The sequence below is a fragment of the Ptychodera flava genome, chromosome 10 (genome assembly GCF_041260155.1).
Source record: "Ptychodera flava strain L36383 chromosome 10, AS_Pfla_20210202, whole genome shotgun sequence".
Taxonomy (NCBI): domain Eukaryota; kingdom Metazoa; phylum Hemichordata; class Enteropneusta; family Ptychoderidae; genus Ptychodera; species Ptychodera flava.
Genome location: NC_091937.1, coordinates 32,442,188 through 32,579,229, shown reverse-complemented (window position 1 = coordinate 32,579,229; position 137,042 = coordinate 32,442,188). Strand labels below are relative to the sequence as shown.

At 38.0% G+C, this 137,042-nt stretch overlaps 8 protein-coding genes across 11 annotated transcripts; 1 reads left to right on the top strand and 7 right to left on the bottom strand.

The window, feature by feature from the left end:
• Positions 1–24,066: 24,066 nt before the first annotated feature.
• On the bottom strand, positions 24,067–35,127 carry LOC139142553 (uncharacterized). Its single transcript, XM_070712522.1, has 8 exons — positions 34,911–35,127; positions 33,963–34,082; positions 30,116–30,382; positions 28,855–29,133; positions 28,372–28,505; positions 27,447–27,593; positions 26,955–27,089; positions 24,067–24,918 (listed from the first exon to the last, which is right to left on the bottom strand). Exons 2-8 carry the CDS (start codon positions 34,069–34,071, stop codon positions 24,286–24,288), a joined length of 1,704 nt encoding a protein of 567 aa, XP_070568623.1. The 5' UTR covers positions 34,072–34,082; positions 34,911–35,127; the 3' UTR covers positions 24,067–24,285.
• A 5,940-nt stretch (positions 35,128–41,067) lies between these two features.
• On the bottom strand, positions 41,068–45,628 carry LOC139142552 (nephrocystin-3-like). The gene is made up of 6 exons (XM_070712520.1): positions 45,565–45,628; positions 45,168–45,290; positions 43,980–44,135; positions 43,403–43,657; positions 42,770–42,904; positions 41,068–42,338 (listed from the first exon to the last, which is right to left on the bottom strand). The coding sequence occupies exons 1-6, from the start codon at positions 45,617–45,619 to the stop codon at positions 42,298–42,300; spliced, it is 765 nt and encodes a 254-aa protein (XP_070568621.1). The 5' UTR covers positions 45,620–45,628; the 3' UTR covers positions 41,068–42,297.
• Positions 45,618–75,330, bottom strand: LOC139142551 (uncharacterized). Its single transcript, XM_070712519.1, has 7 exons — positions 75,125–75,330; positions 50,450–50,722; positions 49,615–49,857; positions 48,326–48,459; positions 47,814–47,960; positions 47,411–47,545; positions 45,618–46,870 (listed from the first exon to the last, which is right to left on the bottom strand). The coding sequence occupies exons 1-7, from the start codon at positions 75,228–75,230 to the stop codon at positions 45,635–45,637; spliced, it is 2,274 nt and encodes a 757-aa protein (XP_070568620.1). The 5' UTR covers positions 75,231–75,330; the 3' UTR covers positions 45,618–45,634.
• Positions 75,331–79,357: 4,027 nt separating this feature from the next.
• On the bottom strand, positions 79,358–82,591 carry LOC139141478 (uncharacterized). The gene is made up of 4 exons (XM_070711081.1): positions 81,932–82,591; positions 81,065–81,191; positions 80,479–80,553; positions 79,358–79,967 (listed from the first exon to the last, which is right to left on the bottom strand). Exons 2-4 carry the CDS (start codon positions 81,093–81,095, stop codon positions 79,612–79,614), a joined length of 462 nt encoding a protein of 153 aa, XP_070567182.1. The 5' UTR covers positions 81,096–81,191; positions 81,932–82,591; the 3' UTR covers positions 79,358–79,611.
• Positions 82,592–83,074: 483 nt separating this feature from the next.
• Positions 83,075–86,136, bottom strand: LOC139142543 (uncharacterized). Of its 2 annotated transcripts, XM_070712503.1 has the most exons (4): positions 86,006–86,136; positions 85,010–85,099; positions 84,715–84,789; positions 83,075–84,217 (listed from the first exon to the last, which is right to left on the bottom strand). In XM_070712503.1, the coding sequence occupies exons 2-4, from the start codon at positions 85,038–85,040 to the stop codon at positions 83,718–83,720; spliced, it is 606 nt and encodes a 201-aa protein (XP_070568604.1). In that variant the 5' UTR covers positions 85,041–85,099; positions 86,006–86,136; the 3' UTR covers positions 83,075–83,717. The 2 variants fall into 2 exon arrangements, with proteins under 2 accessions (XP_070568604.1, XP_070568603.1); XM_070712502.1 differs by lacking the exon at positions 86,006–86,136 and having other exon boundaries at positions 85,010–85,220.
• Positions 86,137–95,987: 9,851 nt separating this feature from the next.
• LOC139142541 (splicing regulatory glutamine/lysine-rich protein 1-like) lies at positions 95,988–104,671 on the bottom strand. 2 transcript variants are annotated; one of them, XM_070712500.1, is made up of 5 exons: positions 104,576–104,671; positions 102,023–102,182; positions 101,522–101,596; positions 100,241–100,356; positions 95,988–99,510 (listed from the first exon to the last, which is right to left on the bottom strand). In XM_070712500.1, exons 2-5 carry the CDS (start codon positions 102,134–102,136, stop codon positions 97,908–97,910), a joined length of 1,908 nt encoding a protein of 635 aa, XP_070568601.1. In that variant the 5' UTR covers positions 102,137–102,182; positions 104,576–104,671; the 3' UTR covers positions 95,988–97,907. The 2 variants fall into 2 exon arrangements, with proteins under 2 accessions (XP_070568601.1, XP_070568602.1); XM_070712501.1 differs by having other exon boundaries at positions 104,572–104,642.
• Positions 96,186–97,789, bottom strand: LOC139141614 (uncharacterized protein DDB_G0283697-like). Its single transcript, XM_070711207.1, has 2 exons — positions 97,735–97,789; positions 96,186–97,555 (listed from the first exon to the last, which is right to left on the bottom strand). The coding sequence occupies exons 1-2, from the start codon at positions 97,787–97,789 to the stop codon at positions 96,186–96,188; spliced, it is 1,425 nt and encodes a 474-aa protein (XP_070567308.1).
• Positions 104,672–104,904: 233 nt separating the features above from the next.
• Positions 104,905–134,991, top strand: LOC139142540 (guanine nucleotide exchange protein smcr8a-like). 2 transcript variants are annotated; one of them, XM_070712499.1, is made up of 21 exons: positions 104,905–105,106; positions 110,205–110,535; positions 113,690–113,778; positions 114,392–114,461; positions 116,217–116,299; positions 116,780–116,910; positions 118,027–118,178; positions 119,137–119,290; positions 120,653–120,816; positions 121,648–121,772; positions 122,484–122,616; positions 123,012–123,145; positions 123,790–123,992; positions 124,526–124,750; positions 125,230–125,355; positions 125,783–125,891; positions 127,464–127,517; positions 127,861–128,047; positions 129,400–129,560; positions 130,240–130,333; positions 133,082–134,991. In XM_070712499.1, the coding sequence occupies exons 2-21, from the start codon at positions 110,323–110,325 to the stop codon at positions 133,214–133,216; spliced, it is 2,742 nt and encodes a 913-aa protein (XP_070568600.1). In that variant the 5' UTR covers positions 104,905–105,106; positions 110,205–110,322; the 3' UTR covers positions 133,217–134,991. The 2 variants fall into 2 exon arrangements, with proteins under 2 accessions (XP_070568600.1, XP_070568599.1); XM_070712498.1 differs by having other exon boundaries at positions 122,481–122,616.
• Positions 134,992–137,042: the final 2,051 nt, after the last annotated feature.

Genomic DNA, 137,042 nt, shown 5'->3' with positions numbered 1-137,042 from the left:
AAAAATTAAGAGTTTTGCAGATGATACGACTCTTTACTTGAGAAATTTGAAAGCATTACACAGTCGTTGAAAATGTTTAACAAATATGAAAAAGCAACAGGTGCAAAACTGAACAAGAAGAAATCCAAAGGTTTATGGGCGGGAGTTTTAAAAACCGCACTGATTCAGTGGAAGGGATCGATTTTTGCAAACAAGGTTTTACAGATCTTAGGAGTTTGGTTTGGAAACCGTAGCACATCTAGAGAAAACTGGAAAACAGTGACGAAAAATTTACCAACTGCCTTAAGATCTGGAATACTAGAAATCTGTCCTTTAAAGGCAGGGCAATAGTAGCTAATATGCGGGCTGCATCAAAATTATGGTACCTGGCATCATTTTATCACGTACCTAGGCAAATCATTAATGAAGCAAAAAGTAAATTATGGAATTTTATTTGGAGAGGAAATTACAAAAAGGGGCATTTTCATTCAAAGATATGATGACTGTGGCAAAACGTCGTCTACATTGAAGAAAAAATTAATGCACTCCAATTAAAGTGGCTTATGAAATTATTCGAGAAAAATCCAGATAAAGGGACTCCTAAATGAGCAAAGTATTTCAAAGCGAATTGTGACAATAAACTGAATAGTGATTACCACTATCTCCATCTCAATTTCAAAGTCAACAACAAATGAACCCCAGTGGCGTATCGGAATATGTTAAATACCTGGAAGTCACTTAGACTTACAAGGTTGAATTTACCAACATCAAAACAGAATCTTCCTAGTGAAGTTCTGTGGTATAATGACAATATTAAAAATGAAGGAAGTGTCCTCTTTTATGAAAAATGGTCAAAGAGTGGAATTGTAAGGCTTAAGGACATCTGGAATGATGACAGAAATGACTGGCTTCAACAATGGGAAATAATTGCAAAAATTAGAGGAGGTACAAATAGACATGTGCAAGAGGAAATTAAGACAGAGTATGAAACACTCCTCAATGCTGTTCCAGATTTCTGGAAACAAATCATCTACTTCGAACATCCAAAATGAAGAAAATCTATGATATTTTAGACTTAGAGAATTATGGTCTGACAAAAAGTGATGTCGAAACCAAGTCACTATATTGGAAATTAGTTGATAAGAAATGGCATGCAGTCAACAGAATGTCAGCAATTCAGTAAATGATTAAATTGGAAGATTTTCCATCGAGGCCTAGTCACAGGAAGCTATGCCAAAACTTTCAATTTAAGTGATGGGAAATGCCATATTTGTGGCCAAGAAGAAACACTGGAACACATCTTATTTGAGTGTAAATATGTTAAAGAAATCTGGCAGAAATGTATTTCTTTCTTTGTCAGAAAACACAACTTTGATAATAAATATCAATATCAAAAGATTAGCAATTGCAGGAATCGAAAATGATAATAACGCAACATCTGACATTATTTATTGTATTACTTCCTTTGTAAAATACACAGTTTGGAATATTCGAAATTCAGTTACTCTTGATGGGATTAAAGTTTCCCTTCAATCCTATGTTATGCAATTAAACTGTTATCTCTCCTCATGGATGAATACATTATATTTTACTTATAAGATGATGAACAAAACTGAGGATTTTATCGCCACGTTTTCAAGCCGTGTAAGACTTGAAGGAGAAGAATGCATTCATATGATGATCTTTGTAATTAAACACCTCTTTTTTTTGCTTTGTAATTTTAACGCATTTACAGTTATGTAGATTGTTTTTATTTGCGACCATGTTGAAATAAATTTGTTTTTCAAAAAAAAGATCGGCGTAGCGGATTAGCGGCTGTGAGAGAGTCTAGAACCTATGCTGCCTTTGCCCAAGTACGGTCCGCAGCCGTGATATCGCAGCGGTGCTGTGGCTTATCGATCGCACTCGGGTCAAGGGTAACCGCCACTGTCGCAGACAAACATGGACAGACTCGCAACGGGTATTTTAAGGCGTAAGCGGTTACGTAACCCATCAATGTTCGCCTCGCCTAAGGTTGCTCTCGCCTCTCTTTTCCGAAGAGTGCCGACATGCATCCTTCGGTAATTTTCGGATTTTCGCCAATTGTTAAGCGAAAGTATGTTCAGCAAAGTTTCTGTTGTTGTTGTCGTGTGGTGCTGAGCGGAATTGACGTACTGGCGAACCGGGGGTGTTTTGGGCTTCAGGAAAGTGAATTTTACCGTTTTAAAAATTCCTCTCATATTTTTATGCATATGTAATGACTGTGTTTGAACCAAATTTGAAAGTCTTTTATCGATACTGTCTGGTTTTACTCAATGGTTTACGGTCAGTCATACCGTCTTTTACATGTGCGTAAGGGTAGGACATGTTTATGAAACTGCTGGCGTGTTATGTTTTGATTGGCGTGAAGCGGTGTTTCTTGCCTGAGAGCTCACAAAGTAACAATGGTTGCTACGCGACTGGCAGTACGATGCCATCTCGTCGTATTTTTCGCATAATCTCGTGCAATTATCAACCACAAACAAAGCCTCCAAAAAGTTTAGCACCTTTGAAGCTCATTCTAATATGAAAAGCCAATAGTCTACCGAGACGACCATGGAACAAAAGGCATGCTGCGTGCCACCGTGGGGATGACGTTTGTTACAAATGCGATCTGTAAGCCACAGTACCGCTGCGATATCACACCTAGCTAGGTCCCTCGCTGTAATAATTGTAGCCCACGGGCCGTGCGCCGTTTTTTTTCTCTCATGTTGGATCGCAGGCGCCCGTGGGGTGGTTAGTTTGCTAAATCGATCGATTTTCTGCTCGATCTGTCGATCCTGTGCTCGATCTGCCCGCCACTGCAATCTAAAAACTCCCGAGATCGTTAGATCGAGCAGAAAATAGATCGATTTAGCAGACTACCCGACCCACCGACGCCTGTGTGTTGGATATGTAGCTCAGGGTATTCCACACACTGACAGAAGGCTCATGTCAGAGATCTTTTCGCCTGTCCGTGTCAGACCATGTGTCTACGAATAAACGTTTGCTTTTCTCTATACTCTCATTCTACTAAAGGAATTACGGTCCAACCCATTTATTTACAAATGACGGATCAGCCAGAAGTGGCAGCTATTGCCAAATTTTCCACCAATATCTTTGTAACCCCACCTTAACATCATTATTTATCAATGCCAAGTATTCAATTCTCATAACGCGAAGACATCAATATCTCTCTATTGTAGCCTCCGAGCACTGTAATATCCCTCGAGGGCACTGTATACTTATATATATATATATATATATATATATATATATATATATATATATATATATATATATATATATATATATATATATATATATTGACTTTGATTGTTATTACGGATTTGTTTTGCTTCAAAATATACACTTTGAATATTTAGGTTTGGTAGGAACCGACGATTTTAATTCTCGTCTATCTTGCTATTCACTAATATATCCTGGTTTTCATCATTTACTAATATATCCTGGTTTTCATCATTCCTGATACCAGAATGAAATGTAATTTTGGTGATTTTTCCGTGATTGTTAGTCATTCGGGACTATGCAGCCATAGTTTCTCAGGACGCAACACTGTAAATGTAAATAGAGAAAGTTAGATGTGTCAGTTCCAGACGTGAGTGTAGCAGTGCAAGAGATCATTGTTCGGAGGCATCAGATATAAACAAAAACTATCTGATAATATGTTATCACAATTTTAGACAAATTAAGAGTATTTTTGAAACCAATGCCATCTTGTGATCTATCGAAATAACCCGTTCTATTTTGTAAAAGAATCGTCTTGCTGTCAAACTGTGCGACAGCCTGTAAGTTTACACTTTGTAGAAAGTTTTTATCATGTAAGAGAGAAATTCGTTCTGCATGAAGACTATATTTTTCACAAATATGTATTCATCTTCCGGTTTACTGTAATCACTTTAAACGACAACACAACATGCATACTCTTGTAGGTTAATTGTCAAAGACAAAGACCGTTTCGCAATGTCTTCCTACCTTTTGCCATGTCACGTTCATTCTGGTATTGTTCGAAGTCTTTTTGGTAGCTGTCTAATACGAGGAGATCCTGATGGATTTCCATTTTAGTCGTATCTCCACGCATCCGATAGAATACTGCCAAGTAATATAAACCTGCAAACAAGGGACATCGCATAATGCATTAGTTAATTGCTGTAACCTCCACAAATGTAATAATCTCCACAAATGTAATATCAACCACAATTGTAATAAAATGCACCCATAAATGTGATATCGCTCATAAATGTAACAAATATCAACCATAAATGTAATAAAAAACACAACCACAAATGTAATAAATGGTAACCATAAATGTAATAAAAAATCACCCATAAATGTAATACTTGTCAACCATAAATGTAATAAATCTATTTTGTCGTTGCAATTGAGGAATTAGCCCTTAAATATTGATCTATGTAATATGGAAAGCAACTCCACACATTATTCATTTCTTAATTGTTTGCGTTTAGTGTGTTTTGAAAGTGTATTTTACGTTTCCCTGTTTTGTGTACAGAACTGACTGGCCATGGCGAGACACAGCTGTAATCTGAGTGTCAGTGCAGTCTCTACTCCAGAGTGGGGAAGACTGTATAACACTACGATCCTTTAACGCCGTTTTTTCGAAAATTGCCGTACTTTCTTAATCAATCTCCTCAAATTCGTCTTCAGTGGATAAATTGTGTGGAATAATCGATAGATTGTCTGTATTCCTATGTTGTCCCACTTGAAGTTTTTTCCTTCACTGGGGATGCCAGGATGTCTAATTTTGTTCTACTGTGTTCAAGGTAGTGTTCGTATTGTTTTTTACTAGATTGAAATATATGTTCTCGTCAACATGTTTTGTGTCGTAAGTTTCTGTTATAAGGTTTTATATTTCTCTGCATATTTGTTCTAAGTCATCTGTCATAAACTTTGTGTGGTATCACTGGTTGACGAGTTATTTTGACGCTTCCTTATTATGTAATTATCAGTGTCTAGAACTGCTGTTCCACTTCCATTATCTAACGGTTTGATCAGTACCTCGCCGTTTTCTGATAGCGTTCTCAAAGTATTCTATTCTGTGTTTCGGAAGAGGAAACCTAGTTTCAGGAAAGTATGCAATAACGTACACTAGTCTTATTAAAGTTATTATTTACTCAGGGCATTGATAAACAAATGATCACATATGCAAGTTCAAGTTTATTACATTTATGGTTGAGTTTATTACATTTATGTTAATTTGTTATTACATTTTGGTTGCGGGTTGTTACATTAATGGTTGACTGTTTTATTACATTTGTGGTTGATTTTATTACAATTGTGGTTGATATTACATTTGTGGAGATTATTACATTTGTGGAGGTTACAAGTGTTACGAAGGTACGCCCATACAACCAAACGTAAAACAACTCTTTGGGTCTTGAAGTTAGCTTACGTCACTGCCTTGTATTGCGTATCGCTCCCTTTGTCAAGATAAAAGACAAGCAAGTTACGTCAAACGTTCTATCTTACGGACAAATCATCATAATTGTAACAATTACAATAATTTCAATATACTGTCCACTTTGTGTACAATGTGAGTTTCACTCATACTTCCATCGATAAAGAAGTAATATTCTGTTCAGGAAATTCGTTCAAATATTGAGTGTGTGATGTTAAGCAGTCAGGCATAACGTTGTAGCATGGTTTCCTGAGATTTAGGTTATTTATTACAACGCAGGAACTTCTCCGAATAAATGTGAAATTTGTAGATCGTGTAATCCGTTTCGAGAAAGATGCCATAACCCGAGTAACCGTGAAATCCCTTTCCAAGGTTTTGCGGCTGATTTCATGCCGTGGACTTTGGCCTTTATCAGTGTATCCCTGATGTTTGGATTTCTTTTGTATGCGATGATCGGTTGTTGGTGAATACATTCGTAAATGTTTCGTCCTTTTCTGTATGTTCCAAGTTTCCACACAGTGCTTATAGGCTACATTTTGTTGTGAACACTAGTGAGTGATTTGTCAATTCGTTTGCTCGCTGGTGTTCTAGTTGCTAACTTCATTGATGATGTGATGAATAGCTTTCCTGTAATATCTCACGTATGCACAGTGTTGTGTTATAAATATTCATACGCCCTAATGCATATTCATGATAACGTTTGACGCCCATGCCTTAACCTACTTGAGAAAAAAAGAAAAGCAGATGAACTTATGCTTGCAGATTAAACAGACATAACTTCACCATCAATTATCCCAAATTAGTTCCAATCGTGTTAGAAGTAATATATTATTATGTTATTAAGATGATTTGCTTGTTCATCAGGAAAGTTTTCAAACACTGAATTACAAGATTCATAAAAAATAGAATTAAAGCACGGCTCGTTATGTACCATTTAGAAGGAAAAGAACCTTTGTATGTGAAAGCAACATTGAACGAATATTAAGGGAGAAAAGACATCTATGAAATAGTGTTCGCATGGAACTGAAGATGGACCTGTAGATATAAATGCTAATTGCCGGAAACAGAGAGATAGAAATTTTTACAAAAATAGCTTTTGCGAGCACGTCGGATGCAAACAGTGCTGATTTGTCTATTGTCCATCCAATTTTATGATCAATTTTTACTTTCTTTTCGTTCCCTTTCCCATTGGCAAGCTGGCAAAATGTTATCGCATGTATACCAAGTTCATTGTGTTTCTGTAACTTAACTTGACGTAACTGTGTTCTGCTCCAGTAAACCAAAGAAAGTGCAAGGGGTTTTTCTTTTAGTGAAGAATATTCCGCGAATTACCTACTGCAAAACTATAAATGGAGCCTGGTGTTTGGAAGCGTTGAGGTGGAGACAATACAACATTTTGCTTTTGCTTATCTTGACTTTTCTTCGGATTTTAACCGGTTCGTTGTAACACTAGGTGCAGTCATGGTAATACCGAGTGAGTCGATGAAAATTGCATTATTTACGATGGCCTGTTAATGCAACAGTTTTAACCGTACTTACAGATAATTTATACATCCCTGACTTCGTACGAGGCCAGCTTTAACTTGGTAGTGATCAGGAAGTTGTGTTCTTTAATATCGCCACAACAGACAAGGTAACAGTGACGTTTGACTTCAGTGAATAGAAATGATACTTTTAATAATATTTGTTAAAGTCATTACACGTAGAACAACTTGTTGTCATGTAGACATCTATAATTTTCGAGTATTTTCAATTCTTGCACGCCTGGATAACTATAAATATATAAGTTCAGAATACGAATAAGATTACTCCAAGTCTGTGGGCACATTAAATATCAAAATAGAAGATATCAATGGACTAAACTTCAGTGGACTGTCGCACTTAGTGATAGGTTGTTGCGTAGATCCTGGGGTGAACGCCTTGGCCAGCCAGTAACTCAGCTGTCATATAAAGCCAGGCGACTTTGGGCCAGTGTAGATATACGAAAGTCAAAAATATGCCACCTTGGTCACTTTGCATGTTAAAGATAAAAGACTATAACTATCGACTGTGAAAAGGGAAATGTTGTCATTCGGCAGACCAACTAAATGCTGCTATTTCCTGAGGACATGCACAAATTGTATGTTAAGATGAAAAAAGAAAGCAATAAGATACATTATGCTAATTTGACAAACAATTAGAAATAACCCATTTTATTCCTTTATGGGGTATTAATCATTAGATGTCGGTGAATGATAGGAATGCTGACATACAACCATACAACGTTGTTTGTAATATTCCATAATAGAACAAGTTTTCATGATTTCGTTAGGCATCATACCTGTCCCAAAAATGTCCAAGTCTGTTAACAGCCGAGCTCTGAGTGAACGTTGTTTACAATGGGCACAGTGGTAACGATTTTTTGAGGAATTTTTGCTTTACAGACCTTTCGTACATTTGAACCTATCGAAGGAGAATTGGTCGAACCTTTTATAATTATACCACAGGGGCTCACAAGTGGTTATTGAAGTCAATCTTACAGAGTTTTTCTTTCTTTTTAAATGTTACAAATAAACCGCTGCAGCTGAAGAGCACAACATTGTGTAGCTGTCTTTTGTGTAGCTTGTATTGGCATGTATAGTGCGCCCTCAATGGGTGTGTGTGATCATATTTAAATAGACCTTTAGTTCTGTGACCTCTAGCCAATTCCTCTGGCCATGCCCACTGGCCCATCGTCGTAAACCACACGCCTCTTTACGGCAACAGCTCAGCGCTACCCGTCATTGATTTTTGCGTAGGTCAGCGGAGCGGAAATTATTGCTCTGGCTCGCGAGAATGCTACTGGCCATGCGTACAGACGTCGCTGTGGTAAATTAGTACAGTAAGCGTAGCGAGGGCAGGGCAGGAAGTAGGCATGGCTAGAGCCGGGCCTAGAGGTCACGGAACTAAAGGTCACATTTACGAGGACGCACTATACATGCCACACGCTACACAAAAGACAGCTACACAAGTGTTGTGCTCTTCAGCTGGATTATTTGTAACATTGAAAAAGAAAGAAAAACGCTTTAATATTGACTTAAATAGGCACTTATTAGGCCCTGTGATTATACTTTATAACATGAGAAATAAAGAGTAAGTACAACATCGCTTTTAAAAAGAGAATTTTTCATAACCACTCTGTGAAAATAATATTTAACATAACAATAAAATTCTAGAAACAACAGGTTCTGTATTTCAAATTTACATTTAAAACTTAAAATTACTGTTACAAGGCAACATTTTCTGAAAAGTGAAGGCACAGCAGAGGCACAGCTAAGCAACAATATTACGGCTTGGCGTTTGATATTTGACCTTCGTGCAAATAAGACTGTAAATATCACTTTAATTAGAATTTACACAATTGATTATCAAATTTATATCGTCCAAGGGTGAGAAGCCAGCACTAACTCGTTAAAGTCTGTATGTCTTGTCACAGTCACGCATTTAAATTATCAAAAATGATAAGACTCGTTATAGATAGAATAAGAAAAATCAACAAACCAAAGAAAACGTTAAAATAGTAATATTACAGCAGAGAAAAAATTTGTCGATTATTAAGGCTACCAGGTAATCATGTCGGTGGTTCGAAATATTACTCGTGTGGAATTTGTGTCAGAAACTTGGTTATAAAATAGAACATTAAAATCCTTGCGGTTATAAAAAGTAAGAGTCTCTGTCAACTGAAAACAGAACATTCAAACCCTCGTGATTCTGAGATGTTACTGCACTGTCAATAATAAGTAACTTGCCAGAGTAAGTAAACATTAAGTTCAACTCGTAAATACTTCAGCTTACCATAGCTACTTCCTGAATTTGCCGTCTTGAAATATTTGACGAGACATCATTTGTCGTTTGTGATCGCTCTTTCAATTGTATAGACATATGTGCCACTTTGGCCTTCACAGATACCAATAGGTAAATTTAATTCATTGCTATGCATGTCAGCTAACTGAGGCTTGGGAAACAAAGAGAATGTTTGGTACAAGTGTATTAATTTTACCTTCAAAGTGTAAATACATTGACTATGTTGCATTTCGGGGCACCTAATTCGAAACTATTCTTCAAAGATTTATCATCTTGATATTGTGATCATTCCATCTAAATAATAACTTTCTCCTGACACGAGTTCCGGAGCTGCCATTGCAAAATACTAATACATATAATACCATATTTTGTGTCAAATGTCACCTGATCTGAAAGGCATCGGATATAGATGAAGTGTTTGAATTGTAATTAAGTTCGGAGCGGAATATTAGATGTATGGAACTTTCTCTTCTATATTTGGTTTATTTAAGTAACTGTGCACAAGATCGATCAACGGTTTTTTGTCTATTACTTCTATGATTTTGATCAGTAACTCGGGCTTCTTCATTGATATTAGTCCCTTCTGCTCCAGAGCGATAAATATTTCGAATGCGGTTTTCATTTTCTTGGCCTCATTGGTTGGGATTTGGTGATCCGCTAGTAGGCAAAGGATTTTGGTGACATCTTCGTCAGTCAGTTTTTCCGAAAGTTTCAAATAGAGTAAACGTAAGGGATTCAACTCTGAAATAAAGTAAAAAAAAAGAAATGACCGTTTTTCCATGATATCAAGCTAGCTTCGCGGATGTGATCAGTGAGCCATGGCAATTTCATTTAACAAATAAATAAAATTCTTCTCTGGCAAAGTTCTAGCCTGGGGAGTGATTTGCATGATTTATAAAGTTATACTTCCTTGCGTTGTAGGAAGGACTCCATGATTTACAACCAAGAAAATGATGCCTATACTGACAACATACAGACAGACAAAAGTGTTGGGGGTCAAGGTCAACAACTTAGTCGAAGTCACATGACCCGACCTTTTCTTCAGCTACTCCATAGTCAGAGCTATTTCTGTCACTAAACGACAAATCATACATGTTTAGATTTTTGTGAGACAAAAGAAATGAATGCGCCAAAATGGTTCCAGATATTGTTTAATCATTACTAACATTAGAACAATTGGATGACACATAGAAAATGCAGATACAGAGAAAGACAGTGACTGACAGACAGACAGATACACAAAGACAGAAGACATTTAGACATATGGAAATCTTCTTTGCTGAAGATCACTGTTCTGTTTGGCAAGATTATTCATCCACGAACCTGTAAAGTTCATAATTGACCGTGACAGTTTGACAGACAGTGTGTGTAAAAGAGAGAGTTATTTCCAAGAGAGAAGGAGAGAGAGACAGACACACAGAGAGAGAGACAGAGAGACAGAGAGACAGAAAGAGAATAAGACAGAGAGAGAAATTTTTCAACTTACCGTACGCTGTTGCATGATGATCATTTTCATGTTTTTCACGTAGTGCCAAGTCAGCCAATTGTCTGTGATAGTCCTGCAAAATGTTCTCGATGTTTTTGCTCGCTTCTGCATCTTCCATATACCTTGGATTGTTTTGCTCCCCTGCACGATATAATGGGAATATTGTAGTAATAATGCACTACCCTTTGAATTACACAGATAGGACTCCTTTTCATTAGGTAATTGATGATTAAAAGGTAAATCTCGCTAAATGTCAACCAGGATTTGGGGAACATTTACGGTTAGCAATTGCTGGGAATTTATTGTTTGTTATGATGAAAATAATGTGTTCAAGAGATATTAAGACGATACCATTTACACTTTTTAGTGGATGGTAAAATATTAGCGTATTTATTTAAAATCATACTTTATGGTTGCTTTCACGCATAATTGTTTATTTTATTAAGCAAAGGGACCTCTTTCCGTCTCTCAGAGTGGAAGCGCTTGATTGTCAAAATACAGTATCTACACTTTCCAATAGCTCATTGCTCACATGATGAATCACGCATTATACGATATGCGCGTGACCTACCATCGGAAAGTATATATAAAACTTCTCTTTCGTATCCTGGGTTAGAAGCTTGTCTAGCTTTTGGTATTTTAATGTGTTCCAAAACCCCAAAGGTTTGTTAGTTTGATACTGTTTGCGTTTGTTGAACAAACGTTGATTTTAAGGTTCCCCGTATCCCTCAGTTCGTGCTGGCAGGAGAGATTTTTAATATTTGCGAGTTTGAAGATTGATTAGTCTTTCTATGAATTGTACATGAAGTAGCACTTCTGCCGTCAAACCCAGGATATTTATTCTATCAGTCAAAATAGAATTGACAGGTTATCTGAAAGAAGACAAACGCTATTTCGAACTGTAAAAGTGTTCTGAGGTGATGTCAAATGTTAAGGATAGCAACATCATTTCTACTAATGTGGGGGCCATGTCTTACCCATTAACATGCCTTTCCTATATTCCTTCTGAATTTCCTCCAGCAATTCAATGCTTTCTTCGAAACACTTTTTTCCTTTATCAAACGAATTCAAGTCTAAATAAACCCGGCCAAGGTAGTTTAGATCTGAAAATAATACATGATAAATAACTCATTTAACATAAATGCATACAATCATATATAGATACATACACATATACCCACATCAATCCATCCATCCATGCATCCATCTATTCATCCATCCATCCATCCATCCATCCATTCATCCATCCGTCCAATTCGTGCCTGCCAAAAATATATGTATTTCGAATAGACATATCAACTTACAGGTTTCTTGCTAAACTGTCATTTTCCTTCATATGAAACATGTCAAAACGACACGCTCTTACAAACTTACAACATGCCATTCGTTTTTTGCCGTACACAATATTCATTTATCCCGTTTTAAAGTTGATGAATACGCATATCATTTGGTCCAGACACGTGATTTAAGTTAAGTTGAAATGTGTATCGGTATTTCAGTTTAAAGTGCGACCAAATAAAACTTAGTGTGACCAGGGAAATGATGGCAACGACTGTGAAAGTCGTAGCTCTCTCACAAGATTACATTTGATTTGTCATAACATGAAGGCTTCTTATATTTTGCCCAAGAAATACCACGGATGCCATGCGTTGGGTCCCCTTTTCCCCCTCCCCCAACTCTGAACGTACATTGACCATTTTGTAATCGTCCTTGCATGCGTATGTAGTACGGTACCGAGGAAACGGCATCGTGCCCGATGAAGGCAGATGACTCGGACATGTAGTAGAGATGCGAAAGGCATGCACAAGTGATAGTAGCAAATTTCATTTTGACGATACGCTACTTTTTCCACATATCTGTCATCATCTGAATGTAATGTTGTTAACATGTGTACAGTGCATCTACGGAGGGTTTCCGATATGAAAATGATGATGATAACATTAGGGAGCGTTCAGTTATTACGGCCGGGGGTCGGTTTGGAAATTCTTTCTGCGCATCAGTCAAAATAAGTGATCCCTACCAATTGCACCAAAAAATGATGACCCCCCTTTTGAGATGACAAAAAGTTTATGGAAATCCCCACCCAATTGCTTGATTAAAGTTGCACACACAAACACCTCTGAAGGGGCGATAGAACCCAAAAAAGATTCTCAGATTTTTACAAATGACCACTAAGAAACTAACAATGCGTTTAAACCTCCCCTTCTGACTTGCTATAATTTTGAAATCACCCACAAAGGGATTGATCAAAAATTATAGGAAGTCGCAAATTTTGTTGCGCAAGCATTTTTCAAAGGTCATGAAATTTACGCATGCCTTTTTGGGAGAGTCATTACTTTTTATCCAACTATTAGAAGGCAAAGTGTGGCAGATACAGCGCTTCATCCTAAAATATCAAATCTTAATACATGGGAGTTTATTGGGCAAATTTAACATTTTCCTATAAAAAACAATCTATATCTGTACATTTACATATGTTTTATGATTTATGTAAATGTACTTTGCTTTGCAGTGGCAGGTAAAAAGTGCGTGTGTGTAATTGATAATGTTAATCTACTATACATGGTAGTCTATGAGAAAACTATGTAATACTTTTTCAATACAAACTAGCAATATCTATGCATTTATAGATTTTTGATGATTGACACAATGATTTGAATGGGGTGTTTACAACTCGTATGGTTACAAAAATTTTGATTTTCGAATTTCAATTAAATGTTTCTCAACTATACATGCAAGTCTGTGAATAAAACTGTGAATAAATCTTTTCCAATGAATCTTGCTATACTTGTGCATATATAAATGTTGGATAATTAACATAATTGTACTCGATTAGAATAGGATGGTAAAAACAAGTGCATATTATGTGTGCAAGAAATTTGATTTTGGAATTTCACTGAAATGTTGATTCGCTATGCATTGGCGTCTAAATGAAAACTTTAAATATTTTTTTTACACTACTAGACTAACTGAATCTGTGCTTTTATAGGTATTGACAATTGATACAAATGTACTTGATTCAAATAGGATGTTTAAAAGTTCAGATGTGGACAACAATTATAATATTGATATTTCACCTAATAGTACTATTTACCTTTTCGTCACGGTGGTAGTCTACAGGTTACTATCAAATTGTTCCCTGACAAAACTGCTATATCTCTAGATCTAATATGCAAGTAATAGGAATTTTGCAGTTCATTGCCCTCAGTGAGCTCAATTTGCAAGAAGACAAGCCTCAGCATTGTCAAGCAAGATCTTCATGTGACAGATACTTATACTTTTATTCAGATGTACAGTTCAATGACTTCAGAGAATGAAATCGTGCAGAAAATCATTTTATTTCCCAGAATATCTTTGAAAAATGAAACTGCTTTTTGACGCGAAGGATACGTGTGAAAATTAAGTGACCCCAGCCCCCCCCCCCCCCCTTTGCTGTTTTCAAATTCAAGGGAACCCCATGGATTTTGCCGGCCCAACCCCGCTGTAATAACTGAATGTTCCCTTATTATCTTTTATCTACTTGCCCGAGGTCACGTTTTTTGAGCCTTCAGTTCTGCAGTAATCGTTATTTTCAAGGGATACTCTGATCACAATATCGAGCATTCGATCAATAGCAAAATCATAATCGAGCATTCCTCAACATGTGACAGAAGATCACATTTCTCGGATTACTTCAAATATAAATAATTAGGTTCATAGTCTTTCAAACAATCGAATGTCTGCGGTAAATTCTAAAAAGTTCAATTTATGGAGTTTGATTTGCAAAACGGAGAAGCACATGGCGATCAAGTATCTCTCATATTTCGATCGCCATAACGGACATCGATACAGTAGTATTATAAAGGGATTGACCAAAAATGAAAGTGTGAAAAACAAATAGGAAATAAGGTTATTGTCGGAGAAATACTGACATGTCGATATACCGATTTAAACTAGATATGTATTTATCTATGTATCTATGCATCAAACTATGTATGTATCTATGCATATATATATGCATGTATCTATGTATGTATCTATGTATGTTTGAATGCATGTATGTTATTATTACTATCATTTATCTTATTAAAATCATGTTGACCAGTCGTATTTCATGCTTACATCTTTGGTAACTGTTTACCTGCCGAATGAGGAAAAAACAATATTGTTCACACAGTCACTATCTACCTTATGTCTCTGACACATTTCTAAGAGTAAATACACACCTTTGGCATATTCAACTTTCTGGATTGGTTCTCGAGCTCTTAGGCCACTGAGTTCTTTCATCACTTTACAAAGCAATTTTGCATCTTCTGCCCGTCCTAATCGCAGCAGATAGTTGCTGGTAGATCGAAAAAGAGGTGATATGTTCTTTAAGCCGCTATTTCATCCTCTTTCAGTGTTCTGATCTGTTGGCAGACCGCAAGTGTGTGCAATGCAATAGTGGAATGTCTCTCATGGACAGCTGTACTTGCACTGCCCGTGACCAGTACGTCTTTCGGAAAGAGATTTTCGAGTATAGATACGGCATTATTTAGGGACTGTATCTTCTCTTTCAAGTTGAGAAAATGAACGAACATTACTTGTTGAAGGAGATGATGAATGGTTTGCTCTGAGTCCTTTTTACCCGTTGAGGAAGATGTTTTGGACTGGCCAATAATCGTCGTGAAAGAATATTCAGTGAATTTGAAGAATAATTCATCAATTCTACTGCATATTTCTTTCATAGGAGACATGGAGAGAGTCCGTGAAGATTTCAGGTGGTTTTTCAAAGAGCCTTCATTGAGGTGCTCGGCTCCGTCAGCCAACAGGGCTACACTAATGCGTGTAGCAAGGCATGAGCAGAGATGAAGAAACTCTTTGACATGTTCCTCTTTCGTAAGTGATTCATAGTTCATCTTCCAAGTGGTAATTACATTTTCTCTGCTAAGGGAAGAGGTCATTTTCAAATAGGCGGTACCGCCGGATACCTCCCGCGGTATACCTCTACTTCGCTTACCGCCAGGATTACCGCCGCTCAGAGACCGTGAATATTCATGAGAACTCATTACCGCGGACTGGAGGTGAAACATTAACACCTCTACTACTCCTAACGATCGCGGTAATACCGCGGTCAGAGAGGTAAATGGCCTGAACGGCTGTACTAAACACAGGTTGCAGCATTTTTGAGAGAGAGAGAGAGAGAGAGAGAGAGAGAGAGAGAGAGAGAGAGAGAGAGAGAGAGAGAGCAAGCGTACATCTTGGTCATATCATGGATGTAAATTTACATCCATGGTCATATAAACAGAGTGAGTTGTAACTGTTGCGTATGTTCACTTCCGAATTCCGCCTGTAAAATATTGCAAACTGAAGGCCAAAATACCTATAAAAAGGTGCAATCAGAACACCCAATCACAAAAAATTAGTTCACGATTGTAATATTAAATGTAAAGTTCAAGCATGGTCCCTCATAGAGAGACCGGGGTTCAAGTTACGACACCCAAAATTTGTTCGATTTGTGCGAGATCGGGAAGTAAAACTCGGGTCGCACATCAGCAGAGTGGGACCATTCCGTGATAGTAAATATCGACAAATTACCTTGGGGGACAGTTTGTCGTCTAATTTTCATCCGCATTTGATAGCAGCATGAATGCCCTTGCACTTAATAAAGAAGGCAGTGAAAATACCAGCAAACTACCACCGACGTATTTCCGTGTAGTTTGGAAAAACCTAACTTTCTGAATACGGGTTGACATTCGGCGTTCGTCGTGATGCTATGCCTGGTGGAGCACGGGGGTAATAGACAGAGTGTACGCTATGCGATTTCCTCGACCAGTTACATCTCGATTATTAGATTGTGTTGTAATTGCCATTTGCGCCGACAAATTTTAGCAAATACGGATAGTTTTGAAATAACAATTCAACTCAAAAGATTCATTGACTGATAATTGGACACTTTCAAAATAAACTCGCATATTTTGGCAGGTCTTGGCTGTGCTGATAGTTAGAAGTAAAAATGAGAAGTAAAATTGTCTTTTCAAGGGCATAAAGAATAAATTCCTTTGATTAATTTCCTAATTTGTGCTTGGAGGTATGGTTTTCGTGTATCGTCTGCTGCAGCTTGATGTCTCGTGACCTGTCCCGTGACCTCTGTGACTTCTATACTCGAGTGCAACTTGATCAGAAGATTTACACAATCTCGATCGCCAAACGTAAATTTAAATGAAATATGATTTGCTTGTGAAATGTTTTTGCCTTTCTATCACTTATTTAGCGCATATGATGCACCTTCTTTTCCAAGGCGATGTTCATACTTTCCGCAATATCGATGGGCTGCGATGTGTCAGCCATTGAGTGAACAGCATGCAGGACATGTGAGCAAAAGCGTTCACCCTGCAAACCGGCACGCGAAGTTGATATTTATATGCCCATAGACTTTGAGCAAGTCTACGATCACATGTTTATATTAATAAACTTTATGAACACGTTCAGTAAATAAAACATTCTGCTATAAAGCTCAGTTCAATAAAATATGCTGCTGATATAATTGTTTGAAGTCTGAAGCTTTGCATTCAAGATTACAGAACATGGTAGGTATTCTTTGAACTTTGAGCAAACAGAAAAATGGGTGTAGGCACAGAATAAACTGGAAATATTTATGCGTTTACAAAACGACACCAACATTATGTCAAGAGTTGTTAGTATTGCAGCCTTTTACAGAGTGATAGAGTTATTCGAATCCAGTTAGCGCGATCACCCAGAAATAATCAAAAAATAAATATAAATTGACCGACATATTGACGTAGTTTACGGCTCTGCACGCATTGGTAACGATGTAGCTTATTTAGATAAAAATCGCTCTGCATTTTGATAATTTTGAATAAATGTGTCTGTGGACTACTGCAAACTGTAAAGTAAAATTTCTCAGATCATTTCTGCACTGATCGCCATAAAATGTCGACATTTGGCCAAGCGACGCCGCTCATCGGTACGTACCTAAGCCCACTGCACTCTCTGCAATACTGCAAAATAGCAACCCCCCCCCCCCCCCCCCCTCAGCAGGTCGCGTTCAGAATTGGGTCATGGCCAAATATTGCTTGGCAACCACGAAAATTGCGTTGGAGATGTGAATTCCAGGAGGGGTCTTCTGATCTCAATTTTATGTCAGTGCTATGGTTTAATTTTTAAACTGTTTTATTTATTTCGCACTCTTCGTTGGTGTTGCAAAATGGAATCGATACAGAAAATACTACCCTAGAACCTGTGGAAACACATTTGTTGGAAAAATAAACGATAAAGGGCTACAATTAGCCTTGAAAGTGAGAAGTGGTGGATCTGAATAATTGGCGGCTTTTGTCCACGTTTGTCACGATATCTTTTGTTTTTTGAACATTATCGGAATTCTGAGACACGGTTTTGTAGAAACAGTCACTAACTACAACCTGTACATAGATAAGGCTAATCCGTCAACGTGGCGCCAAGTTACATTCTCCAAAAGTTGCGATACATTGCCAAAAACGGAACGGAGTAAATCGCAGAAATGTGTATGCGACCCTTGGAGTCGCACAAAGTAAGCTAAAATTCCGGTTCGCTCACATTTTCGATGGAAATTCCCAGCCCATAATGAAGTACAGGACTTTTTACACAATTGTCTGAATTTGTGGTATGAATGAAATGATACATGACGTGAAAATTGAAAGAGAATGAACACTGAAACTGCCAGTTCGCGGCGAAGCGTTAGGCTTTATTTACATAACTGTCATTCCGAACTAAATCTGGGGATAATCTTCTTGCTCAATACAAATTAGCGTATTAACTGTGCACTGTAGTGTACCAGTTAAAATCTGATTATCGAGCGAAGAAATGGCTGGCTTTAACGTTCGGTACTGCATGTTGAAGTACGACCATAGTCCACCTTGAACACGGCATGGAGCTAAAAACGGACAGCTCCATGAACACGGTTTCCGACCTCAGAGCAGCAGTTTATAGTGCAGTATTAACTTTGTGTTGTGCCAGGTTAGAACCCACCGTTAGGCTAAACTAAATATAACATCAGACAATATCTGGTATCTAAAACGATTTCCTAATAGTAAGATAAAAAGGAGCATGCAGTTGGCGAAAAACTGAAATAAATCGATTCTGACACGAAACTCGAACAATTCTAAAAGCGACTTGTTTTGGCTTCATGAGTACGTAAAACAGATGTGCAGGGATAGAAATACTTTTTTATTTATTGTGGCAAAAGTTTGCCACCGGATATAAAATTAGGTGGCAATTATGAAGAATCTGGTGGCAGTTTAACACATCATGTGATCGGTGTAATAAAACATTTTGTCATTGCCACATACTCATTCTAATTTATAAATTCTTGAAAATATGGTGACTACACGTCACAAAAAGTCAACCCATACTACAGGCCTCGAAAATTTTTTTCAAACTTACTAATCGTGGGACACGTGAATTTTATTTTTACTTGCCCGAGAGGAAAAATTACTTGCCCTATATTTCTAATAACTGTACCAGTAATTTGTAACAGAGGGCAAGAGTTTGGCCATATGAAGTGAATTCAAAGAGGGAAAAAACAGATTCAAACATGAACTACATCTTGTTAAAATGAAGGACTATTACCAAATCTGAAATGTCGCAGAAGAAATGTGAGAATACTTTAGTCTTTTCTGTAGATTTGGTCATCTAGAAAACATCTTTGAATTTGGAATTTTTCCACAACCTAATCCAAATTAAAATCTTTGCATAAGAGTAATAAGATTGTGTGATTTACAATGTGCATGGCTGGCTGCTGCTCTTTATTATCAAGCTGAGATCACAGACAACTGCTCTGCTAGTGTTTATCTGCCAATGCATACGCACATGTACATCTTCAACCCTTTTACCTGTTTACATGTTTGCTCACTGAGCACAGCAGTTTTATTTTGATAGATGTATTCGTCAAGAGAGCAGATTCAAGTTTCGTTTTCGTTACTCTTCAGTGCAGATTTGTTTTCTGTAAGTGAGAGCCGATCCCTAACAACCAAGGTCACGTAATTTGAAACTGTCTGCATCTCACACACTACGAAGCTGCAATATGTGGCCTCCTTGGTCGACTGAGCCCGTTTCGACTACGATGTAAACTTGTACTTTTCAACTGGGTGTTGATTTAATTACGTTGAACAGTAAGCATTGCCGAGATCCATGGCTTCGAATAAGTTTACATCCATTTCCAAGCACATGGTGCAACTGCACTATCCCGTGAAGCCGATCGATTGTCAGACGAGTCATACACTTGCACAAAGAGAATGGCAACCACTGTCAAGAGCATACCACTTTACGGCACACATACAAAACAGTGAGTTCACTCCGTGTCGTCGGAGAGAACATGTCGCAGAACTCTATTTTTACGACTTTTTGTGTTTTACAACAGCAAGAACGATTATTTTGCGATGTCGGGCGGATTTTCAAGGGTTTTCAGAAAAAACTTCTGAGAGTTGAAGGACTTACAATGATTGTAGGCGTGTACAGACCTAATGAAATACGTTTTCAAGTTTGAATTGTCCAGAGCTTAGTTGATTCAACCGCTGGTGCACTTGCCCGTCGGACGGGAAGCATATTGATTTTACTTGCCCGAACGCAAAGTTCACTAGCCACGATCGTCGGGCGATAGGAATTTTTGAGCCCTGTACTGGCTAATGAATTGCAAGTATTTATTATTATTTAAATCATGATGGCTGCAGTTTGGCTTTGTTTTCAAAATGTCACAACATGCTTTTATCTTTTGCCGTATGACTGCATATGCGGCTATCACATAGGGCAACAACATCTCAAGTGTACAAAAGCTGCTGTCATCGATATGGAGATTAGCCAATCACAAGTTTGGATTCACGCTATGTTTCATTCATGCCAAAATGTCGCAATTAGTTTGTTTGTTTTTGCTAATGAGTTTTTCCGCCGTCAGACAACGCGTGTTCCTTCAGTGTTCCTTCATTCAAGCCGCAGGATCGATGACATGATGACCCAAAATTTAGTGGCAGAAAAATACCACCAGAAAAAAAATTTGGTGGCAGATTGACAGTTTTTGGTGGCAAATGCCACCATTGCCACCGATTATTTCGAACACTGTGCAGTGAATCTGTGACCACGCTGATAACTGAATGCGTCGTTCTAAAATCGCGACGGTCGAGTTTTGTACAAGCACACTCTGGATAGAGGACTGTGGTACAAGTAATCACGGTCCCTCCACAAAAGGACCGTGAAGTAGTGAAATACGTGAACTTCGGTCAAACAGTTTAATATCGCGTTCTCTAATATGTTGAAACGAGCATTCGTCGTTCTTCGGTGGCGACTCTCCGTTGAACTACTATAATAAAAGGTGCAGCCACGGAGCTATTCATCGAAAAAGCTATTCCGGAAGCAATTTTTGAGGGCAGGGGAAATTTTAATTTGCTAGGGCAGGGGACATATTTTTAGGTGGCAGGGGAGCAAATTTTTTTTTGTCGGGCAGGGCATATTGGTTGATTGTCCTGGGAACAGGGCTCGGAGAAAAATGAGGAGAGGGGAAGCTACTTTTAAAACGGGGACAGGGGAATTTCAGCCATGGTTGTTCGGGGGATGGGGACGCAGGGCAAGTACTTATACCTTTTACAGGTTACCCAGACTACTTAGCCTATCGATTTAACCCACATCTCACTGAATGTAATGCGCGATGGAAACCGAATAGAAGGCCACTGAAGTATGTATCTGCATGGGAATGTTAATTTTCAGGGGAAATTTTTTCTCAGGGTAGGGGAAAATCGAGAGTTTTGTTTTCACCACAGGGTAGGGTAGCTTCATGTCTGCAGCCTGAGGGAAATGGAATGACAAAATTTTGAGGGGAATTTTTTCCATGGCAGGGGAAATCGGCAAGTTTTTTTCGCCACAGGGCAGGGGAGCTTCAAACATTCACAGTGGGGAGGGGAAACAGGCAAAAATGTGTGGGGAGCGGGTAAAAATGAAGTTTGGGTGCGGCAGGGTAAGTCGAAAAATTTTCAGTTGGAGGGCAAATTATGAACAGCTAATTAATTACCCTCTTGACTTAAAATTAGTCAGTTCACATTACTTGTCATGTACAATACATCTTATCACGGTAAGGACCCCTTTAAAAGTGCATTGTTCGTTGGCTGCACCTGTAATAATGACGATAGGCAGACCAGCAGCACGCTGTTTTTCAGCATGATTGAGTTTATCCACAGGAAAAAGCAGTCAACTCGGAAAATTTTGATATTCAGAAATTAGATTTGGCAAGATGCTGGGCTATACATCGACACACGTTCTCGGTCGTCACTCGAAAATATGAAGATTAAAGACAATGAACTCATTTAATATTCATCTCATCGCACATGTTTGTATGGACAAACGAAAAACGAGGCGAGAGTGACGCATCAAGGGACGAACAAATACTCACCTGGTGTTTGACAAACTGTTAAACACCGTTAGTTAGAGTGAATGAATGAATGAATGAATGAAAGTTTGATTTCGGACATACACCGCGTTAATTAGAGCAGGTTGTGTGAGACGGCGCGTCTCAATCCAAATCTGTGCAAAAAGTAAAGCGCGCAGAACGCGTAAGCCACTCTGCATAGCGTTCTTCGCTACGAATGCAATCTTCTTTCGGCGATTTTACGTACCGGAGCGCCAAGGTAAAAGGCACGTCATTTCAGTTTTTGTTTATGGGTATCCCCCAAATTGCAGAGGGAATATGGTCAGATGTAAAAGATAGACGATTTCACAGAGGGAGTGTACACGTCACGGATAAATGATCTAGCATTGATATGCATTTATATACATGACATGTCATGTAATTGAAAAGCGTGGAGAAATGAAGTAAAAAAGCCCGACATATATTGGTGATTTTCCAGACTCAACATCACCTCATATATTGTCATTTCTGACAGAAATATGTGGGACGTCAAAGTTGGATGCTGGTATTTAAATAAATATGGTAAAATCGCAATGTTTTTCTTGGGCAATGAAATGTTGCTGACTTTCGGAGATTGGGACCCAGACATAAATTATGCAAATCAAAAACGTCACAGGGCCGAACTCGACGTCGTCATTGCTGAGAATCCCACGTTCGAAAATCGATCATCACATACATGTAGTCTCACGTTCTACGGACTGTGGGTCAACAAACAATTTGCCGGACCGTAATGGTTGCACTCTTTTTAGAACAATGTATTATTCAGGCAACGTCTAAATTGACCTTTCAGCCGCAAGGGTCTTTTGATAACAAGTCTTATTTATGTAGCATCATTATTGAACGTGCGTGCGGGAGTGGTACGTTAGCCAAGAAAAGCCAAGCTGACGGGACTTTAGCGGAGGGACCGTGCTTTAAACAAATCAATTTTACGTTTCTAACAAGACTTGCTCCAAGTCTATGGCATATAAATACCAAAAATAAAGAGTAAACTTAAGCAGACTGTCGCATTAGTGGTAGGCTGTTGTGTAGGATCGTGGGGTGAACGCATTGGCTTGCTCGGCCAGCCAGTAACTGCTGTTGCTATGCCGAGAAAAGCCAAGTGACCGGAGGCAAGTGTCGTTGCTGACACACAGCTGTTCATAATCGATATATAAATGTTTTCGTTTGTCGATTTAAGAATCATAAAAAATCACTAGCAATCACACACCTACATGTAATTCACCGTGTTTATTGCCGCGTGATCAATTTTAATGGTCGTAAACTTTGCAAAACAACGCATCCAACCTTTGGTGTCTAATTGCAATAACTAACCCGATGTTTGATTATGATAGATTACAAGTAAGTCGGTATGCATTTTTTATTGAATTAGGTATTGGCAATGGGAGAAAGCATTCAACATAGTTTTCATTATAATCATTCAGTACTAGAAATAGACATTCACTATAAAAAATAGAAAACATACTTACATTGCCACCAACATAAAAATTGTTGTCCAACTTTTCAACACCATGCACGTTTCTTTCTGACGTCATTTTTATTTTAAACTGATGTCATTTTTATTTTAGAACTATGACCAACTCTCGATGTTACAGTTGGCAAGTATCTGTATTCCATTTTATCATCTTAAAACAACTGCGCACATCTTGCTGATGACTTTGACACATAGGAAATTTTATCAATACATATCAATATATATGCCGCAAGCGCAAAGTCATCGTATGTGTACAGTACGGATTGTGCTACATAGTTGCAATCTTGTATTGCGAATACAGAAAAGAACGGAATGACATAAATGTTTACGTTTCAATTTTCTCACAATTAGAACGAGCCTAGAGTGCTGTATGTGTTGTTGAATACTGACTCAAAATGTCATTCAACGGCAACAGCACTCTTGGGAATTTGATACTGACATTACAAGTCAGACTCTGCCAGGTGGCCATGCATGACGCCAACTCTCCTTCGTTCACTCAGTTTTCAAATGCAATGGCTCTCTGCAAAATCAAAAGACTTGAAAACAATAGTTTACTAATGACGTACTAAGTAGCGCGGTTTTCCGCGGTCTCATTATGCATGCAAGCTCATTAAAAGCTGCTAACTGCCTTACCGCCGGTCCCTCCAGGGTTAGAGGTATACCGCGGGAGGTATTGGCGGTACCGCCTATTTGAAAATGACCTCTTCCCTAAGTACTGCCATTTTTGCAAACTCGGGGTAAGGAGTTTCTCGCACAGCATTCTGCAGCTTTTGAGCATCTTCGGGCGACATCCTGCTATTCATCACTTTCCGATGTTCAGTTGATAAATCTTTAAGCATTGTTATGTTCGTGCCGGCTATGTCTCGAACAATTTGGACGTTGTCCGGCTTTAAGTCGTGGCTCTTTAGCCACCACGCCAAGGGATCACTTCTGATAGAATGTAACACTTTTGCTTGATGTTGCAAATAAATCCGTTTGTATTCTTTGAATTTAACGTCATGTTGACAGACATAGTTACTCGCTTGTTTAAGTGCCAATGGCAAGCCATGAAGGCCCTTCTCGCCACAAAGCCACATTAGAGCTTTGTATTCTTTAAGGTCCACTGATTTCAGTCTTTCCAATTCTCTTTCAGCCTCCTTGTATGACATCAACTTTCCGTAAGTTGACCGTGTCTGACGCACGAGATATATCGCAGAATCTTCTTCCGAAAAATGTTGGACATGTGTCATAGTAGGTTTGAATTTGTCCAGCCATCCCCTCTCAGCTCTTGATGTAATGAGGATGTGTCCATCGTTTAGGTCTTCCATATGTATCAAAAGCTGCAGAATAAGTTATTTAATGTCACAATAATGAATATTGAAACTCCTGCAGAACTTCTAGGAAGTGTAAGCAGAAAATTAAATTATATCATTTATATACTTGTATTTTCAAATTAAGCAGTTGCTGAAGTGAAGCAAATTTAATAATATTATTACAATTGGTGATCATATCTGTAGTGTTGTCGTAAATACCATAGTAGTAAGGCTAGTTTGGTGCCGAGCAACCCTTGTATGCAACAGAAGGTATCACATTTACTACTCTTTTATGGTACCTAATGATTTTTTTTAATGCATCTGAGTACTCTGGCACGGATGACCAGAATATTGAATCAAAAGGCTAGTTAATGGGAATCCAAATCGACGTAGCCACGAAACTATCAGCCTCAGGGAAATGCTGTACAAGGACTTTAGATCCAAATGCTATTCCAGTACCCTTGTGTGTCCGCATATTTGAACGAGTTAAGAGAAATAATAAAAGTGATGTAATAGTGTGCAATATTTTTATAAGAAGAATAGGAAAATGTTATGTTAATAACACTGTGCTCCCATTTTACAGAAATACTATGTACTACTACACACATGACATTGCATTCCTATAGAATTACTGATAAAATTTCACTGCAAATGCAAATCAATCTTATACCCCACCAATATGCAATGCTCCACCTCATGATAACATTTGCACCTACTTTGAAAGTGATGGGATAAACTGTTTCAAAGAAGAGATTTTAACTAAAAATGGCAAAACTTGTCCAAAAGTACAAATTTGCAAATTCATTATGGTTTCCATAGATCCTATTTTTGTCCACCTTAGGAACCTCTAACCAAATTTTAAAGCAATGAGACCATTGGATTTAGGTAACTATTTGATAGAAATGGCAAAAAATAGAGAAAAGAAATCATTAAAAATATAAAACAGCTGACATCGGCATCAAATCAATACATCTAAACGTGTGGCCTAAGGCACTCGAAAACCAAGTATGACAATGATCAGGTAAGTAGTACCTGAGGTATTGATTTTTGACATTTTCAAATTTTGTTGTACCTCATTTAAGTGTTTACGTTGCTGACATGTTAATTTTACCAACGGCACATCTACATCATATATGGCACTACTACACCAAAAATCAGCTTGACCCCTGCAGCTGTTCTCGAGTTTTTGCTCTGAGTGAACGGAGGACGTGCATACCTACGTACATACATACATACATACATACATACATACATACATACATACATACATACATACATACATACATACATACAGACAGACAGACAGACAGACAGACAGACAGACAGACAGACAGATAGACAGACATGCATATTTCAATGAATCCTATTTTTGTCATCCAGAGACCTGCTAACCAAATTTTAAAGCAATCGGACCATTTATATCAGAGAAGATGATTTTTTTACTAAATTTGCAAACATAGTGAATAAAAATCCATTAAAATAAAAGGCAGCCAATATTGAGATCAAATCAATACGGCAAAATGAGTGTGGCTCAGGTACCTAATATGACAATGATCAGATGACTAGTTCCCGAGTTATTTGTTTCGCCTTTTTTCTACCTCATTTGCATATGTATGAGACCGACATGTTTATTTGAACAACAGCATCTCTACATCATCTATGGCATCACTACACCAAAAATCAGCTCAACCCGTGTAGCGGTTCGTAAGCTTTTGAAGTTTTTGACATCCATCCAATCATACAGACAGACATATTTCATACAGACTTTTTCCAAGGGATAACATCCAAATTGCCAAATATGTATGGCAAATTGGATCTAAAAAAGAATTTGGTAAGAATATAATTTATCGCTTGAAACAAATTGTCTATTGACCTAGACAAATTTCGGCCTTCTGACGAGCATCGGGGTGACAGACACTACTGCGACATTTGCACCCGCTTCCACAACCTTAACCTCTAAAAAGGAAAAGGAAAGGGAGTGTTGCTTCTCTATGTTAATATTTTTATGAAGGGTTGCATCGAGGTGCTGCTAAGTGTGAGTGAAATGGAACGGTTAGCATCACCTGTTGAATAATATCAGGGTCATCTGCGTCATCGATAACAAGGAGCCAGTTTTTCTTCTCGCCCAGCTTCTGAAATACGGACAATCTTATTGCAGAAGGGCTTTTGTCCTCCTGTCGTAAGTCGATTTTCATTTTCTGAAATCAAGTATGATACCTTGAATTCGCATTTGTCGCAAGGTCTATGTGCTATCACTCTGATGCAATAGGTGTACTATAAACGCGGTCCATAGTCAAGGTACGATAAAAGCGACAATTTTCTGCAATGATGAAAACATTGCTCTCATTCATTCGCGGCATGTTTTTCATGACGAACCAGCATTGCAGTTTTTACGACACAATTTGATGCATGTCAACCAGCACTGACGTTACTTGATCAACAGTAAAGCTCCAAAAATATTTGAAATGAAGCATTTCAGTAGATAAATTACTTGTCTCTAAATAAATAAACAACCATAATGGCATTGTCTCTTGTAACTTCAAACGAACACTTACCTCCAGAATTTGCATGAATCCATAATCAAGACAGCTATTTGATTTACCGTCTAAAACGTACACACCTCCCTTATATCGTTTCCAATTGTTCCAAACGTATGTACACATAATTTCAGTCTTTCCGCACCCAGCCAAACCGTATAGGACCTGAAAAAAGATATTTGTAAAACATCAACAAAATTCTGATGGATTAATCAAGAAGTAATTATGCATACCAAATTAAATAAAGTGAAGACCATGATAACATAAGTGTGGTCATTTTCTTTAAACGTGCACAATCTGTCTCCTGGACATTGGCCCCAATGAGAAACGTGTACGACATAGGCAAATTTTAGATTAAATATGCAGGTTAAACCAACTTAGTCAGTTTGTATTTGCAATTAAATGGTGAATATCAAGGGGCCAAGTCTGAGATTTCAGTGTCATGTTCTCTGAAGACTGTTGCTATGCTCAGTTTAAAGCTGTCAAGACGTTAGATTGTCGTATGTCTATTTCAGGTTTCTGACCAGTATTTAAAACTCTTCAGTCATTCGAAATTTGGTAGGATGCAAATGTACATCTTAGAAATTATCGTATTAACTTGGCAATTCATCGCCTTTGAGCTTTTGAGCCAAATTCAGTGAAGTGCAAATTGGTGAAGGACGTTCAGTGTTTTTGTACAGCAAACATCCTAGATCGACGACTGTATACGTAACTTTCATTAATCTTTTTTGACTCGGCGTTGTCCTATAATAGTAAAATATCGTCGTCGTCATTATTGAATATTCGCAAGAAGATTGCAGGACATTCGACTTGATTTGTTTGATAGGTAGATAGACCGCAAGTCGACGTCGACTCTAAGTTCTCACACCAACAGGAAAATATATAAATTTTTGTTCTGCTTTAAGTCATAATTTTAGTATAATTCGACACCATTTCAGTTTACCTCAATGAAGACTTTCCTTTTAGTTTTAGCGGCTTTACGATACTTTACAAGATGTTCAGAGATGTTCTTTAGGCACTGTTTATGGGCTTTGCCAGTGAAAAGACCCGAAGGTATCCGCAAGTGCGGTGGGACATCTGAGAAATTAAACATAGGAGAAACATTGTTATTCATGTTCGGGAGCTACTATACCACAGGTAATAGGAATTCTGATTTCACACATTTATGCATAAAAAGATAAAGATATGACTTTGAATCATTAATCTCATTAAAAGTCTCTTCAGATGTTTGAACAAGTATAGATTTAGAATGGCTACGAAGTCTCTGCAGAAAGGAAAAATTATTTCAAACAGTCAAATAGTCAGGCGGACGCCATCTTATAAGGCTGAAAAATACGTTTTATTAGTTTTTACAACCCATATGTGTAAATAGAGTTCCGTGAGATTTGATGTGGATTGCCCTACCCAAAATTTAGAAGACGCTCACCTGTATTAGAGAACCAATAAAACAGGATAAAAGTGATTATTGCAATGCCACAAAGGGCAAGCACATATCTCCACTCCGTACAAATTATAAGCTGAACTGCTACCGCGCAGACAAGAAGAACACCAAAGACGAATTTTGAACCCGCCAGGCCATTCTGGAAATATGTATACCAGTCAAGGTCAGGTTCCGTCATAGAGATCTGTGTGAAGACTTTTCTGTCTCGTCTTTTTGGTGTTGAGATGCTGCCTTGTCGTCGAGGTGTTTGCCATTCCGTATTTTCTTTGAAAGACGGAAAGTGTAAAATCATAAGCAAGATAGGATATTTGTAAAACTACAGGTCCTGGTAACTGACAAAGTTGTTTTACCTAAATTTGCTGTGGATTTTGAAGAACTTTTTTGTGTGTGTGCTCAGTTTGCCAGTGTGCATGCACTTAATTCCTGGCGAACGAAACGTGTATGCTCGTGTATGTCAGGGTTTGTGAGCTGTTCCGAGTGAAGTAAAACGGCACTTAGAAAATTGGTTTCTACAGGTGCCTACGATTAATGGCGGCAATTTGGTCTGAAGATTTATAAACATCTGTTATATCACAATGACGTCACATTAGTGGATTAGAAATAAACGCGAATTGCTCTTAAGAAAGCAAAATATTTTAGGGGAGAGATTCTTCCGACACTGACAGCATATATTGAATTTTTTTCAAATCATTTTGTAAAAGTTCCCTGGTTAAACTTTGTTTCATGGGCGTTCAATATAATACACTGCTTGCCATGGGGAATCCTATGAAGAGTAAGTTATTTGAATACTCTTTTGTAGCACTTACTCTGATTATTTGCAAAAATGTTACATGGCTGAATTCAAGAAATATCAGTCTTTTAAAACGCATAGGACACTTTCTGATGTGGTACATCAAATGTTCGTCACCTTCAACATTTGATGTGGTACATCAATTGTTGACGGTGACGAACATGCGGCCACGGACGATGGGCATTTGCTTCATTATATACAGAACTCAGCTGTAAATTGTGTAAAAGTGTGTACAGGCCACTTCGGTTTTTAAACCTCTGAATATCACGTTCACTGTCAGATAAGAGTTTCTTTATGAATTCGTTAAGGAACAGGTAAAGTAAATGATGGTTTTTGTATGTAATATGAACAGAGAATTGAATTTTCTAGGAGCATAATAAAGGAAAAGTTTGAAACCCTATTTCGCAGTGTATTTATTTAAGATAACATCTCCTTATTTGATAATATATTACACACCCTTAATAATGTCGTCCGCTTCTTTGTCAAGTCCAATGGAACGCAAGGCGTCCGCAAATAATTCCTCCGTGGCTTCGTCTCCCTCTCTCCACTTCTTCAAAATCTTATAACGAATTTCCGTCACGTTGTTTCCCTCTTCATAGCAGATGTCATCGATATCGTTGTCCTTGATCATCAGTCTTCTGGCAAAGTGTTTGATACTGTTGGTTGGTACATTCCTAAATGCCTCCTCATACCTCCTTAACTTAACCTCGTCTAAATTGGATTCTGGTATGAAAGCAATGCACGTACCGGTGATGATTATGTCTATTGCTGTCCTTTTTTATTAAAGCTCCATAAGCTGTAACTTTTGACATTTTCTCTTATTTTTGTTTTCAATGATGACTTACTTATGTTAATTGTCCTATCAAAACAAGCAGAATCACACATTAGTTTAGGATCACAACACGTACAGTAGGCCAACAACGAGCGAATTTATGTTGCCAATTTCCATTCGGGTTCGGACTGGAATACAACATTGTTGACATCTGGCGCTTGGCGCGGCTAATTTTTTAGCGGCTTGTGCATCGGCGTGGGAGGTAATTTACGATTTCTTTTTACGGAAATACATCATTTTGGAAGAACTGAACATATTTTATTGACTTTTAAACATGTTTTACTGAATATAGAAATAGGTAAAAATAGGTACAAGTTAGAGCTTATGGAGCTTTGAATTTAAAAAAGATTGCGACAATATCTCAAAGACGTATCAATATTTTAATCTTTTTGACAATTTGGCCTTTGTATAGCTCGCACTATGTTTGTTCGTCGTTATGTGTGTCCGTGACTAAATATTTCTTTCATCTGTAAATCTTAATTTCCATGGCTTTAATAATGGAAATTTGTGTCTGGCATATTTATAGAAAGATCCAGCATCCATTGTTAGATTTTGGGGCCTGGTAAAGTTCAGACTAAGGACATAATTAAAGGTTTTCACGTCACACGAGCAATCTCACATATTACCACATCAAGCTTGATATGACTTTGAAACTATACTTATGACGCAATACTTATATATATATATATATATATATATATATATATATATATATATATATATATATATATATATATATATATATATGTATATATAAATAAACAGATTACTTCAAGTACAAAGTAATGAAATCTATTACTTAAGTTTCTTTGTACTTGAAGTAATCTGTTTTATTTATAACGCTCTGCTTTTGCATTGAGCACTGTAATTTCCTCGAGACATCTGTATACTTCAATATATATATATATATATATATATATATATATATATATATATATATATATATATATATATATATATATATATATATATATATATGAGGATGTGGTATAACGATCATTAGCTAATTTGCATATCAACGGCACTTGTCTATCACTAGATGACATTATATCGGGCATTTCCATATAAACGAGAGCTTTGACTTCAGCTTAAATTGAATTTTACATTCCACAACTTCTAGTAAGGATGGTGACAAAATATTTCTAACCTTGCATGGCTGTTCAATTATGTCAAATTAGCAATCAGCATCCACCCTTATTATATTTAAGGTGAAGTACTATGAATTACGTCAAAATTAAGTTGTGGTGTCATTTTCTTGAAACTTTGCACAAATATTCTTGGAAGTTGTGCAAGTGCAAAAATAAAATAAAAAATGGGGGTCACCACGCTCGTTTCCATGGAAACGGACGTTAAAATGGCGTCGTTAGAAATAAATAAAAATGATATAATTCACTTAAACTAAAGAAAGCAATTATAAAAAGCTTAGCAAATGAGTTAATTTTAATAAATACCAAGACTTAAGATCCATATCTATCGAATGTATAGTTTTCATGATGTTTGTAAAGAAATTTTTACATAAGTATCGATTACAGAATGACGACATCGAAATTATATCACAACATAATTTTCGGACTTTCTTCCTGTCGCTTTGAATGGTGTTTTTTTTGACCAAACTTGGCGAATAAAATCCTGACATAATACCATTTAGTTTACACTTTTAATAAAGGGTGTCACCACGCTACTTTTTACAATATCTCCAGGTGAATGGGTAATATGCGCCATGTAAATGGGAGAGAAATGTTAATTTTTCGCTCATATTGAATAAAAACCAGCTTCCTAGGGGGTCAAAATATGACAAGGTTATAGGTCACATGTATTTTTAAGAGACTGGGTCAAAAATTAGGTAAAAGCGCAATTTCAACAATGACAGGTGATGTTAAATACATGCGCTACAAAGTAACCCATTTGCGACAGGCTGGAGTTAAATCTGCGCAGAAACTTTCTAAAGCGTGTGCGCGTCCGAATTCGTCGCCCTTTATCTTATTAAGGGTATACTGTCACCTGTTCCAATTTTGCCACAGTTACCATGGAAAGAGAAAATCTAACCCATCACAGATTTTAGGCGGGTGGCCGCTTTTTAAAAACAGCGCCCTCACATGGCATTTTGAATACCAAGGAACACTCCTTTGACCATATATGGGCGTATCTAGATTACGGTGACTGTATACCTTAAGTGATGGCACATTCTTTTAGAAAGTGTTGAATTAAACATTAAGCAATCTGACTTATTGAAATAGGTTATGGACGTTGAGCTTAGGCTATTCGAGCTCGTTACATATGACATTCGTGCATAAAGTTAAACCACAGTCCATCCTATGCATCGACATACGCTAATTTAGACAACATTTCACTGCAGGCACTACTAAAATTGAAAAATCTTTAACAAAGCCTTGTTAACAATAAGATCAAAGCTTGCTAATACTTCGTAAATCTACTTGCAGTTAGACAAAAAACGTGAATGACAACTTTATAACTGATCACATCAATGATATCAGTGTCGCGTTTATACTGCAGTGAATTATTAATATCGGTAGTGTGTAAATTGCACGTAAACCTTTTGTAACCTCTACAAGGCCCGTCAGATTTAAAGTGGGCGTCTCCGTTACCACCTCCACGCATACGTTGAAGTCTTGTTTACAGTACATTCAACTCGGTTACATCGGAATCTTTGAAGCAAAGCTACACATATTGAATGATTGGCCAAATGATTCCCATCTATCAGTACTGACATATGCAGATGGATTCACAGTCCCAGCTGTAGCTAAAATCATCAAATTGGCCTACACCCAAGGTTCCGCGCTCGCATTTAGGAGGCCTTAAAAAGCAACTTAACGATTTACGATGTTGTCTACAATTGTAGCAGCTATATAATAATGTATTTATCGTGCTCCCTATAATGACGATTCTGTATGAATGGGATATAATCCTGCCGCTAACTCATTTACATTCATATATGTGCGTAAAACAAACAGTCATAGATATATGCCGGTTCGCAGTTCATCGTGTAAATATATTAAAGTAGCGTGACACATGTCGCCATGTCGTCGTATTACCCTTATGGGCGCCGCATACATGTACCTTTATTTTTCTCTTTTTTAAAGTCTGTTTATTTGTAATCAACAATGAACATAACTGTATCAAGGGTCCATGCAAAAAATGACGATGCTGTGAAATATAACGACTGGGGTCAAAATTTGGTAATTTCTTGGTCAGGTCTGTCTATGGAGCCGCCATATACGTCGAGCAACCAGTGTGCTATCGAAGTATTATAGTGAACTTGACGAAGGGATCCCCGAAAGTGAGGCTTTTAATGTGCACAATTGTGACTCTTTCGCTCGGTTAGAATGAGTAAAATGGTTCGTATGCCCCTCCTTTGTTTTAGTTTCATTTCCGTATTGATCAGATGTTTGACAGTTATCTCTACCAGGTCCTGTATGAAATGATTGAGATTATATTTAACCTTATACTCACCTTTTGTTGGATCACATTCTGTTGACTCTGTTTGATTTTGACTTTCTGAGTTGGAAGTGGTTTTGGGCGAGTCTGCTCTATCGACTGTTGCTGGACTTTTTATCGCCATGTTGCTTCAGTCTACAATTCAAGAGACAAGTCTTTAGATATATATGACTGATCGATGTATGGAATTTGAACAGAGATAAAAATCAACATAGGTGGGTTGTACATGAGTGTCGACAGACTGAATTCATGGGCTCTGTAACGCCCCCCTCTCTTATACAAGCAGTCGTTATTTTTACAACTTTAACACAAATTGGTCATATTTCCATTTGAAAATTATACTTTCCAATTATTGTCGCCCTAAATGTCACATGGTACGGTGTGGATGATAAAGATATCCGCATGACTAACGAATCTTTTTACGTTTGGCGTTACGTCTCATCCTTCACATAAGCAAATGTTTGGCAATGCGAAAACTTGACAACGGCATTTTGATTGGAACTTTTTACAAGAACGCAACAAGTTGGTGAAGTTTGTTTTCGGAAGTTTAAACTTCTGATAGGTTTTTGAATAATATGTTAATCAAACCCGGTTACGGTTGAGAAGGGTAATTTTTAAAGTATAACATTCCGTCAACAATAATTGAAATGTGGCGACAAAGGTGGTATTCGAGGCGAATTTAGAATGTCATTTCAGGATATCAGGAAGTCTGAGGTAACTAGCGCCTGAACTTTAAACATTGTTCCTCGGCTCTGTCGAGCACTATTTCTGTCTATCCTCAAAGGAATGGTTCAGGCTTCAGATTGTCTTGCCAGGAAATTTACCTACTAAATTACAATTTCAATGGAAACAAAAGGCTATGGCATCTTCATAATCGTCTTACAGGCTTGAACAACTCGATCCCTGGGAAGAAATAAAACAAGCGAAAAAATATCACAATTTCTACGTTTACTCTGCACTGACCTTGTCTGTTGTTAGCTCCTTTCGACGCTGTTTGATTTAAGTCGCTCGACTGAAAGCTTAGTGGATGTCTTGATTGAGTCTGCTCTGTCGACAATTGTCGACCTTTAAAGTGAAATTTGGTAGCCATGGTACGTGTTCAGACACGAATACAGGATAAATTTGCATAAGTATGGTATTTGCATAAGTATGATACCTCAGACTTCCTGTTATCCTCAAATGACATTCTAAATTCGCCTCGAATTCTACCTCTTCTCAACCGTAATCGAGTTTGATTAACTTAGCAAGAATTATACGGGATCAATTTGCATAAGTATGGTCATAAATTCTAAAAAGAGGGCGCTGTGTTAAATATATGTCAGGGTGCAGGGAGTTTGCACATTTTACCGAAACGAGCTAGAACCTATGTAGACTCTCTCACACAGCCCCTCGCCGGCTTCACGTCCATGCTTCACCTCAGACCATAATACCGCCCTCAGAAGGTGAGCCGAGCTTGGCTCAGCGAGCCGGCGTTCCGCTACGTTATAACCCGGCTGGCTCGTAGTCTGGTTCCCTGACCCATTTCCCCGGTAGAGGGCGTGGGGAAATATAGGGTCAGGTACCGGGTAGCCATCTTGAACAGAATTTCGTTCAAGATGGCGGAGGTTAGTCATCTGACAGAACATGCTACAACAAATATGGCTGCTACCATGAAAACACCGGTCAAAATTCGACTGGATCAGAATTATGTTCGAACACTGGTATCCGAACCAAAAACATTTGCACACGAAGACGGGAAACAAAACTGAAAGGATTAATCCAAAAGTACGGGGAAACAGAGGTGATTGAAGGCTGGCTGTGATATCGCAGCAGTACTTGTTGCGTGTATCGAACGCGCTAGGGTCATTGAGGTCATCGCCCATGTGGCGTGACCCCAATTACCCGAGCACGTTCGATACACGCCACAAGTACTGCTGCGATATCACAGCTAATTGAAAGCAAACTTTGTTGGAACTGTAAACGACGATTGATTTCGATCGACAGAATGGTGTCCGAATTTCATTAAAAATGCCAGGCATCATGTCGACGTTCTAAAAGTATTAAGAGGTGTGCTAAATCACAGTGGCTAAATCATGGAGGTAGAAAGTCTTTCTTTCTACCTCCAAGGCTTTGTGGTACAAACAAGAAGTTGGTGTCAAGTGAGCTTGAAAGTGCGAAACCCAAGAAAGATGAGAAAAAGTTACAAGTGTTACTTTCATCCATCACAGCTTGTTTTATTTTAACCAATAGCGTCCATGTTTACATTAGCCGGTACCTGACCCTATATTTCCCCACGCCCTCTACCGGGGAAATGGGTCAGGGAACCAGACTAGGCTGGCTCGGTGAGCCTCGCTTGCTTGAAAGACCGTTGAGGGCGCATCACCATATGGTTGAGGATAGATCGGCGTAGCGGACGAGGGCTGTGAGAGAGTCTATCCCTGTGCTGCCTTTGCCCAAGCACGGTCCCGTAGCCGTAATATCGCAGCGGTGGCTGTGGCTTATCGATCGCACTCCGGTCAAGGGTCATCGCCACTTTGGGGATGACGCTTGACACAAGTACGATCTGTAAGCCACAGCATGCAGTACCGCTGCGATATCAGTACCGCTGCGATATCACACCCAGCTAGATCTCTCGCTGTAATAATTGTAGCCCACGGGCCGTACGCTTGTTTTTTCTGTCATGTCGGATCACAGGCGCCCGTGGGTTGATTAGTTTGCTAAATCGATCGATTTTCTGTTCGATCTGTCGATCCTGTGCTCGATCTGCCCGCCACTGCAACCCAAAAGCTCCCGAGATCGTTAGATCGAGCAGAAAATCGATCGATTTCAGGGCTCCCATAGAGAGCTAAGCCGAGCATGTGAACACCCTACATGAGCAAAAAAAACTTAAGCTGAGCGTGAAAACACCCTACATGAGCAAAAAAACCTTAGGCTGAGCGTGAAAACACCCTACATGAGCAAAAAACATGTTGCATCGTGGGTATTTTCAAGATGGCAGCTGCCATGACAGCCTTCACTGAAAGCTCTGGTGAGTACATCTTTTGGTCGATTCTACCGTTGAGAAGCATTATTTAGGAGAAATAAAAACATCAGAGTATGCAGCAGTGTTTCAAGTGTCTATGCATATAGTTTATTACATAGCAGAATCTCAAACTACAAAGATTACCTCGACGTAAAATCGCTTAGTGGGTGATTAACTGCTATAGCTTTACTTCACAGTGTGCTGTAACTGTGTACGAGAGACTGAAGCAATGCATGTGCATGTTTACGAGTATTTCTGGGGGTCATAAACAGATTGTGTCCTCCATATGTTAAATTACCTCGCCTAGCATGCACGATACATATCTTGAAATGTAATTTACAAATCTAAAATGTCAATTTTATTTTCGATGTGTCCTTCATCTTATATATGTGTGTATGTATGTATGTATGTATGTATGTATGTATGTATGTATGTATGTATGTATTTAGTAAGTTGTACAATCATGATAGGGTTTTTAAGAATTGTAAGGCAAGAGAATTGCAGAGACGTTCCATAATGTTGCCAGGAAGTATTTTATTTAGCTCCACTTCACTAGCCTGATCCAACAACTCTGAAGACCATTCAAATTATGTACAAACGATGTGTTGGTGTGCTTATACTTTTATACACCAATTAATACTAAACCTTTCTACAAACTGTGAAAAATGATCATAGTTCTGTGGTTTAAACACTCCTAAACTTTTCCTTCATTTACAACAGCATGCAACTCTAGATACCTTGCTGCACGGATGGGTGAACTTTTCAGATGAAGATCATGGCAATGAGAATGTCACTCAAGTCCCAGATGACAACAATAACAATTAATGAAACTGTAACAGCTGATGAAGTGAATGGTACTGATGAAAATGAAGGGATTCTAAGATTCCAGTAAACACAATCTTATCTCTAAATTATGTCACAAAAGACAGTTTTGTAGATTGTCCTACAAGTTTTTCACTCAATAGGGCATGTAGACGCATCTGTTATTCTATAGATAGAAAAGCAGACTAATAGGCGGGAAAGGAATCTTTTAGCTTTTCTGTTAGCTGTGTTTATCCTAGTAGAGTAAAAGCCAACATGGTCTTGTTTTGTATCATTCTGCAGCATTGGCATTTTTATGGAGATGTTATTTCAAGAAAAGGTCTACAATTGCTGTTTCATACACTTCTATATTATTATTGTGTCTGTTTATTTCATATTATTTAGTTTCAATAACATGATTTCATTTACTTTGCAAGCAGTAAATATATTTGAATAAATAAGTGAAAAATAAATCTTATCCATGAAATAATATTAGTTTCTGGTATTTTATAAAGTGTGAGAGTGCTGGTGAATTGAAGGGAAAGTCATATTTTGGACATTACTTTCATTTCATCCTGTATGTACCTAGTCGCGTATCATATTTGGATTTCTTGACATTAGCCGAGCTTAGCATTTTGCACTATTGCTCCCAACCTGGCACTGGATAATCAACCATGGACATTATGCAACTGGCTTACCCTGGAAGTCAATCAGAGAATATAATCCTATGTTGATTGGATTTAGTATAGTTCACGCAGGGGCTACAAATAACTTATGTTTATCAGAGTTACACCTCACTGATCAAATCATTACTGGTATGTACAATGAGTACAAACACATTAACTTTTGTTGACTTTCATGACGAGGCCTCTTGCATTCTCCTCAGCATGCTTTCACTGGTATTAGGTTGTGAGCTATAATACAAAATGCTAGAATCTGTGTTTGACAACAAAAAATATAAAAGACTGAGGACATACTTGATTAATGTGTTACACACAAATATGATTTTATTCCAAAGTTTTCATATTTTACAAGTTTTTAATGCCTAAAACTATCTGTGCCGATAACCCAGGGTCTTCAACCACTAGTATAGCATACATGAGAGAACAAAAACAACACTGATTCATCATGTATCCAAAATAATAAATTAATGTGACAAGTCAAGGACTGTATCTTCTTACATGTAAAATGCATGTGCTGAAAGTTAGCAACACTGGGCCATACTACATGTAGCTATTCCGATGGTGAATCTATCCTCTGATCTCAAATTTTTCCAACTTTTTCCAAGTCTAGTCAACAAATTAAAATTCCCATTGAGTTTGTGGTAATGTCACCAGTGTTAATTAAAACTGTCACCCCCTTGCCGCCTCATCCAAGCGATATATCCCAACTGGTTTGTGTCTTGCTCATCTGTTTTTTTTTTCTCTCAAACAAGTGGTTCTGGAAAACAAAAGAGAAGCTGTCATGAGTTATAAATGTTTTAACTGTGATGATATATATGCCAAGTTCAGCTGTAGATTGTTGTGAAGTACTAGCAGTACAAATTTGATTAGTTTCTGCTAACAAGACAGTTACATCACAACAGCTAGCCATGGTTACCTGTACTTTAATTTAAAATTTGGAACCCTCTAGAAAAATACAGTAGCAGAGATGGTAAAAGAGAAAATGTCAAAGACTATGACAGGCTAATCCAGATCTTAACCTTTATACAGTACATGTACGTCATTAAAGATAATCAGTTAAATTTTGATTTAAAAGTCGACACGTTTGACTGTTTCGAATAGACGGGCAATGGAATTCCAAATTTTCACAGCATTAAAGCTGATGATCTCTGACGTATAGCTGTTCTTAACAGTGATGGGTGATGGTTACCATCATTAGCACAATGATATTCTTCTCTAATATAGCTTATACATATACGCTGTACGAGAGACTGCAGATGATATAGCTATTACAATTGAGTTGTTAAAGCTGGCTGGTGCAACTGTCAGAGTTACATCATTTGCCTGGCACTTGAATATTCCTTACAATAATGAATGGTATTGTTGTGCCTCTCAAAATGTCTGTGTTGTACTGTCATAATATTGCTGATAAATTATATTGCTGTGTTCACTGCCTTTTAATGGTTCTCTAATTCTCTGCTAAATAGTAAAGCTCACACAAACATGCACATGATGCATGACAAATAGAAAGCACATTGATATCATTTTTGAAGACTTTTTTCAATAATCTTTATCTTGAATGAAAAATGACAGATTTTAAATCATCTTAATGTCTATGGAGGACACAATCTGACTGCGCATTATACATGCAAGTGTCTATGCACATACCACATCTCAGATGCTCAAACTATAAAAATTACTTCAGCTGTAAAACACTAAGTAGGTGAATGACTGTAGCTATACACTTCTCACACATTTGAGCTGAAGAGTGTACAAGAGACTACATGCATCGCTTGTCTGCTGTACAGTGTATAAGAGAGTTCTTGCAGTGCTTCAAAGCATTGGTAGCTCCATGTTCAGAGGCAATGAATGTGTATGTGCATGCAGTCTATCCTAAACGCACTAAGCGATTTTGTGTTGAAGTAATCTTTGTAGTTTGAGCTTCTGCTATGTAATGAACTATATGCATAGAGACTTGAAACACTGCTGTATACTCTGATGTTTTTATTTTTCCTAAATAATGCTTCTCAACGGTAGAATCAACCAAAATATGTACTCACCAGAGCTTTCGGTGCAGGCTGTCATGGCAGCTGCCATCTTGAAAATACCCACGATGCAAGGTGTTTTTTGCTCATGTAGGGTGTTTTAACGCTCAGCCTAATGTCATTTTGGCTCATGTAGGGTGTTTTCACGCTCAGCCTAAGGATTTTTTTGCTCATGTAGGGTGTTCACATGCTCGGCTTAGCTCTCTATGGGAGCCCTGGATTTAGGAGACTCGATCCCCGACCCACTGGCGCCCATGTGTTGGATATGTAGCGCAGGTGTTCCACACACTGGCTTATGTCAGAGATCTTTTCGCCTGTTCGTGTCAGACCATTTGTCCACGAATAAACGTTTGCTTTTCCTTATACTCTCATTCTACTAATGGAGCGTTCAGTTATTACGGCCGGGGTTGGGCCGGCAAAATCCAGAGTGTCACCTCAAATTTGAAACTGCAAAGGGGGTATGTATTTTTCATAGCAGCTCTCCGCCATAACATCATTGACGAGGATTTTCAATTGCCATTTTCAAGATGTCTTATCGTATTAAATACAAGTTGATTTTAAAATGAAGAACACATATTTTCCCTCTCTCTTTACAGACTTCTACGGGAATGATCACTGAAAAACTGTATTCACTGAATATAAAGTAAAAGTACAGAACATTCACTAATATGAAAAAAGTAACGACAGCATACCATAATCTAAATACCATTTCTCTGAGTTATTTGGTAATAAAATGACATGAGGATGTATAAATATTACAGCAAAATGAAAACCATGTATATTTTCACCGTTTTCTCTTCACAGATTTCTGCTTGGGTGATTATTCAATCGACATAAGTTATGGAATACATTCATTGACACAAAGTGTAATAAAGTAATTACAACATAGGATTCTCTGACTGCAAGAATCTGTGATTTTTTAGTAAAATTAGTATTAAAAAATCTGTAAAGATTTGCCAATCTAAGAAAACCAAAGTATAGTTTCCCCATTGTTACTGATTTACCATATTCAGTGAATATTTGTCGAAATCACACGACACATTAATTCGCTAACACAAATGTGAGAACGAACAATTATTTGTAAGTCCTTTGTGTTCAAAATTATTTTATAATCTATTGAGCATGAGCTAATACCAAAAGATTATTTGAGATTGTCTGTGGTATCGACTAGTGTCAAAAGATTTGTAGAGAATTGTTATACATTAGCTGTTGTCTAAAGAGTATAAGTCGGTGTCTGACGATAAGCTGAGGAATGCGACATCAGTCAGTGTTCTTAAATTGCAGTGCCTGAGAATTACAAAGCCAGAATTTCAATAAAAGTCGAAAGTATTAGACTGTCAAGAAACATCATCATGAGGAACATAACAACTCGAAAAAGTTTAAACATTGCAAACACGGTAGTAAGTGCAGAAGGAAAGAGATCTTGAGCGGCGTAAACCTCCCCAGCAACACTCACAAATGCCCCTTCAAGCTAACCTCACAGTATTGTTGACGATTATCACTACATACAGATACACGCTTCTTACACTGTCAAACTACTCAACTTAATTGTTTCTAGAAAAAAAGGTATTTACTTCATTGATATTTCTAGGTAAATAAATTGCAATCTATACATGTGTGGATAACCTAAGTTTGACTTTGATTGTTATTACGGATTTGTTTTGCTTCAAAATATACACTTTGAATATTTAGGTTTGGTAGGAACCGACGATTTTAATTCTCGTCTATCTTGCTATTCACTAATATATCCTGGTTTTCATCATTTACTAATATATCCTGGTTTTCATCATTCCTGATACCAGAATGAAATGTAATTTGGGTGATTTTTCCGTGATTGTTAGTCATTCGGGACTATGCAGCCATAGTTTCTCAGGACGCAACACTGTAAATGTAAATAGAGAAAGTTAGATGTGTCAGTTCCAGACGTGAGTGTAGCAGTGCAAGAGATCATTGTTCGGAGGCATCAAATATCAACAAAAACTATCTGATAATATGATATCACAATTTTAGACAAATTAAGAGTATTTTTGAAACCAATGCCATCTTGTGATCTATCGAAATAACCCGTTCTATTTTGTAAAAGAATCGCCTTGCTGTCAAACTGTGCGACATCCTGCAAGTTTACACTTTGTAAAATGTTTTTATTTGAATTTATAACATATACAGAGAAATTTGTTCAGCATGAAGACTATATTTTTCACATACATGTATTCATCTTCCTGTTTACTGTGATCACTTTTAACGAAAACACAACATACATACTCTTGTATGTTAATTGTCAAAGACAAAGACTGTTTCGCAATGTCTTCCTACCTTTTGCCATGTCACATTCATTCTGGTATTTTTCAAAGTCTTTTTGGTAGCTGTCTAACACGAGGAGATCCTGATGGGATTTCATTTTAGTCGTATCTCCACGCATCCGATAGAATACTGCCAAGTAATATAAACCTGCAAACAAGGGACACTATGATATGTTCATGTATTACCAATGTTCGGTAAAAGCTGTGTGGGACCAGGATGGGAAATGTGTTTGAACAATATCATACACCAAACTCTCAAAATATCACACTAACATCGCATAAGAAATGCATTAGTTAATTACCAGCTAGTTCAAAAGCAAACATGACTGACTGACTGACTGGCTGGCTGACTGACTGACTGTATGTATGTATGTATGTATGTATGTATGTATGTATGTATGTATGTATGTATGTATGTATGTATGTATGTATGTATGTATGTATGTATGTATGTATGTATGTATGTATGTATAAATGCATGCATGTATGTATGTATATATGTACAAAAAGGAACGTACGCATGTACGTACGCATGCATCCACGGATGTATTCATAAAAGTACGTTTTGAGTATTTGTATACATATACATATATAAGGGTGTGGCGGATGGGCATACTTGCACGTGTTTAAATTGGTTTTTATTTACCTAATTGGTAGGATTCATTTTTAGTAGACATGAATTTCCTCTTGATCTCCAGAGAATCGATGAGCAGCTTTTCAACCTCCTTTTTGTTGCATTCGCCCTTCAGTAATTGATTACGAGCAAGATTAATCATACCAATGGCGATATTTTCCTCATCATCTGCATAGGTTTCTCTGATCTTCATTGCTTCTTCTAGGTGTCTGTGGGACTGTTCATAGTTGCGTGTGTCTTGGTAGAATCGACCAAGCTGGTGATGGGCTGAACATACACAGAAAAGGATTATAAATCACTATTTTTCATCACGCTTTCAATACTCTTCACAAGCGAAGTCCTATCATGCATATGTATCTTACTTTACATGTACATGTGCATTTTTTGACGTCCTAATTGGTTTTTGTTTCGCTGTACTCTCGCTTCCTGAGTTTCCCTTCTCTTCACTTTATTCAACTTTCTATATTCTGTTTTTTCAGCTTCATACTCGTGTTATTTAGTACAATCTTGACAGCTACATCCTATGTTCAATGGGCAAGAAGTAAATTTAGACACTTAAACGTTGACTTTAAGGACTGTATGTCATTACCGTTTGCTAAAGCATAATGATAGTCTTCCTGATTTTTGCACAGCTTCTTCAGCTCCACAAGATTTTCCTGCAAAAATGTTTCGATTTTCTTGCTCTCTTCATCGTCTTCCATGTATTTTATGTTATTTTGCTTGACTCTTGCAAGTTTCTGCTTCGCTGTATTGGATAATGAACATGCGTAATGACATGCGTGTACTACTTTACAGCATATATGGCAAGTGTACTAGTTTTTTACAGTCGATGTAATCGGCAATGAGGAGAGAAACAATGCAAATGTCAGCGTATCTGAACGGGCTCATTGATGTTTACCGGGGACTCATGTCAAGCTATCTAACCTGCGATTCTGTCGAGAACGTTCTCATGCCGAGGACATTCGGCAATTAAGGTAAGAAATGTAACATGTTACCAATACAACTACCATTCAAGAATACCTGATGGATCAGTGTTCACTACTGTTTGTAACATAACGTACCATAATTACCCCGTACTATGTTCAAGGCACAAACATAAATTAAGTATTCTGTCTTTCTAAACAAATGGTGCTAGGCTCTTAGATGCATAACTCTTCTTCAATCGCTTTAAAATGTCACTCAGTTTCTGAACTACGTTTCACGATTCTTGTTGAGCTAAGTGTTATGGCTTGCTTGCAGAATCAAAAAGTGATATCTACATATTAGACCTTTTATAATCTGATTGCCAAACTGACGGTGATCTTTGGACTGGATGCTAAACACATGGTTGGTCACAGTCTCTCACACTGTGGACGGACTGTTGGTTGGTACATGGCCGCTCCGTATCAGAAGTTGCAATCCAGATTGCAATATAAGAAATACCCCTCAATTAAGTGAACGTTCTACGTCACTGTACCATACACTACCTTGGTGAATAAGTTGTGATTTCAATTTACTTGGTGAGTTACCCCAAAACTGCCTGTTTAAACCCGCCTCAGATGGGAGAAAAATGTAGGAGAAACGGCAATGCATTGGCGAACATTAACTAAGATGTGATATTCTATGGGAAAAGTATGGAAATAGTAGGAGACAATTAGAGCGAACTACGGAAAAAGATGATTCACGTATGATTGGCCGATGTAGGATTAATACCAACCTTCAACGTTAATGAATTTTCCCTCACGGTTATGATATGGCTTGAAGATAATTTACTTTGCTATTATTAAATATATCGTACCCATAAGAATATGTATGCCAGCTCTCTTTTCTTCCACCATAAGTTTCAAGCTTTCCTCGTAAGATATCTCTGCTTCGTCGAACAATTTCAAGTTAAAATATGCTCTGCCAAGGTAAGCTAGATCTGAAGTAAAGATAATAAAAAGTAAGGCAAAAAGTTCAAATAGATATGTTTTTAAAAAGCGTGTGCAATGTACATGTATATCTGAGGCAATAGACATATCCATATATAGTCAGATACACGTTTACAAACACAATGTCATCGAAACCTTTATGATAGATGAACATACATATCTACGTACGTATGTGTGTTTGTTCGTGTGTGTATGTGTGAGTTGTCTTTGTAGACTTTCTCAAAATCATGTCAGTATTTGATGAAGTTGAAAAAAGATCAATACCTTTTGCCAACTCAGTTTGATTGTTCGGCCCTCTTAGCCTACTCAGGTCTGTCATCACTTTACACAGAATTTATGCATCTTCTGCACGCCCTAGTCGTAGCAGGTAGTTGCTGACAACGCGAAAGAGGGGTGATATATTCACTAGACCATCAATTTCGTCTTTCTTCAAAGTCCTTATTTGTTGACATACAGCGAGTGTGTGCAGGGTAATCACGGAATGGCGGTCGTAAACGGTTGCACTAGCGCTTCCAGTGACCTCTCTACGCTTCGGGAAGAGATTTTCGAGCATGCGTATAGCGTTATTCAGCGACTCTATCTTCTCTTCTCGACTGAGAAAATGTACAAACATAACTTGTTGGAGAAGGTGGTGAATTGTGTGCGTGGAATACCGATTATCCGTTGGGGTAGACTTTCCTGACCGACCAACAATCGTGGTGAACGAGTGTTCTGTCATCTTGAGAAATAAATCATCAATCCTCTTGTGGGCTTCTTCTTTAAGACACGAAGAAATCGTTCCTGTCGACGTGAGATGTCTTTGCAGGGGACCTTGATTGAGGTGCTCAACGCCGTCAATTAAAAGGGCAACGCTGATATTCGTGCCGAGGCATGCGCAGAGATGTAGAAATTGTTTTACGTGTTCCTCTTTTGCAAGGGATTCATAGTTCATCTTCCAGGTGGTAACCACATTTTCTCGGCTAAGAACATTCATTTGCACGAATTCAACGTAAGGAGTTTCCTTGATGGCCTTTTCTAGCATTTCGAGATCTTCAGAGGACATTGTTTTGCTGATTTCTTGCCATTGCTCTTTTGACAGATCTTGGAGATTCATCATGTTTTTCCCGGCTACCTCTTGCACGTTCTTGGCGTATTCTTCTTTCAAGCCATGAGACTTGAACCACCACAGCAATGGATCACCTCTCTCCCAAGATTGAATGACGTCAATTTGATGTGTTATGTAAGATTGTTTATATTCGTCGAATGTTATGGGATGTTGACAGAGATATTTACTCGCTTGTCTTAGCGCCAGTGGCAATCCATGCAGACCTTCTTCACCGCCGAGCCACATGAGAGCCTTGTATTCTCCATGATCCTCTGATTCCAGCTTTTTCAATTGTTCAGTAGCCTCTTCGAATGACATCAGCTTCCCTTCATCTGACCTTGTGTGACGCAGCAGATAAATTGCAGAATCTTCCTTTGAAAAGAGGGGAACGGGTGTCATCGTAGGTTTCACTTGGTCAAGCCATCCTCTCTCAGCTCTTGACGTGATGAGAATGTGGCCATCGAGATCATACATGTTCATCAACATCTGCAAAATAATGTTCATCCCAGCTAAAATGAGTATTAGAGAAAAGTAAGGGTCAAGAGTAATCTAAACAACATCATAAATTGTGTCGCTGAAAATGAGATGATAAAGTTATTGTCTGTAAGGTCATGTGATAATTTAACTCGTGATGGTACATTCATGTCTTCATATTCCCACAAATGACCTATGGCGATTCAGCTAAAGGCACCCTTTATAGTGATGCGTCTGATTTCAGTATACCTATTGTGGCACGTAGAGTTTACAATTAAATTAATAAAGATCAAGAGATTATGGGTAAACAGTTCCTCTCTAAATATTCATGGTTGCAAAAATATTGTAGGATCATGACATATTCAATGCCATTTTAAGAAGCTGTTTGACTCAATTTTTGGCGATATTGATAATGCCAAGTACGAAGCGAATTTTCTACACTCTCGTGAACTGACATGCCATGGTGTTCCTACAGTCCATACAATAACGTGTAAAGGCCTCAATGCCTTAACTCAAGAACACATTATGGGGAAAGGAGACTATTTGAATCACCTGTTGAATTAGGTCGGGATCGTCTGCGTCGTCGATCACCAGGAGCCAGTCTTTCTTCTCTCGCAGTTTGTTAAATACAGTCCATCGAATTAAAGTAGGATTTTTTTCCTCCTCACGTACCTTAAGTCGCATTTTCTGAAAAAAACAGTTTAGATACTGGACACTCTTTATGACAGTTAGCAGATATTTTATATTTAACATTCACAAAAACATAGTATACTGTTAATATTACACATTGTCCAGTCAAGTGCTTTACTGTTTCTCATATATCTTTCGTTAAAAGATTACACTTGTTTACAATCACGTTCTTCATTTATAAGAAGGCGAAGATTCAATGTAAAAGGAAATAGGGTTTTCGTATGATATTTTCCTGACGTGTCTCTTTACGACGATGGAAACTTACCTTGAGAATTTGCATAAATCCATAATCAAGACAGCTGTTGGATTTACCGTTTAGGAAATACACACCTCCTTTGTATCGTTTCCAGTTCTCCCAAACATAAGAACACATAATTTCAGTCTTGCCGCACCCACCTAAACCGTAGAGTACCTGCACAATGGTGTTGATAAAACGATAACGAAGTTTCGAATTTGTTGTGATGTGTAAACATGAAGAACTAGAAGGTGAAGAAATTAGAGCGACCTCTGTACCATGTTTTCTATTTTTAAAAAACCTTATAACGGTATAGTGTATCGACAAAATATCTCCTTCACATATAATTTTCAAAAGAAGACATATGAAAAAGTTATATCGGGTCACCTGTCTCAAAGTCTCAACGTATGCAGCCTGAGAGGCGAACAGCTAATAATTGCACGAATTGCAAAATGGTACATCTCAATGTTTGTCAACTTCCAGGTAACTGTATATGTAAAGCTTGTCAGTAACGCTCAATATTAGATGATTCACTTCGTTACCTCAACAAAAACTTTCCTTTGAGCCGCAGCTGTTTTCCTATGGTTGTCGAGATGTTTAGAAATTGCCTTGAGGCACTCTGTATGAGCTTTGCCGGTAAAAAGACGGGACGGTTTACGTAGACTGGGTGGGGGGTCTGAAAGGGTAAACAAGAAAACACATAAACTATTGTCAATGTTGTTGTAGAAGGATAAGACAGTTTTCCCCATTCTTCTAGCCAAAAATGTTACTTTTCAGCGAGTTGGTGTTTAGTCTATTGATGAATTAACTTTTGACGCAGAAAAGCGAACACATAATTATTTAAGGACGTGAAATACACGGTAGAGACGACTTGATTGATCTATGCTGATGTGGTTTGTTTTACGTAAAACCGAATACTGTGAAACAGGCATAATGGTCATCGTGTTTATATCAAGTTTTGCATTTTAGGTAGAATGCGCATCGGGGACAGTATTCAGACTTTCAAACTTTTACAGCCTTATTTTGGCCTACCGCTTGAGGGGGCTCATCTTGTAGCTTATGGAGTAAATATTGTTTTCAGTGGCGTAGTTCTGTGAAAATTGGAAAGTTTGTTGCCCCATAGAGATAACACAGGAATTTTAAATACCGGGTCTTTGTATCAGAATTTGTACGGTGATCCCTGATTTTATAATCTTAACTTTGAAAGGGAATGGTTGAACGTAAAGTCTGAGCGAGAGTTTGTCTTTATTTGTCGATATTACCTTACCGTAGTGAATATTATAACATTAACTTATTTTTATTTTACATTTATCAGGGGGAAGTGGTGAGCACTTTCCCTTAGCTCCTGTCGCCCCTTTTCCATCCTCAAACTTATGAGATACATCGATTTGCTAGATATAGCCTAAAATTCAGTAAAGACAATGCGGGTTTAGACAAAATGCACATGTGACTATGCTGCTACTATCGAGGTTTAGTTGGTATAGTCACGGTCCCTCTATCACGTGGTATAGTAATATTCCTTGTAACAAATGCTGTTTTGATGAACGGAACATTTTCAGTAAGTGATAAACCTCGCTTACTGAACTATACTGAAAGTGGACCTTATGGCCCATCAGATGCAACAATTGCTCTATCTTCCTGAATACACGTTAAAATTAAGACAAATTCATGTAAATGAACTTATAAAGGGTTTTGAAGGATCTGTCTGCGAGTATTGTCAACTACGAACTGGAACTGTGCAAGTTTGGGAAAATGTTATGTGAGAAACGGGTGCTCCACTGTCAACTATGTAAAGAAATAGCCAGCCCATGGCCATTTCGGGAGAACTTACCTGTTGTATTGGAGGAATAATAATAAAGGCAAGCAGCGAAAGCTGCTATCATGCCAAGGGCGAACATGGTCATTTCATTCCAGTATGTCAAGGTTACAGCAGCTGCTATGAAGATGACTGCTATTGAAAAAATTGTTAAAGGGTCCGAGCCAGTCTGGTAAGACGTTCCAGTGTCATGTCCGGAAGCTGATCCCCATGAGAACACCATACTGCCTTGATGTTGTGGCCAAGAACAAGTCTTTTCTGTAAAAAAATGTTTTGCTAATTGTTTTATTATGCATTATAACAGCCAGTGCCGGTTGACTGAGCACGTTCCTTGTTTTAAAATTGACAATGCGGGTCAAATAAGAAAGAGTTCAGTCATTTTCCTCAACTGTGGTCCCAGCAGCTTCTGACTAAAAGTGGAATGATAGAAATGATGGAAGACCTTCAAAGGCTCTACAACAACTTCGATAAAAATACAAAACAACAAATAACAACACATTTGGCTCATCACTATCACAAAGATGTCTATCATCTCCGTTAAGTTTGTAAAATCCGAAAATCACAACTTTGTTTATAATACAAATTTTACAATTAATTTTGAAACCTTTAGCAAAAAAGTTTACGAACTTGTCATTTTGAAAACTAACAATTTCAGTTTCTGTCACAACTTAATTTAAACAACGACACTTCGCAATAGCAATGTTAAATAGGTAGCTTTCTGGCGATTTAGGCAATAAGAGATGGATTTAAACTTTCCTTGAACAAACAGGGAGCAAAAGTACTTGGTTTATTTCGAGATGTTTATAACGCATGGATAATGGCATACATGTATTTCATGAAATCCACCTACCTTTAAAAATATCGTCCACAACACTGTTCAGCCGCTCGGAACGCAAAGCGCGTACAAACACCTCTTCTGTTGCTTCATCACCCTGTTCCTGAATCCATTTCTTTAGAATGCTGTGCCTAATCTCATTCATATAACTTTGTTCATGATAGATATCCTCGATATCTTCATTAGCGAGCTTCAACTTTCTGGCAAATGACTTGATGCTTTCAGAGGGAACACGCTTCATAGCCTTCTCATACTTGATTGGCAGAGCTTCATCGACTTGAATAGAGTCTGCGCATAAAATATGTACGGAAAATCCATGACAGCCTTGCATTAAACCTGTCTTCTGCGATGAAATTTAAACAAAGGAAGTTGAAAACAGGTTTTCTGTTGAGTTTTCTTGTATGATAACACTAAATCCATTGCATGCTGAAATATACTCCGATTTCTGTTTCGCTTTTTAAATATCAATGTATGATTTTGAGATAGGCGTAATATTTCGTCTAGAAAACCTATGGGGGCCAAACGCTTTGTTTTATTTTTTAAATTAACGGTAATTCAAAACAGAAAATACAGGCTTTTTTCGATTTTTGGCAGAAATGTGCAGTCTAACATCGAGACCAAATGGGCCCGTCGCATAGTAATTGTTACACGATTCTTAAAGCTACTTACTAAACCAATCATCCCGTGAATGAACTCAAATTTGACGCCATATTTGCTTTTGACAAAAGGTTCAATAAGAGAGCCAGACGTTAGAAAAATCGAAACAAGTCAAACAAAACAAAACAAAGCAAAACATAACAAAATGAGGCGAAAAATGACACTTTGCTCACATTTTGTTGCATATGACAAGCCGGAATGGGTGCACGTACAACCTAAGCTTGTAATATTCATAATGGCAGGTCTGGTGCATTTGAACACATTTTGATGCACCGTCAATAGAAGTACGAAATGGTTGGCAACTGTTGCAACAACACACATCGTACGTACATCAAAATTAGTGATAGAATCTACCTTACCTAAGTAAAGGTGTTCTCATATATTGTATTGCATTTAATTAATATAGTCAATAATTGATCCCTCTACTATTTATGGTTGCACGAATAAAGACCATAAGGTAATGTGTAACAATGAGCATTTAGCAGCATGCACTCTTGCAAAATTCATGCAAGTCCATAAGTATGAAGTAAAGCTATAATGTTCAGCTATTTAGAGTTTCTTTAGGGATGCCGCTGCTAATAATGCTGCCACACTTACACGACAATGGCTTGTGCCAAACTGCCATCCAGTTAGACAAGCACTGCAGTATCATAGACAAATAGGAAACTTCTAAGCACAATCTATATCTCCCAAGGAGCCTGTGGCATCAGATATGTACACCTGTTTTAAACCCCTTCTAATAACATTTGAAAGGATCAAACCGCGGATTTAAGTAGAAGCCATTATTTTACCTATACAGACAGATAATTCAATAAATATACATTATGACAATTGGAAAGTAACAAAAACCCTGCAAACCAAATTTCAAAGCAGTTCCAGCATTTCTTTTTGAAAAATTGACATATTAACATCCACAGATGTACGATTAAGGGATTAATAGCCTGAACTTGCTGGATTAAGCAGCAAATATCGCTATCTATACAGATGACATTTGTTTTAATAGTTAAGTACACTGGCATTTGGTATGCTTACATGTACTTGCGTCAATTTGATTAGATTATCTTTCTACGTATGTGATAATTTTTAAGACGATGATTCGGTAATACAGTTTATTTGTTGACAAATATGTTATATTTGTCAAGCACACAGCTAAACTGTTCTTGACTTTTTATGAAGAGTAGATGACATTTATTGAAATACATAACACTGAAACAATGTTTACATTGTGCCCACCAAATACATAGAGAGATTTCAACATACGACCATTAACTCAGAACCTCCAGGGAAAAGCAAACATTGTAATATCATGTTTTCCAGTGTAACTGGAGCATCCACTTTTGGAACAACTTACAAAACCAATTACAAAAGGGTAATGAAATTATATGTACTTCAGCATTTTCACTGGTGAAAATGACTATGTCCTTTCCAATCTTGAACTTGGCATCTTCAACTGAGATGCATTCTTAATTGCGTGCACAAAGACATTGATATTGGCTATGTTCACTTTAAAAGATCCAAAGTCAAGGTGGCAGGAAATGTACTATTTACAACCTTGATACTCTTTAGCATTGAAAAATTATGGAATATATTTGATTGGAGAACAAACCTGTTAAATCACCTTCAGCTATGCTTTCTAATGATTTTTACTGCAGTTTGACACCAAATAGTTACCATATCAAATGCTTGTTAAATCAGATCACTATATACTCAAAATCATGTATGTATAACAACGTAAAAATATGAAATCTTATCACATTATCTAATAATTGTGTTCATTCAACATAATGTAAATAACTTATGGTACCACCACTCAAGGAGCCTTCATACCAAGTCTCTTGTAAAAGAGACTTTATAACCAAAACCGACAAAGAAACATTTACTAAAATTATTACAATTGTCCATTTCATTCTGACTTGATAATTAATGTATGAGTACATTTGCAGGGTTTGCGAACCAAATTTCAAATCAATACAGCAGACTCTGAAAAAAACACCTCTTTTGTCAAAATTGAGAATACATACATACATACATACATACATAACATACATACATACATACATACATACATACATACATACATACATACATACATACATACATACATACATATGTCATATCTTGAGGGAAAGGAGCTGGATCTGATGACGAGTGCTGATGTATAACTTGAACTTATTTATTGAATACGGAACCATGACTGGGCCTCTCGGCCCAGCGGCTGATACATGAGTCTGTCTGAGTTCCAGTTCCTAGTTTCAGTCAAAGTTTTTAGTTTCTGAGTGAATGTCCTGTCCTCGGTCACTCCACAGAGAGTGACCGTGAGTAGTAGAGTAAACGTGGTCAACTGGGATGAAGTAAGAATTTTACACCCCATTTTATTCATTTATCTACATGAAGCGAAGGAAAAATTAACCATCCATGTAACTAAAGTATGACCCTGACCTATATACGAACTCACGCATGCGCAACAGCTTTGGCGCAGCAGTGCATTGTCCTGAACTAAGCGGGCCTGCTGAGCATGTTTATACACGTTCCGAAGGTGTACGGGAAATTCCGTGTGAGTCATCACCATCAAACTAGCCTATATAAAGGAGCCCCGTTGTCAGTCCGGCCGGTCGCGGAGTCTAGCTGATGTTGAACACGAAGTTCCTATCGGTGCGAACTTGTTCACCCGATAGATAAAATTTTAGTAATTTCCTCTGAACTTAAAATGTGACGGAAGACCATTACTTCAAATAATATGAGACGTTTCAGATGAATGGTACTGATATCTAAAGTGTTCACTCTTTTATCTCTACGTACAAATGTAGTTCCTAAGTCGTTCTCTATTCTATTCCCACCAACAAAACATTCAATACTCATTTCCCCTCCCCGATCTTTATCAATACTTATGATAATATCACAAGTTGTTCTGTTATCTGTTTTCATAGCATAATATCCAACCAAATCGTCAAATTCATCTCCCGTAGCTAACTTTACACATCTAATGAGACTGTACCATGTTGAAGTATTTTCATATTATCAGTCATCTGTTGATTTACAGTCTGTAAAGTTAATTCAGCTGCCTCATCACCGACACTTTTAAGACCCAGTTTCTTTAAAGTTGTGTCCCAAAATAATCTAACTGGAACTCCGCTAGCTGTATACGAGCAATAATTCTCCCCCTCGTTTATCCACCTTCTTAGTGTATTATCTGCCTTCATTATTGTATTAAGAGGACTAATTTTAAGATGAATTGGTATACCAAGAAGTGCAATGTATGGATTTGTAGGAGTAAGCCAACTACGAAAATCTAACAATTTATATTTGTTTACATTGCTATCAAAATAAATCACATTCGGAGTTCCTGGTGGTTCAGCAACACCTCCTGCAATTTCACTATCCAATATATCTAAGATGTTACGCGGCACATTATAAGGCATGAATTTCTGACTATCCCCATCCCATGTCAGAGCAAAAGGAGTAGGATCATTCGAAGCCTTTGTGGCGTCAATTACAGTTTCATCAATGTCTTTAAGTTCGGAAAATTCTACAGCATGTTCGTGGGGTGGCGCCGCGGCATTGGCTAAAACGAAATATTTTTCGCGGTCTTTATAACGAAGGACGTAATCCTTATTATGATTAGCAGCCATCTTAGTATTATTGTTAACTTTAACATCACTCAGATCTTCAAGCTCAAGATTTTGCATACGAATTGTACCTAGACCGAAGCCACTTGGATCAGACATACTCCGTAGGGACCTATATACAGTGAAAATTAAAATAATACCTTGTAATATACACAACCATGGCTTCAGCTATAGGAATGACAGTTCTCGGTGCTATATTAAATGCAACGGCATTCACAGGAGGAAATATTATCGGACAAAAGCTTTCTGGTAATGGTGATGCTCTTATTGAAGAGAAAGTCCGACATGATAAAGCATTAGAAAAATTTGAACATGATCGCAACGTCTGGTCAGAAAAAAGATTACTACAGGCTGACTGGGAAAGAGAAAATCAGGCAAAGGACGCACATGCTGCGGCAGAATTAAGAGATACAGATGCAGAAATCCTGGAAGAAGCAGAAGCGGTGCAAAGCAACTCTACGTCAAGTCCAGCGCAAGCGTTAGCGCAATTCTCAGATTATTATCAACCCAGCCTGAGCAAAAGAATATGAAATGATCTATATTGCTGGAGGATTAGTCGTGGGATGGTTTATCTTCCGATAGGGTTCCTTCGAACGCACCGGCCCCGCTTCGGGACTACAATAATTCAATACAAAAGCTAATTGGCCAGTTATTGAAATCGATCATGTTCCCATCCTGATCTGTTATCCAGATACGCATTGAATTCATGTAATCTCCCCCTTTTCTCAATGGCATAGAAATTGCTCCGTTTTTAAAATCGTAAGTAACCTTTTCACTTATTTCTCTCGTATCCCGGATGGGAAGTATTTGTAAACAGTTCGATACTTTCCCCTGTATGTATCCTCCGGAGGCACCCGAACCAAATGAAACATAATTTCCAGTAACATCGACTACATCTGAATGAACTATATATTTAGTGACTGTTAAGAAATCCACTTTCTTCGGACTCATAGTACTTTTTATAACTGGGTTGTCCTCAGGTTTATCTGAAAAGCCGACGACGTTGGCGAAGCTACCTGTGGCATTGAAATAGACTTTAATATCTTTAGCCAAAGTTAGATAAACATGGTTTGTCGGCAGAGTTTTTCAAATTAATTTTTTGCTTCAACCCGATTGCTTTGTTTAACGTATCGATATTGTAGTTACCTGGACGTATTGATTTAGTCTTCTTCGGTTGGTCACCTTCTTGATATTTTATTACATTATTCGTCGATGTTATGTTATGCCATGAATTATATAGTCCGCACTCTAGCAGTCTTATCTTCGTAAACTGTGTCGTGTCAATGCAAGGGTAAAAATTAACAGTGACTGGTTCACCTGTTTGACTTTCAATCCAAATGATCATCGTTGTACGTTGTATGTATATATTACTAAGTATAAATGTTCGATGAATATTATTATTATTCCGAAGGTGTCCATTACGAAGTATAAGGTTCAGCAGGAATAATATTTTTCTGTTCAAGGAGATCTTTGGTTGCTACCGCGGCAGCAGTCGCACCGCCTAATTTTGCCAAGCGAGTTAAATTTGGTCGACTTGGATCGCCAACCTCTATTTTCAGAAATTTGCTGGAGATCATAAGATATCCCATCGCAAGTCCTGCGATTACAATACCATCGTACATTGTGTTTACAACTGTTTTAATATCCATGATTGCTGACTAGTATATAAAATAAAAAATAAAAAAAAAATATGGGGAGTTAATCCATCTCATACAATGTAGAGGAGCTGGGAACACCCCCCTCTCCCTCCCCCTCTCCCTCCCCTCCCGTCGGAACTGTTCTGGAGGGAGCCGCTACTGGCTCTGTTTTTTCCGCTTTCTTATTTTGGGGAGGATCTTTCCGATCTGGACTCGATCGATTAACGGGACAGGGGGTATGCCGAGCACGCCCCCAATATAGCCCTAATGCAGTCAATGAAACTCCCACAATTCCTAAAACAAGATAACATTTATTATACCAGCGTGAATTATTATCACACTGTTCTTTCATTGTAGGAGGTAGGCTTATACAGTTTGTCGCTACTGCATCGCTATCATTCGTTTTCATTGCTTTTAGTTTCTTCTCCTTGTTTTGCCTGTTCCATTCCGCTAATTTCTTGCCCGCAGCAACTCTCCCTGGATGCTTCGGCGGTAACGTCACTTTCTCTATGTTGCGCTGTGTCGGTGGTAGAGTCGTCCCTGACGGAGTCGTTTCCGGTGTGGGCTCCGTCGGCGGGGCCGGAGTCGTTTGCTGAGTCGGCGAAGTTGAATCCATTTATTTCAGGTACTATATTAAACCCGATTTTTTTAAAATTTAAATGTTTACCCGTAATTAAACCGGTGGAAATTAGAGCAAGTATGGGGCCCCACGTGTACGCTATCCGTCCTGATAATCTTTTTATTTCACTGTTTAGAATAAAATCCTTTTTAAGATCAGTGGCATAGTTATCTCGATCATCGATTGGAACTACCTGACTTATTGCACGGGCTCCTAGATCTATGAAACTTTGAGTGATGGTATCACTTATAAGAGAACTGTATTTCGCTTCATAGACTTTAAATGCTTTATTCACCGTTTCATCTCCCCATTTTTCTACGTCAGCAATTGAAATCTCCTTACCAAAAAATAACTTGCTTTGACCACTTGCGATGACACAGAGTATTTTTTCACGTTTCGTCTCTATTATGGATCGATTATTGTCCGACGCTGCGGTTGGTAGTGCCACAGTTGTATTTGCCGATGTCTTTATTAAATTCTCCATTGTTTGCAGTATGTTATCTATTCTTAGTAAAAAATAAAAAATTCGTTTAAACCTGAATCCGAAATATAATATTAACATGGTCTGGAATGTTAGTACCATTCCGAAGTATGGAAAATTCTCCTCCATTAAATCTATCTGTATATAGAAACACAAATCATGAGTACAGACTTATTCCCAGTTGCTTTTCAATTGAATAAGACGAGCATACCAACAGTACAGCATTCTGATATTCCTTCCAAACCGGACGGGGGAATAAAACCTATTCTCATGGACTTAGAAATATATGTAACGCCGACAGAAAAATTTACTTTTCATCCACGGGATGTGTTCAAAGATAATGTAATCACTCATACGAACAGCTAAAGAAAGTAATGTCTGGCTGGGCGGCCCAAAGATGAAATACTGGGACCAGCAATTAAATTTCGCCGTATGGTGCAGCACTACTGGTTGTGGTATATCATTCGCCCATCTCGTCGATAAGAAATTTCCTCCGCAAATACAATCATTCTGCCGTTTCCATGTATATTTTACAATACGTAGGATCCTTCACGAAATGGGCGTTGCACTTCCAGACGATACCCCCACCTTCAAAGCCGGCGACAATCCGTACAATCTCGTCCAATATGAACTTCTATGTACAGAATTTGGAAATATAAGTCCAACGAAGTCCGACTTTCGTTATCGAAAAGGTCAAAATAAAGGTCTTGGTTATGGATATGAATATTACACTAATCGTGGCCCCGTTCGACAGCCAAAAGCGTATACAAGGTCATGGACTTTTTCCTCTCCGCCGACGGAGGCGTTTTCTATACACATACAATTTTTGGAAAGAAAAAACATGTACTGCCCGACAAAGACCGACCACACTACTATTTCTTTCCGAAATGATGGATCGGAGGGACAATACAATAGTTTCATTCCTCTGACAGGAGACTCGGGACTAACAAAGGCCGGTCTCGCCCGCCTCAATGAAAGCCTTGAAGCCTACGTATATTGCATACTCGGCGCACAAGCAAATATTCGTAGTACCATAGTAGGTGATACTGGCAGTGCAGAGCAAGTCCGAAAAGAATTCGGCGTTCTCCTCGAAGATGAAATTCGTAATACCGACAAAGTAATCAGTTATCGGCGATATCAAGACACAATAATGAATACTGGCGTCAAACTTGATATGGCAGTCTCACCAAATTTACTTCTCTTACCGTCTGAGATGGTTATTCTTTCGGGCCCGGCAATCTCGGGTTATAATAATGAATTGCAATACGCAACTGAATCTATGTCCTTCGGGGTGAATGGTGATATAAACACGGAAGTTCGAGAAAGTGCTGTACACGAGATGGAAGGGGAGGCGGATCCTGTGAAGTGGCAGGACGAGCCCGGAGAGTCACCTCACAATGACACGACTCGGATTCGGTCCCCTCCCCTCCCCTCCCCGGAACGGGCAGCATCTGCAGACCCTATTCACGAATATGGTAAAATTGGTTTGTTATCTTTAGCAATATTCATTACTATTGTAGGTACTGGAATAAAGTCACTAACTATATAGTTCATTCAGATGCTGTCGATGTGACTGGGTTTCATCTAACTCGAACCAGTAACTTAAAAGAACTAGAAGAGATTCATTAATTTACAGTATATAGATCCAGAGGAAATGTCAATATACGTAACCCCACCATTCAACATGATTATAACTGGACCGACATATTCTGGCAAAACAGAATTTATGTTGGACCTCCTCACCGGTCCGTACTTAAGGAAATTCGAATATGTGATATTCATTTGCCCAACATTCATGAATAATAAAGCGTATAATAGAAGATTCATTTTCACCGATGATAATGTGTTTATATTTCCAGTCGGACTCGATGCAGTGGATGATACATTAACCTACGTGCATAAAGAATGGGCTGGAACGAACACTTTAATAATCCTCGATGACTGCGCCTCGTCCAAAGATATGAAGAAGCGCAGTAACGTTTTAGTCCAACTTGGTTTCAGCGCAAGACACGACGGATTATCTGTCTGGGTTCTGACTCAACAATATACTAGTATTAGTAAACCATTCAGGGAAAACATACAGATGTTAGTACTATTTTACACACCGAACAAGATAGACAACAAAACTATTATAAAAGAATATGGAATGGAGGTGTCAGAACGGGAAGCCGTGGGCCTAATCAAGCAATTGAAAAGTAGGCCATTCAGTAAACTAGTATTTCGTTTACGGCATCCGTATAGTATGAGATTTATAGAGGGTCCGGTGGCCGCCGATTTTGGTACTATATAGATGCCCTCCGTACGACATAAAATTATTCGTATAATATAGCAATTATGGAAGCTGAAGCCGAAGGCTCCGCCGAAGGTACTCTTAGAGAATTATATTACAACCCGAAAACTGGTTTTGGAGGTGTACAAAAATTGTATGACGCAGCACGGGCCAGCGGACTGAAAGTGACCAAGAAAGAGGTGCAGGAGTGGTTAAAAAACTCAGCTAACTTATAATCTACATAAACCGGTACCTCGTACTCGTGGGGGTGCCTTCCCGGGCGGCCGGCGCGTTTTTCGTAACATCGATAGACTCTCAATGGCAAGCGGATCTCGTGGAATTCCCTCCCCCGTTTCGCAAAAGAGAACCGTAACATTCGATACATGCTAACAGTAATCGATGTGCTCAGCAAATATGCATGGGCCAGGCCGATACAGTCAAAAACGGCTGATGATACGTTACAGGCGCTACAAGACGTGATTAAGAAATCCGGGAGAAGGCCCGACAAACTTCAGACAGATGAGGGGCGGGAATTTACGAACCGAAAAATGCAGGGGTGGTTGGAGGAGGTGGGAATTCACTGGTTTCACACCTACAGTGACAAAAAAGCTAGCGTCGTTGAACGTTTTAATCGGACTCTTAAGACGATGATGTGGAAATACTTCACATATAAACAGACACGTGAATGGCTTTCTATTCTACCAGACTTCTCGAGAATTACAATAACACCGTTCACGGAAGTATCAAAATGAAACCCAGGGACGTAACAGAGGAGAACGATTGGCAGGCATTTTATACACTATTCGGTCCTGAGTTGGCAGCCGGGGGAGTTGACCCTGAATTCAAGCCGGGAGAACGGGTCCGAATTACAAAATACAAGACCACTTTTAAGAAAGGATATTTACCAAATTGGACAGAGGAGATTTTCGTAGTTTCAAAAGTTGTGTACGCAGCTGGCTTGGGAACACCACCAGTTTACAAAATAAAAGATCTGAATGGAGAGGAAATACTCGGCACTTTCTACTCCGATGAACTTCAGAGCGCCCTCGGGAGCGCGAGCTGTACAGAGTAGAACGAATTTTGAAGACGAAAAAAATTAGAGGAAAGAAATATTATCTGATAAAATGGAAAGGTTATCCAGAAAGTTTCAATAGTTGGGAGCCAGAGGAAAATGTTATTAGAACTTCGTAAGTTCCTGTGCTGGTACTTGTCAAGTACTACGTAAGTTCCTGTCCATGGTACTTGTCAAGTACTACGTAAGTTCCTGTGCTGGTACTTGTCAAGTACTAACGTAAGTATTTACGAAAGTTATTCAATAAGTACCATGAAAAAGTCTTAATTTCTTGAAAGCCGAAAGTGTCAGTTTACCACCCCACTTCCACCCCCCACCTGGCCAAGTATTTATCATGTACTGTCGTAAGTAATGTTCACTTACTGCATCTTTTTCGGCCGTATGTGGATGAGGTGGGGGCCCCTCGGTTCCTCCGTCCGAGGCACATATTAAGTTTGCAAGATCTTCAAAACGACTTCTCATGTTCCACAGTCCGTTCTTTCGAGTCCCCCTTTTTCAGCTTTATCGATAAGTTCTGGTTGAAGTATAATGTACACAACTGACATGAGCCATAGACAAGTAACTTCAAAGTCCGGTGTTACAGAACCGTAGGGTTTCATAATGTCAAGTGCTCGTAGGTCAAACGAAGCATTATAAGCACACACAGATTCACAAGCGTTAAGAAGTTTGTGTAGGTTCTTTAGTGAGACTCGAGGTTGTTCTAGTTGTTCTTGACCAGGTGGGAAGTACGCTTTTTCAAGTTCCCTTCGGAAAAACCGTCTATTAAAAATCCCTGGCTGCCGCTATCGCGTGAGCTGCCCCATGCAATTCCAAAGTCAAAAGCTCGTGGATATTCTACTGGTCCGACTGTCTCGGTATCAATTGTTGGATTAAGTATATTCTTGAGAACGAGGGGGGTAAGAGCGTTCCGAATTACCAAACATGGAAGTCTGTAGTCGTGGCAAATTTCTAAGAAGTCTGTTTGAACTTATTGTGAATCTCTTCTAGTTCTTCTAAGGCGGCTATTTCGTACGACCTGGCTCGAGTCAACACATTCCGCCTGCAATAATCCCAAGGCATATCTTTGAATATGATAATGAAACTGGGTAATGGTCAAATGCTCTAGAAACAATCTTTTTTCTTCCGTCCGTGGAAACGCCCCGGATTCGAGAAAAAGTCAGATGTTGAATTATGGAAGAGTCACAAATAATGTATTGTTCTGAAGGGAGGGGGAGGAGGAAACCTCCTCCCTCCTCCTCCCAGCCTGACATTGTAAACTAAGCGTATGTTCTATAAACTGGTTCTGAAAATCGGCAATCGAAACGTGCGGCCCATTATAAAAGTCGGCAATGTTGCTGGAAAAACTAGTGTCAAATTCTGGTACGTGATACGGATCCAAATTTACTGCATCGTAACTCTTACCACTTCCAGTTGGTCCATTTATGAATATGTATGACATTTTGGGATACTATATCATAGAAATTTTTTTTAAATTTTTTTTTATTAAGATATATACGATAAGACAATGACAATCCTTTCTATTTCAGATGCAATAAAAATACTTGAAACCGGAGAAAACATCAAAATTGATGATGGAGGCAAATTAGTATTTGGTGAATATGTAGATCCTTTCATATACGTAGACAGTGAGCTAGAAGTAGTTTTCAACATCGGACCTAAATATGGTTCGGGAGGAGATCCAGCTACATGCGATGGGGTGTGTGTCAGTTGGCAACCGAGTCTTCAAAAGTTTACTGATTTAATAATATTCCGTACCCTAGGTGAAAGTTTCGATGCAAGCACTGCTAAAGTTATGCTGCAAGCCTGGCCGCTCACTCCAAGAATCCTATCGAAGAATTCCTGCGGATTTTACAATCCATCTAAAGTGTATCAGAAGCGAGGGAGCGAGGGGCCTCAGCCAGTGGCGTATTTTAAATTTCAGTTTAAAAGAGGTAGAGGGAGAGGGAGAAATCACGATTTCGCTACATGTATTGATATGGTTCAAGAAATTGACTGTGCTTTTAAAACAGTGAGCCCATTGCCAGTCCGAGAAAATCCTGCTATTGTACCTCGTAATATCAGGAAAGGTAGTAAGATAGAATTCTTAGCATTTAAACCGCGCTTAAGTAAGCGTGCTCTTTCTTTCACTGTTGAGAGATTAATATTTTGTGCTGCGCCTAATAAACCAGAAATTCAAGATGCGGAAGAACTAGTCGACTTAGAAAGATTAGGCGAGATATATAAACAAATAAATGCTGCCAAAAATATTATAGTGGATTTTGATGACCTATCATAGAATAATTATTTTTTCATTTTAAAAATTTTAGGATAGTATATATCATAAAGATTATTATGGCCCGTCGATTACATACAGCATTCAAGGGAGCAGTTTTACGAAAGAATTTCCTGAAGTCAAGCGAGTCAAGGATATCGGGGAGCTGGTGGATATTGAAGGTATGGTCCATTCGGAACGAAAGATGTACTCTGTTTATACCGAAATGGAAGTCAAATGGAGTCATCGGATCCGAAAACTGGTAATACACAACCGCGTTCATTGTATGTTAAATTAAATGATACATACACAAAAGATGTAAGAGGATCGGGATCGGATGTGGGGCAACAATTAATAGATCGCTACGATCGTATGCTTGATACAATTGAAAATGTTGAGGGTTCTGGTCTCGTTCTCGAGGAGATACTTAATTTTGAAGTAATTCTAGTAGAAGTTTTACTCGGGCTGGCGCAGTCCAACTTCCCAGATGGTTAAAAATAAGCATTGTGTTAGCGATCTGGTGCTACCTTCGGGCAGCGAGAACTGTTTTCAATACGCCATCGTAGCAAGTTTAAAGTTGGCCGACCCCGAGTTTCGTGAAAAGAAAGGTGGTCAGGTAAGGAGAAAATGGAATACGTACGCCCCATTTATGGCTGACTACTGTTGGGAAGGTATTCCCACGCCCACGCCCGCCGATCTGACTGTATTCAGGCGCTTCGAGCAGCAAAATCCAGGCATCAAACTTCAAGTATTTCAGATCTACGAAATGATCCCGCTCCCCCGTCCGACATAACTGTGTTATATAGTGCCCCTGGCGGAGCCCCTGACGGAACCGTTCCGATAGGGAAGGTGAAGCCCCTGATCGGAACGGAAGGTGATAGGAATCAAATAGCAAATATTTTACTGATAGTTGGCGAAGACGGCGGCCGTTCTCACTTCGTACCAATTACTGCGGAAAATCGCCTTCGTAATTCTCGTACTAATCGAAAGAATGAGCGCAGACGGAAGTGTATTTGCTGGTTTGTAAAAGAGGTTTTAAGTCAACAGAAGAATTAGAAATACATCAGGTGTACTGTGGAACAGACACTGCCCAGCCAGGTTTTCCTAAGGAAGTATGTCAATTCGAAGGACATCGGAAGAAGGTTCCTTCTCCCTACGTCGTCTATGCAGATACTGAGGCAATTATTGAGAAGGGGACCGGCCGGCACATTCCAATTTGTCTTTCGTATGTTATGGTGGAACGGGGGTGGGGGGACCTTCGGAACGAGGCCCGGGCCGACCCACTGTTTATGGTAAAAGAACATTCACAGGTCTCTCCTGTGTTACAGACTTTCTAAAGGATATGAAGAACGGGCCGAGTATTATTCTAAATCGTATTATTGGAAAATAATACCGATGAGGGATCCTTCTAATTACCGGCGCGACGGATGTGATCAGTCTGTATTGCATGTGGAGAGCCGGCAGGATACCGAGTAGTGAAGGAGGAGGCGACCTTCTATTGCGAAGGATGCCGGCCGTCGAGAACCATTCCTATCTACTTTCACAACCTCAAGGGATACGATGGTTCTTTTATTTTGAAAGAATTACATGAAATCGACGCCGGAGGGGGACCAGAGCCTAAAATCATAGCTAAGACGAGCAATGGAGGAATTATGGGTCTCTCGAAAACATTTATTTTTCACGCCTCAATTGTTGTTGCCGGAGGGAAGAGGGAGATAAAGAGACGTTTCTTTTCTATAAAGTTTATGGACAGTGCTCAGCTGATGATGGGGTCATTGGCGAAGTTGGCAAAACTGTGCCGGACCACGGATGGACGCAGTACCACTTACGTACCCGGACATTCAAAGGGCGAAAGGTTTCTTCCCCTACGAATATTTAGACTCGGTTGACAGACTGGGAGAGGGTGAGCTCCCGGAGAGGGGGGAATTTTATAGCGAATTGACGGAAGAGGGGATTTCTGAGTCTGATTACGAACATGCATTAAGAGTATGGGACGAAGTTGGATGTAAGACGATTCGTGATTATATGGAATTCTATTGTGAGACTGACGTTCTACTTCTTGCAAATATATTTGAAAATTTTCGCGACACATGTTTAGAAGCATATAAGTTAGATCCGGCCCATTACATGTCAGCGCCTGGCTTGACATGGGATGCTATGTTACTTACACGGGTAATAAGTTTAACTCATTCAAGATGCTGAGCAGATGACTTTCGTACAACGGGGAATACGAGGAGGTATCAGCCAGTGTAATATTCATTATTTACAGACAAATCATCCGGCTTACGCTGGCGCCGCCGGCGGGAATTACGATCCAGAGAAGCCGGTGACCGAAATAAAATATCTCGATGCAAACAATCTCTACGGCTGGGCAATGAGTCAGGCAATGCCTACGGGCGGACTTCATTGGATGACGATGGAAGAGTGGGAGGAATGGGAGAAGGGGCGGCGGAGCGGGGGGCGGAGCCGGCGGAGCGTGGGGACCTGGCGCCACCTTTCCACCAAGTTTTCTAGAAGTAGACTTAGAATACCCAGCCGAATTACATGAAGAACACAGCGATTTGCCATTAGCACCGCATCACTATGAATTTCCGAGGCAGGGCGGTCGACTGATTACAAGTGTGATGGATAGAGAGAGATACGTCTTACACTACAAGTTGCTGGAATTCTATCTTCGGATGGGAATGAGATTGAAAAAGATTTATCGGGTGCTTGCTTTCGATGAAGCTCCATGTCTCGCGAAATATATTGACTTTAACACTAAAATGAGGGCAAAGGGAGGACAGATTTTGAAAAGAATTTCTATAAGCTGATGAATAATGCAATGTTCGGTAAGACAATAGAAGATGTTCGAAAGTACAGAGACTTTAAATTTGTTTCGGACTGGAACGGCACGGATAGTGGACGTAAAAAGATTCAGAAGTATAATCCAAAGATGAAACATATAACTTTCATAACTTCCGAAGAGGATGGCGATTCCTGCGACAGTGCCCTACTGGAACTGAAAACGGATGAGCATAGATATGTAAACCAGTTTTCATCGGCGCCGCAGTACTGGAACTTTCTAAGCTGCTTATGTATGAGACGCATTACAATTACTTTCGGGTCAAGTTCCCTGGAATACGATTAGCCTACATGGATACTGACAGTTTTGTTTACAGTGTACCCCTACCCCCTCCCCGGACCCGGACGGCTCACGCGTCAGCACTTTCAATGATATAGTCCGAGAAGATGTGGAAAAGAATGGTGAGAAGTCTATATATGATACTAGTGGGATGAGGGACCCATGGTGGCCCCCAACTTTCCGAAGATTAATAAAAAGTGATAGGTAAATTTAAAGATGAGTTGAATGGTGAACCTATTCTTGATTTTGTCGGCATACGCTCGAAAGTGTATGCTTTTCGAACTCCAACTTCGGAGACGAAAAAAAATAAAGGGTGAAAGATGTTTGTGTTAGAAAACATTTGAACTTTGAAGATTATAAAGATCTGATTTGAAACTGGGAAGAAGCCCGAGCCGGCACAGTTTGTACAGTTTGTACGGAAAAAGGCTGGAGAAATCCGTAGTGAAAAGCGTAGTAAAATCATGATGGCGCCAAATGATATCAACGTGTGCAGCTATACAATCCAGACACAGGCGAATGGCTGGCAGAAACATGGCCGATAGGACGGACGACGGGTCATGTTTAATATTGTAAAGACTTTAATCTACTATTTTCAAAGAGACCTAGGGCATCACTGATAACATAAATGTGGGCAAATATATTATCATTGTGAGCGTCATCGCCACCCCACGCGGTATCTTTCTTCAGGATCTCAAGTTGAATTCCGTCCTTTGTGTTCATTACTTTTAAACCATTTCCATGAAACTCAATATCTTTAAAACTACGCAGATCGATAAACAGACAGAATTTATTCTTCAAATAATCGGCCTCATCTATATCAATTTCACACCAATCTTTATCTTCAGCAAAATACCGTCGCACCTCTCGCCAAAATTGTCTTGGTATCATCTTCTGAGCGTACACTTTATTTGCAATGCCTTCGATTGATACAGACACAGATTCAATGGATGGGTTAAAGAAAAGTTCACTGTTCAGTTCTGCATGATTCTGATTTTTAGTGAAGAGTATAGCGATACCTCTAATGCTACGTCGTGGTACATTTATATTTTCATTGATAACGTGTCCGATTCTTTGAATGGGATTGTTCTAAAATAATGTATAGCTCGTAAAGGTAACTTTTCCACTGTTGTAAAACAAGCAGTTGACACTGCGAGTTAGAAGGTCAGAAATTGTCCTTGTATGTATATGCTCGTAAAGGTAACTTTTCCACCGTTGTAATAACCAGCAGTTGACCTCGCGAGATCGAGGTCAGAAATTGTTTCGTATTCCATTTGAATGTTTTTTTAATTTATAATTGGCTGTAACAACCTGATTACTGACAAGTAATTGGGGGGCGGGTGCTAACGTAATTTCCCATTCAATATGACTCCCTAACGCTTTTGGATATGCAACTCCATGACCTGTTATTAGGGGATGAGTAAGACGAATAGCATATTTTGTTCTATATGTGTTGAGAAGTAAAATATCACCCACGACGGCGGCATCTGCATCTTTCGCAACACTTCTCAATTTTCTTAGATTTTCGTTCTGAATTCCGTACAGTGTCATGTAGTTCTCTCCTTTTTATGTTTGAAGAGATCTCGATAACATTCAATAAGGTTATATTTATTCAAATCGAAAAGTGTCTGACCCTCAAATGTGAGTTTCATACGCTCCACCAAATTTTTTGCAACATTTTGTACTACTCGGTTATATTCATCTCCCATTACTTCGAGATCAAAAACCAGGTCGAAAGTATCTGGAACTAAGAGTACTCCGCTTTCTAACTTCGGACATCGTATGATAAGTGTCTGGCCTGGATCTGCCTCACTTGGATTATGAGCAATCACGTGATGAGTTCTTTCTGACTTCGTTCCATTCGGTATTCGGTTGGTGAAAGTCGGTGATAATGTTCTATCGTACCCCATTTTTCGTGTAATGTATATAGTAGAAGAAAAAAAGAAAATAAATCACATCTTTACGTAAATATTTCCGTCTGCCTGAAAGATAAATCGATTGCCTGTGTCGCGAATCAATCGAAGGACCCAATATTCTTGGAGATGATGAGCCTCTTGGTCATCCTCAGTATCCTGGAATACAGCTATGAATTCTAGTCGCTTAAAGAAGTTAGTCTTCTGACATTCCTTCACGAAAGCTAAAATGTTATGATATAGATTATCATCTTTGAGTCGGACACCTGGATTTGCTCGAAGTATATGTCGATTTACCCGTCGAAGTTTGCACCATTCCAATTCGACAGAGAAACCAAACAGGTCTTTATTTTTAGAAAGAAACTTTGCAATATTCTTTTCACCAAACATGTTGATGCCATATTAATACATAATTTTATTTATAATGACTAATGTTAAACCAGTTAAAAATATCCATAGCTGTTCTCCAACAAATCCGACAACCGATCCTGCTGTTTTTAATAGAAAACTGACGAGGGAGCCGATTAAACCTGGTATTGCAGCAGCACTTTTTGCGGCCAAGGTTTTTAACCATTCACCAAATTGCTTTACAATTTCTTTCGCTTTTGTATATACTTTGGGCGGACCTGAACCTCCTGCGTTTGCTCCTCCTCCCCCTGCTCCCGCTCCTCCTCCCCCTCCTCCTCTAGTCACAGCCAGGGCAATTGTTGATATTGTCATTCCAAGGGCAGTCAGTATTGCAGCGATTGTAATACCATTTCGTTTAAATAACTCTGTCAGCTTCAGCCTCAGTGATAATTCTGGATCAGAAATTACATCATGAAGAGACCTAGTCGTAGCCAGACTTTCACGTGCCTCACTGATCTTACCATGTTCATATTCAATTCGATCAACAATTTTAGCTTCTCTTGTTATGAGTTCAGCTAGTAGTTTTTCGGCTTTTTCTTTTCCTTGGGTGTGATCTTCAGGAATTTCCTTTAACTGTTTTTCAACTTCTCTTTTCTCTAGCCTTATTTTAACTTTTTCATTGTTAAGCTCGTCAAGACGCATATTCGCAATCTTTAATTCATCATTAATAGCTCTATATTCTGGGTTTAGATTGTTCCATTGTTCGATTTTATTTTCAAAAGCTTGTATTTTATCTGCATTACCAGAAGCATCTTGTCGTAAGAATGTCAGTTTATCTTTGTATATACCCATGTCTTCTGGCGTCATCTTCTCAGCTGGTATTTTATCATTTTCCACATCTTAGAATGCAATGTACGTCCCACAAATTCGGCTCTCTATATTCATATACTTTTTTTACAAATTCAGAACCTCCTGCCTTATTTATTAATGTGGATTTCTCTAAAATCTACTTCCTTTATCTGTTGTAACTCTGATTTTTTTATAATACAGATCATTACCAATAATCTCAGCATTTAAAATAATTCGGTTCGTGCATCCTTATTATTAATCCTATATTTGTCTAAGAGTCCTTCAGCCATATCTTTTGTAAGTTCTCTTCTCTGTTTAATTAAAATATCCTCCTGTGGGCTAGCAAGGAAAGGATCGACTTCTGCAAGGGCATTATCATCGTCTATAAAGTATGTTTCAGCAGTAGCATCATCATCATCATTTAAATTTGCATCATCGAAATCCTGGAGTGGTATATCTTCTCCTCCTTCTGCCATATTGTTTTTCTATATACTACAATTATTTTTTTTATCCCCGCCTTACATATACAGTAAAAATGCACATCTCAGTTGTTGAAAGCGTTGAACAATTGGCTGATTACATAGAAAGAACAAGTGCTGCATATCGACGAAGTTACAAATTGATGGGTCGAATTGATATGGCTCTCAATATTACTAAGGGAATTCTTGTAAGCTCTGCTGTCATAGCAGCAATTCCAACAGTTCCGGTACTGTTAGCCTTAACTCCTATACCTGGCGTCGTTATTGATGTAATACAAGGAAAAACTGGAGTATCAAAAGAAGAGAGAAAGTATAAACATTATTACGTTCAATATAAACAGCTGCTTACACAAATACAAGAAAAGGTGCAACCCTTCGGAACGAGGAGGCTCCGGAGTCAGAACTTATTCAGTACATATTTCATCAGGCGCTAGAAATTCAAAAACAAGAAGGATTTAGTCCGCCGCTGGAGCGATATCTACGATATTATGGATTGAATGGATATGAAAGTTAGTTAACATCAGCTAGACTCCGCGACCGGCCGGACTGACAACGGGGTCCTTTATATAGGCTAGTTTGATGGTGATGACTCACACGGAATTTCCCGTACACCTTCGGAACGTGTATAAACATGCTCAGCAGGCCCGCTTAGTTCAGGACAATGCACTACTGCGCGCCAAACCCCTGTTGCGCATGCGTGAGTTCGTATATAGGTCAGGGTCATACTTTAGTTACATGGATGGCTAATTTTTCCTTCGCTTCATGTAGATAAATGAATAAAATGGGGTGTAAAATTCTTACTTCATCCCAGTTGTCCACGTTTACTCTACTACTACCGTGGTTATCGGTCCCTAGTTAGTCTCTGTGTTAGTGTGTCCATTATACAGTATCTTGGCTATGTCGGATGCCGACGCCATAAAGAATATAATAAGACAATACTTTGATTTACCGACATTAGAAAAGATTACAAAAGTAGAAATTATCACTTGCCCGTGCGTGGCTTGCTACAATTCTTTTGTTTCAAACCCACGCCACGAATAAATTAAATTGATAACAACGGTTCAAGAACATGGGGTAGTCCGTAGAATACCTCCATGAGAAAATAAGTTACTGGGTAATTGTTTTAAATGTGTATAAGAGCGAGATCATGTTGACGATACTGTGCTGGTATTTCGTGGCGCCAGCATTGTTAGAGTCCAAACAAAGAAACGTTACAGCTTGATCAATCGCGTCCAAGAACGCTAATGTATTGTGAGCGCGGAATATTAATTTTCTGTGCGCCAATTTGGAAGATTATGACACATACATACATACATACATACATACATACATACATACATACAGACAGACAGACAGACAGACAGACAGACAGACAGACAGACAGACAGACAGACAGACAGACAGACAAATAGGCAGGCAGGCAGGCAGGCAGGCAGGCAGACAGACGCCACTGACTTACTGTACAAGGCTGCATTCACAAAGATCTCAGGAGGGGGCGAACGATTTCAAAACTGTTCTCATGTTTTTCAAATGCCCCAACACACTCACAATGCATTCAAATCCCCTTTCTGACTTGCCATAATTTTGAAGTCACTCTCCAAAGGAAGACAAAATGTGGCTGATATAATGCTTCATCCAAAAATATAAATTATCAAGAATACATATTAATAATAATATCAATAATACATGGGGCAAACTACTCCTGTAACATTTTCCCATAAAAAACAAGCTATATCCATAAATTTACATATGTTTTCAAATTCATGTAAATGTTCTTTGCTTGAAGTCGCAGGTAAAAAGGGCATGTGTGTACAAAAGAATTTGATTTTTGGATTTATCGATATTGTTGATTCACTATACATATTAGTCTAAGAGAAAACTATGAACAATTTTTCCAATATGAGAATAGCAATATCTGTGCATTTATAGACGTTTGATAATTCATATACAGTGTACATGTACTTGATTCGCATACGGTGGCTAAAAGTGCATATGTGTGCAACAAATTTGATTTTTGAATTTCACCGAAAATGTTCATCCACAAATTACGAAACTGTTAATGATTTTCCCGATTACATAAGAAATGTTTGGATGACTTCCCTCATGTGTCAGGAAAATTGAACACAATTAACATGTTTATATAAAAGGGATATTAGGTGTACCTTTTGGCAAATCATGTATGTTTTGTTCTGTGTGTGGACTGCAGTTTCATGTTCTACTCCCCACAGCATCCTAGAATAACAAAATTCTCCCTAGCAAATACTCGGTATATGTAATCATTGTTATTGACACAAATGAATTCTAGACCGGACGTTAATTCAATTTTGACCGATAACAATGCTAACTGTACATATATGACTGTGCTGGACTTTTCATCACGCTTCAGGGAGTAGAACTAGAAACTGCAGTGGATAAACAAAAACAAAATCACCACAAAATTAGCCAAACGTTATAGCTTAAAATTGACAACCCAGCACATATTTCATATCAATCAGAGACAGTTTTGTTCTGAGTCCCTACGCTTGATATTTTCAAGTCCCCCTGTCAATTCTCCCCTCCAGAGGTGTTTGTGAATGCAGCCTAAGCTCTCTTTGGTATATATTCATATATACCAAATGTCAGCTAAAACCTGACAGCGGTGCTCCACTGTACTGGATTCAAGAAATGAAGTAATCCAACTGTTTCCTCGAAGAACTCTATTGCTACTTACTAAAATGAATAGAACCATACCCCAACGCATTGCCTGGGGGCACACGTATCATTTATTGCAGTTGGTTACCATGAGTATTACAGATTCTACTTTGATCGAGATTCATCAGAGAGTAAATATAATCTGTGTCAACTGACATATATTTTGTGTATTATAGCCTTCAATGTATGAGGTATAGGCCAAGCTATGTCTATAAATATTGTGCAATATATGTACATGTATAATCTATATCTTACTGAGATACAGATCCATCATGGGGCAAATATACTCCGTGCCAATGGCATGTTTTCCTTTATGGGCTCAATGTGTGATGTACAGTCTAAGCTTTGTCTCATAGGTAAAGGCATTCCCAATTTTTTATTAGGCTGTTAAGATTGAAACTTAGGATAAATATCGAGCAATACATGTATTAATCTGTTAATCTAATTAGATCTGACTTTCATACAGATCAACCATTTTTAGTTGTGTCGAGTATCATATATTTTGTGTTCACACATCGGTCCATGTATAAGGTACATGCTCAGCCATGTCTCATGTCTTCACCTAACTTTAACTACAGCTTGCCAAGAACCTGCTAGTGCAACTTTGCTGGTAAAAGCTGTCGTAAGAAAGCCTGTATAGACTTGCCAAGACAAGAAGTAAATTAGATATGCACAAAAACCCCCGCACGTGCACGTTGTTTTGTTCTACCATCATTGCACTGACTGTAGAGATCGAAAACACAGAGAATGACCTTTGTTTCGTTGAATGTTTTTGTACACTGAAACAAGGTTCCTTGACAGGGTGCATTTTTTTGAATAACATGTGACCCCTTTACTATGCTGTTTAAAAAAAATGCCCCCCCCCCACCCTGCAGTTTGTCGATTTCAGGTGACCCCTGCTTTTTGTCTGCTCACCCGGCCATAACAACTGAATGCTAGCGCTCTCCAAACATAATTGATTAGCGAAGTTGGTCAGTCTGAAGATTGCAAATTGCCTTATGGTGATATCAGCCAATTACGTTGTTTTGCATGTAAAAATGCTAGAAAACATCCTTGCAAGATAGCCAGTTTCTTGAAACTTTAATTTACAAATGACTTGGAATGAGCATTCACTTTGAAAAAAATTAAAAAGGAGTCCGGTCCCACTAAACCTTGCAGACACGGATTATGGATCACGTATACATGTACTTGGATGACCAGCTAATTATTCCCTATGCAAGCGATTGCTAACGGGCACCAAAACAGGCAAAGAGGAACGACAGTGGTTTATGATTCAGATATACTTGGATTTGCCAGATATAAACTATACCGCAGCAATTTTAATGGATAGGTTTCTAGCTGTAATTTTTATGATTTTTAATTATTTTCGTTTCTAATGCCAATGAACAGTTGTCTGTTCTACTTCCATGCTGAGATGCCCAATTTTTAGCTTGTGAAATCATGTGCAGCCTGTCACGTGATGCATGTTTTGTGAGTACAACGAGAAACTACAGTTGACATTTAACACAAAATAGTGACAGTTATAACCTTCACCGCGGGTCAGCCGAGCTTGCTGATAAGTTCAAGGACAACTATATTCTTGTTTCGTTCACATATAACCATGCACACTTTATTTCACTTTCGTTTTCTCTAAAATCTGCGAATTGTCTGTTAAACCTATGTGACTTCTTTAAAACAGCTACTCTTCAAAACGGACGTATTAGAATCGTACAATATTTCACTCAAAAGCTGGTGAAAACCCAAACTGTCGTTTGTATAGATTAGCCATATGGCGGTCTTTAAATTGTAAATACACACTTTGCATGGCACCCATCCCTAACACTGTTTATGTGTGGATAGATTAAGCTGAACTAAGTTAAAAATGAAGATTTTCGCTCAACAGATAACACCAATTTAACAAAACAAAGAACCCGTCTGCGATCGTTGCTATAAGGTAGCCATCAGACAACTCTAATTCCCACAGCTCCCAGATATTTCTGCAGGCACTACCCATTGCTGAATCATGTAAACCAGTCATTTTGGGAAACACTGTCATGCAACCGTACCATTTTAGCATCGGAAAGTTTGGTTTGTTATTAAACGTCAAGATTGTGTCAATTATGGGGTCCTGTTCGACAAGTATGTTACAAAGCGGCCGTATTTAGACCAACCACAGTCACTCGTGAGCTATTCAGCTCTTGGACTATTCGCCCCGAAGACGTGTGTACATAAGCGAGGGTTTTTTTTCTCGCTTATGTACACACGTCTACTAGGCGAATAGTCCCAGAGCTGAATAGCTCACGAGTGACTGTGGACCAACTTTGGATATGTAGGCGATCCGTACATATACCAACAGCGTGCTAATGGAACTTCCGTTCTAGCTTTTGAACGTTGGCAGTGAAAACCACAGACGCCTGGGGTTGTTGTCATGAGGTTTACGCAGGTTACGCCACACTGAACCCAGCGGGCGCCTGTGATGAAAACCGCACAATGTTGACTACAGTTGAGTAACATGAGGTCACCGCTAGGGTCGAGTTTTCCCTGCGTCCTCAGTATGACACCTCAAGTTAGATCTTGACCTTCAGAAAGTTTAGATTACACATGTGCGCTCATGTTTTGATATTTCACTTCCCCCTCCTTATTGAATGAATGTCACGCGCTTCTCAAAATTGTCCTGATACATGCATCGTATACTCACATTTCATATAGTCATCATCTCTCGATGATTTTTCATTGGTGGCTGCTTTTGAAGCTCGGCTGGTCGAGTCCGTTCTGTCGACTCTTGACGGACTTTTAATAGCCATGGTAAATCAGGCGATTAAACGGAACACAGATCTCAATATGGCCGCTCCGTGTCCTTTAAATAACTACCGAATGTAACATTGCACCGAACATCACATCATGCGGCCCGGGTCGGCGTCCGAGAGTGCGCACTACATCAGACTATATGAAGAGAGGCAAGCGCAAGCTACAACACGCTTACTACATGACACTTTGCAATCTGAGTGATTTATGATATTTGATTAAAGAAATCCTGGAAATCTTTCTGGCAGCGTGGACTTTTGACTTACTGAGAGCAAGCTTGCAAGGGTCATTTCGACTTCAAAACCAGCACTTCTTGCTATGTAGCTCTACGCACAGTCGCGGGTGTATGCATTTAATAGAAAAACGGGTTCTATGCGTACAACACAGCCGCCGTCATGCAATCGGTTCACAGGTAACTGTGGCTCTAGGTCGGGAGTGCTCGAGGTGTTCGGCCGTTGCCTCCATTGCCGATTCCTTATGCCAGGTATTAACATATTAAGGCGGCCAACAATCCCGACTTATGCACGTCCAGCCACAGTCGCTTGTGGTTCGATAGACGACCTTAGCATACCACAGCAGCCATCGCCGTGTATCGATCCACAGGCGACTGTGCATAGAGTAATATGTAATAAGGCTACGTCCCAAGTCGTGGGATTTTTCCCCAATTATTTTATTTGCGATGTACATACAACAGATGACTTTAAAAGTGCATATTCATAGAGGTCTTTAGTCATGTGGTCAAGGAGTCTATACATTTAAAAAAAATTAAAAAATAATTTCCTTGCTCAAAAGTCTAAAGGAGGCCAATGTTCGGAACGAAGTTGTCAAAAAAACACTATACATACATACCCCTGTTGCAACTCCCTGTAATGTTTTCCTACCATCCTCCTGTAGCAAGTCCTAATGTTTCGAATAATTCTACATTTGAAATATAACCCGATCACTTGTTAAGCGTGTGTTTTAATTATCCAAGAAATCTTAAGTATTTGCTTGGTACATATTGGATTCTCCTGGACAAAGAACTTGAAACTTGGAAACCAGGGCCAGCTCGCTCTAAATTTTCGACATCGACTTTCCGACCTCGACGGCAAAGCGCCATAAACAGTTATCAATCGTGTACCCAAATGTTAAGAAGCATGCTATTCTGACAGGCTGTGCAATTCACATTCCTTCAGCGTTTAGTACCAGATTCAATGACCGGGTCAGTCAATGAACCAATCAGATTGAGGATTTAAAGTTATAGTAACCCTGCGTGCAAAGGTCAGTGGCTCTGTTCATAAATCAGAACAGCCACAATGAACATTTTAGTGACTGTTGTAGCACGACTTTCCATGGTTAAGGGATGTTTGTTTCAATGCTGCCTATTGTGTGTAGGGGCTGAGTTTCGCTCATAATTGCATTGGTAAAGAAATAATATTCTGTTCAGGGACGGAATCCGTACGCTCTCTTAAAGTTCCATTAGCTGTATCTTCTGGCGATTTTTCCGTTAGTTTTGATTGAAATGATCACTGGCTCATGTTGAATAGCCTGTCAAATAACAGAGAATCGCATATTATTCAGAAACATTACGTGCCCGACAACTAAATAACATGTGATTTTACAACGAAAATTTCAATTTTTGTCCGGACAGAAATACAAACTCTGTTGACACGCGGATTCCAACGTAGGCATTCTTCTGCACCTGCGCAAGCCATTTACAGCAATTTCAAAATAAATATTCATTACTTATGCCCGGTACTTACGTCGTAGTCCATTGTCCGAGCACGTTGCGTAGCCAGATGTCTGGCAATCCACGACGCAATGATATTTTGATCCCGCAATAAAGGTGAACTTGTACATTTCGCGTGATCGCGGCGTCACCATATATCTGCGTTCTCCCCAGCACGCTGAGCATGCCAGACGTCAACAAACGAGCTCGGAAGGGCAACACGTTTGAACAAAAATTAGCAGTTTTATGTGGCTATAACATCACTAATCACGTTTGTTTCTTCGTAAAACAACATTTGCAACAAATATGAGCCTCCAACATGGAATTTTCCGGGTAAAAATGGTCAAAAGTTACAAATAATGGACCTTTAATGCCTATTTGCTTATTTAATAAACTTTATTACCGATTAGTGAAATTTGACTTGCAGGATTTGGTTGGGGACGGAAATTTACTATGTCTATTGATGAGACAATGTGATTGTAGCAGTAAAAGATATTTTGCATTGCACATCTGCTTATTTGTAATTTTCAGTTTTAATGAGTTGTTTACAATTTGGCAATAAAGCTTGAAGGACATGACCATAGTTAATTAAAATCACTACATAAAGTGATTATTCAATTATAATTCAGCTAATTATTAATTTTTATGGTTAACAGTTCTTCCATAGAGCTTTAGATGATCAGGCCTATATGGATTTTGACGAAATCACAAACTAGCGAAATGATACATAAAAATCAATTTACAGACAACTGCAACACATACTGAAACACGGGAGCATTTTCAGTTTATCTCTGATAAGGATTTTTATATAACTCACATTGTATCTTCTTTCACTTTGTATTTCTAACAAGAGGGAGATTTGCTCTTGGGGTAAACAACATTGATTAGAATTTGCATTCATTCCAAACTTTGACCTGCCTCCTGGCTTAGTTTGCAAATGTGACCCTATCAGAGTGGAATTAAACTTCCCCTTTCCTCCGGTCCACTCCCTTCAAATCAAATAACCAGTATTTCCCTTACGTTCATGGCTATGCTGTGAAGGCTTGAAGACTTGTCATTATCAGACTGCAAAGCAATAGATAATCATAGTTTTTTTATTGTCTGAGCTAACAGTTGTTGCTTGAAGTCTTTGCAATCTGGATGTAGAATAGGAGTATAAATGAGGCAAGTCAGACCAAAAGGAACCCCAGAACGAAGTTCACACACGAAACAGATCGTCAACGAGATCCACATAGACACTACCCGTCTCTAGCCGCCCGAGTTGGTAGTATACGAGGTCAGAGGTTAAATTCCGGGCCCGACGTTAGCATTATGTATGAGGTATTTAGGGTGCTCATTCTTCAAAATATGCACCACCTATAATATGTTTGGTATGTCAGAGAAAGCGCGTCCATCAAAACATCAATGTCTATCGCTATCTTATCGTGAAATCTCATAATTCCTCGCTGCAGTTGCCCCACGGTATGTACAGTAATGTAAAGCACAAGCGGAAACCGCGACATCCTAAACGCGTTGAGTTTCGCTTTTCAAGCTAAAGTTTTTATCGATAGCCACAAAGTAAGAACTTCCTACAAATTGGCTTATTAGAGGCAAACGACCAGCTGATGATAACAATTTTAAACACAGGTGTTTTTTCATGTGAATATGCCCTTCTAACGTATTTTGAAAAGTTGGGGGAGGTGTGTAAATAGCTGTTTGTACCTGCCATCCCGACACGATTTTAAACATTTTCCCTCTCGTTCATGATTCTTTCTCTCCCCATTCCCCGATATGAAATCCCCCGCTTATCTCTTCCTATCAAAATGTCCCTTCTGAAGGTCCCCCTTCCCTCAACTCTACAAACTCTCCACTGCTGTGTCGTTTGTTTATGATGCAATTTCCCCGGCCCTATCCATTGCCAAACTCCAGGAAACAACCTCGTTGGCGGCCCCCTGGATTTTCTCTAAGCCTAGGCCAGCACCAGCTAGCTCGCTATAAATTACGAACTCAGAGAAAAAGCCTAAGGATCACCAAAGCTGAATGACAAGCTTTTGTCTTTTCAAAGGGAGTATTATGACTAGAAACTAGAGCAAATTCACAGGTCACTACACTATGCGTTTGGGTCACCATCGTGGACGTCTTTGCTTGCTATTTCCGCGCTGTCAGTAACTTTTTCAGGGCAGACAATGGTTCGAAATGCACAATTTGCGCAATTACGCAGTCGATACATAAATACATAAATACATACGTACATACCTACCTACCTACCTACCTACCTACCAACATACATACATACATACATATAGATATATTAGAAAAAGGTTTGACATTAAAATATTTATTTTAGGATTGACAAATTATCATTATTAAAAGTATAAATAAAACAATAACGAGAAATGGCGAGGTGGTTGCTTCAATTCAATTGAAGCGTGTGTTTTCATTAAAGTTATTTTGTATCTTTAATCAATTTTGAAGGTTCCAAATTTTTTTAGGTAAAAACAAGATCAACGCAATGTGCGATGGCTTTCCCAGACTTTACACCAGATATCCTTCTAGTTCGGTCACATCGTTAATTTCTCTGTCATCATTTCGTTCCTCCTGAGTTTGGCTCTTGGGATGGACTTCTGCTACAAGCACGACGACACGACGTGGGCTTGAAGCCGCTACCGAGTCGACGACTGCACGATTCGCAATTATGAAATCCTCGCTTGCCATTTCAATGGCCGGCAGTGAAGTTCAACCCTCTTTCGTTTGACTCCGACACGAATTTTTCTCGGCTCTTCTTGGGGATTCTCGTATGGAGCCTCGACGAAATGTTTCTGTCGACGCCCTAAAGCAGGATTCATGGTTACGCTACTCGTTTCAACCTTTGACAGCATTGTCATCAGGTCCTGCACAGAAGTGCTGTGACCGCTGTCGTTGTTGTTGGAAAGGGACAAATCAGAGAACTCTGATTCTTGCCGTTGTGGTGGCGCTGTCTCATCTTCCGCATCAGCTGCTTCGTTTGTTTGCAGTGACTTTCGTCTCTCCTCCAGCCATTCTCTGCACGCTACAGAAATAGAATGACATAAAAATAAATGTCCTTGACTTCATTTGAAAATTAAGAACTGGCTTTTTATGTTCTGTGAAGGGGTTGTGAAGGCCCCATCATAATATAACTGCAATTCTGCTAAATTCAAGAACCACATTTAGCCTCAGTGTTTGGCTCAACAGACAAATGCTCTAGCAGACAGACAGACAGACAAACAGACAAACAGACATTCGCTAATTCAAGTAGACATAGATAGATAGATAGATAGATAGATAGATAGATAGATAGATAGATAGATAGATAGATAGATAGATAGATAGATAGATAGATAGATAGATAGATAGATAGATAGATAGATAGATAGATAGATAGATAGACAGATAGATAGATAGATAGATAGATAGATAGATAGATAGATAGATAGATAGATAGATAGATAGATAGATAGATAGATAGATAGATAGATAGATAGATAGATTACACAGATAGATAGGTTATTCAAAAGGGAATGACAACTTGGAGAACTTACATCGAATGCAATGACGTAATGTTGCTAGGGTCACGCCTATGAACAGTACCAGAAATATCGCCCCTGCGAAGAAAACTGAAACAAAAATCGAAAAGTACATGGTAATTGACATGTTGTTGTTGGTGATTTATTACATCTACTTCAAGTTGTTGATAAGAGACAGACTCGGAAACAGGAAGGGAGAGGGACAGAGAAACAGGGGGACAGAAAGATACATACGTATCGACATGCAGCATTCATGCCGAGTAGTCAGAATAGTTACAAGTAAATGTACAATACAATGATTGATAGCACAAGCTGAGGACAAGCATTAAATATCCCTTTATCGCATCTGTTTTTTGATATGTCTGATACGTCAACTTAAACAGTTGCAAAGTCTTACCCTCGTTATAATAGAAGTTTTCCTGTCAAAAGTTTATGATTGGGTTGCCTTCTCCCGTCTTTGGACTTTCTCTACCTTTATACGCTGGGACATTGTCATAACATCGCTTTACACTGATTTCAACGGAGGTACACGTCACGCTCAAGTGAGAGCATTCAATTTAGCAACTCAGGGTTATTGTATGCTATTAAAGTAACTACTTACTGAGGATCGATCCGCGCAGGTCGAGTGACATGCCGGTCGCAGGAAATTTACAAATCTGTCGTGGATTTCATCTCTTTCAAGAACTCATCGGGCGTTCATGCCATGTGTTCTCTTACCAAAGTTTAATCTGGAAAAACAATCGTTAATATGTAGCTTTTGGCAAAACATGCATAAGTGGTTATATCAGTTGGACACGGTTGTATTAAACTCAACGACTATTTGATTCGGAGTCGTAGGGTTTTTCTCCCGACAAACTGGCGAATGGGATGCGACAACTCTATGTGCAAACCACAAATGCTAAATGATAATATTCCGGAAAAAATACGCATTGTTCAACAACAGCAGCCATTTACTTCTAGCTAACATAGAACAATAGTCTTGTATCGGGCAATGTACAATTAACATATCTGGAGGTAACAGCATTGCAGTGAGTATTACGTCACCTTTTGTCAACGTCGCTACAGAAGTGTCTTCGAGACGTTTTGTGAGAGAAGACACAAAAGAGAGAGACTTCCAATAAAATTGTAATAAAGTTTAATAATGAGTTTTACGGCATAGTCGAGCAGCACGACTCGTCACATGCTGCGGACTTGGTAAGTCGAAAGATTGCTTTCGTTCTGGGCTTATGATTTGCCTCTCGAGGCAAGTGCGAATTTGATACCAGTTGAAGTTATTATTTTATTCATTCCATTCCAGTAGTTAATAATTAATCCCAGTAAAGGCTGGTTTACGAAAAGAAAGACTTGAAGAAGACGTATGTACCAGTACATTGAGCAAGCGAGCACGTCTTTATCAAAATCACATTGACGTAATTGGAATAAGCAACGAACTGGAGTAAGTTAATCAGAATATTATAAGAAAGCTCACCTGGTAAAGGAAACTTTGGTTCAGTGCAGATAATGTCCTTACAGAGTCACGAAATGGCGGACACCGGTCGTTTACATCGATACGACTGGGTCATGTGGTCCAGACGAAAATGAATCTCGTTCGCTCTGGTGATTTAATACAGTCGTTTCTTTTGACACAGTCAAACCTTAAGCCATCGTCATGTCGGACGATTAATGTGTTTCATAATAAAATGATCCAAAGGGGTCTTTCAAACGCTCATTGATTGAGGCTTTGTAGTGGAAACAAAAGGGAAGCCACTGCACTAGTGTTCACTGTTGACGATTTATTCAAAGGAAGAAATTTTCCAAAAATTTAATTACGGCCTGTCTGACTTATTTCAACTCCACAGAAATTGTTAATTGAAAAATCCCGAAAACACACCATCTCTCTTTCTTGTTTAAGAAAACAAAATGTTTATCAGAAAATACATGTAGTATTTCGCTATTTCACTTAGAGATCGAAATCTATTTGGGTGTGGATGTGCTGGTAGAGAAAAGTTAATTTTGTGTGGTGTGTTCCTTGATAAAAAGAAATTCCATCATCCATATAGCTACATTTAACAAAGACTGGTATCAACAAGATGTGGATAAGACGTTAATCATATGATGTGTTGATTTATGTCGTGTTAGGATTTGTGGGGTGTGGTGTGGTCTGACCTGATTTGGTTAAAATAAACGCTCCATTGGCAGTAACCTTTGACCCTTTTTCAATTCCTCCAGTTCTGTTTGCAATATAGAGTTTCCCTGTTTTACTCAAAAATTCATCTAAAATACCCGGTACTCATCCGCCAAAAAAGTCTGCACGTGTGTAATTAATGTCCAACATTATTGTTGATGAATGAATTGTGCTGCGGATTAGAATTCATTTGTCAACAATATCATCGCATACTGTATACAATTCATCGTCTGATGCTATAACTTTGTATATCGACATAATTTAGGGAGAAGAAGAAGAAAGTGAAATTGTTTTCTGTAATTTACAAAACTTATAACAAAATCATTTAAAGTTGCACATATTGTCCTTATAAGGTAATACGTGCCTTGAAGCTTAAAAACTTGAAACTTTTGCTAAAACTTTTCGAAATTAAGAAAAAAATTAGGGGTCACGGTGCACAATTTGGCATTCGAGAATAATTTATCCAATTTTTAATGACAATTGACATCCCTGTGTTAACTCTAGGGGAACAATAAAATTTTCGATTTTCACAAAAATAAGCCGGTGAAAACTTTATTTTATGATCTTCAAAATGAGTCCCCAAACGTTGTAGACCAAAAAGGGTGATGTAAAAGTTTGAGAGTTCTAATATCTGTCTCCGAGGCGCATCACTACCTTAAAACAAAGGCAAAAGATTTTGTATGATGTCACTGCTACAGCGTTCAAATCAAACGACACAAACCGAAACGGCAAACCTGAAAGGAAACAAAAGATGTGCTTTTGAACGAAAGCGACGCCGCGACATTTTGATCCAACGATTTCAAAATGTCGCTTTTATAGTACGGCAAAATGGTTGTACTTTCGATTTGTGTAATTCGTAAAGCTTTTGGCATTTTCTCGCTGTAGCCATTGTGCAGTTTCAATTCATTTTTGACCGAGAGTCAACTGGAAAAAATACCCTCGTTCGCAATGCTTGAAGCTCGGTCTGAGCCATAGGAAGTTCCAGATGTTTCATATTTTGTTTCGGTGCGATGGCTCCACGTCAACAATCTCAACACGACGGATTTCACATAATCCAGACAGGCTCCGACAGAGATGCTTGAAAATGAGTTTAATACTTTCGATATGCAACCAGCTCGGGCGGTATATCCACGGAGTGAACATCGGCCACGTGAAGTAGACCTCGTCTTTGGCTCGGATATGGAAACACTTGGCTTTCTGTCGTTGTGAAAGGATGCTGTTGATCTACGAGATCAGCCAGTTCAACTGAAGTAAATGACCCCTCTGACATTTCATGGGCGCTGAGGGTGAAGCTCTCGTTGTCCTGCCAACCACAGGGAATGGTCATTTCAATAGTAGGTCTCGTCCGACGCGTGAATAACGGCGCTTCCGAGAGCGTCGTTTGTTCCGTTCTCAAGAGTTTCGCCGTCATCCCGCTTTTTGTCTTGTCGTGCACCGTCCAATCGTTGTTGTACAGGGACAAATCCGAAAATGCCCGACAGTCGCCTTGCCCCTGCGATTCATAAGCCCGTGTCTTGACCATACCTGCATCGGATTTACGTGACATCTTTCTCGGTGTACTTCCCGCAGATCTCTGCTCATCACATGATCCTGCAGGAAAACAAAGTGAACATGAAACATGGACGATATCAATGAAAACTGGTAGAAAGAATACATACATCCGTCTGACGCACTATAATCAACAAACGAAACTTGGCTACATTATAATAAACGAATCACACAAACAAATAAAAAAAATCAAGAGGCAGGTAATAGATATGGGTAAGTAAACAGATAAAAGATAAAAAGAACTGAAAGACACATGGATTAATAACTGATAAACAACCGGAATATATAAATATCAATAGATAGATAAGAACCCCCAAAAAGAATCAGTATTAACTGTTTTCTCAGCTTGTCTGCCTGACATTTGATTCCTTCTAAAGTTCAAGGTTGTACCCTATTTAGACCTATTAGAATTTGCCGACTTTGAGAATTTCGTTAAACTTATAAGTGCATCACTATGAGCTCGCACCAGTGTTTTTGTCGAATTGATAAAAATTAACAGGAAAAATGTGTTGTGAAGCTAAATTTGATCACTGACTTACCGCAGAAACAGCGACGTATCATGTTCACAGCAGCGGCTAGAAATACGACTGCAACCGTCGATGCTATAATTGACACTGAAAGACACCGAAACGAACAGTAAATACATGTATTCCGGCCCTTAGTGCCGGACCGTCCAAGATATTTAAATTCCTAGACATGTAGGCCGGGTAAAGCTCAGAAAGAGTAGAAACGAAACGACACTAATTCAAAATGATTTACGTGAGTTGTAAATATAATGTATAATTTAAATGTTCCAATAGCACCAAGTTATAAGAAAATGTTTAAAAATCTCACCGACGATGTATGTGGTTCTTCCGACATACATGTTGTCCCGTTGCTCACATTAGAACATATTCATCGCGTTACTGGTGTGATGTGGGGTGCCTGTGAGGAAACACAAAACACGCTGCTGGAATAAAGTCAACATTTTTAATATGAAATGGCCCTGAACAAGGATACAGTCTATTTAGTAGACTCATGAGAAAAATCAAGGTAGATTTTGTCCTTTCGTCATTACGTGACTGGAGGTGAAATCAAACATTCCAATATATGCCGGATATTTGTAACTCTTTTCCCCGGGGAGGGGGGCAGATACTTGGAGAAAACTCTTGTCAAGGTGTTGATAGCTGCATTTTACTTTGGCCAATGGCAAAAGTCGCATTACTTTATGCTGTCATTATCGATCATCCCGCCTGCTAATTATAATAATCACGAAAGAAATTTTGACTTTGCCAGAGCAAGTGTCGTGACATTGGAAATGACGGAGTCTAATTTTCAGACATTGTGACGTGATTCCGTACAGGTTAGATCATGAACTTTCCATTGTATCTGTCACCCTGCTTGGTGTTCAGAATAACCTTACGTAGTAAAGAGAATAAAAGTGTTTGCACAAAGACAGTCGTTTTTTATTGACCAATCGATAATGACAAACGGCCGTTTCTCTGCCAAGAACATGAAACCTGGCAGGTCATCTCTGGAGCTTATCTCTATAGTGTTGTCATGGGCAAATTGAGGAAAAGCTACCTGTACTGAAAGTTTCGTCATGTTGCCAAATATTGGCTGACGATTAAAAAACTGGTCTCAGTGGATCTGTTCAGCTGATACTGTTTTAACAAGTATGGCGCCGAATAAATAAACTGGCATCTATTTCTGTGGGTTCTGTTGAGACTGTCACAGCAGCTTAAGCTTTTCTTGGACGGTTGATCAGAAGACCATCACCACCCCCTCCCCTGCCCTCTCCAACCCTGCCAAATAAACACTTATCGGCAACGGCAAGGTATATAAACTCACCTGTAAAACGCTGACTGTCAGATACAGACTTTCGACTCGCTGATCATTGCCCCGATCAAATCGTCTGTTAAGATCACAGTAGATCGGTAGACCCAACAGATTTATTGTCACACCGAACAATGGGACATTATTGGTGGCGATGATTAAACGTCGTTAAGGTTATACCAAGAAAAACGAGATAAACAGTGTCATAGAAACAGCTTCAGTACCCAACTGTAAGCTATATACCTTGCACAGTTGACGTGCCATCAAGAATATACGTTTAGCCGTAATTTTTGCATTTTGCTTCCTAACAAATGTTATCCAATCTTGACAGAGATGTTTGGATTCCTGTTATTAAGGTAGAACGCGCCCCGGGGACAGACATTCGGAATCTCAAACTTTTACAATTCTTTTCTGATCTACCGCTTTTTGGGCCTAATTTTAAAGCTCTTGATGTAAGAAAAAAAATTCACCGTCTTAGTTTTTCGAATATTGACAATTTTATTTTTCTCCACAGAGTTAACACAGGGATGGCGCCCATTTTGAATTTCAAATATAAGTAAATATTTGTTTCTCTAGTATCACAATTTCACGGTAACTCCCGATTTTTATTTTTGATTTTGAAAGAAATGGTTGAAAGTTTCATTTCGGAAGTTTGAGCAAAAGTTTAGGTTGTTCATTTTCGATGCGCATATTACTTTAAGCCACATTGTCTTCATAAATTGTCACTATTTCAATCCTTGGTGATGGATTGGACGGTGAAATTCAGACGCTTACATGTATATATTTGCGGTTTCCATGTCTGAGTTTCAACACTCAAATTATTTAGTTGTTATAGTCTAAATTATGCATTCGTCGCCAATATTTTGAAAAGGTTCTATGACTCCGGTAAGCATTTTATACAAGTTGCCTTTGATTCCAAGCCATCTTATAAAAATAAAGCAAAATGGTGCAACTAATAGGGCTTTAACCCCTTACATTTGTTTTAAAATTGTAAAAATTATTACACTACATGGGAAAAAGAAACCGATTATAATCTTGTGGTAAATGTTCTCTGACTCCGATAAATACGTCGGAGACAGTCAAGTATCCGACTTATAAATGTAAAGTTAGGCTCAAAGGTGTTTTGTCATGATGTCAAGATACCTTTCTAAGGAACGCACTTAATACTTGGAGGAACGATGAGAGCTGTTCGCAACTGCCATCACGACTAAAACCTGGCTCTACAGTTAACTAAGTTGTCCGCTTAGCAAAATATTATTAAATTTATTTGCAGATGAGAAAAACTGCCAGCCTGCTCGTACCCTGCTCTCAAATAAGATGACAAATGTCCACTCACCCGCCAAGAAATCGTTTGCGAGACTCGGAAACCCTTTTCATAGAACAGTTTTGATATTACAATGTATTTAAAAGGTATACTGTCACCTGTTCCAATTTTGCCACAGTTACCATGGAAAGAGAAAATCTAACCAATCACAGATTTGAGCGGGTGACCGATTTTTAAAAAGAGAGCCCTCACATGGACATTTTGAATACCAAGGAACGCCCCTTTGACCATATATGGGCATATTTAGATTACAGGTGACTGTATACCTTTAAATCGAAATGTCATAGTCAAGCATAATGCTTTCAGTTACTCGCCGTCGAAGACCTTTTTTATATAATCCCATATGAATGTATCTCAATGTTAGCCCTCCGCAATGTTAACCCTTTTAACCCTGGGTGGGGATTTCTTGGCGATGTCAGAGGTCACAATGGTGTCATCAGGGTAGAAAAGGTTGAATCCGACTCTTTGTGGAAACAGCCTATCAAAATTATTTTGAAAGATATGCAAATACATGTAACTTATTTGTGTCTAAACAACTGCAACGTAATACCTTGAATAGTGTCCAGGATTGCCAAGCAAAAGTAGTCACTGTAGGCTTCATCTTACAATTTTCAAATGATATGACGATGAATCCGAGATTGTTTTAAAACAAATCTTTACAATTATAGGCCTACAGGTTGTGAGTTATTAAACTCACTGTGGAGATTCGTCAACCAACACGTGGGTGTTTGATATCGCGCCATCTAGAGTTCTCCTCCCGAATTTTCGAGCACTGCTGTCCTCGCGTCAGAGAACAGCATCGACTTGCTCAACAGAAAATGAAAAAGGTCGAAACTCTCACAAGATACAGTCATATAAAATCACGTAACTTTATTTAATATATAACCTGAAACATACAAAAAAGTTTTAATGTTTAAGCTTTTATTGCGGCCGAGTTGCTATTGATTGGATGTCACTTTAGTACAGGAATGCAGCCAGTGACGATCATAATGCTTTTTTCAGTAAAAAATAACTTTAATTATAAGAAACGTGCTTGCTCATCAAATGCAGCTTTGCAGGTAAGATGTTGTTGTTGCTATCGGTATTGCACTTTCCAAAGATAACACCTTCACAGAAAATAATAAGTCACCGAAATGCACAATATTGAGTCAATATGTAACGTTTTCACTCTCTAATTTTCGGAACGGTTCTCATCAGATTTATTTTCGATTGCGAAGAACACGAGCCATTCATGCTCCAAAATCTACTCCCGTTTTGTTCGAGTTGTCAACAAAATCTGTTACATTCTTTAAACTGAGTGAGAACTGTCTAAACGTCACAAATAGTAGTAATAATACAGGGAAGTGTAACATGACAATTATTGGAGGTTTTTGAAAATAGTGCCTTGTGATAAATGGTGGAATTTCGCTTGTTGCGTACTCATTTGAGAGCAACCGTATCATGATGACGCAGTGAACATTTATTAGGTACTAGAAGTTGGTACATGCAGCCTGAGAATGACGACTGGCGTTTTGTAGAGTCGCCGGGGTAGAACGGAAAAGTCGTTCACTTTGATACCTTCACTGCAAATTGCACTGCCTGTGTTCCGATCACCTTGTGTCACCATGATGGTAATTTATACCATCATTTCAGCAAAATTCATAACAAGGAAAAGAATAGAGTTGGTCGGCCATGGTCAGGGTCAGGTACAGAACAGTTCCACGTCCTTTGTTCGCATCAGCTGAAATGCGCTTGGTTCTTGTCAGTTTAGGTGAATATTTGCACATACTGGTAGTGTCATTACCTAACACCGTAACTGTTGCCGCTTGCACCACGATTCTCTTTTACTCAATACTCATAGTTGTACCATGGATCTTTTTCACCTCCAGGGTTGTACCATGGCACTGGTTTTCTGACGGTGTTACCTTGGCTGTCTGCTTCTTGTACAAGGCGGCGTGCTTTTCCCTGATAAACGTTACAAAAACTGTAAAATACAATAAACGATACAACGTGAATTTGCTCTTAGATAGCAATATACATCACACGAGGACTGCTTCTGCTATCATTAAGATAGCGTGAATGGTGTGGTCAAATTAAAAAAAAATATGTGTGTTTCTGGAACCGACTTACCCTGGAAAAACTCACAGAGTAGTAGTACAAGCGATATTCATCTAGAAATTATAAGTAATAAATGTCATGTGTAAAACCACGGTTCAGAGGGACCGTGATAAACGTTTTTCTATTATACCATAAGACCCTACTAGGGTCTATGATTATACAATCCTTAGCTGTGTCGTATGTGTGCCTAGTGCTTTACCCTCGCCATCTCTGCATAGTATTTCAAAGAAAATTCTGTCGATTCCCCCCTAATCCCCTTCATTAGGTTTTTCTACCGATCGCCAACGCTGGGGCTTGTCGTCCTGACCAAATAACTCATTAGCATCCAATAAGGTAAAAAGAAAGTAATTTAAATATCATGAGCTGCTAACGAGCTGTTTAGTAAGGGAAATAATCCTCCGCATCGGCGAGGAGGTGAAAAAAAAAACTAAAGAAGGGGATTAGGGAGGGCAATTAACAGATATGGGGTGTTTTATTCAAGTTGAAATACTATACAGAGATAGCGAGGGTAAAGTATTACGCATACGCGACACATGTAAGCTAAGGCTTGTATAATAAAAAAGTTAATACATGACATTTATAGATCAAAACACCTGGACGAATATTGCCTTTAAATGCATTCACATCTTACTTTCCCCTGTAACCACAGACGCGTTTTTGAGTATCTGTGATGTCACCTCCATGCAGGTAACTTGCTGCAAGTATTTCCAGGGCGGTTAAAATCACAGACGCAGCATGCGCACAAACTCTAGGAGTTTCCCCTGAAATCGGGGGGGGGGGGGGGGGGGGGGAGGGGTTCGAAAGTTTACACTTTTGGCCAAATACTGATGCCAAAACCATAAATTTTCTTTACAACACGGTAAATCAAACGTGTATATCATGGTAAAATAAATCATTAGTGCCATAGTGAAAAACGGGTCAAAAGTCTACATTTTATCAAGAAGACTTACTTTGTTGGCAGAAGTTAACGATTTTGTAGGCGGCTATAAGTAATATGATTCCAACAAACGTCGTTAAAATTACCACTGAAAATAAATGAACATAATAAAAATTAGTTTGTTATTAAACAGCTCGGCAGAATCAAACACCAGCTTGAGGTGACAAATGCTGAGAAATAAAACGAGAATCAGAGGTACTGAAGTGGTAGACTCAATTTGCAGTAGCATTATTAGCCAGAAAGACCACAGGGAACACAGTAATCTGGTCGCTAGTCTTGTTTATGTTGTTATTTTCTTCGAAGCAAGATAATTCGTTGTTGCTATTGTTCCAATCATATAGATACCGTTGCAAATATATATATATATATATATATATATATATATATATATATATATATATATATATATATATATATATATATATATATATATATATATATATATATATATATATATATATATATATATATATATATATATATTAATTTTAATTTTGGTTTCCATTTTAGGGACAGCGAACGGGTCCGACACATCGAACTGCTAAATGCAGCAGACTCCTAAATGAAAGATTAGCACCGCCCGGAAGACTTTAGACCCGGATATCGCCCACATCGTCTGACTTGAATTTGGTGTAAATCAATTAACGAGAATCACAGCACAAGTGAAGAGTTTGAACAAATATATAACACGTGATGCCATTGGAGTTTTGGATTTATCTTATCTATTAAAGTAAGCATTAAATACATGCAAATATCGAAAGTTGCAGCCGTGAACATAGAAGGAAACCGGAACGAAGTCTGAGTATTGTCACGGTATCTTAAGACAACTACCTCATTGTTGTCCAAGTTGTATCATTGACAAATATCCATCTTCTGCTGTCTATGATTGTAAAAAACTGCATATAGAGCAACTAACAAGAAACGTTTACATGGTTGTAGAGAAACTAGTCCAAATTAAAGTGAAATGCGGATTAGAAGCGATACTTCTTCTATCTATGGTTTTAAGACGGGGGGGGGGGGTAATTGTTGAAATGAAAATCGCAAAGATAGAGCTGAAGATGAGAAAAACAAAGAAAAGATTCAGTTTTTTCCATCATCACAATGTGTCTCGTCGATTGGCCTATGACGGATGTACAGGCGGCGGCCGCTTTGCGCTACTGCATCGGCGAATAAACATTCCATTCTGTTCACAATTTGTAACTTTCAGCACGGCTAGATCGAATACCCGTTACAATTTAGATCAATCAACGTTAACAGTTATATAACGGTATTAGCAGTAAGGGTTACATTAGGTCCAATAAAATCACGGTCACTTTCTCTCTGCACAGGCAAATAAGACAAACGTAGTCAAGTTCAAGTACTGTCAACAAACAGACAAGGAAGTTCACTAAAATATTGTTCTATAATTGTTGACGCCACCGAACATCCATCATTGTCGCAGGATACTTACCGGCTACATATGTTTGCGTACTGACCGGCATTCTGGCAACAGTACAGCTTACGTGCAATCATGACATCACTGAGGGCGTATATTCATTGCGCGGCTCGCTCCAAATCTAAAGGTGTCCAGAAACCTACCTATATACAATATACTAGTAACAAGAAGTCAGAAAAGACGTCGTTAGACGTTCTCTAAAGATCCACCGAAACCTATAGCTATTTTAAATACATCTCAGTTCTACGGGTACTTTCGTGGATAATACAAAGTTATACCTGTCGCTACTAGTCTTCGTGGTCGTCTTGAGATCAAATCACAGTCCCTCCGTGTGTGGAAGAATGAGGTCGAATGAAAGGTCTCTAATGTCGTTGTGATACAATAAGCTGTTGTCAGATCTTATTGTCATTGGAAAACACTGAAGGTGAATTAAAGGTCAAGAATGACAATAGGCATGACAAGTTGTGATTCACAGCGAAGAATTCGATGTATTGGTGAGAGTCAGTCGAACTGCAACCAAAATGGCGTCCACAGGAAATTCAATCGTAGTCAGAGGGAAAGTGGTTGTTTTATTTCTTAACCTTTCAAAAATAATTAGCTGACAATTAGCTTACCAGTCTGTAGGGATTATTATGAGAAATTCTTTATAAAATGAAAAGTCTCACAATTATGTCTTTCCTACAACAGCCTTAGTTATCTGTTTGTTATATGGTATTTTCAAACTCATTGCACATTACACAGGTGACGAAAACGTCAACAGAACTGTGACAGCCTGGCATGCCAAACTCATAAATCCCGAGTCTTGCTTCAATGGTTAGGCCTAGCTTTTGTCGGCAATGTGACAAGCGTGTGGACCGGACATGTTTGCAAAGTACAGAAACGATCTTGTATTTTCACTTCAAATGCCATAAAAATTGAAATTCTCTTAAATGGATTAACTATTAGATTTCCATACACAAAGACAACACGCGTACAATATTGCTTCTTAAGTAATGTTTACCTGATATTGTCACGACAGATCCGCTGGTTACAGTAACACAACTTTAGCGGCAGCGGTGACGTTCTGGTGTACTAGCGACGACAGAGGGCGAGCGAGGGACTGTTGCGAAAACAAAGACGCCAGGTCACACGTCGGGTCAAACAAACAATTGAAATTATTGTACAGCAGTGTACAGTATCAGTGACTCAAGGCTTACTATGCAAATACGGAAACTATTTTAACACGTACATAGTGGCGCACGTCAGAATGTGCTCCTGACTGTAGTTAGTGAATAGCTTTCGGCCATTTGGGGTCATAACGGCTAAAAAATTGGGAATCACAAGTGACGGTCCCCGTATCATGTTCTTGCCAGATGCAACATTTTACACATTAAAGTTCTTAGGCGGGTGGAAATGAAAAACAAAAAAAAAACAGCAAATAAACTGAACGAACAAGAGTAACCTGTTATTGTAGATACTGCCAAGGCAATGGATAAGGTACACTTATTTCATACTTGCCCGACAGTATACCCAGAGACGGACTCGTGTAAGTTAATGAAGTTTCTATGGGGTGGGGAGGGGTGTGGGAAACTTAGGGATTTAAGTTTAACACGATTGGAACTAATTTGGGACAATTGGATCTTCATATTTTGCAAATTTCTCAAAAGTGTTAGGTGCCATATGGCTGAATGTTGCAATATTACAAATTACTCATAAAAAAGTGTGTAATGTAAAAAGAAAAGCAGTTAAGATACATTTTGTAGATTACATCGGGATTACGTCATCATCCAATTATCCCAAATTAGTTCCAATCGTGTTGTTTTTTATCCTACATTGACATTTGACGTCGCCCTAAATAAATAAATAAATAAATAAATAAATAAATAAATAAATAAATAAATAAAATACAGAACTGTCCTAATTTTTTTCGGCGTCATCTAAGATGAAGTGCAAATTTTCTCTTTCAAAGGATCAAAGCTTGGAACTCTTAACGTAACTGGTCTGAACTTCCAGAGTACACAGTCAACGTATATTGAGACGCTCCCCTCTTAGATTTGCAAAGGCGTTTCAACGTCATAATTCAATCACCATTTCCAAGCGTCTCCTTCTCAGTGTAGGGATATTCTCTTTTGAGTGAGCAAACATTGCTCACATTTTCCGACAGATCAGTACCACATAGCTTTTCTTTGAGGATATATTCTACAAACGCTTAATCTGTTCTGTTTCACCCCGTCTCTTTTACGTATGTGTTAACACATCGTTCACCTAAGGATTTGACTGTTTACCGTGGAAAACACGTCTTATCGGGAAAAGGCAACCTTCACAACTGTGGAAAACTACCAAGATTCACATCCAAAATGAACATTTACAATCAAACAAAGCTCATCTCTGTCTCAAAGTATATAGATGTCCTCGTGGGAAATTACAGTGCTCGATGCCAAAGCTGAGCGTTGCTAACAATATCAATATCAATTGATTTAATTCATTTGGCGGTGAGCAGCAATGTTTTCCTCGAAGAAAGTTATTTATCCTTGAAAGCTATTTACGGCATTTCCTTGAGATTGTAATTGGAAATGCATTAGGCCTAAGTGGGGACCGACACCTATACAAACAGCAGACTAGCATTCAGTTATTGATCATAACATTGAGCATGACACACAAACACACTACACTGCACAGGTCCTGTTGACAAGCTGAACACTAAAGCACTTCGACATGATTTCAGAGTTGAACAAGAAAACTATTTTTTCACAGAAAATTGAAGAACTGGAAAAATGTGAGAGCTCAAGGAGCTTTAAAGAAGCAAAGAATCTGATACATGGTCGAAATGAAACAACATACCCCTTCAATTCGCTCACATGAAGAGGAGAAATTCCAACTGCTCCAAACGTTTCGCTGTGCAGAAACGGTAGAATAACACTATGCTGTGCCAGTGAAAGTTTTGAACTTATATGCGGTTGAAACTCACAAGACCCTTGTTGCCCAAAAATACTTGGTAAACTAGAATTGGTGATTTAGGAGTTTCATTTTCTAAGCCTCCTGATTGACTTTCGTTTTTCTGCAAAATGCAATCAGTGGCTTTCACTGGAGTCGGCGTGATGAACCCTTTTGACCTGAGCAAAACCAACTTAGTCAAGATCAAGCTTATGATCGATGAAGATGTTGAAAAACGTAATCAAGCTCTTCTAATTGTAAGAAACTTCAACACAGACACAACGGAATGTTCATGATCGTGTTTAGTTCTCTTGCACCGACTCTTGTTTTCGGACACAGAAAGCCTGTTTTGAAGCAGCTAGCTTGATCACATGAAAGTACCGTACTATCTTCAAATCTTTATGCCCTATAATTCACTTCAGTAAAATGACATCTGCCAGTTAACACTTGAAGCAGCTCAACTATGCCCTCTTAGAGGGCCAGTAGTTGTTACATTTGATGATTTTTTCACTAAATGTTTTGTGGGTCAATTGCAAATTCTCGTTTTTCTCCCCAAAGCATGACAAAATACCTATGACTAGGGGCAGTTCTCAATCCCTGGTTCTCGCATTAGTTGTTGACACTGATTATCTACATGGTGTCAGCCATTCGATTTCAATTGCAATTTTTTTATCAAGTTGGCAAATTTGCTTTCATAGAATGATGATAAACGAAACTGCCGTCTACATGAGAACAGCTGCTGGTCTATGCTGGTGGTGGCTACAATCATAGACAGTAGAGGGGGAGACTATGCTAAAATTAACAGGAGGAAAGTCGGGTATTTGCTGTGGGATTATTTCAAGAGGTAAAACGGCCCCTTGGAGAAGACGTGATCTTCGTGTTAGTAGGTCTGCATATTATTAGTATGCTAATGAACCTTTGACTACAAATTTTTTATGTATCAAGGCCTTCAAAACATGCTTGGCATGTATAAGTGCAAAATGCACTGTTATTGTTTACATTACATTTTGAATTATAGTCTGGGCTAGAATTCACTTGTCAACAATATCAATGCAGTCTATACATGTACAGATTGAGTTGAAGAGCTGAATACGGTCTATCTCAATATACTTTAGGGAGTAGAACAAGAAATTGTGGTTGATATGCCATACAAAAGTAGTGGAACATAATCACCAAAAGTTAGAGCTGATGAGTCACAGCTAGAATTGTATTAGAGTTGTCAATTTGTTTTGGGCATTCACACATATTTTGAAGGCTAACGAAAAAACGTAAATGTACCTCAATTTTCATGTAGGGTGAAAAAACCTGTTTATTCCAAGATATTTTCTACAATGAACTTGACAAAATATCCACATTGACATAACTTAATCACTTTAACTTACTGAAGATTGCTTTGCAACTTCTGTATAACTTTAGTAAAAACATTATGTACAATCCAACTTTTTGAGTGTACAAACATAAAAACCACAAATCTTCTTAATTTTTGCAGTTACTTTCTATGATGTCTAGAGTCCCTCCTGGAGGGCGCTCTATCTCTGTCTCGTACACCTGCTTTATTTCGGCCAGATTCTGTGTAACTTCGGCCCTCCCTTTTGTCACTCTCCTTCCTCGGAATATTGCCACTGCCTCCTGATCTTCCATTTCCAGCTCTGTGTCTGGAGTCGCTGTGATGGTCAGTCATACTTTTCCTTGATTCAGAACTTCTCTCACGGATTCTGCATCTCTCATCGTCTCTGACTGATCGACCATGAGACTCACGGTCAGCAGGCCTAATCTGGCTTTTTCTATCCCTACTTGCAGTACGTTTCACTACATCTGTCTTATTTCTCTCTCTCCTGCTTGTTGAATTTCTCCTTTGCTCTGTTTGCTTTTTCTTCTGGATAATTGATCTGAGATCATTCCTTGATGATGCTGAAGTCCTTCGTGACTGTTTCAAGTCAAGTCTATCCTGCGATTTACGTCTTCTGTGTGATCTGACTTCATTACTTTTCTTGCTTCTGTCAGTTGCAGCTCTCTTTTCCTTCTCTTTCTCATCGTCTGATTCACTGCTCAGAATTTCTCCTTCTGAAAGTTCATATTCTGTCTCTTTCATGCTATCGAATTCATCAACATCATGTTCGTGTTCAACTTTGACACCTGTCTCCACACTGAGATCTTTGTCTGGTATAGCACCATCTTCACTGTCCTCATACAGACATGAACTTTCCCTTTGAGATGAAGTCAAATCATCAATGTCTCCATCCTGGGGCATAAACGATCCTGGAGTCGGAGGGGCCTGATCACCAAAACTTGAATCAAATTCATTATCGCTGCCAATGGGGGCGCTTAGTTCTGTGAACTCTAAGACAATCTCGTCGCTGTCTGGGTTGTTCTGTGTGGTGGCATCACCAGAGCTACACACTTCAACATGTCCATTTACAGCAATGTCCTCTTCCATCTCAGTTTGGCGTTGAATTTGCTCACCCGATGTCACACCTACTGCCTGCAATTGGCAGTCATCGGTGCTGTTGTTCTGGTCACCACACACTGTCTCTTCACCATTAATTTTCTCTCGGTCTTCCTCTTCCATTCGATCCTTGGTAACTGATGATGTTACAGTCACAATACTGCCTTCACCGCTTGCATCCTCTCCCGGAACACTGTCAGCATCACATTTTGTAGTACTATCTGGCATCTCTGTCTCATCAACTTCACCACGAGCAAAGTCTTCATCACTCTCACATACTCCCTGAACAGGCAATGTATTTGGACCACGGTGTGTGAGCCTTTGAGTTTCCTGTACACCTCCTTCAGTTTCACTTGCTTTGCTCACATCAATGCTATTGTCTGATTCTTCCTGGTTTGAAGGAGTCCTTGGACCTTGTACAGCAAATACATCAAATGATGATGGAAAAGTATCATCTATATTTACACGATTATCAACATTAGTAGAAATACCAGGTTTCTGTCTCTCCTCTGTAGTACTGATGTCATAATCTTTAGAAGTCTCTACTTGTGATTGTAGATTACTTTTATCTATGCTTTTTCTTTTCTCTGACTTTGATTTTGATTTCTCTTTTCCAGAGGATGTTCGTTTCTTTGCTCTTTTGTCATCTTTAGAGCTCCTTCTTTTCTTCTTTTCGGTTTTATCACCAACTTCCTTACTGATATGTGAGGTTTCAGATTTTGGATCAAGTTTTGGCTTGGAAGAACTGCTCTTCTTAGCAACTCTTTAGGTTTTTGAAGTGAGTTTGTTGGCATCATTCACAGTCTCTGTTTCCCTGTGCATTTCTTTCTCAAGATGCTCTTCGGTGGTTTTATCCAGACTTTTCTCATCACCACTTTCTTCGTCCTCATTTCTCTCTGAACATGTCAGTTCCTTGTTGAGCTTTTGTAGCATACATGTATTCTGCTTCTCTTTACCATTTGTGTCATAAATGGCTGTTAAACTTTCCTCTTTCTTCTTATCAGTGTTTGAAAATTTTGTTCCCGTTTCATAAATCCTGTCCTTATCTTGCTTTTTCTCACTGCTGCTTCTTGAGGCTGGCTTCTGTACATCAAGGCCTTCCTTTGTGTGTGACCTTTCCTTAGCACTGTTTGAGTGTTGATCTGCCTTACGACTGCTTTCCTTGCTTCTTGTCTGAGATGATTTTAATTTCCTGTTGGATGATTCACTTCTAGGGGAGCCAGCTTTGGCTGGGGTTTCTGTTTTACCAACAGTTTTACTGCTAGAGTTCCTAGGAACCTTTGTCCTTTGTTCTGAACTCTTTCTCCTTTGTTTACTTATCTGCTCATCTGTGCTACGCTTTCTTTTACTAACAAGTTTTTGTTCTTTGTGGTTATGTTTCTCATCAAGTCTCCTCTCGGAACTTTTTCTCTTCTCTCCCTCTTCTTTCCTTTCGCTGCTTTCATTTCCTAATTTTCTCCTATGTCGTTCATCTGGCAAGCTGCTTTTATCTCTGTCATGAGCTCTTTTCTCATCCGATGTACTTGTCTCTGTTCTTCTCCGCTTTATATTGTTTCCACTCCTTACTATGTGTTTGGACGGATTCTCCTCAAAGCTGCCGCTTCGACTCCTCTTTCTGGCACCAACTCGTCTATGCTCTTCCACTTTAACTTTTCCATGGTGTCTTTTTGCACCCCCTTTGTCATGAGTGCCATCGACTTGTTCAGGCGTTTTTGTTCTGCGAGCTTTCTTATCGCTTGAGCCCGAAGCCGCCTTTCTATGCCTGGGGACTGTGTCATTTTCGTATTTAGAGTGTCCTGGGCTGCAAGTGCTGCGACTTCGACTCCTGGAAGTCTGTCTTTTGTGGTGTAGATGTTCATCACTATGATTTACACTAGTTTTATATTTCTTATCATGTTTCCCTGCTTCTTCAGGCTTGTAACTTTTTTCCCTTTTTGTGTGACTCTCTCTGGGTTCAGAATGCTTCGCATGATGACCTGAGTCTGTGTGAGTTACAATTCCCGATTTTTTGTCCTTTTCAGGATTTCTATCACGACTACCACTGACCTTGTCGTCATACTCCTTTTTTCTTGAACAGTAAAGGTCATGTGACTCCTTAGAAGGGTTCATTAGGTTCACGCTCTCAGGATCTATGCGATCCTTGCTTTCACTGCCCGCTGCAATATCGTACTGCACAGGCTCACTTCTAAATCCGCTGTCATTGCTTGGTGAATTCATATCCCTTTTACCGCTGTCACCTTCGGTTTGATTTCCCTGGTAAGCTAAGGAAATGAGTCTGTTGGAAATTCCCATCTTGTCAGAGCAGTCTTTGTTGCTTTGAAATTGGGCCATCCCAAGCTCTTGGATCCTACTCTGTGCATACTGAAGTCTGGAAGAAAAAAGTCAGAAAAATATTTTCAACTTGGAAATTCTATCCTGATTATCTTTTGTAATAGTCTAATTGCAAATGCGAAATGTGTGTCATGGGCTTATTTGTGACAAAGAGGTACACTGTATCAACCATGTTTTCAACTAAATTAAACTGGACCAATATAAACTGTAAGCATCTGATACTGTCATAAAATAGGTTACAGCAAAAATACTTAGGGAACAAAGATATATAACATTATCAGAGTGTGTGGTACATGTAAGTACTGTAATTGGTACTGCAGTCCTTTGTAAATGGACTTACCATGCATTGTGTTCAGCACTGGAAAACATTTAATTGCTGACCACTGAGCAAAATGCACAGAAACAAACATCAATATTTAGACTTAACCAAACATATGGGTACTGCACTATGAATGAATTTCAAATGAAACAACTGTGTGTGAGTTAGATAGATTGGGCTGCATGCTTATCCAAAATTTAGTTACGTTTCCAACAAAATTTAACCGAATATGGTACACTGAAACGCCGTGGAAGAAAGAGGATTAACTTAACCTCAATTATCTATGAACATAGCTTACATGTTGGTTGGAAGACATACTGCTATAGAAAAAGACAGAAAAACTGAGTCTTTGCTGCCTTTCACAGATAATATATCCACTCTTTTCATCTTTTCCATGGCTACAAAGAGATTCAGTGACTTTTTACATAGGGATCTATATAACACTTACTTTTTTCTCAGTCTATCTATTTCATAGTCTTTCCTTTCAACTTCACTTTTTGCTGTCAAGTACAGTAGCGAGATGTTCTTTCTGAGTACTTCATTTTCCTCAGCATATGCTTTGTTCTGAAAGAGAAACAATATTTGTGAGTTCGCAACTGAAGACAAAAGTATACATGTATTTCACTTAGCTTTAATTTCACTATTTTAATGTTTGAGAACTTTTCACCGGGATTTCAGTTTACAAATTTGAAGGAAAAACAATGTAATTTATTGTTATTTGGCATTTGTACAGTGATTTAATTCAGTGGATTTCACCTATCAGTGAAAATAGTGAAATTCAATTACGGTGAATAACTGTAGTGCTTTTACAATACTTGTGATAAGCCTTTGTATTCTTGGAAAACTGATGAACAAACCTGAGATAAAATCTCTAAAACGGTAAATTGTTAGATGAGATTGCTTCTGTGCATACTGTACAATGTAGAATGTTCAGACTACACTTTAACATACAAGTCATGTATTTAAAATACATGATTACTGGTACTTTGATTATTAAGCTGAGTGTACCGGTACAGTGTAATCACATGGAGAAATTCTGTTTTGCAAGATGTTTCAATGGACAAATTCAAAACATCATTTCAACATGTGTATATTGTCTAGCGCAAGTGCAGCACTGTAACATGTACATTCCCCAACACATCCAAGGTCAGTCAAGTTCATCCAGCATCCAAATTAAGTTTGAAAACTGAAAGGTGTCTGTTTCACTTTATCAAAAGCATCTTGCTATCATTCCTACACCCTTCTCTGCCAAGTATTCTTCCACAAGTTCTAAGGAAACTTAAGAGAAGAATATTACCAAAATGCTATTGTCACTGGCATTTTAAGCCAGAATATGCCCTGGGGACAGACGTTCTGACTATCAAACTTTTACAACAGTTTTGGTCTACTACGTGTGGAGGCTCATTTTGAAGCTTATGGAGAAAATCAAAGTTTTTATCGCCTTATTTTTGTGAAAATTTTAATTTCCCCATAGAGGTGAGTTTAACGCAGGGATGGTGGCCATTTTGAAATTCAATTGTCAGGAAAGATTTTGCTATTTGTTTCTCTATTCCAAACTTTTGCATGCTGACCTGTGGTTTTTATTGTAGATTACAAAAGGAAATGGTTCCAAGTTTCCTTTAAGAAAACTTGGGCAAAAATGCAAGCCTTTTACACTGTACGTACATGTACATTTACATTGAATTATCTATGAATGAATTCTATGGTATATTATAAATCCTTTTCTCACCTGAGTTTTAAATTTGTTGTAGTCTGCTGACATCTCTTCGAGCTGCTTTTTACAGACTGCATGTTCTTCTTTCAACTGTGGGAGAATAAATTCATGAATTCTTTGAATTTCCTTTCTAATTTTGAACACATGAAGTGTGGAAGAAAAAAAATTCAATCTTGCTTAAAAACAGCATTCAGTACTTACATTACAATGGTGGTTAGCATATGTAAAAGGACATTAAAATTCAAAACAGAAAAAGCTATCGTGAGAATCTCTGAATGTGCGATATTGAAAGTTCAAAGGTGATATAAGAAATATGTGAACCAAGCTGACAAAACAGTTACCCATATATGGTACACATTTACACAGGTACACTGAGCCGATATGTTTCACAGTATATGCATGTATGTACAAACTTCAAATTTTCCCAAGAAATGAATTCATAAAATCCTAAAGAAGAAAAAGAGTTCTGACAAATCTCAGTCCCAGTTAGTATACAGCATTCATGGAGATTCTCACCTTGTCAAACTGTGTTTGTACGTCAGAGGTCACAAGGTCAGTGTACAAATCAAAGCCACAGCTTTCTTCATCTATCATCTCCACTGGAGTGGGTGTCTCGTCAGTCTCGTTCATTGTGCTTCTCTCAGGGCAAGAAATCACATCATGTAACAACTGCTACCTGGAAAGAAATAGATCACTTATTCAACACATGCTCTATCAGGACACTGTCAGGTATAAACTAATTTGCAATGGGGGTTATTGATGTTCTGTGCGGGTTAAAGATAAATCTGCCTGGCCCAGTGTTTGAACAGTCAACAGTCAACAGAACAACATGTATATACATGTACATGCACGGTACTAATCTGCACATTCCCATGTTAGCTAGTATACATTTTGTTTATACTGTTGTAGATAATATTCATATCATATGACTTCTGGTCGCTGATTGTGGATGTTCGCTTTAACCTGCTCACCCCAGTTCCCTGTAAACAAGTCCACACTCACTATATGGGTTATGCTAAACCCTGGTGGTGAAAGGTTTAAAGCCTGGGGTGGACTTAATCCAAAAACCTAGCAACATATTTATATAACGATTGCAATTTCAAAGGACAACAAAAGACAGAAACGCCTAATAATCTTCTTAACACAACAGTCAATCCCGATCCTAGGCCTTTTCGAACCAGGGTTTAAGAGATCACACATGCATTTATATGCATTTAAACCATGGCATTGCAACGGTCAATATTAGCCCAAGTTAGACAACATTCTAGTTGTTTATATTCTGCATAAAACTAAACGTACTCTGAAGATTGCAAAATCACATACTGTATATCATTCAATAAAAACATCAATATTTATGTAAGTCTAAACAAGGCAGCAATACAGTGAAATCTGTTTTTACATATTACAAGTACAGCTTTAGGGGTCTACAAATGGCCATTGAGTCTTTCAAATATGCAAACTCGTACAAGGCATGCTTTTGTGTTTAACCACCTTGACATGATAGCAAGAGATAAATTTGGCAAAACAGTTATCAGCCATCAGACCAAAATACAAGTACATGTACACTGTGCATTGATTACAGAAGCCAGCTCATGCATTATATATGTATGTGCTCGTGTACAATGTACCCTGGTAATCAAAGTGCGCCAAATGATGGTCTCAGAACTGTTTGAAGTTTGTTTGCATGTCAATCTTTTGTCTGCACATGATATAATCATTCTGAATACATCAATTAGAGAACCATGCATAATTTCATTATGAAAGAGCAATTCATATTTGAAGATATAAGCCTTGTTCTCACTGGGTGCAACAACGTTGTCGAAATCTAACAGTTTTGATTGGTAAACACCTACGGATTAAGTTTTAATCTGTGCTTGCATCTTTACGCAGTCACTTTGCTCTTTGTTTTGGGCGATTTGCCGGCGTTACGTGCCCTCAGTTCAATATATGTATATGTTCCAAGAAGCTGTAGGTCAAAGCTGTATGAGATGAAAGTATTTTCATATTCAATATTCCATCCTAATTTGACAGATGTTATATTCTAACCCATAGGCCCAACTGTATCTATTAGTTCTCAACCAACGTACAAACACTTGGCCCATTTGCCAAAGCGCATAGTTGATGAGATGTTTTGCGAAACAGTGAATTAATATTGGAAGCACGGCCATACTCTATGCATTGGGGAGATAAAATTGATGTTACATGTCTCCGAACAAAAATAGGGATGTTTAGGCGGTACCAAAGGTGATGAATCACTTAGTTGAATAGAACAAAACTAGTCAAACACCATATTTTTAGATTTCGGCATACACTTGTCCGTTCCATGTGCAACGGTACGAAGATGTTATATTTTTCCATCAAACAGATTCTGCATTAATCAGTATAGAATGGTCTTGTATGGTGTAAGAATGCAAGACTCACTCTCCAACCGTATTATTTGAAATCCTTCGGCCCGCACCTCTTTGTTGAAATCATGAATAAGGGAATTTTTCTCGGTGAAAGCAAATCAAATAAAACTTTGGAGGGGTTTATACGTTGAAAACAGTAGATATCTTCCTAAATAAAGTTGAGAATGGAGGACCGAACGGACCTACTGAAGCACTGCCCTGCAATTACGTACATTACAGTTGAACATTTTGAAAAATCTCGCTTGTACCTCCATAATGAAGCCATTGAGGTACAACGCGCACACAGATATGTACGTTCAGTGTTGTTGTTATCTGTGCTTGTGTATCACTTGGCGATCACGAAATAACTTTCGTACAGAGCAATATTTTGCAAAACCAACGTTACTTAAATGAAAACTCGATGCTGATAAAGTTCACTTCTCAGAAGCAAGTCAACTGTGACTTGACACATTGATTTTTAACAAATTTAAATTGGTCAGGCACTTCCAAATATTCCCGCCTGAAGCCCGCCATCGCAGAGATCTCTGGCCTCGATATTTGCTGTTACTTCCCCTTCACCGACTACATTTGGGTGAAATATGTCGTCTCTTAAATACTGCACATTTTATTTCGAAATCTGAGTTGCAAATAACGATAGATAAACGAATCACTACTTACTTACTGCAAAAATGTTTGAATACTGTGCCTTCGATCGTCCGCACGTACTTCCCTGGAAAACTGAGAAATTGATTTCCCAACAAACTAAAGTAAACCCCCAAGCTGCATGTAAATGAAACAACTTCGTCTGAAGCCTCATGGCTTTATTTTTGAAAACTATTCCAAAAAAATTTTCAGCCGGGTAGTTAATATGAATAACATGCTTTGTGGTTACGGCGTTTTGTTTTCTATATCTACTATTTACTTCAGGTTTACAATATTTACGTCAGGAAAACAAACCGAAACAAACAATTTCTAGGTAGCCTAGGGATACCTTGTCTCCCACAATGCATACAACTTCCGTTCGACAATCAGCTGAGAGTGATCGAAAACAACGCCTACAGCAAATGCCTTCACTTTCCAGGCTTGATGTGAAGATGCCGACCAACATCGTGTGCAAGCCGTCATCTTAAAATAATGCTTGGATAGCCAGAATTCGGTAGTTTTCAACAGTATCTTATGCATGTGACAGAAGCCACAGCATCACGATTTGCAGGTATGCAGTACAGTGTACGAACTTCTCGTTTGTAGTTGTACCGCCATCATCCATGCAAGGCTACTATTTTGTAGTAATACAACTTGTAAACTTCTACTAAGTCTAACGCAATACAGTATAAAAAGGGGTCAGCAATCAGGTTTAACGTCAATTCAAGGCGCCAAAACACTGTTGATTGACCGTGCAGAGAAGGGCACATGACAACGATAAAAGCTACAAAACTACTGTACCATACACTTGCAAGTTGCAGCCAATTTTCAGTGGGATGGACCCTTCAATCTGTGATAAATAGGTTAACTCTGATTGAAAACAGGGAAGTATTATTCCATCTTCTGGCCACCATAAATAGCACTGTTGGTTACATGTACAACATGAATATGCGACTCATATCCTACTCATGCATTGCATGTCCAAACTTAATTATATTCTGATGCACTTAAGTGTTGTGTTACTGAGGCAGGTTTTTCAGCAGTAATGTATTATTGTGAAAAAATTGAAAAATAATGACAGGAAAACAAAGACAAACACCATGTAAATAGACAATTGTAAACAAGCAAAAACCAAATATTGAAGACTGCAGCTTGAAATGTACAGTATTAGTGAGCATTCTGTTTCATTTGACCCACATTAAACCTTTGACCTTCATATGCTTACAGGTACTTACAGTTGAGTAAGTGTTCTGAAAAATGTAGAGTATATGTAATATGTTGATTCCAAATTTCTTCAGCAAATACATATGTGTAAGCACAACAAAAACTGTCGACAAATTTACTCATTGAAGGGAAATTTAAAACTGATAACCGGTCACAGTTCTAGTACTGTCAGTGTACATTATTTATATGTTTATATGAAAGGAAGCTATAGGGCCCAACTTTAATGTTATTCCTTGGTCTTCTCCGGGACAACCAAACCTTGCCTCAGGACTACCAATTTCTTGAAACAGTTGTTCCGTTTGACTACCACTTATTCACCTGTGTTATGGAATAAAATCACTGTGTACATCTGAAGGATTGTGTTTGTTTCAAGGTGGCTTGCAGACTTTCCAAACAACTGTCTCTGTGTTTGTGTATTAACCTGGTAAAATGATGATGTTATCAGCTGTAAATTCATACTAAATCTTCTTTTGCCTTTCAGGATTATGAAAAAGTGGGGGTGTGGAGGATTAGTTCCTTTTGTCTTGTATTGTTTTGTTTTACATTGATGGATTAGCTTATATGAACAGAAAATTGATAACTTTATGGAATAGTATTTGTACGTTTCTGCTAAAAGTGCTTTTATACATCATCACTATGTTGCCTTGCTGATTGGATGGAAATTTAACTACACGAGAAAGTATGATGTTCATTCTCTTTTTAAGAAATAGTAATCATATAATTAAAAATTAGCTGAGAAGCTGGGGTAAAAGCAGACAACCAAATGCGTTTTTGTGACTTCTTAATTTCGGGAATGGTTGTCCACTTGAATTACCATATAAAAAAATTAATAGCGATCCCTGAAGCTGTTATGGATCTATAAAATTTTGGTATGTCAGTTCTGAACCTTCCTTCTACATAAGTAGTACAATACATATACATTGCCTGAGTACATGTAGGTAAAGCCTCACTTATTTATCTTTTTATGCAGACTATGACAGAGTGACAGTCGTTGACTTTTGTACCAGCAACAAATTTATCTGTATGCCTGTTTGTGAAGTTTCAGAGCCTACAAAAAAATACATTAAAAAAAATCATTTGATCATCTGCTTACAGGCATAGGCATAGACACAAGCCAGAATATCAGTTAACCCTTTCCTGCCAGACAGTAATAACTGTATCACTTCCCCATCAGCCAAGTCAGTAAAAAGCGGTATTGAGCCAAAACATGACGTATTTTCACCCACTTGGCTTGGTATGTTATAGCATCTTTTGTCCAAAAAAAATCAACTTTACAGTATTATGTTTTCAACAGCCTTCAAATGTACAGTATTATGTTAAAATACACCATATGGAATACGTTGTGTTTCATTAATTTTAACCATCTTGACCTGGTGGTGAAATATGGACTTGGCAGGAAAAGGGTTAAATATGTTCAACCTGTTTTCTCCGTTGCTTTAAAAAATCACAGGTCAGTATACAAATCAAAGCCACAGCTTTCTTCATCTATCATCTCACTGGAGTGGGTGTCTCGTCAGTCTCGTTCATTGTGCTTCTCTCGGGGCAAGAAATCACATCATGTAACAACTGCTACCTGGAAAGAAATAGATCACTTATTCAACACATGCTCTATCAGGACACTGTCAGGTATAAACTAATTTGCAATGGGGGTTATTGATGTTCTGTGCGGGTTAAAGATAAATCTGCCTGGCCCAGTGTTTGAACAGTCAACAGTCAACAGAACAACATGTATATACATGTACATGCACGGTACTAATCTGCACATTCCCATGTTAGCTAGTATACATTTTGTTTATACTGTTGTAGATAATATTCATATCATATGACTTCTGGTCGCTGATTGTGGATGTTCGCTTTAACCTGCTCACCCCAGTTCCCTGTAAACAAGTCAACACTCAAAATGGGCTATGCTAAACCCTGGTGGTGAAAGGTTTAAAGCCCGGTGTGGACTTAATCCAAAAACCTAGCAACACATTTATATAACGATTGCAATTTCAAAGGACAACAAAAGACAGAAACGCCTAATAATCTTCTTAACACAACAGTCAATCCCGATCCTATTCAGAAATAGTAATCATATAATTAAAAATTAGCTGAGAAGCTGGGGTAAAAGCAGACAACCAAATGCGTTTTTGTGACTTCTTAATTTCGGGAATGGTTGTCCACTTGAATTACCATATAAAAAAATTAATAGCGATCCCTGAAGCTGTTATGGATCTATAAAATTTTGGTATGTCAGTTCTGAACCTTCCTTCTACATAAGTAGTACAATACATATACATTGCCTGAGTACATGTAGGTAAAGCCTCACTTATTTATCTTTTTATGCAGACTATGACAGAGTCGTTGACTTTTGTACCAGCAACAAATTTACCTGTATGCCTGTTTGTGAAGTTTCAGAGCCTACAAAAAATACATCAAAAAAAATCATTTGATCATCTGCTTACAGGCATAGGCATAGACACAAGCCAGAATATCAGTTAACCCTTTTCCTGCCAGACAGTAATAACTGTATCACTTCCCCATCAGCCAAGTCAGTAAAAAGCGGTATTGAGCCAAAACATGACGTATTTTCAACCACTTGGCTTGGTATGTTATAGCATCTTTTGTCCAAAAAAAATCAACTTTACAGTATTATGTTTTCAACAGCCTTCAAATGTACAGTATTATGTTAAAATACACCATATGGAATACGTTGTGTTTCATTAATTTTAACCATCTTGACCTGGTGGTGAAATATGGACTTGGCAGGAAAAGGGTTAAATATGTTCAACCTGTTTTCTCCGTTGCTTTAAAAAATCACAGGTCAGTATACAAATCAAAGCCACAGCTTTCTTCATCTATCATCTCCACTGGAGTGGGTGTCTCGTCAGTCTCGTTCATTGTGCTTCTCTCGGGGCAAGAATTACATCATGTAACAACTGCTACCTGGAAAGAAATAGATCACTTATTCGACACATGCTCTATCATGACACTGTCATCTATAAACTAATTTGCAATGGGGGTTATTGATGTTCTGTGCGGGTTAAAGATAAATCTGCCTGGCCCAGTGTTTGAACGGTCAACAGTCAACAGAACAACATGTATATACATGTACATGCACTGTACTAATCTGCACATTCTTATGTTAGCTAGTATAGGTTTTTTTTATACCATTGTAGATAATTTTCATATCATATGACTTCTGGTCGCTGATTGTGGATGTTCGCTTTAACCTGCTCACCCCAGTTCCCTGTAAACAGTCAACACTCAAAATGGGTTATGCTAAACCCTGGTGGTGAAAGGGTTAAAGCCCGGTGTGGACTTAATCCAAAAACCTAGCAACACATTTATATAACGATTGCAATTTCAAAGGACAACAAAAGACAGAAACGCCTAATAATCTTCTTAACACAACAGTCAATCCCGATCCTATTCAGAAATAGTAATCATATAATTAAAAATTAGCTGAGAAGCTGGGGTAAAAGCGGACAACCAAATGCGTTTTTGGGACTTCATAATTTCGGGAATGGTTGTCCACTTGAATTACCGTATAAAAATTTAATAGCGATCCCTGAAGCTGTTATGGATCTATAAAATTTTGGTATGTCAGTTCTGAACCTTCCTTCTACATAAGTACAATACATATACATTGCCTGAGTACATTTAGGTAAAGCCTCACTTATTTATCTTTTTATGCAGACTATGACAGAGTGACAGTCGTTGACTTTTGTACCAGCAACAAATTTATCTGTATGCCTGTTTGTGAAGTTTCAGAGCCTACAAAAAAATACATTAAAAAAAATCATTTGATCATCTGCTTACAGGCATAGGCATAGACACAAGCCAGAATATCAGTTAACCCTTTTCCTGCCAGACAGTAATAACTGTATCACTTCCCATCAGCCAAGTCAGTAAAAAGCGGTATTGAGCCAAAACATGACGTATTTTCAACCACTTGGCTTGGTATGTTATAGCATCTTTTGTCCAAAAAAAATCAACTTTACAGTATTATGTTTTCAACAGCCTTCAAATGTACAGTATTATGTTAAAATACACCATATGGAATACGTTGTGTTTCATTAATTTTAACCATCTTGACCTGGTGGTGAAATATGGACTTGGCAGGAAAAGGGTTAAATATGTTCAACCTGTTTTCTCCATTGCTTTAAAAAAATCACAGGGACAACAAGATTGTCCATGACAGTTCATGACACATAGCATTGCAATTTTCACTTCTTCTCCAGTAAAATAGCCATGTTCATGTACTAGCATTATTTTCCCAATTTACCATTACAATGACACATAATGGTGAGACTTCACTGTTGTATGTACATTTTCACCTTATAGTTATACTGTACATATGTAGATGCATACAAATTTTGTCATATTCCAGGATAAATGTCAAGAATTTTTCGCATGAATTCTTTGTTATAATGTACTGTTATTGTAACCTATTTTGACAGGAAAAATTTACAAGTAAACAAATATGCTACTTAGATGATGTGAATTTGTCCTGAAGAAGACACAAAGCGTTTGTACACACCACCACCATCAACACTACCACCAGCCACCACTTTCAGAATGGCCCTGTTTGGTGGGTACAGTGAGGTGGCAGCTTACAGCCAGGCACCGGAAATCTTCTTTGAAGAAGATGATGTTGAGATGATAGCGGAGTTACCACCCCATCTTGCTCCACATGTCAGGGTACCACATCCTTGGCTGACCAACGCGAGCTTCAAGGAGGACTTCATCTTGATTTCGGAGTTTTCAGAGCAAGAGGGCCCTAAACCGTTGGTAAGCTGCAAATAGAAGTATCTCTCCTTTTGTTGTAGACTGTTTACAGCTTCTTGTGCCATCATGGCCTTGGAACTTTTGAACGTTTTGCTGAAGCAAGCCCTCAAGCCTTCCACGCTTGGTTGTGAGGAAAAGCATATTCCTTCATATCCCATGGTACTTTCCACAGTGGCTACATCAGTATTTACGGCATAGAAGGCACAAAAAACTATTTACTGTCTACTTTAACCCTTTCACACCCAGTTCCCTGTGTACAGGTCCAACTTTACCATAGAAAACATGGATTTGGGACAAACCATGGCGGTTAAAGTTGCAATATGGATCAGAATTGACCTTCATATTTCGAAAATTTAACTTTATAGAAAAATCCATAACAATTTCATTTGCAGATTCGATCATTAACAGGAACATGGGGGTGGCTCTAATTCGAGTAAATTGATTTAATTACCGAATAAATTGCTGTTTTGGTACGTACTGTTTGCGAGAGTAAAGCACAGAATTTGAAACGTCATTTTTACTATTTGAATATGTACGCATGCGTATTTGATGCATGGTAACGGTTTATGAAATTGCAACATCGTGCCAACATGCTTAGCTAGACATCTCACGGGCAAGCGGTCAGGTCTCTGCCCGCGCCATGGATCTCTGCTGACTGATTCAGCCTTGTAAAAATGGAAGAAATTAGCCCAAAATGTCGGCAAAATAAACATTGTTTGGTCAGATCGAAAGATGGAACCAGAAAAAAGAGTGACACGCGACTGCTGCACCACGTCGAGGAGGCAGACTGTGTCTACAGTTTCTCTCGAAAACACCAACGTCGCCACTGTGTGATGATCAACTTAGCTAGCCAGCGGTGTTTCCTCGGGCAACACCGACCTACCAACACCGTGGCCGTGCGGACCCCATGATTTGTAAGGTGAACCGGGTCATAGTCCCCCCGCAAGGAAATAACTTAGATCTGTTAGCATTCATTGATAATCTATATCCTTCAGGTTAAATATGCATTTTTCGGAAATAAAGAAAAACTGCAGTCTCCATCATTACATGTAATGGATGGTCTCATTTACGACGCGTCGATCGACGCGCTGACATGGCAATGCAAGACCAGACAGAGGGGCGAGACAGTTGCCGAACTTCTGCAGTGGTGGACGATACTGAAGTGGGCAAAGCTTTCAAATAAATATAGCGTGCAGATACCTCGCCTTTCAATGTGAAAAAATGTAACAACATGCAACGGGGAGAAGATTGCGGAAACGCTGTCAGGCACGCGGTACGTGAACACAACCAGATCGGTGTACGTGGTCTGGACGCTCGATCGATCGAACGTACACAGTACTGGTGCATACGGCGCGGCACTGACGTACATGTATATGGGTGAGAAAAATCAATTACACGATCTTTTGTACAGCTGTACTTTAACATATCGATATACTTATATTTCTGAAACATTGTGATGCTACCAAAGTTTGGCAAACACAAAATTTACAATGAATTATCATTATGTGTGTCAAGTTCTGTCAGCGTGACAACATCGCCCCTCCAATGTGCACTCCCGTGAGACGTCATCACTCTTGGTTGTACTTGTCACGTGCACAGCAGAAAACGCCAATGTTTTTGTTTTGAAAGTTTGTTTACAAAACAGCTTTTCTAGGCGGTCGCAACGTATCAAAATGAACGTATTTGTGTGTCGGGATTGGTGAGAGGCTTAGCTAAGAAGAGTACTTCAACGTAGTATGGTCTATTTGCTTTAGTTTTACGAAAAAAAATCGGCAATTTTGATCCATATTGCAACTTTAAAGGGTTAAAGCAGCAGAATGATTTCCTAATGTCTAAATATGCTGTCTATATTGTGATAGTTGAATAGTGTTTGTGTTATCTGGATTTGGGACAATGGTCTGAGAGTTTATAAGTTACAGCTGAGATTTAAAGAATTGTAGTTAGGGTGAACAGACCAATGGCTAAAGTAAGACTTGCGATGGAAAATTGCCAATGGAAACAACAAGATAGATGAGGTGTCACACATTAAAAATACATATACATGTCAACATGAATTTGAACTAAAAAAGCCAAAAACAAACAAAACAAGAAAATTACAAGTGAGTTGCACTTCTAAGAGTTCTGAAAAATCATCTGTTTGATTATAGGAAGTTGAAATCAACACTAAATTATTTTGTTGTTTTACTCATTTTTTTTTGAAAAAGATAAATTTATTTCAGCATAGTCACAAATATAACAAATCTACATAACTGTGAATGCGTTAAAATTACAACGCGTCTTGTGTAAAAAACAAATAATTAGCTGTGTGATTATAAAAGATCATCATATGAATGCATTCAGGATGCATTCTTCTCCTTCCAGTCTTACAAGGCTTGAAAACTTTGTGATAAAATCCTCAGTTTTGTTCATCATCTTATAAATGAAATACAATGTATTCATCCATGAGGAGAGATGACATTTCAATTGCATGACATAGGATTGAAGGGAAACTTTAATCCCATAACCGAATTTCGAATATTCCAAACTGTATATTTTACAAAGGAAGTAATACAGTAAATAATGTCAGATGTTGCATTATTATCATTTTCGATTCCTGCAATTGCTAATCTTTTGATATTGATATTATTATCAAAGTTGTGGTTTCTGACAAAGAAAGAAATACATTTCTGCCAGATTTCTTTAACATATTTACACTCAAATAAGATGTGTTCCAGTGTTTCTTCTTGACCACAGATATGGCATTTCCCATCACTTAAATTGAAAGTTTTGGCCAAGCTTCCTGTGACTAGGCCTCGATGGAAAATCTTCCAATTTAAATCATTTACTGAATTGCTGACAATTTCTGTTGAATTAAGACGGCTGAATAGAGTAGCTTTGTAACTGTCAGTAAGACTTAGATTCTCAGCCCATTTTTGACCAATCTGACCTCTGACTGCATGCCATTTCTTATCAACTAATTTCCAATAAAGTGACTTGGTTTTGACCTCACTTTTTGTCAGACCATAATTCTCTAAGTCTAAAATATCTTGTTGTTTTACTCATGCACACTACTAGACTAGCATAGCGCCCTCAACTGTGGTTGTATGAAAATCTGTTTGCATAGCAATAGTGTCAGTCTCCAAGACAGTAATCTGTAATTATATGCGATGTTTTGCAGATCACCATACCAACTGATGCTGCCGGTTCATTTGATTTGAATGCATTTGCTGTGAAAATCATGGCTGTTGATTTCCAAATGGTTGGTGGGTAAGTTGAAATCACAGGTAGCTTTGGTGCCACATGTAATGTTGCGCAAACATAGTACTATGGTAGGGGACTACCCATGGGTATTGCTGTATCAGCCAATTCCATTGGTTTGTATGCAGAAATGCAAGAAAACCTCTTCATAGTATTGTTCTTTTTTTGAAACTTTTACAAAAGAATTAAGTTGTTTTGAAAAATATATTTAAAAAATGTCACCGTCACTGTGTTAGATTAGTAAAATGAGTTTGTTTGTGAGAGAGCAGCCATTTTTGCAGTGGACTTGAGTGCTATCTCTACAGTAATGAAACATTTTTTCTTTGCGTGGTTACTTTGCAAAGTACTCACATACTTACACTGAGACTGGCTGTTTTTCAAGTAATTGTTGTTAACTTGTTCCCTGTATGTACATGTATCTCTTCAAAACGTGTTGGCTTGCAAAACATTCTAGGATGACAAGCTCTAAAAACTGCTTGTGTAAAGTTGACAAAAGAAGGTCAATTCAAAAATATTTGCATTTTTCTGTCTCAGAAATACATGTGTATGTTGTAGTACCAAATCAGTATCTCACATTTCCCAAGATTGCTCAAGGTCAGATGTGATGTCATTGTAATTGCAGGGCACAGTTTTCTGTTGCTTCAGATACACAGATAGTTGTGGAAGAGGACAAGGAACGAGCTTATGCATACGTAAGTACAAGTGGATTTCACAAAAAATGGTTTATTCCAAAAAACTGGCAGGGGGTTAAATAAAAAAAGGTATATTTTGTATAGAGATGAGCAGATGCATTACATGTAATAGTCTTCAGTCAGGGAGCACCAAATCTGTTGTTTAGAACAGTAAATTTGCTGGTTCACAGGACCAACACTGGTCCAACAGACTATGGATATGCTGAAGCATTGCTAGACTTACATGATACTGGTCAGGGGACAGTCAAAGCACTCCTTGCCATTATACTTTGACACTTTTGACACTTAGCATAGACCCTCGAGAAAAACGGGACAGGCAACTGCGATAGAGAACAAAGGGTCTATGGATTAGCAGCTTGCGATCTATCTTTGAATAATTAAGAGGTGTTAATTGGTCGGGGACTGCACAAGGTCCAGTTCATAGACACGTGCATGCGGGTATACGGTAATAATGTTTTCGGATTACAAGTTATTTCGGATTACCCGCAAGTCCATTTTTAGAAATAAAAGTGTTACAACTACTTTGAGAAGAATTCGTCAAAATGGTTTTAAAGTACTTTTTACATATTGGTAGCGAGATTCGACGCAACTAGAAGTCTGCAGGGAGTCAGTATGTTGCTGTAAAGTGACAAAGTTTCGAATAGAAATCCGAAACACATACCGCTGCAGTTCCAGACTTGACAGCAGTTGACATCACAGAGTTGTTTACATTCGCAATCGTCCGTGTATCTTCGAATTTTCCCTCGTTTTTGCAGTTTTTTAACCGTCGGAATATTTTCTGTACTAGGAGTGCTCCATGATTTGGTAAAGTATGTATGTTAACTACTGAAATGTTGTTTTTTGAAAACTGTGAACGGCCAAATTTACGAGGACAGCGTTCAGCTTTGTGTAAATGCATGTCTACCTTACTGCTTCTGAATCCATCAACTGATGGATAGTCCCGATTTATCACGAAGTTTCTCCTGACAGCGAAAGTCAGTGTTACAAATGTATTTTCTAGTACTTTGCGGATGTAAACATGTGTAGCTTATCCGAACTTTGGTGGTTTCTTTAGGCTAAAACAGTACCAAAATGTTAGAGGTCGTGTATTTGAGCTCCGATGGAGTAGTCATTTTTTGTGTTCCATGATTTTCGTCAAATGTTGCATGACAGATGAAATAAAGGTCAGATTTTCGTTTCGCAGGACTGGGGAAGTGTAAACCTGTCTAACTTGTAAATGTTTCTTGTTATCGGTGATTTTTATGGTAGGGAATGTAAACTTATATTGTAGATATCTAGCAAGAGTTTTCTGTAGCGTCTATGGCTAAATGTACACAGTTTTTATCGTCTAGTTTTTTCCCGTTGGCTTCGGCTTGAATCCAAAATGTGATCTTCATCGTTACCAGAACATTCACCGTGACTAGTATCAAAAAACCCTCAAAATTCTCTGTGTCATTACTCGGAACGTGCCATGCAAGAGCAAAGTGTACATATTCAGAACGTCAGTTTGATCGTTAATGAGATTCAGTGTTAAGTACGAAGTATTGTTGTCAGGGACCGCTTGGCAAATAAACTTTAATGTATTCAAAGATAGATCGCACAAAGAAACCTCAGCAGTTGCCTGTCCCGTTTTTCTCGAGGGTCTATGCACTTAGTGACATTTAGAAATGTAACATGTAGTTTCATATTTGAATGTAGCCAAACTCAAGCTCTGAAATTTGAAGCTGAGGTGTGAATTTATTAATATTGATGATTTTCATCCATTCAAATTGGCAGGTTCATCATTTTACACTGTATGATACCGAGGCGAGAGGCTTTGTACGTCCATTTTGCATGGCTTATGTCTCGCCTGATAAAAGGTAGGCCCTCAGTGTTGATTTTGTGTTTTCTATTGTTTTTTTTTCTCACAAAACTGTGATGCCTCTGTGGTCAAATGAATATGCAACCAGTTTAGATGCTTCCTGTTTGCTGCCTTTGTAATAGAGTGTCAATACATCACAAGATTATGAAATAATTATTACAAATTTTGATTATTCAATCAATATGAAGTATTTTACAATTGATGCAAACTCTCTGATAATTCAATTTAGCCTTTGAAATATTCTTATGGACATTTTATAAGTGTAGATACATATTAATCATTACTTGCCAGGTGCAATTTCACAGAGATACTGATTTTCTGTGTTTCTTTTTTGTGTACAGTCAAGAATAAATTCACATATCACAATCTAAGATTCACATGTATGACATACTTACTATCATAGCAGTAGCATTGGTATAGGTTTTCTGCCATTTATATTGAGTTTTCATTCATATTCTTATTTCTTTTTCTCTTTTAGGAAAATAATGAATAACTTTGCAGACTTTTTAAAAGAATTTAGGAAGGTTTCAACCTATTTTAAATATGGCAATAGATTACAGTTTTTAAAGGATATTGAGCATGGAATTTTAGATTTACATTACACAAAAGGTAAGGCATTCTTGTGTGATTGTTTGTAATAGAGTTTTTGCACATTGTCTTTGCTACAGTGCATTTCAGATTTGCAGCATAACTCAGATAGAGTCAAGACACATTGTGTTTACAATATATACACGATGGGCTTGGATATAACATCACATTTGAAAGTCACCAACTCATGATGCATTGATTGTGGTATTATCAGCATGGGATGAGTGTATGGACAGACAACTTACATTCAGTTGATTGCACTTGTTGTACAGTGTTGCTGTTAGAAGATTTTGTTCTCATCTAAAACTACACTTTATTCATGTTCATTAAATAATGTTCAAAAGTACATGCATGTCTTTGGACTTTTAACTCATTCTATAATGTGAGGTGTAGTGTAGTATAATGTGTGGTATTGCAACTTTCAGCTGCTGTTAATAAAACAGCTACATTATAGATAAAGAGTTGTCTCATGCTAGTTGGTGACTCTAAATTAATACTCAGGCCAATCATAAATATTGTACATGCAACAAGTCTGTCTCACACTCTGAGTTGTGGTACTAATCTAAAATGAACTGTATGTTGAGAAATATTTCTTTGCTGAACTTCAAAAGTTGAGCTTCTGAAAAATCAACCTTTATGTATTGCCATTCCCATATTGAAAATGTACAGTATACCTAACCTGTTTCTGAATGCCTGAACTGATGACAAGCTCACCATTTACAAGGTATTGGAGGTACGGAAAACAGTTTGGCTTTTAAATAGAATTTGGTGAGTGTTCTTCATTTCATTGCATTGGCTGAAGAACATTACAAATTCAGACAGTCTCAGAAAGTTTGTTTTCAAATTATCCACATTTCTAAATAGGATTGATTGAGATTTTAACAAAGTGACAAAAATTCTAAAATCAAGTTATTGGGCAATTTTATTGTAGTTGATGATATCTGGACTCTCATAATATGTGATCAGGACATTTGTATTTACTTCAGATTAATAATCACACACTTTTTTTATCTGACGTATTGAACATTTTAACATTGTCAGGCTGCATAAATACGATAAGCAGAATGTTTCAATGCTTTTCACAAGGAATACTCTCCCATACACTGTCTAACTTGTTCAATTTGTACATTCTCACAGAAAAATTCATCCAGTATAAAAAGGGTGTCAAATTGGAAGACGAGTGTCAGCAAAGTGAGGCATATGAATTTTTCACGTACACCACAGAAGATAATTTTAATCATCAGATAGAAGAATTGACAAATATCATGAATGCTATGAAACCCCTTATGGTAAGGAAAGAGTGAATGCTATATATGCTGTATTTGCCTATCTTTGAAACTGTGTATCAATATTTCCTTCCTTGCTATTGGTCAAGACTTTCTTGTCGAACATAAATTTGACACCTCTCAAGTATTAGATATGTTACCCTACTCAGGTACTTTGAACTATGCACTTGATATTGATAAAGTCTCCATCAGTGACATACATGTACATGTATGTAGTGATATTCCAGTTTGTAGATCAAACTTCTGAATAATGTTTCTGTGACTGTATACCCTTGTGTACATGTAACTTTAGTTGCTACCAAAAGCAAGGACTTCACCAAAGCTGTACAGTGCTACTGATGTTTTGTAAGTGAACAAGGATTACACAACCCTTTCACACATATTTGCTATATTCAAATTCTTGACAACTGAGAATTTGAGAAGGGTTGGAGCCTCAGCAAGTTAAAATGCTGTGTGGGTTTTCCTAGCACAAGGGTCATTTTAATAACCAACTGTAGTCATGTGGCGAATCAAAAGAATCAAGAAATTGGCCAGTTGGTTCTTGTTACCATGCAAGGGAAGAGAATCCAAATCCTCAGTGATATGTATATGTACAGAGCATCTGCTTTGGCACTCGCCATGTTGTCATAACTCGGATCTCATCATGTAAACATTAGCTTACAAGAATTCACCGTCTTACACCCTATTTGGCTGAACCACATTTCAAGAACACAAGAATTTTAATGCCTGAGGCTCTAATCTGCTGATATGATTTTTGGATAGTCTTTTGTAACATTTTGAATATTACATTTTAATAGTCAACAAGAATAAAGCATTACATGGGAATTTAGAAATCTAGATATAACAAAGACTTTTTTCTGTGTGTGAATGGAGATGGGTCAGCTCTCAACTGAAGTAAGTAATGTGAAAACACCCAATGCTGTACAGTTGTAAAATTTGACTTTCCATTTCTTCTGCTCAGACAAACAGAAAACTGGAAGAGAGATTCAAAAGACTGGAGGAAAAGTCAAGACTGGGAAGACTACAACAAACTAAACCGTTGAGTAAAACTAGTTTGCATGAAGAGGGTTACCATAGTGACAGCTCAGATATACCGTCTCCTACCAAATTGAGAAGTATGTTTATATTTAATCATTTTCAAATAAATAGACCCATATCTGATCAATGTTACGTAAGCTGTTAAAGGGCTAGTCTCAAACTTTTGATGATTTTTCACAATTCTGGTTTCTAATGTCAACCATAGACCCTCAAGAAAAACGTTTTATCTTGAGGGTCTATGGTCAACCGTAATTTCTTGTTTTACTCCCCAAAGCCTGTTGAGATACACAGTATTCAGGTTGTCAACTCAGCCTGTACATGTGTAAACTGCATTGTGTTGATAAGTGAATTCTGGTCCAGACTAGAATTCAAATGTAAACAGGAACAGTGCATTCTGCACATATAGACATTATGTTGAAAAGCTCAATTATGGATGTTGCAACATTCTTTCAGAAGTAGAAGAAGAAATTTCAATTGACATTCAAAATAAAAAATATGTAAACACTCATCAAAAGTTAGCATTACCGGCCCTTTAAGCAACACAGACAAAAGAAAAGTGCTACAATGAAAAGCATTTTCTCAGAAAGGGATTTTGTATCATTTAATTTCACAAAAACCCAGTTTCTTGAACTTTGTAGTATTACATGTATCTTCAGCAATGGACATTGTTATAACTAAAATTGTAGTTAAGGAGTCATCAGTTCTGAATTAAGGCGATACCGAAGGATTCAAATTGCTAAGCAATGGTTGCTAAGGGTAATTTCCGAAATCAATCAAAATCAAATTTTTCATGGTTTTCTTTGCATAATAAAGATTTACAGAACCATGTGATTCCAAAAGACGCAGATTTGTCGCGTGATTGGTCAGTGACGTCACACATATGCAAATTTTCACAGCTGTACTTTAAAACGTTCTAGCTCCTACAAATTTGCACCATATTTTCCAAAATTTCAGAATGTAACACATGAGATACCTGTTTAGAGCCCCTAGCATGGATTAGGTTATTTATCTGTTCAACTACAAATGATTTTTGAACCTGAAAATATCTACTGTGTCATTTTGTGAAATTTTGAAGGGTTTTATGGCGATTTCTCATAAACAGTCCGGAATTTTTAGAAACACATGCTTATCTATATTCTCATGTATGACTTCAATAATCCTACCAAAAACCAGCTAAATTGGTTTACAATTGAGAGAGTTGAAAGATTTTGAGCATTTTCAAGATACCAGGAGTCGAAAATCCATAGAAAACAATGGAACAGTAAGATTTTGCATGTGCAAAAGCGCTTGTTTGGAACGTTGCCTGCGATAGCAACCAATGCGCTTTGAATCCTTCGGTGTTGCCTTAAGTGTACTCTGTAAGTTCAGGATAAAATTTCAGGATGTGATCGTTTGAAAATACGAGTTGTTTTCATTCTTCTTTCCCTTGCTATGGATAGAAAACTTCACTCCACCATGTTCATTTCATAATGACGACGTCTACAAGCCCAAGTTAGTAAAGATGGATTCCTACAGGAGATTTGATCAGGCGTTGAGAACGCTGCATCAGCTTTGTGAATGGGGAGCCAAAGAAGGATTGAACAGACTCCGAAAAATACACAGGGTAAGATACTTTGTTTTCAATATTGTCATCCTTGTGTCTGATATTTCAAGATAGGGAAATACACATATTTGACTGGCTATGAGGGTGACCGCATACAATTGTCTCTCAAGGGACTTTGAGTCAACTGCAAAACAGTTTTTTCCTGACTGCAAAACAGACCATTTAGGGAATGACTCCAAGACCTGAGGTGGAAAAACATGTATGCTGTTACCCAGAATGGGCCTCTTAATGTATCGTACAACACATCTTGTCCATTTTACGCACTGAAAAGTATAAAAAATTTCCTACTGCTAGTGTCAGTTCAGACTACAGTGCCGTCTTTGTTCATGTTTTCTATAATAAAGGCATGCATTGATGATGCTTTCAGTTGACAATTGTTACCTGGCAGTGCACCAGTTCTAAATCTTTGAACCAGTACGCGGTTATTTACTTTTAACAGCTCCAAAAGACACATCCATGTGACCATACATGTGTGGTGGAGAGTTTCTGGTTGGATAGCAGTGTTTTAATGAAGTTTTTCACAGTTTTGTATGCATAACTAAAAATCTATGTTACACATGTATCTGTACATGTATTTGATCAGTAATGAAGTCTTTATGAAAACTTCAAAGTTTGATTGACATATTAAAGTTGTGTGCATATCGGTCCATCCGTCCACCAGCATCTCATATTGTATTCTCACTGTGTTTTTACATGCCTATACTTGCAAAAAGCTAATGTTTTCTCATATTATACCTATGATACAAGTATAGCTGAATCAATATTGTTCCGCAAACCATGGAAAATTTTGTGCAGATAAGAAGAGAGATCTTTTTTTAATTTTTTTTTCAGTGCCACAGTAGGGATCCCGTGATTGTAAGATTTGAAGGGAGGGAGTCACAGCTGATAGAACCACCATCAACACTGCTGACTATCGGAAGAAGTGTCACCATCAACTTCTTACACAGAATTGATCTGTAAGTTATCTTCTTCACATTCAAGGTGATGTGTTTTCAATGATGTGAATATTTCATCAGGTGTTGCTTGTTTGAACAAGATCCCCAATGTCATGTATTCTCCATTGTTGATTCCCATGCACTTGATGACTGAAAACGCCAGCACATTCCTCTGACCCTGAAATTGGAAACAGTCCAATCATTAGCACCATTGCTGTGATCCTACTCTTCATCTGTCAATTATTGCAGACACATGTGAAAATGTAATAGATCCTTTGTAAGTATGGTGTGTATAATTAAAGAGGTAGAGCGTGTTGTCATTACTAGACATCTATTTACAGAACGCAATATCAGTGAAGAATGTTAGTTTCCAATGTGCAGAAAGTTTACAAACGGTTTGTGCTTCGGTCAATTTTAAAAACTCTGTCAGGCCACAGTTTTTTCGAATATGATGGTGTAAAATTCTGTAGACAAAAAATGTCTCACTTTACAGAAGTGTATAACCTGACTTGTTGACAGTAAGTTTCCATAGTGAGGATCAGTACAAAAATCACAATTTGAAGTCTTAGAATTTCTTAACAATAGAAAGTCTATAAATTTATTTGAATGCAGGCAGCTTTGAAACTCCTCTTTCATCATTTCTCCTCCAGTCTGTTCCCTTGTGAACAAATCTGTCCACAAAGAATTTGTATATTATTTGTATACTGTTATTTTATATTCTGTTTGTAGCAGTGATGCCAATGCTTCAAGCTGCTGGCCTCTCTATGAAGTCTACAAGACAAGACTCCGAGGTGACAGTGTTAGTGGTTACAGTTCTTACAGTGATAGGAGATTAATCACTGAAAACAAGAGAAACACAGACCAGGTAATTAACAGCATTTAGTGTAAATGATGTAACTTACAAGAACAGTTGTTGAACTTCAGTAAAGTATAATTATGCAGTTATACATCATCACACCCAAAGTTAAACGAATCAGAAAAAAAAGACATTTATATGAGGAGATCATTGTAATGTGTTGTGTTTTAAAGTTAGCAAGACTGAGCAAGACTGATGCATACCATAGCTTTTGGTGAGATTATCCAGGATGTATGCCCTCAAGTGTCAGAAAGTGGATATTTCTGATGCTTTCCCACACTTGGCATGCACATGATAAATTTTAGTTTTTTACTCCCATATTTTGTCTACCAAATGCTTTTCAGTTGGTATATTCATATATAAAAAAATTATGTAATTTTTAAATCTCATTTTGTGCATTTAAGTCTGAAAACATGTCATTATCAAGCCTGGAAACAGTAGATTCCTTTGTGTCATATTCTGACGAGACGACTGACAGAGACCCGAGATCCAGTTATGATGCTGCCTTCGTGCTTGGTTCAGCTTTTGTGTCTTTAGAGTAAGTGATCTGCATTTTGATTTCATATTTATTGTGTGTCTTTTTTGAGGGAAATTTGTTCATTACAAGAACTATCCATTTCAATATTTTGTTTTCAAAACTTTTAGTGAGAATATGGGGAAAGCAATTTTTCATAGGACACATGTCATCCGTTTGAAAGCAATGGGTCTGGATGTGACTACAACAGCTTTGACTCTGCATTTTGTCCTTTAAGACACCTTGAATGCATTGTTTGCAAGTTAGGAAGATCAAATATGTACATTTGTGTTGCTGACCTCCCCATGGTAGAGAGAGAGTGGAGGACATGCAGCATTTTACTATGCAGTTTTGAAGTGATAAAAGCCTCACAAAGCTTATTTTCTACAGTAACTGATATGAATGACCATGGCAGATGTTAAACGTGTTGGGACACTTTGCCATTTCAGGTAGTTCATTGCCAATAATTGTACAAAAAGAGAGAGTTTTCATCTGACTAAAGGTTTATATACAACTTACAGAAATTCATCTACACAAGCTTCCAAAATATAAAGTTCTGAAATGACACTTAAAGTCATTGTATCTTAGTCTTGCTTCATCTTATTCACATTTCTGCAGAATATTTTTAAAAACGAGTTAACACACTGACTCCTATGTCTCTCTGCCAGGTCACTTTACTATGATGTTGAAGAGAGCCCCTACAGTGATAGCTCAGACAGTGAATATGATGTGATCACTGACTCCTCAGAGAGCAATAGTGCCATTGGTAGCTCTCAACAGAACACTACAGATTCTATGACAAATTTACTTGATATAGACCACTCCACCTCTCTTCCAAAGTCAGCAGGTGTTGAAGCATTTCTCTCTGCAGTTATTCATTTTGATGTTTTACATCTGTTGTCGACAATGCCACTGGAGCTTTGTTTTTGTCTTCTCTTTGATAAACTTTAATAATCTCTTTACTAGTTTATCTGCTGACAAGCGTTTTGTTCAATAAGTCTGATGTGGGGTTAAGGTTATTAGATTATGAGTTTCATGAGAAGAATGACAAGAAATAGGTGCAGGGGATTCAAAAAACAATAGAGACAGAAATATGAACCTGAGGTGGAAGAGGGACGTATATGCTATAGTATGCAAGTGGACAGATACTCTGACTTGTATTTCCAGGATTAATGAATAAGACCTCCCTCATCATTCATGTCATATACAATGCATAAAAATTTATTGTGTCTTAAGACTGCAAATAATTAAAGTTATTTTCCACTAAAAGTTGATAATTGTTGAAATGAATTCCATGTTGATGCCAATTTTTCTGACATATTACACAAATAGTTACACTTTGATGTGTGACTTTGTATCATACTATCATTGTGAATTTCAGCAGTTCTCAATGTCTTATTTCAGGGTCAATCAACAGCACAGAAGATTCATATGAAGACAGCCTTTTGAAGCCATCCAATGGTCTGATTGGCCATCACGACACTCCGACAGATTGGAGCGCACACGTCCATGGTAAGATGACAGTGGCACCGTATGGTTATCACAGTGAAAGAAGTAGTGTGTCCTCTCCAAGCTCAGGTAACAGCACAACTCTGTTCGATGGTGCTATGAACTCGAAAGCAAAAACAGGTAATGAAGAGTTTCACTCAGTATCTTTTGTAAAATGTAAACTTTATATAGTGGTGTTTCAGTTTCATTCAAGTAATGATAAGTGTCTTGTGAGAAAACAGCCTGAAAGTTTTTTATTTTGACAATACAATGCTAGCTTAACCACTTTGAAAATACAGAAAGCAAAATGCATTGTGCTACATTTGCAAACACCAGAAAATTTGAGCCACGGTCTTACCACATGGGTAGATGAATTTCTTGAGATTTTATTCAGTTACGTTAATATATTTTGTGAAGAAATACCTAGATGTGAACAATTTTGATGATGTTTGAGAAGAAGTTTAATGTTTCATTGAAAACAGGAATACCCTTCCAAGACAGTCATGACTTTGGGCTTGCCATATGTCAAGATATTTTGATAGCTATGATTGTCATGAAGTCAGGATTTACCAAAGCTTTCACCAGCTAGTCAGAATTTGCATGTTCTATTATCATTTAAGGTACCCTGATATTGGTAACTGAAGATTCTGCTCCGTTAACACATGAACAACCCAGTGAAAAGTATCCCAGAGTTCCTGTGGGTAGCTGTGCTGACCATATATGTAGATTTCATTCAAATCTTCCCGGTAAGGAAACTTGAGGGAAAGTATCACAAAAGCTAGGCTGTGAGGGCGCTCTTCAATATCTAGTTTGAACCGTTCTGCCCTGCATGTTCCTCGTGCAGGAAAGTGATGAAATGTATCAATGAAAATATTTATGCTGGAGTTGATCTTGTAACATATTGTCATCATTTATAAAGAAATGTGTAAGAGGAATAATACCAAGCAACTGATTTTGTTTCCCCAACCCAAAGATATTTGACTCTTTTTAGTGTCTAGAGAACAGATTAAATGTAGAAATATATCGGATTATGATGTCGTTTACATATTAGAGTTACCCTTTCTGGTTTATCTGTCCTGTAGGTACATTATGTGGTAAAGTTACCTTACTTTCGCAAAATTAAATATGTTTCTCACAAAAAAAACACAAATGTTGTCATTTTTCTGCCACCAGGTGCTGGAATACTGAAATTTGTGCAACACTATGTCTTTGCTGCACACATCATCTATGCATTGTTATGTGGTCGACCAGTGGTCATACTGGGAAGCCAAAAGTATGAGAAGTAAGTTCTGTCCTTGAGGTATTTCAAGATACTCTTGTACATGCCAGACACTCATGTTTACCACGCTAGATTAATTGTTTCATGTTTTTCTTCCTTCGTCATTAAATCAAGCCTGAAACGATCACTTTGAAAGATTTATAGGCTATTTTTTCTTCATGAGCAACCAACTGTACTTGTTTTTCTGCAGTGTCTTGATGCCATGCCAAGAGCGGGTCGCTGTGATGTTTGAGTAGAGTTGAGGGATATACAATGTATGCATTGCTCAAGGTCACAAATGAATGTACAGGAATAAAGAAACCTTTCAGAGAGTTGTACACAGCATTTTTTAAAAGAAATACATCCCAGGCTTTCTTTTCCTGTTTGTTTAGTTTATCAATGATATTCAAAGAAATGTTAATTCAGTGATATTCTGCAGAAGTTGCAACTCAGAGAAAAGTCGAGTTTCTTTGTATAGGTGTTACCCTGTACCAATATAACGAGGTCAATAAGATCACCCACACAAGTCACAAACCATTGAATGCATGGTTTCAGTTGACAAGCTGCATGGAATTTTGTTTACTGGATGTCCAACAGACCATACAAAGTTTGAATATCTGTGTTCCGTGGGAATCTACTGTGAGAAACTGCAGTGACCTAAAATATCCTCTCCGCAGTCTCTTTTTATCAGCATAGTCAGTGACATATCCCATGATTCAATCTGACCAACAGACACAGATCAGGATTTCAAGTGGTTATTTCTTCACTACATAGAAAACCATAGCCTTTTTATCATTTGGCCAACGAATTTTTTCTAATGTCTTTGTCAAGACCAGATTTTAAAGACTGAAAAGAAATAATCATTTCAATTTAAAGGGGATTACTTCTGTGCAAAGTTTTGAATAGGCCTGTTTTGACAGACACCTGGTGATACATCAAGAATTATTGTGTAGGAAATAAGTACGTGGTTTTACTTGTTGGCAGGAAAATATATTTGTGTTTAATTAGTAGAAAAAACTTATCTATATTTCCATCAGATTATAATTGTGAGTTTCAGTAACTCTAAATTACTTTTAAAAGCATATTAAACATTGTCACACACAGAGACCAAGTTTTATTGAAACTTTTCTTAGGTTTGCCTACAAAGTTTTTAACATATTACTAGTTCAATGTGATAACTTAATTCTGAAATATTAAAACAAATATGTTGAATCAAAACCTCACGCTTTAGCACTATGATGGTAATGTGTACGATTCAAGAAGGGCTATGGATAGGTTCACAAGATGTGATTGAATCTTACATAAATGGTGCAGTCAACATCTCTGTTCAACTAGATTAAAATTGAATATTCTAGATTATGGAGATATATCTGTTAAATGTCAAACTGTTTCAAGTAATTTTAGACAAGAAAATTCCTGGTCATTGATTCAATATACATGTATAGTGTTCAACCAAAGGAAGCTTGAAAAGTGCAGTACTACAATCCTGATTTTTAGTGCAAGGTGCATATACCAAATAAATGTACCAGTCCTTGTCAATTTGATTGATTTCAAAATTAGATGAAAACCAAGTCCCCTTTTTCTTTTACTTTCCAGGGAAGTGAGATCCCTAATAACCACTTTATGGCTGTTTGTTCCGGGACATTCAAGGTGGGTGTATACCCCGTGAAAATTCCACTTTGATATGAAAAAGATACATCATAGCCTTTTGACATATGATAGATTAATATTATATCTGCTGGTGTATGAATTACGATGATGATTTAGGTACAGTAACAAAGTCGCTGGCCACTATATTCTTTCTTCAAGATCTTGAGTGAAGTCTACTTAAACTGTCAACTATCAGGACTTGCTCTTTTTTATGTTTTTTCAATTGCATTGACATATATTTCGTTAGTATTTTTTGTACATGTTTATGTGAATGATTTCAATAAGAGGTGATGGTAAAATTGTTGTCTATGAATTTTATTCATAAATTTTCTTAATTTTTCAGTCGATATCATGTTGTTGTGCCTTGGCGTACCAATCCTCTGTCTTTAGCCGACTTGGGTAAAATAAAGCTGGTTGGCTTATGTAAGCCCCGATCACCTCGGTCTCCAAATGTGCTTCCAAGTTCTGTCAGGAAATATGTATCTATATTGGATTACGACAAGAGCTCTCTGCATTCTCCTCCTTATAAGGTATGAGTCAGGTCAAAGGTCATTTCTATGTGGCTTTAGTGTATGTAGCCTCCCATAAGATCGTTGATGCTAATGTCTACAACATCCTTGAATTGTTGTACCATGTATTGCTTACAATAATATAGGGCTCAGCCCTTGGTGTCGCGCCAGGGGTTTAGATTAGAAATATTATTTGTATTGATTTATGATTAGTAATAGTAAAGGATAAAATTGAATTAATTGTTCCTTGCTATATATGTTTGTACGACAACTATGCATAGTTTACACTCCAATGAAAACAGTTCATGTACACGATGTCAGGCCCTACAGAATAGACTTTCTGTTCAATGTGTAAAACTATTGGACAAAAATTGGCAATTTTTAACATGATAACTACCTATTGTGTTTAACAAGGGACATATTGTGCAATCATTGTTGCAATAGTAACTGCACTGCCCTGCAACTTTGACTTGCAAACTGAAAACTAGTGTTCCGTCTAAACACTGGAAATTTTTGCATCTAGTTATTGACACAGAGGACGCTTTTCTAAAATTTAATCCCAGCATACTTTCCCTATGCCCTCATTAATATGCACGACAGTTTTCTCACCTTGTCTATTTTTTAAGTGTAACAGTAACAATATTTTGTATCAGTGACAAGGTGGATAATAATACTTACTGTTTGATAAAAGAGACATTTTATTTCTGGCATGTTATAAAATAATACTTTGCACGATTTGTATTTTCTCATTTACGAGCACTCAAAAAACATTGCGGCGCTCAAGAAAGCTGGGTACACTTCCGGTTACTCGAATAGTATGTTATGAATCTGCGCATGCGTAGTCAGTAAGCTGCAGGCAGGACTATTATTATCATGTATGTTGAAATTGTCTGATGAACCGTGTCTGATTTTTCCACCATATTGGCCTCAACACTGTATGATATCAAAACTGTGTCATGAAGCATTGTCTTTAATTATTAAACTGCAAACACCAAGAACTTTTTCCAATAAAAGCTGCAGTATTGATGCTGCAATAAAACTGTTATGGAAAGGGCGCCATTCTCTCTGTTTGAAGATACCAGTATGCTCAATCCTAGTACATGTAACAGACTGATTCTGTAAATCATACAATGTTTGTATGCCCACGTGTGTGTCCATTTATAAATGACTAGCGTGTCAAAATCTGAGTCACTGCCACTTAAATGCTACTACCAAATTAATGATATGTTTACAGTTAGTGGCTCATACATATATGTTGAGCGTGTTCTCAACTTTAAAATGGGCAAATGTTGTATACTCTAAATCTCATCACCATAAGAAGAGTAAGACTTCAGGAATCCCAACCTGTTGATCATTATAATTTTACTCAACAGGGTAACTTCATCAATGGCATTGTTAGCAGAAAGAAGCAATTCAAAAGTGACCAAGTCTTCATCGCTTACATCCATAGTATTCTACTAGAGCTGGCCTCTAAAGCGTATCTCTACTATCATTCATTTTGTCTTAATTCAACGGACGGCAAGTCATTGCAAAGGTAAATAGGAGAGATGCAGACCTACAGTTGAGTGTGTGTGTGTGTGTGTGTGTGAGAGAGAGAGAGAGACAGAGAGAGAGAGACAGAGAGAGAGAGAGAGAGAGAGAGAGAGAGAGACAGACAGACAGACAGACAGACAGACAGACAGATTTTACATTTTATCAGCAGAAATAAAGTAACTTCATGAAAATAAATGTCTAGCAAAAATAACTCTTGAAAAAAAAAATGTCCACAAAGTTTTATGACAGATTGACATTGCGTATAAAGGTGCTGTTTCACAGTAATATAATGAAACACTTTCAATTTAATATAATCAGAACTTTTGAATAGGACATGAATGTTGGCAAATATACAAAGTCTACCAAGATATGTAGATCAGTGTCATTCCATGTATAACATGTAAAATTCAGTATTTTTTTGAATTAATAATCAAACTCTCAAATGTGTCCAGATGTTTGAAAATGTTTGACCTCCATGACCTCTTTATATCATTCAGTTGCCTACATTTTACTTTTTGTTTACCTTTCTAATGTTCAAATGACACTTACTTTGACCACAGGCACTCCCAATCATAACAAAACAGAGGCTTCGCATACACATGATCAATTATGAGCCTGTGGTCATTGTATTCCAGTATTTTCTTTTATTCTGACCTATGATGAATTTCTCGTATTCACAGCTCATCTAGCAGTCCTACAAACAATCATAAAACCAGTGTGAGTGGGTTCCTTGGAAAATTGGGTGTCACTGATGGAGATGCCAAAATTGTAGAGGTAAGAAAACTACTGTTCTGCAATGATATTTGCCAACTATAAATCCGTAAAAACAAACGATGTAATAATCTTCATGTTACTGTCATATACTATCATAGTACAGTAATTTGTACCCTTAACAGATCTCTATATTTAACTCACATTTGGTTATACCAATGTGAGATTATCATATAAGCTGAAGTCGGTGGCGTCTGTATGTATGTATGTGTGTATGTATGTATGTATGTATGTACGTACGTACGTACATACAGTATGTCCCTCAACTTCAAAAACTCACAAACTGCTGCTCTTTTTAGTGCGGTATTTGGTCTGTGGATGCATCCTGGGCTGTAGATGGGATTTTTTCAAATGAAGTTTGCAGTGCCCAAATTATGCAAATGAGCTTAAAAAATGTGAAAATTGTCAAAAATCAATAACTGAAGAACCGCTGGTTTGATTGCTTTGAAAATTAGTATGCAAGTACCTTAGGTAGACCCTATACAGTTTTTATGTATATCTTGAAGATATCTTGAAGTTTTTATTTTTGCTGAATTTTTTGATTATTTTCTTCATTTTAGGTAAAAGTTCTTCTTCTCTGAAACCGTCAGCCCAGTTTCTCTCAAATTTAGGTTGGATGTTTGCAAGGGTGTTACTCTTCTAATTTGTTGAAATTATGACAAAATTTGAAAAATTACTGTTTTGGGGCAAATTTTGTCATTTTTGGTCAAAAATCGTAAAAAATATTTTCTTGTTAAAGCCCCTGGACAGACAGCTTTTATATTTGGTGTACAGATGTCCAGGGATGACAATAGTTAGATATGTGGAAGTTGTCTTGAAATATACAAATTTTTAAGACAATTTTGTCATTTTTGGTCAAGAAAACTTGTTCTCAAAATTACTTGTCTGATAGCTTTGTAATTTGGTACAAATGTCCTGAGGGATGTTATTAGATAAATTTCCTGCTCCCAAATTTTTATATTTTAGGTAATTTTCTCAGTTTGTGACCTTAAATGACCTACACCAGCCCAGGATATGTTATGAGACAGTTTTGAAGGCTGTGAACATAATTTTGTCATATTTGGTATCGATTTGTAGTAAAATTTGATCCAGAAAACATAGTTGAGGTAAATTTTTTCATTGCAGATCAATTTTTGCAACATTTCTATGTAACACACACAAGAACTGATGAGAAATTTGAATCCAGGATAATTCCAGATGTCGTAATCACCCCCACAATGGAAGGCATTTCACTCTCTGTAACTAATTTAAGTGCTGTTTACATTCAAATGATAGCACTCCTAGCATTACATGTAATTAAGAAATCCCCAAGGTTGTAAATATATTTCCTGCCATCTGGCCTTATGTAAACATAATCAACAAAGGGATGGAACATTTGATATTCAGGAGGGGGTAGGGTCTAGAAGATTGATGAGGTAGCATTACTTTTTACCAGATCCCTTGTACATTTTTTCCCACTCTTTATTTTTTCCCCACTCTTCCAACCTTTTCTTTTTGTCAAGCCTTCTCTGGCTAATTTTTTTGTTGACATTTGCTTATGTATGTAGGATCTGCTTGTTCTATTGCTATAGAAGTTGATATGCATGTTCCTAAAGATGACCTCCAGTACCTAAGTTGCAGACCTTATTTGCTTTTGTCATTCTTGTTTTTCTGGTTTAAATATTTCTTGAATGGACCAATTCAAACCGAATGTGAGCACACTGTCCTTGACGGTATTTTTGTTTCATATGTTAGTAATTTAAGTGGGATCATAGTAAAAACAAGATTTTTCAGCCATTGCAAATTTCTGTCATTCACAAACTTAATTCACTGTTCCTGTGTCATATCAACATAAAATGTAGTGTCTTTTGCACTGCGTGAGATATGAGATTGAGTTAAATATCTGATGCAGCACGAATGACCCGTGAGATTTTGGAAAGATTGGCACATGTGGAGTTGGTTTGTACAGAGTTAAAAAGTTAAGTCTTGTGATTATTTATCAAGATATTGACTGGTGGAAAAACCAAATATTCATTTCGATTATTAATTTTTCAGTAACAAAATTCTATGTCTTATTATAAAGAATGAGAGACATAGGAATTACAATTACTATCACCACTGTCACTGTTATAATATGGCTTCATGCATGGCATAAATGTACTCTGAACATATGACAGTATATGGTAGAAATAAAATGACAAAATTTAAGAACCATTAAAAATTCTAATTGTACACAGCAGATCTGATGCCTCTGTGACGCAAACCCTAATGAAAAATTAATCACAGTCCACCTCTGGAGAAAGGAACCTTGCTTGGCACTTGCTACTTTTCGTATTGGATCTTTTTTGTGCTAGCTGTTCTAAAAATTAAATATACCATATAATAAAGCAATAAAGCACACCCAGCGACGGTATACCACGGGATTTTGACCAGTTCATGACAAATATGTATGATTAACAGCAAGTGCATATGTGAAGTTAATTTGTCAAAACTGAGTGCTATACCATTGCTGGGTGAGATTTATTGCTATTATATCATAACAGTTTATTGAAATTCAGGCATGGCACATCATAATAGGATTTTTACTCTTGCTGACTTGCCAACTGTGCTATATCGCGAATATACCACTGTTCTTATCACATCTTGACAAATCAGATTGCTGTATTTTTAGCCCATCACGATACTGGTATGATATAACTGTGTATTTATCATCGTAGTGGTAACACGATGCTTTGTGACTTGGCTTTGTCATCTTTTCTTCATGTCTTTCAGTACTGGGTTGAACTTGTCAAGCAGCAACAGGTTGATGATTTCATGGCCCGAGTGAAAGGCTATGCAAGCCATGACCAGCTACCACCTCCACCAATCAGAATTGACTACAAACAGTGTCAAGAGTACAGAGTCTGACCAATCAGTGGTGGTGTGATTGCTGTGACAAATTTGACAGTTCTTTAGCAAATAGTCTGGGCTCTCATGAGTTTCAAACAAAGTATTGTCTTTTTTAATGTGCATGCAGACCGCTATGATGTTTTATACTACATGTAGATGATTCTTGTATGATTTAAGTCAGATTTTAAAGAATTATCAAAAACATTTAATTTGTGCTAGAATACAATTTTTATAAATTCAGTGCTTATTATTTTTTGGAATGGTTAGGTAATGTCATGAACAAGATATGTGTATTCAAGAGTAATATTTTTAATCCTGTTATTGAAGAAAATTGTACAGTGTTTGGTACAAACCACAAGCTGTTCTATTTTAATTGTGAAAGAGACAAGTTTTCGTCTAGCTTGTCAATGTGTGTATATGTTTACTGACAAAGACGCTATCCTTGAAAAGTAATTTACATACAGTTCAATCTTGCAATAGTCTGCATTAGTCTAATCATGTTGATTTTATTCATAATATAAACATAGACATTTAGCGGAAAACGTTGAATGGTTGCAATGAAGCCTCCAACCCAATAAAGCTCATCAAATGTGCAGTGTTGTGAAATTTCAAAAGTAATTTTTCACCACAAACTGCTCATTATAGTTTATCATGTCTTCAGATTTGTAGAGGAAATTGAGCAAATTTACAAAGGTGACTGACTCATCAGTGTTTAGTTTTAATAAATATTTAGTCAGTATTTTCAACAACAGGTTTCTTGCAAAAATGTATAATCAAATACATCAATGTCTTGCATGAACTTTTGTCTGGCTGCATTCCACCCTGTAAATATGTTGATCCAAATACAATCACTGCAAGATGTGCTTGATTCAAGGCAAGTGTCCTATGAAAATTGTATTTTGAAATACCATGTCTTTCATTGGAGAGTTCACCATTGTTGAGATTGACTTCTTATCTTGTTTGTCTTGATGCCAATAATCATTTGCCTTATTCATAACAGGGAAGTTGTGATGTAAACATGTTTTCATTCAAATTATTTATTTTGTGTAGTTGATTCTAAGAATAAATTGTTTGCCATGTTTTTTACTGAGGTTTTTTGTATATAATGCCATTTTGTGTGATTTTTTAAATCATATTTTATCAGAGTAATACATTTTTAATTGGTACGCGGTTGGTGGGATCAATCTTTGTGAACCGAATGACCTTTCTGCAGTTAATTGTGCAAGGCATTAATAACCTATTTTTAAGCAAAAAACATCGAGCTAAAGCACAACAAAAAGCACTGTATTGTAGGCTACATTTGCTGTACTGAAAATGGAAAATGTAGTTTCTCTATGTTTAAAAAGTTTGAATTGATAAGAATTAAAATTAAATTATGAGAATATGACCAGAATGTAATTGGAAATGACTTTACTTGCACCGGATTTGCTCAAAACAGCCCATGAGAATGCCAAAATATTAAATAGACTACTGCTTCCTTTAGAAACGACACTTTGATCTGTTAATGATATAAATCGGGATATTTGGAAACTTGCCATTGCAATAGAGGGTGAAAATATTTAACTTTATGACTGGCAAAGTTTATTGACTCATTTTGTCCCTTTTGTATTTGCGAAAGGATGCCCCAATAATTTTCTACTTCAGTTCAGAACATAGCCTGTACATGAAAAATTTTACATGTACTTCATGTAAATGTAATAGAACTGTTTTGCATGGCTACCATCAGAATTGTTGACATACCTTTCATATGATAAAAACATTACTATTGGTAAATAAACACTCCATGGCTTGAATATTCAAAGTTGGTGAATTTTGTTTTCCTTAACTCCTTAAAGAAATGCTTGGAAATACAGCAAAGCTAGAATTTTGAAATGTTTTGTCACAAATTCAACAAAGCTGACCTCATATGCACAATAGTGGTGCCTTGCATTTTTGTAATACGTAAATTTTAGGTATTTGCTCTTTTAGTGAAGTATTTCTAATAGACCGTGTAACCATTTAAGCCTGTCTTTTATGTAATTAATGAGGTTTTGGTTATACCCTCTGTAACTCTACGATGGTTCAGGCAAACAAGTTAACATTTCTGGGACCCAGCATAACAAGAGTCTATTATGAAAACAACCTCCTTCTGCCATACAAACAGCTTATTCCGTGACAAGCACAGAATAACTGTAATTTGAGAGAATATTCAAGAGCTAAGCGGAGTCTGTCTGCCGGCATTTGATGCAACAGGTCCCTCTCCCTAAATATTCTTCATTCGGTTAGAGAATGGTTGAAAATTTAAAGAAAGTTCGAGACAGCTACACAGTTTCTAGTAAATACCCTTTCTTGAAAGATGTTACTCGATATCTGGCAATAAGGGAGAATCCATTTGAAATATCACAGGGATTTGCAATTACTGTTATGTTTTGCTCAGTTATATACAAAAGCCGAAAATTATGTGTTTTTAGGTGCCCAAGCCCAAGCTTGGGCACCTATTGGTTTCGTTGGAATTTTTCTTTCTTCTTGTGTCAATTTTTGCCAGCCTAGAACTTGAATAACGCCTATGCTAACATTTCAAACTTGGTACAATGATGGGGGCCAATGAGAAGTGGTGCACCTGACCCTGAAATTGTTATTGGTCACGTGACCTGGCGACCATATTGGATTTTCCAAAAACCTAAAAACGGCTTCTCCTGATGATCTAGGGGTCTGGTCAATTTGAATTTTTTTACATAGCAAGCATGACCTAAGGTCTTGAGATTTTGTAAATAAAATCGCATGCGGTCACGTGACTTTGGCCGCCATATTGGATTTTCGAAAAATACCCTTTTAATCTTTAAAAATCTTCTTCTCCAGAACCAAAACACCGTTTGAGCTGAAATTTTACTCATGTCATCCTTAGAGTGATCTCTTTCAAGTTTGCGAAAAACATTTCGATCGGTCACGTGATTTGGCTGCCATATTGGATTTTGCGAAATCGCAGTTTCATCTTCAAAAATCTTCATCTCCAGAATCAAAACACTGATTAGGCTGAAATTTTACACGTGTCTTCCTTTAATAGAGTGATCTCTTTCAAGTTTGCAAACGACATTTGGATCGGTCACGTGATGTGGCCGCCATCTTGGATTTTACGAAAATCGCAATTTCGAAAAAATACCAATTTAATCTTCAAAAATCTTCTTCTGTAGAACTAAAACACCGATTGAGCTGAAATTTTACTCATGTCATCCTTAGAGTTATCTCTTTCAAGTTTGCGAAAGACATTTGGATCGGTCACGTGACTTGTCCGCCATATTGGATTTTCGAAAAATACCAATTTAATCTTCAAAAATCTACTTTTCCAAAACTAAACCACCGATTGAGTCGAAATTTTACTCATGTCATCCTTGAAGTGATCTCTTTCATGCTTGCAAAAGACATTTTGATCTGTCAAGCGGTTTTGCTCAAATACCCGATTTCAAGGTCAATTTTTGTGTGTATATGTAATATTAGGCTTGGGCACCGCCAACGCTGCTTGCAGCTTTATTAATATGTTTTTTTCTCAATTTTAGTATGGAAACATGTCATTCTCATGCATGAAAACATATATTAATGTGTGTTGTTTTAGATGATAGGGTCCTGCACTCAGAGAAGAATGACACCCCCTTTGTGCTTGGTTCAGCTTTATGGGTTTAGCGTAAGTTAAATTTACATGCATTTGATTTCATGTTTCCTGACAGTACAGAATGCACCCAAGGTACAGATATTCAATCTCTGAATTTTTCCAATACTTTTTTGGTCGACTTACTGTGCAGGTTCATTTAAAAGCTCTATATCCACTTTGCATTCATAGATGTTGTAGAGCTGCTTGCTCTGTGCTGTC

Bases quoted from the DNA above. Each gene is read 5' to 3' on its own strand.
- LOC139142541 (XM_070712500.1), bottom strand. From the start codon at position 102,136: ATGAACGAGACTGACGAGACACCCACTCCAGTGGAGATGATAGATGAA. The intron at 100,357-101,521 runs GTGAGAAAAGGA...TTTCTCTTTCAG, and splicing joins ACAACAAATTTAAAACTCAG to AACAAAGCATATGCTGAGGA. The intron at 99,511-100,240 runs GTAAGTGTTATA...TTTTTCTTCCAG, and splicing joins ATAGATAGACTGAGAAAAAA to ACTTCAGTATGCACAGAGTA.
- LOC139142552 (XM_070712520.1), bottom strand. From the start codon at position 45,619: ATGACAGACCTGAGTAGGCTAAGAGGGCCGAACAATCAAACTGAGTTG. The intron at 44,136-45,167 runs GTACGATATATT...TATCCAATACAG, and splicing joins TGGCATACATATTCTTATGG to CGAAGCAGAAACTTGCAAGA. The intron at 43,658-43,979 runs GTAATGACATAC...GTGTATGTTCAG, and splicing joins TCATTATGCTTTAGCAAACG to CCCATCACCAGCTTGGTCGA.
- LOC139141614 (XM_070711207.1), bottom strand. From the start codon at position 97,789: ATGACAAAAGAGCAAAGAAACGAACATCCTCTGGAAAAGAGAAATCAA. The intron at 97,556-97,734 runs GTCAGAGAAAAG...TTGCTGTACAAG, and splicing joins AAAGAGAAATCAAAATCAAA to GTCCAAGGACTCCTTCAAAC.
- LOC139141478 (XM_070711081.1), bottom strand. From the start codon at position 81,095: ATGTCACTCGACCTGCGCGGATCGATCCTCA. The intron at 80,554-81,064 runs GTAAGTAGTTAC...TTTTTGTTTCAG, and splicing joins CCTGCGCGGATCGATCCTCA to TTTTCTTCGCAGGGGCGATA. The intron at 79,968-80,478 runs GTAAGTTCTCCA...CTATTTCTGTAG, and splicing joins ATTACGTCATTGCATTCGAT to CGTGCAGAGAATGGCTGGAG.
- LOC139142551 (XM_070712519.1), bottom strand. From the start codon at position 75,230: ATGGCTATTAAAAGTCCGTCAAGAGTCGACAGAACGGACTCGACCAGC. The intron at 48,460-49,614 runs GTAAGTTCTCCC...TTACCCTTTCAG, and splicing joins TTATTCCTCCAATACAACAG to ACCCCCCACCCAGTCTACGT. The intron at 47,546-47,813 runs GTAAGTTTCCAT...TGTTTTTTTCAG, and splicing joins GATTTATGCAAATTCTCAAG to AAAATGCGACTTAAGGTACG.
- LOC139142540 (XM_070712498.1), top strand. From the start codon at position 110,323: ATGGCCCTGTTTGGTGGGTACAGTGAGGTGGCAGCTTACAGCCAGGCA. The intron at 116,300-116,779 runs GTAGGCCCTCAG...TTTCTCTTTTAG, and splicing joins TATGTCTCGCCTGATAAAAG to GAAAATAATGAATAACTTTG. The intron at 130,334-133,081 runs GTAAGAAAACTA...CATGTCTTTCAG, and splicing joins GAGATGCCAAAATTGTAGAG to TACTGGGTTGAACTTGTCAA.
- LOC139142543 (XM_070712503.1), bottom strand. From the start codon at position 85,040: ATGTATGTCGGAAGAACCACATACATCGTCG. The intron at 84,790-85,009 runs GTGAGATTTTTA...GGTGTCTTTCAG, and splicing joins AAGAACCACATACATCGTCG to TGTCAATTATAGCATCGACG. The intron at 84,218-84,714 runs GTAAGTCAGTGA...GTTTTCCTGCAG, and splicing joins GATACGTCGCTGTTTCTGCG to GATCATGTGATGAGCAGAGA.
- LOC139142553 (XM_070712522.1), bottom strand. From the start codon at position 34,071: ATGGCGATAAAAAGTCCAGCAACAGTCGATAGAGCAGACTCGCCCAAA. The intron at 27,090-27,446 runs GTAAGTGTTCGT...ACTTGATTTCAG, and splicing joins GATTCATGCAAATTCTGGAG to AAAATGAAAATCGACTTACG. The intron at 24,919-26,954 runs GTGATGCTAACC...CTTATTCTGCAG, and splicing joins ACCCTGATATTATTCAACAG to CTTTTGATACATATGGAAGA.